The sequence below is a fragment of the Heterodontus francisci genome, chromosome 12 (assembly GCF_036365525.1).
Source record: "Heterodontus francisci isolate sHetFra1 chromosome 12, sHetFra1.hap1, whole genome shotgun sequence".
Taxonomy (NCBI): Eukaryota; Metazoa; Chordata; class Chondrichthyes; order Heterodontiformes; family Heterodontidae; genus Heterodontus; species Heterodontus francisci.
In genome coordinates this window covers 19,276,932-19,421,110 of record NC_090382.1, presented here as the reverse complement: position 1 = coordinate 19,421,110, position 144,179 = coordinate 19,276,932, and the positions used below count along the sequence as shown (strand labels likewise).

The following is a 144,179-nucleotide window of genomic DNA, read 5'->3' as shown; positions in this document are numbered from 1 at the left end:
TAATTTACGATAATCTGCAGCACAATGCAGCACTCCCTCACTATTGCACTCAAATGTCAGCCTAAATTATGTTCTCAAGTCTCTGGAGCAGACTTTGAGTCAAGGCAGAATTTGACCAAGTATGACTGGAGTGGATTATAATCCTAGCCCCTTTTTGGGACTATCCCGGATCAAGCGTACTTCTCAGATGATCACTCTCAATTTAAGGTTGAGAAAGACAGATCCTAAAGACTCTTGAATGCGTCTGAAGGAATGATCTAACTCTCCACAAAGGAAGGAAACCAGCTGAGAGTATTACTATCATCCAGATAGCCTTTTTTTAAAACAAGTTTCAACAGATCATAATAACCTGAATATTATGAGGGCCCGGATATCTCTCTTTGGTAATGTACCTCCCCACCGAAGAGTGTACAGAGACGGGTTCACGAGTTAGCAATATAAGACTATGTGAGATAATATAAATTCGAATTGATAGAAAAATTTATTAAATAACTGAAAATACAATTCACAGTTGGTGAGGCAGGCAATCACAATGTTAATAGTTCTAGGAAAAGATAGAAAGTACAATCTTGTTTTTAGTAGAGAATCCGATTTTTAAATCTTAATTTTGTTACAATAAAATATTTGAATTGGACGTCCATCATTTATTAAAGTAACATTTAGCTTAAATCCTCAAAAAGAAGGCTATAGAGTTAGCGAGGTACTTCTATCCCAGTTAAGGGAAGAACTATTATCGTCTCACTTGAATAGTCACACCTTTACCATGAGAGACATTGGAGCGAGTCCAACGAATCTAAAAATCCAGTGTGTGCTTCCAATATTTATACTGTTTTTAAGTTGCATAACTAATTTTTTTACCTATGGGGTGTTACCTCAACTGTAAGTAAATTCGTTCCCCCTTGTTTCCTAAAAAAGGCTGTATAACTTAATTTCTAGGTAAGGTCCATCTTCTTTGATTCCTAAGGAAAGTTGTATAACTACTAATTTCTAGGTAAAGTCCGTCCCTCTTTGATATCTAAGAAAGCCTAGCTGCGAGTGTCGTGATGATCAATTTTTCATTATTCATCCAACTGCGTTTCAAGATTATAATTCAGTTTTTGGGTTTGGTTAGCTTTGTCAAAAATTCAGTTACTGTGGTTTAGGGCTATCAGCATAAACCCATCTTATCAACTATTACACTGGTAGCTTTTATGACAGTTTGCAAAACTATGGGCTGAATTTTACCAGTCCCTCAACACCATAGGTCGCGGTGGGAAGGCCCGTAATATTCTGCAGGGAGAAGCCCACCTCGACCCCCAACTTCGAGAAGGGCCTGCCACATATTATCGGCGGCGGGGGGACCTCGGTGCAGCCCCCCTGCTGCTTGGTGGTGGGGCCTTCATCTAAATATTTAAATGAACATAAATAAGATGCAAATAACCTTACCTGCTGGCAGCAACTGTCCCATGCCGATTTTACGGCCGCTGATTGCAACTCGCACACCGTTGGAATACTGTTTGGAGTTCCAAGGTGAGAAATTGGTGGGGAGGGGGAAGAGTAAAGTTTTCACGCCAGGGTGGGGGGAAGCGGGGAAAATGTTTTTTATTGGCTGTGGGGATGGTGGGAAGGGGTTGAAGAGGAAAAGTGAAGAGGTTGGGAGGGGAAGGTTGTGGTTGGGAATAAAGATCATGTTGTTCATATTGCCCCAAAAACAAACATTGGGAGGCGGGTGGGAAAGGGCCTCCATCATTTATTGCAATTTGTGCATGAAATGCACTGAAATATTACTTTAAAAATTACAATTAATTCTAAGGGCTTGCAGCCCTTTAAAAATAGCACTGGCGCCTGCGCAGTGGCACCAGACGCCATTGCCAGGGACACGGTGGCCACCCCCTGTACATCATCTACATAGGATCCGTTCTCTAAAGAGAAAAGACGCCAGTAATCCGGTCTAACTGGTGTAGAGGTAACAGGGCAGTTTGCCTATCTGAAGATTTTCCCCATTGCTTAAATTTCTCCCATTTATGACAGCCCCTGATCAGTGCATTCCACCGCATGAAGAAAATCATATATCATGGAGGTAGAATTGAAAATGGAATTAGGCTCCAAGCTTGGATGGGCCGTCCGGTCATATGGAAATCTAACCGTTACCAAGGCCCTGAATGACCCAGAAGGCTTAATGAAGTCTAAATTAAGGTTATTCCACGGCTTGTAATAGATTTCCATTTGTTTTATCAATGGGACTGTAAGGAGCATATCTAGTCTCCATTTGATAGATTCAGCTAACCAAATAGTGTCTCTGAGTATGATTCTCTCAGTGGGAAGGGAACTAATATTGTGAAACTTAGCATGAGATGTGAGTTTGAAGGGCTTTTTCTCTTAGGTAGTTGAGTCTGAGGCCATGAGGAAAGAATCTCCATACCATGACCAAGGGATTTGATTAGACTGGAATTTTAAACGGGACATGTGAATAGCTGTCATAAGACTATTGAGATCACTGCTCTCGTCGTCAGAGAGGAATTCTTAGTGGATAGTTTGAAGACTGGTGAATATAAGTGATTTCTGAAGCTTAATAAAATCCCCAATCTTGAGGCTGTGATCTTGATCTGTGCCATTGATCCAACATAAGTACAGATTTGGCGAGCAACAGAGAAAACTGCTGGAGTGAGCGGTTGTTCATCAATATAGAATGTTTCTTGCGACATCGGGAAGAGTCACTTGATTTGATGAAGTCCACAAAAGGTTGATTTAAAGGTACAACTGCTCTATCAGATTGATAGAAGTATTATCAAACTTTTCCCCAGACGATGATGAGTCAATAGTGAGATAAGAATTAATAGCTTCTGCTCTATTCTGAATCAGTAAGGTTCTGTTGGCATAAACCAATATTCTTTGTAGTTTATTCTTGACTGTATCCTAGCTGACGTCCTTACACCAGGAGTAAAGTGAATAAATTCTGATACCAGAGAATTCTGATTCTGATGTGTCCTGGATATAAGTGTCATTGGATACTTGATTGTAACAGGTGTTTGTCCCATTGGAAGATAACTTTGCAATACATAGAAGGTTCCTTCCTCCCTGTTTTTCCTGGTGTCATCATACTTGACCAAGGTTATAGTGAATAGGTCCATCACAATTGTTACCACCTATCCAGTTGTGAGTCAATTTAAACCTAGGAAAGTATCTGATCTCCGCATTTCTGCAGGAAATTGCATAGTGTGAGGTGTAAGTAATGAGACATTTCTGGCATTTTACATGCACTGCCCACATCCGGAAGGTCTTTAACAAGGAATCGTCTGGTACCATTGGAATTCCAGTCTTACTGCAGGCAAGATCCATCGAGGTGATACTTATCATTTGACAAATTGGAATTTTTTGTCTTGTAGTCATCAATGAGCATTTAATCAATCTCATTCATCCCTTTCTAAGCCCAAGTATTCTTGAAGGAATCAGAGCAAAATTTTGAGGAACAAAATATTGTCGAATTGTAAGGAAATCCTTCATCAACAGGGAGTAAAAGTATGGATTTATTATGGTGCCAAAGGCAGAATGATGGAGGTAAATTCGAAAGGATATATTGTCAAATAAGGGAAGTGGAATCTGAACACATCTGATTCTTCGGGTGATTCACAATGATTCCACATCATTCCCTTATAGAAATATGTCTGTGTTTTTGAAGATAACATAGTCATGGGGAAAGCAGTGGTCATAGATTCAGAGGAGGATGTTTTCTGATTCCTGTCAGCATGAGAATAATTTTTCTATTTAGCCTAGTCAATGAAGTAGCAATGTTTGACCTGCTCAAAGCATTGCTCATGTTTTGTCTTTTTACCAGGTTGTTCAACTGACATCTGGAAGGCTGGGTTTTCTTTTTGAAGGTTGCTCATGGTTGCATTGAGTCTTGTAACTAGTTCATTTTCCTTTTGAACTGAATTAATTTCAAGAGTCTTAGCTAATATTGTGGTGTCCAACTTGACTTGTGTGGCTGATAAATACAGCCATGTGATAACACAAGTGGCTGAGATTGAAATGATGCAAAAAGAAAGTGATACCTTGGTAAAGTTGGATGTGTCATTATGAGTTGTCGTAGAACGATGCTTTCTAGAAACAATGATAGAATCTGCGGTAGAATTTGAGCTGCCATCATGGGAAGGATGGTCTTAAAACAAATCTTCGGTCTCTTGGAATAAAAACAGAAAATGCTGGAAGTGCTTTTCCAGCACTTTCTGTTTTTATATCAGATTTCCAGCATCTGCAGTATTTTATTTTTATTTTTGCTTTTGTCTCTTGAGTTTGGATGTAAGCACCATATTTAACTATAATCCACAGGGTAGTAGTTAATCCTCTTAAGTAGAAGGATAAATAAGGCTGAAGTAAAACAGCAGCATCTCAATCTTTTCCTCAGTCAAGGGTTACTCCCACTTTCAGGAGACTATAGTTTTCTTTTTTCTCTTTTGGGCCTTGTTGGATGCTTGGGTGATTTTCTCTTATTATGGAGCGTTTTCTTCCTTGGTTGTTGTGACTTGTTTGTGTTTACTTGTATTGGTTTTGGATTTTTGTGAAACTAATTCTGAGGCATTGCCAAGTACTGTGTTGAGGAGGAGGAGTTGGTGATACTGTTCGATTACCTCAGCTTCTGGTTTTGTGTTCCAAGCTGGGTCTCGGAAGATAGTGTACAACTGCACCTTGTACTGTTCCTCCATACTTGTCCCTCTCAAGGCATCTTTTCAGATTGTCTACGAGACAGTTTTAAGAATTGCCTGCTATTTTAGATTTTTTAGATTTTAGAGATACAGCACTGAAACAGGCCCTTCGGCCCACCGAGTCTGTGCCGACCACCAACCACCCATTCATACCAATCCTACACTATCCTCACCTGTCCCTATATTCCCCTACCACCTACCTATAGTAGGGGAAATTTATAATGGCCAATTTACCTATCAACCTGCAAGTCTTTTTTGGCTGATTAGTGAATATTTTTACAGTTGTCATTGTTAACTGAATGTGTTTAACAGGTTTTCTTCACTTAGGTCTTAAACCAGGTCTTTGTTCGAACTTCCTTTCCTGAACCCATTCTCCTGCTAAGGTTTGCCACGCTTTGTTGGTTAACCGTTTTTGCCTTTTTGTCTCCCTTATCCTCTGATTGATCTTATAAATCACATCTGTTATTTCTTGTTTTAAAATTAACTGTTGCTGTCGGCTCAAGGAGTCAGAGGCAATAAAAGAACCATGGGTAAGTTGTGAATGCATCTCAAACTCATACACTAAATAATATGGAGATTTAGGGGACACTGTCCCTAAGTGAGATGAGGGCACATTATTAAATAATAGTTGCACTTCCAGTATGATAGCTGTTGTGTGTTTGCCTTTAAGAGTGATGTACCTTTAAGATCTTAGTATGCCAAAGGCAAGTCCTATAAATAGGTAGCTCTGCACTGTATGTACTTGTTAGCAGTTAATAAACCTGTTTGAGATCTTCAATCAACTGAACTCCATGCATCTAATTTATGTTGTATCAGGCAACATAAAAAAGCTTCTCATAGTATGGTGGCAGCTGTGGTGAGAAGAAAAAATTCCAAATTTGAAGACCACAGGAAAAAATCTTTTAAAAACTACTTCCCTACAGCTGGAAGAGTGAAAATTAAAGAAAAAATACTGGTCCAAATGGTAAAAGAAGAAAACACTTACCTCAAGCTGTAGAAGACAGAGCTGAATGACAGGCTGCAAGGAAATTGGGTAAGTCATTCTGCCGATGGGTGAGGGATGCTGCTTTAAAAAAAAAGCTTTGAAATCCTTCACAAGATTGATTTTTTTTCAAAAAGCTCAGAAGTGCTTAAAAATCGATCTTTTTCAAAGCCTTTAAAAAAAAATATAGAGGACCCAACTCCCCTCCCTGTAGCTTCCAGTGTGCGCAAATATGCTACACCGCGAGCCCAACTAACAATCTTAATAAAGCCTCTGGAAGGGTAATGTATCCCAAAAATTTGAGCAACAGGTGAAGCTAGCTGTTTCACGCTGCTACAATGCAGTAGCAACACGTGGTGTTTGCCACTAACAGGATGCTGCCGTCAAGCCAAAAAGACGTTCTGCCTATCACACAAATGAGTAATGTGATATATGAATTTCAATGCCAGCGTGATGCTAGATATATAGGCTGTGCGTCCCAAAGACTGGTGGATTGTATCAAACAACATGTCACTTCCGCTATTTGCAATAGGGCAAGGGACCTTACCTTACGTGCTTGCAAAACTCAAAGTGCAGTGTCCAACATTAGATGTAATTCCGTGATTGGACAACATTTGCTAAATAATCCTAAATGTACTAAGAATTACGCTGACAACCAATTTAAGATTGTCAGTTGGCTCGCAGTGTGGTGCATTTGTGTGTACTGGAAGCTACATATATTAATACATAGGGCCCTGTTCTTTGCAGACAGAAAGAACATGTACACACATTGCACCTGTTTCAGCTGAACAAGATAAGTGACAACCATTTGCTGGTTCATTCCTCAGGGCAATGGCTTGACCTGTCAGAGTCAAGCTGCCTGGTTTAAATTTCAAACAAAGCTTGGCAGTTAACTCATGCATTCTCCATGGCAAAGCCTCTATCTATCAGATTCCACTTGCCAACCAATCAGCAATCTCTTCTCATATAGTATAAATTTGTTGCTTCCCTTACATTGATATTCTTGCAAATTGTCCTGATGAGTGCAAGACGAAAAGCTTCAACAAAATGTCTCCGTTTTCTGTGAGATGTGGGAGATCCGTGACGCTTCCAGTGTTCTGGATGACTACATCTGCAGGAAGTGTATCCAGTTGCAGCTCCTCACAGACCGCATGGATCGGTTGGAGCGGCAACTGGATGCACTTAGGAGCATGCAGATGGCGGAAAGCGTCATAGACAGGAGTTTTACACCCAAAGTGCAGGAAGATAGATGGGTGACCGCTAGAAGGGGCAGGCAGTCAGTGCAGGAATCCCCTGTGGCTATCCCCCTCTCTAACAAGTATACTGTTTTGGATACTGTTGGGGGGGATGGCCTATCAGGGGAAAACAGCAGCAGCCAGAGCAGTGGCACCACGGCTGGCACTGTTGTTCAGCAGGGAGGGAAAAAGCGCAGAAGAGCAATAGTTATAGGGGACTCTATAGTCAGGGGCACAGATAGGCGCTTCTGTGAACGTGAAAGAGACTCCAGGATGGTGTCCTGGTGCCAGGGTCAAGGATGTCACTGAACGGACAGGGGCATTCTGAAGGGGGAGGGTGAACAGCCAGAGGTTGTGGTACACATGGGTACCAATGACATAGGCAGGAAGAGTGACAAGGTCCTGCAGGGGGAGTTTTGGGAGTTAGGTAGAAAGTTAAAAGACAGGACCTCTAGGGTTGTAATCTCGGGATTACTCCCTGTGCCACGTGCCAGTGAGGCTAGGAATAGGAAGATAGTGCAGCTAAACACGTGGCTGAACAGCTGGTGTAGAAGGAAGGGTTTCAGATATCTGGACCATTGGGATCTCTTCAGGGACAGATGGGACCTGTACAAGAAGGACGGGTTGCATCTAAACTGGAGGGGCACTAATATCCTGGCTGCAAGGTTTGCTAGCGTCACTCGGGAGGGTTTAAACAGTATGTCAGGGGGGTGGGAACCAGAGCAGTAGGACAGCTAGTGAAATAAATGAGGCGGACATAGGAAATAAGGCCAGTAGGACTAAGAGGAAGAGCAGGCAGGGAGATGTTGCTGAGCACAGCGGGACTGGTGGTCTGAAGTACATTTGTTTCAATGCGAGAAGTATAACAGATAAGGCAGATGAACTTAGAGCTTGGATTAGTACTTGGAAATATGATGTTGTTGCTATTACAGAGACTTGGTTGAGGGAAGGGCAGGATTGGCAACTAAGTGTTCCAGGATTTAGAAGCTTCAGGCGGGATAGAGGGGGATGTAAAAGGGGTGGGGGGGTTGCATTACTGGTTAAGGAGAATATCACAGCTGTACTGCGGGAGGACACCTCAGAGGGGTCATGCAGCGAGGCAATATGGGTGGAGCTCAGGAATAGGAAGGGTGCAGTCATGATGTTGGGGGTTTACTACAGGCCTCCCAACAGCCAGCGGGAGGTAGAGGAGCAGATATGTAGACAGATTTTGGAAAGATGTAAAGGTAACAGGGTTGTGGTGGTGGGTGATTTTAACTTCCCCTATATTGACTGGGACTCACTTAGTGCTAGGGGCTTGGATGGGGCAGAATTTGTGAGGAGCATCCAGGAGGGCTTCTTGAAACAATATGTAGATAGTCCAAATAGGGATGGGGCCATTCTGGACCTGGTATTGGGGAATGAGCCCGGCCAGGTGGTCGAAGTTTCAGTGGGAGAGCATTTTGGGAACAGTGACCATAATTCCATCAGTTTTAAGGTACTTGTGGATAAGGATAAGAGTAGTCACAGTGGCGGCACAGTGGCGCAGTGGTTAGCACCGCAGCCTCACAGCTCCAGGGACCCGGGTTCGATTCCGGGTACTGCCTGTGTGGAGTTTGCAAGTTCTCCCTGTGTCTGCGTGGGTTTTCTCCGGGTGCTCCGGTTTCCTCCCACAAGCCAAAAGACTTGCAGGTTGATAGGTAAATTGGCCATTATAAATTGTCACTAGTATAGGTAGGTGGTAGGGAAATATAGGAACAGGTGGGGATGTTTGGTAGGAATATGGGATTAGTGTAGGATTCGTTTAATGGGTGGTTGATGTTCGGCACAGACTCGGTGGGCCGAAGGGCCTGTTTCAGTGCTGTATCTCTAATCTAATCTAATCTAGTCCTCGGGTGAAGATGCTAAATTGGGGGAAGGCAAATTATAACAATATTAGGCAGGAACTGAAGAATTTAGATTGGGGGCGGCTGTTTGAGGGTAAATCAACATCTGACACAACGTCAGTTGATTAGAATCCAGGACCAGCATGTTCCTGTGAGGAAGAAGGACAAGTTTGGCAAGTTTCGGGAAGCTTGGATAACGCGGGATATTGTGAGCCTAGTCAAAAAGAAAAAGAAAGCATTCGTAAGTGCTGGAAGGCTAGGAACAGACGAAGCACTTGAGGAATATAAAGACAGTAGGAAGGAACTTAAGCAAGGGGTTAGGAGGGCTAAAAGGGGTCATGAAAAGTCATTGGCAAACAGAATTAAGGAAAATCCCAAGGCTTTTTATATGTATATAAAGAGCAAGAGGGTAACCAGGGAAAGGGTTGGCCCACTCAAGGACAGAGATGGGAATCTATGTGTGGAGCCAGAGGAAATGGGCCAGGTTCTAAATGAGTACTTTGCCTCAGTATTCACCAAAGAGAAGGACTTGGTGGATGATGAGCCTAGGGAAGGGAGTGCAGATAGTCTCAGTCATCTCATTATCAAAAAGGAGGAGGTGTTGGGTGTCTTGCAAAGCATTAAGGTAGATAAGTCCCCAGGGCCTGATGGGATCTATCCTAGAATACTGAGGGAGGCAAGGGAAGAAATTGTTGGGGCCTTGACAGAAATCTTTGCATCCTCATTGGCCACAGGTGAGGTCCCAGAGGACTGGAAAATAGCCAATGTTGTTCATTTGTTTAAGAAGGGTAGCAAGGCTAATCCAGGAAATTATAGGCCGGTGAGCCTTATGTCAGTGGTAGGGAAACTATTTAGAGAGGATTCTTCGGGACAGGATTTACTCCCATTTGGAAACAAACGAACTTATTAGCGAGAGACAGCATGGTTTTGTGAAGGGGAGGTTGTGTCTTAATAATTTGGTTGAGATTTTTGAGGAAGTGGCGAAGATGATTGATGAAGGAAGCGCAGTGGATGTTATCTATATGGACTTCAGTAAAGCCTTTGACAAGGTCCCTCATGGCAGACTGGTACAAAAGGTGAATTCACACGGGATCAGAGATGAGCTGGCAAGATGGATACAGAACTGGCTCAGTCATAGAAGACAGAGGGTATCAGTGGAAGGGTGTTTTTCTGAATGGAGGGATGTGACTAGTGGTGTTCCGCAGGGATCAGTGCTGGGACCTTTGCTGTTTGTAGTATATATAAATGATTTGGAGGAAAATGTAGCTGGTCTGATTAGTAAGTTTGCGGACGACACAAAGATTGATGGAGTTGCGGATAATGATGAGGATTGTCAGAGGATACAGCAGGATATAGATCGGTTGGAGACTTGGGCGGAAAAATGGCAGATGGAGTTTAATCCGGACAAATGTGAGGTAATGCATTTTGGAAGGTCTAATACAGGTGGGAGGTATACAGTAAATGGCAGAACCCTTAGGAGTATTGACAGGCAGAGAGATCTGGGCGTACAGGTCCACAGGTCACTGAAAGTGGCAACGCAGGTGGATAAGGTAGTCAAGAAGGCATACGGCATGCTTGCCTTCATCGGTCGGGGCATAGAGTATAAAAATTGGCAAGTCATGTTGCAGAACCTTAGTTAGGCCACACTTAGAATATTGCGTGTAATTCTGGTCGCCACACTACCAGAAGGACGTGGAGGCTTTGGAGACGGTACAGAAGAGATTTACCAGGATGTTGCCTGGTCTGGAGGGCATTAGCTATGAGGAGAGGTTGGAAAAGCTTGGATTGTTTTCACTGGAACGATGGAGGTGGAGGGGCGACATGATAGAGGTTTACAAAGTTATGAGCGGCACGGACAGAGTGGATAGTCAGAAGCTTTTTCCCAGGGTGGAAGAGTCAGTTACTAGGGGACATAGGTTTAAGGTGCGAGGGGCAAAGTTTAGAGGGGATGTGCGAGGCAGGTTCTTTACACAGAGGGTGGTGAGCGCCTGGAACTTGCTGCCGGGGGAGGTAGTGGAAGCAGATATGATAGCGACGTTTAAGAGACATCTTGACAAATACATGAATAGGAAGGGAATAGAGGGATATGGACCCCAGAAGTGCAGAAGGTTTTATTTTAGGCAGGCATCAAGATCAGCGCAGGCTTGGAGGGCCAAATGGCCTGTTCCTGTGCTGTACTGTTCTTTGTTCTTTGTTCAGCAATATTCAAGTTTTTCTAATTCTTTAATGGTTTTAAGATCAAATTTCCCCTTGTAGTCCTGGATAGGCCACTGTTTTTTGGGCTTGTGCCAGCCAGCATCAAGTGAATGAGGATGTCTTCTTTGCCACATTGATTTGGATTTGGATTTATTAATGAGTTGTTCCTGAAGATCTTTTTCTCCCCCGTCTAGGCAAGTTTGATTTAGTTGGCTGTCAATGTGTTTTTGCCTGTCATCAAGTCTGTGGCTGCTTCCATAGGCCTGGTTGAGCTTTTAAGGAAATGTTTTATGTCTGGTTGTTCAATGATGAGAAAGCAGGCCAATTTGGTACCAGTCCTACCTCTAGTGTGGCTGTGATTCTGTACACTGTAATAGGCATTTTGTAAAATTCAAATATTTTTGCCTTACATTGTCTGAATCCCTCTAATGGTACTTGATAAATTGGGCTCTGCAAATCTGATCACTTAGATTTTATGATTGTGGGGTTCATATAATGTGATCAGCTCCCAGTATTTTATTTATTCTTTCAAGGAATGTAGGTATTACTAGCATTTGTTCCCCATCCAAAATTGCCCTTGAATTGAATAGGCCATTTCAGAGGGCAGTTAAAAGTCAACCACATTGCTGTTGGTCTGGAGTCACATGTAGACCAGACCAGGTAAGGATGGCAGATTTCCTTCCCCAAAGAACATCAGTGAACCAGATGGGTTTTTACGACAATCGATGATAGTTTCATGGCACCATTACTGAGATCCTGTATCAAACAAACCTATACTTGTTTGTTGGTGTGCAAGGTTACCAAGGTATAGGGGAATTGAAGAGGCCCTGGCTGGGTGCCAGGCCTCCAAATCTGAGATTGGTAATCCTCAGAATCCTGAATTTTATTTTTGATCTTGCTTTGACCATTTTAACTGATTTTTGTTCCTCCCATTCGGGGGCCTGTCAGACCGTTTATTATCTTGACAGTGTTTCAGGTGGGGTTGACGTCGGTATTGCTGGGAATCCCTTCCCTATTCCAGTCATCGTGGTATCCTCCCATGGGTCTCTGATAGTCTTGGCCAGTGCAAAATTTGTCCCAGTAGGGATTCTCTGACTTCTTTATGAAATCCGGCTCCATATCTAGCCCATCTTTCCAGAGAGAGCTCGCTTTCTCACTATTGGCGAGTTGGGGGCATAGATCTTCCAAAACATCCTCTTGGGGGTCAAGCGGGACAGGTTTGTGTCTGGGTCTGAGTCTTGGGCCTGAACGTTCTTTGTCTCAGGGTACCAGAAGTACCTTCTCCGGCATTTCTGTTTTTAGTTTCTTATCTCACTACAGGCCTAGCTTGGGGTAGGCCTAATAGGCCCATGGTTTAGATGGATTATCCCATTTCTGTTAGATAACAATTTAGAGCACCCTTACAGGCCAGTTTGAGGGTGCTATTTTGCCATTGGTTGACCAGGCAACTGTGGATAATGTCACAGTTATCCTGTGTGAATATTCTGCCCAATCTTGAGGCAGATACCAAACTTTTAATTTTGGCATGATAGACCCTTTACATGTCCTTTCTGAGTTGCATTGAGGACGTAAGCATATGTGTGAATCCAGTTGTTACACTGGTTTTATGGGGGAACTAAGTCTGAGCTCAGTATCATTTAAATGTACGACATTCCAGCCTTGGCAACAGGTTTCCAATTTATCAAGGTTGGTTAGAATCTAATCGTTTTTTACCTGGTTGGTGTTTCCAGGTTTACCAAACATGGTATATATAGAGCTAAGGTTTACCTGGCCCAGGGACATAATTTGTGATTGCTGGGGTGCAAGTCCTGCTCCTCCGGCATAGGCATAAACTTAAGCTGGTGCCTGCTTGAATTGATCATAATGAATTATAAGTTGTCCATGGTCTCCTTGAAGATTATGATCATTTATTTTGTTATGAGCTCTCTACCTTAACTAGAATCCATGGCCCCCAGGAACATTTGCTGCCCCAGTTCCGACAATGTTTCCTTTGCCTTGTTGGGCGCCATTCATCAGGCCTCAATTGTGTGGGTGCGCACCTGATCATTAAGGAATTTTGTGAGTCTGGCATATTCGCTTGATTGTCCCATTGGATGTTTTGTATCCCTTGGTTCTGGTGAGCAAAAGCAATTGTGCCATGGCTTCTAATGCTCCAACAAAGCTTTCTATTTCAAAGACTATTACTTGATCTTGTGGAGGTCTTGGGATAAGATTATTTGCCCTAACAAAGCAATTGTTTGAATTTCCTACTGCCATTTTGTCAGGACCTAACCCCAGTTAGGATTTACTACGAACTTCATAAGAATTTTCTAAACCTCAATGTTATATTGAAGGAGTTCTGATTTAAGTTCTACAAGGCCTGATCAGTTACTTATTGTGTCTAGATACTTAAATCTCGGTCTTACTACCACTGTCTGTAAACCACTCCTTTATTTAATAATCTAAATGATATATTTAGATATAAATCGAAGCACAGGTTTCTGTATCAACTCAGAAACACTTTGGATGCCAACTACAGTCGATTATAATCCTAGCCCTTTTTTGGGGGCTATCCTGGATCAGGTGTACTTCTCAGATGATCGCTCAACTTAAGGTTGAGAAAGACAGATCCTAAAGACACTTGAATGAGTCTAAAGGAATGATCTAACTCTCCACAAAGGAAAGGAACCAGCTGAGAATATTATCGTCCTCCAGATAGCCTTTTTAGGAACATAGGAGCAGCAATACGCCATTTAGCCCATCGAGCCTGCCCCGCCATTCAATACGATCATGGCTGATCATCCACTTCAATGCCTTTTTCCCACACTATCCTCATATCCCCTTATGTCATTTGTATTTAGAAATCTGTCAATCTCTGCTTTAAACATACTCAATGACTGAGCTTCCACAGCCCTCTGGGGTAGAGAATTCTGAAGATTCACAACCCTCTGAGTAAAGAAATTTCTCCTCATCTCCATCCTAAGTGGCTTCCCCCTTATTTTGAAATTGTGTCCCCTGGTTCTCGACTCCCCACCCAGGAGAAACATCTTACCTGCATCTACCCTGTCTGTCCCTTTAAGTATTTTGTAGGTTTCAGTGAGATCACCTCTCATTCTTCGAAACTCTAGAGAATACAGGCCCAGTTTTCCCAATCTCCCTTCATAGGACAGTCCCGCCATCCCGGGGACAAGTCTGGTGAACCTTCGTTGCACTCCCTGTATGGCAATAATATCCTTCCTAAGGTAAGGGGACCAAAACTGAAAAGGTGCGATCTAACCAAGGTTCTACACAATTGAAGCAAGATTTTACTGCTCCTATACTCAAATCCTGTTGCAATAAAGGCTAACATATCATTAGTCTTCCTAATTGCTTGCTGCACCGTCATGTTAGCTTTCAGTGACTTATTGACAAGGGCACCCAGATCCCTTTGTACATCTACACTTTCTAATATCTTACCATTTAAGAAATACTCTGCACATCTATTCCTCCTACCAAAGTAGATAACCTCACATTTTTCCACATTATATTCCATCTGCCACGTTCTTGCCTACTTACTAAGTCTGTCCAAATCCCCTTGAAGCCACTTTGCATCTGCCTCACAACACACATTCCCACTTAGTTATGTGTCATCCGCAAACTTGGAAATATTTCATTTGGTCCCCACATCTAAATCATTGAGATATATTGTGAACAGCTGTGGCCCAAGCACTGATCCCTGTAGTACCCCACTAGTCACAGCCTGCCAATGTGAGAATGACCCATTTATTCCTACTCTCTGCTTTCTGCCTGTTAACCAATCCTTAATCCATGGCAGTATATTACCTCCTGTCCCATGTGCTTTAATTTTTCTAATCAACCTCAAAGAACAAAGAAAATTACAGCACAGGAACAGGCCCTTCGGCCCTCCAAGCCTGCGCCGATCCAGATCCTCTTGTGGGGGACTTTATCAAAAGCCTTCTGAAAATCCAAGTATACCACGTCCACTGACTCCCCTTTATCAATTCAGTTAGTAACATCCTCAAAAACCTCCAACAGGTTCATCAAACACGATTTTCCATTCATAAATCCATGTTGACTATGCCCAATCAGATCATTATTATCCAAGTCTCCATTTATCACATCCTTTAGAATAGATTCTAGCATTTTTCCAATGACTGATGTAAGGCTAACAGGTCTGTAATTCCCTGTTTTCTCTCGCCCTCCCTTCTTAATTGGTTGGGTGACATTTGCGACCTTCCTATCTGCAGGAACCACTCCAGAATCTATAGAATTTTGGAAGGTGATCCATAACTACCTCTTTCAACACTCTGGGATATAGAATATCAGGTCCTAGGGCCTTATCAACCTTCAGTCCCATTAATTTCTCCAATACAACTTTCTTACCAATACTAATTTCCTTCAATTCCTCGTTCCCCTTAATCCCTTGGATCTCTAATTCTAGGAGATTCCTTGTATCTTCCTCAGTGAAGACAGACACAAAGTAATCATTTAGCTTCTCTGCCATTTCTCTATTCCCCATTATAAATTCTCCTGACTCTGCCTGTAATGGACCCACATTTGTCTTAGCTAAATGCTTCCTTTTTACGTACCTATAGAATCTTTTATAGTCCGTTTTTATATTTTTTGCTAGCTTACATTCATATTCTATTCTTCCTTCCTTTATCAGTTTCTTCATCCTCCTTTGCTGTATTCTAAAATCCTCCCAATCCGCAGGTTTACTATTATTTCTGGCAACTTTATAGGCCTTTTCTTTTAATCTTATACAATCCTTATTTTCCTTTGTTATCCACGGCTTACTTTGGGGTTTTTGTGCCTTGAAGGAATGTATAGTTGCTGTAAACTATGTAATATTTCTTTAAAGACTATCCATTGCTTACGTACTGACATACCTGTCATTGTATTTTCCCAATCCACCTCAGTCAATTTTCCGCTCATACCTTCATAATTTCCTTTGTTCAAATTTAACACCCTGGCTTCAGATTGAACTACCGCACTTTCAAACATAATGTAAAATTTTTATCACATTATGGTCACTCATCCCTGAAGGTTCTTCTGCAACAAGATTATTAATTAGCCCTTTCTCGTTACATAAAACTAGATCTAAAATAGCCTGTTCTCTAGTCAGTTCCTCAACATACTGCTCTAGAAAATCATCCCTAACACACTCCAGAAACTCGTCCTCCACAGGATTAGTGCTCATTCGGTTCACCCAGTCTATATGCAGATTGAAGTCACCCATGATTAATGTATTACCCATGCCACATTCTTCTCTAATCTCCTGATTAATGCCATGCCCCACACTACCACTACTGTTTTGTGGCCCATAAACAACTCCTACCAATGTTTGCTGCCCCTTGCTCTTTCTTAGCTCCACCCAAACAGATTCCACATTTTGTTCTTCCAATCGGAGATCCTCCCTTACTAATGTACTGATCCCATCCCATATTATCAGCACAACACGACGTCCTTTTCCTTTTTGCCTTAATGTCTAATATCCTTGAATGTTCAGTTCCCAGTATTGGTCACCCTGTAGCCAAGTTTCCATTATGGCAATTATTCATACCCATTTACCTCTATTTGGGCCTTTAAATCATCTACCTTGTTGCGAATGCTTGCATTCAGGTAGAGTGCCCTTAACCTTGTTATCTTGACATTATTCTGCATTCTAAGCCAAGTTGATGCTCGCCTTTGTTTTGCCTGTCTTCCAATGTTCACTTGCTACTTTTCTACCTCCTGTTACCAGCTTTACTTCCTTCCAATTTGAGCTACTCAGGTTCCCATATCCCTGACAAGCTAGTTTAAACCATCCCCAACAGCACTAGCAAATCTCCCTGCGAGGATATTAGTTCTGGTCCCGTTAAGGTGTAGCCCATCCATTTTGTACAGGTCCCAACTGCCCCAGAACTGGTCCCAATGCCTCAGAAATCTGATGCCCTCCCTCCTACACCAATTCTCCAGCCACGTGTTCAATCAATCAATCCTCCTATTCCTATGCTCAGTAGCACATGGCACTGGGAGTAATCCTGAGATTACTGCTTTGGAGGTCATGCTTTTTAATTTCCTTCCGAACTCCCTAAAATCTGCTTTCAGGACCTCATCCGTCTTCCTACCAATGTCATTGGTACCAATGTAGACCATGACCTCTGGCTGTTCACCTTCCCCCAAAAGGAGGTCCTGCAGCTGCTCCGTGAATCCTTGACCCTGGCACCAGAGAGGCAACACACCATCCTGGAGTCACGTTTACTGCTGCAGAAATGCCTGTCTGATCCCCTATCGAATCCCCTATCACTATTGCTCTTCCACTCTTCTTCCTCCCTTTCTGTGCAGTTGAACCACCCGTGGTGCCACAGATTTTGCTCTGGCTGCACTCCCCCGAGGAACCATCACTCTCACCAATATCCAAAGTGGAAAACCGATTAGCAAGCAAGATAGACTCAGGGGACTCCTGCACTGCCTGCTTGGTTCTCTTAGACTGCCTGGCAGTTACCCATTCCCTCTCTGCTTGCATGCTCCTAACCTGCAGTGTGTCCACCTCCCTAAATGTGCTATCCACGTAGTCCTGTGCCTCGTGGATGTACAACAGTGATTCCAGCCATTGCTCGAGCTCCGAAACACGGAGCTTAACCTTCTGTAGCTGGTGACACTTCTTGCAAATGTGTTCGTCTATGACACATGGTGCCTCCATGACTTCCCACTTACCGCAGGACATACATTCCACTTGGCCAAGCTGACCTGCCATAACGTAACTTTAAAAACCTTTTATTACAATTAGAAGTAAAATAACTTACCAGTTACTCACCAATCAACTTATTCCCCTGTACCAAAAATAGAGGCAGCTAGTGGAAGCTGAAAAAAGGTAGCAGAAAGACAGAAGGAAAGTAGCCCCTCCCTCATGCACCAAACTCCCACTTTACACTCTGCACTCAAATTTATTTTCTTCTTAATTTATAGTTCCCCATCTTACCGAACTCCCTCAATTACCAAACCCCCTTCTTAATACTCTGTTTCCTCTTGCAGCACTCAATGCAGACAAGCAGCACTGAGAGTCTCCTAAATATAGTCCAATAGTCATACTGTTACCTTGAGAGACATTGGAGTGTGTCCAACGAATCTAAAAATCTAATGTCTGCTTCCAGTATTTCTACTGTTTTCAAGTTGCATAACTAATTTCTTACATATGGGACTGTTATCTCAACTGTAGGCAAGTTTGTCTGCCTTTATTTTCCAAATAAGGCTTTTGACCTGTTAATTTCCAGGTACAGTCCATCTTCTTTGATTCCTAAGAGAGGTTGTATAACTATAAATTTCTCAATAAGGTCCGTCCCTCTTGTTGATATCTAAGAAAGCCTAGCTGTGAGTGCAGTGATTGTCAATCTTTCGTTAGTCATCTAACTGTGTTTCAAGATTATAATTCAGTTTTTGGGTTTGGTTTTGTCAATAATTCAGTTGACTGTGGTTTAGGGCTAGTAGCATAAAACCATCTTATCAACTGTTACACTGTGGTAACTTTTGTGACAGTTTGCAAAACTATATTATCAGTGTTTTACCATGTGATGAGGTTCGTGACTTTTGAGAGTGAATCCTCCTTATCAGAAGCTGCCATTATGGCTCTAAGATGAGGCAAGCTTTTTCACTGAGGCTGTTAGTATTATAGAAATTAACTTTTTTAACCTTTTAGGAAGATTAATTTTTAATTTTTTTTGAATTCCTCATTCATAGGAAAATAATTATTTTAACCTTATAACTCCTTATTATATCTGGATTCCTTCACATGGCATATTTTTCTATTCATTTATGGGATGTGGCTAGGCCAGCATTTATTGTCCCTCCCTAATTGCCCTTAAGAAGGTGTTGGTGGGCTGTCTTCTTGAACCGCTGCAGTCTATGTGGGGTAGGTATACCCACAGTGCTGTTAGGAAGGGAGTTCCAGGATTTTGACCCAGCGATAATGAAGGAACGGCGATATAGTTCCAAGTCAGTATCGTGTGTGGCTTGGAAGGGAACTTGTAGGTGACGGTGTTCCCATGCATTTGCTGCCTTTGTCCTTCTAGTTGGTAGAGGTCGTGGGTTTGGAAGGTGCTGTCGAAGGAGCCTTGGTGCATTGCTGCAGTGCATCTTGTAGATGCTACACACTGCTGCCACTGTGCGTCGGTGCTGGAGGGAATGCATATTTGTGGATGGGGTGCCAATCAAGTGGACTGCTTTGTCCTGGATGGTGTCAAGCCTCTCGAGTGTTGTTAGAGCTGCACCCATCCAGGCAAGTGGAGAGTATTTCATCACACTCCTGACTTGTGCCTTGTAGATGGTGGACAGGCTTTGGGGGCTCGGGAGGTGAGTTACTTGCCGCAGGGTTCCTAGCCTCTGACCTGTTCTTGTAGCCACGGTATTTATATGGCTACTCCAGTTCAGTTTCTGGTCAATGGTAACCCCTAGGATGTTGATAGTGGGGGATTCAATGATCGAAATGCCATTGAATGTCAAGGGGAGATGGTTAGATTCTCTCTTGTTGGGGATGGTCATTGCCTGGCACTTGTGTGGCATGAATGTTACTTGCCACTTATCAGCCCAAGCCTGTATATTGTCCAGGTCTTGCTGCATTTCTACACAGACTGCCTCTGTATCTGAGGAATCGCAAATGGTGCTGAATATGGGCGAGGCGGTGGCGTAGTGGTATTGTCACTGGACTAGTAACCCACAGACCCCATGACGTCAGGGTATTGCTCTGGGGGCATGGGTTCAAATCCCACCACAGCAGAAGGTGGAATTTGAATTTGAATTCAATTAATAAATCTGGAATTAAAAAGCTAGTCTAATGATGGCCATGAAATCATTGTCGATTGTTGTATAATCCCATCTGATTCACTAATGTCCTTTATGGAAGGAAATCTGCTGTCCTTACCTGGTCTGGCCTATATGTGACTCCAGACAACCACAGCAATGTGGTTGACTCTTACATGCCCTCTGAAATAGCCTAGCAAGCCACTCAGTTGTATCTAACCACATGGACTGCAGCGGTTCAAGAAGGCAGCTCACCACCACATTCTCAAGGGCAATTAGGGATGGGCAATAAATGCTGGCCTTGCCAGCGACGCCCACTTCCCATGAATGAATAAAAAAAAATATTGTACGAACATCTTCACTTCTGACCTCATGATTGAAGGAAGTTCATTGGTTAAGCGGTTGAAGATGGTTGGGCCTAGGACACTAACCCGAGGAACTCCTGCAGTGATGACCTGGAGCTGAGATGACTGACGTCCAACAACCACAACCATCTTCCTTTAAGCTAGGTATGACTCCAACCAGCAGAGAGTTTTCCGCCTGATTCCCATTGACTTCAGTTTTGCTAGGGCTCCTTGATGCCATACTCGGTCAAATACTACCTTGATGTCAAGGCCAGCCACTCTCACCTCACCTTTTGAGTTCTTCTCTTTTGTCCATGTTTGAACCAAGGCTGTAATGAGGTCAGGAGCTGAGCAGCCCTGGCGGAACCCAAACTGAGCGTCACTGAGCAGGTTATTACTAAGCAAGTGCCGCTTGATCACTATCGATGACATCTTCCATCATTTTACTGATGATTGAGAGTAAACTGATGGGGCGGTAGTTGGCCGGGTTGGACTTGTTCTGCTTTTTGTGTACAGGACATACCTGGGCAATTTTCCACATTGCCGGGTAGATGCCTGTGTTGTAGCTGTACTGGAACAGCTTGGCTAGGGACGCAGCAAGTTTCTGGAGCACAGGTCTTCAGTACTATTGCCGGAATAATCAAATTGGCTGAAGACTGGCATCTGTAATTCTGGGGACATCAGGAGGAGGCCGAGATGATTCATTAACTCGGCACTTCTGGCTGAAGATTGTTGCAAATGTTACAGCCTTATCTTTCACACTGATGTGCTGGGCTCCCCCATCATTGAGGATGGGGATATTTGTGGAGCCACCTCCTCCAGTTAGTTGTTTTAAAGACCACCACCATTCACGGCTGGATGTGGCAGGACTGCAGAGCTCAGATCTGATTCATTGATTATGGGATTGCTTAGCTCTGTGTATCGCACGCTGCTTACGCCGATTGGCACGCAAGTCGTCCTGTGTTGTAGCTTCCCCATGTTGACACCTCATGTTGAGGCATGCTCCTGGCATGCCCTCCTGCACTTTTCATTGAACCAGGGTTGGTCTCCTGGCTTGATGGTAACAGTAGAGTAGGGAATATGCCGGGCCATGAGGTTACTGATTGTGGTTGAATACAATTCTGCTGCTTCTGATGGTCCACAGCGCCTCATGGATTCCCAGTTTTGCATTGCTAGATCTGTTCAAAATCTATCCCATTTAGCACGGTGGTAGTGCCACACAACACGATGGAGGATATCCTCAATGTGAAGGCGGAACTTAGTCTCCACAAGGTGGTCACTCCTACCAATACTGTCATGGACAGATGCATCTGCGGCAGGCAGATTGATGAGGATGAGGTCAAGTATGTTTTACCCTCTTGTTGGTTCTCTCACCACCTGCTGCATATGCAGTCTAGCAGCTATGTCCTTTAGGACTCAGCCAGCTCGGTCAGTAATGGTGCTACCGAGTCACTCTTGATGATGGACATTAAAGTTCCCCACCCAGAATACATTCTGCGCCTTTGCCATCCTCAGTGCTTCCTCCAAGTCGTGATCAACATGGAGGAGTACACATTCATCACCTGAGGGAGGGCGGTAGGTGGTAATCACCAAGAAGTTTACAAGCCCATGTTTGACCTGATGCTATGAGACGTCATGGGGTCTGGGGTTCATGTTGAGGACTCCCTGGGCAACTCCCTCCCGACTGTATACCACTGTGCCACCACCTCTGCTGGGTCTGTCCTGCCGGTGGGACAGGATATACCCGGGGATGGTGATGGCAGTTTCTGGGACATTGTCTGTAAGTTATGATTCGGTGAGTATAACCATGTCAGGCTGTTGCTTGACTAGTCTATGGGACAGTTCCTCCAGATGTTAGTAAGGAGGACTTTGCAAGGTCGGCAGGGCTGGGTTTGCCATTGTCGTTTCTGGTGCCTAGGTCGATGCCGGGTAGTCCGTCCGGTTTCATTCTGTTTTATTGACTTTGTAGCGGTTAGATACAACTGAGTGGCTTGCTAGGGCATTTCAGAGGGTATTTGAGAGTCAACCACATTGCTGTAGGTCTGGAGCCACATGTAGGCTAGAACAGGTAAGGACAGCAGATTTCCTTCCCTAAAGTCCATTAGTGAACCAGATGGGTTTTTACAACAATCGACAATGTTTTCATGGCCATCATTAGACTAGCTTTTTCATTCCAGATTTATTAATTGAATTCAAATTCCACCACCTGCTGTGGTGGGATTCGAACCCATGTCCCCAGAGAAATATCCTGGGTCTTTGGGTTACTAGTCCAGTGACAATACCACTATGCCACCGCCTCAAGGAGCCCTAGTAAATTTGAAGTCCATAGAAATTGGGGAAAACCCTCTCCTGGCTGGTGTCGTACCTAGTATGCAGGAAGATTGTTATGGTTGTTGGACACCAATAATTTCAGTCCGAGGCCATCACTGCAGGAGTTTCGCAGGACAGTGTCCAAGGCCCAACCATTTTCAGCTGCTTCATCAGTGACCTTCGCTCCATCATAGGTGGGGATGTTTACTGATGATTGCATGGTGTTGACTGCTCAGATAATGAAACAGTCCATGCCCACAAGCAGCATGATCTGGACAACATTTAGGCTTAGACTGCTAAGTGGCAAGTAACATTCATGCCACACAAGTGCCACCTCCAAGAAGAGAGAAACTAAACACCTCCCCTTGATATTCAATGTCATTACTAGCACTGAAGTTCCCACCATCAACATCCAGGGGCCTCCACTGAACAGGAATTTAACTGGACTTGTGATGTAAATATTGAGACTACTAGAGCAGGTCAGAGGCTGGGTATTCTGCACCAAGGGGCTTAACTCCTGACTCCAAAAGTCTTTCCAGCATCTATAGGGAACACTACTCTCCTCATACTTGCTGGATGATTGCAACTCCAACAATACTCAAGAAGCTTGACACCATCCAGGACAAAGCAGCCCGCTTGACTGGCATCTTGTCCACCATGTTAAACGTTCACTCCCACCACCACCAGCGCACCATGGCTGCAGCGTGTATCATCTACCAGATTCACTGCAGCAACTCGCTAAGAACAAAGGAAATAGGAGCAGCCGTAGGCCATTTGGCCAAACAGGACACAGCACTGGTATCTCCCTTAGTGGCTGATCTTCCCCAGACCTCGACTCTTCTTTCGTGCCAGCTCCTCATAGCCCTCAACTTGCCAATATTTCAAAAATCTATCTACCTCCTCTTTAAATACTTAAGTGATTTAACCTCCACAACTCTCTGGGGTAGAGAATTCTGGAGGAACTGCCCCATAGACTAGTCAAGCAACAGTCTGACATGGTCATACTCACCGAATCATAACTTACAATGCCCCAGACACTGTCATCACCACTGCTTTCAACAGTACCTCCCAAACTTGCGACCTCTACTGCCTAGAAGTACAAGGGTAGCAGGCACTTGGGAACACTACCACCTGCAAATTCCCCTCCAAGTTACACAGCATCCTGACTCAGAAATAAAACGTTGTTCTTTCATCGTCGTTGGGTGAAAATTCTCTCCTTAACCAACAGCACAGTGGGTGTACCTACACCAATTGGACTGCAGCAGTTGAAGAAGACAGCTCACCACCTACTTCAAGGGCAACTGGGGGTGGACTATAAATGCTGGCATTGCCAGCGCACCCCCACCCCCCCCCCCCCAATCCATGAAAGAATAAAAAAAACTCGCTACCTTCTGTTTCAGAACCAACTAAGCCAAGCTGACATTTGAGGAGGAAACTTGATTATCGTGGCTCCCTTGTACAGGAGTTCCTCCAGGCTTAACAATTATTCCATACTTTTGTATACACACATTTGTGTTTTCAAATGAGATGCCTGGTTTGAGGTAATTGCATTCTGAAGACAGGCCTGGGTTTCAATACAGTTCTGCAAAATGACCTGCAGATGGCAGCAGAACTACTTTTGAAGTACCTCACTGCACTATGGATTAAAATGAAATGAGTAGGAACAAAGATTGAGATCAAGTCTAAACAGGCTACAGGATTGGCATCTCCCTTAGTGGCGCAGGTGAAGATGGCAAAATTGGCCTAATAATAATCTGGTCCATTTTTCACTACTATCCTTTTGAATTGAATTGGTTCACAAACATCAATCTTTTATATATTAAACTGAGTTAAAAAAAAACATGAGGAATCTGTTTGTGTTTGGAAAATGAAAGTACACTTTGAATTCATCCTACCATTCACGTTTTAGCTACTGGTGATCTACCTCTATTTCACTGGATTGTTTACTCTGTTAAGCATAGCTCCAGTATTCAGCAATGTTTCAGTCAGGTTTTTAAAGCTGTAATCTTTTTCTGCTCAGTGTTGAATTTGATGCTCTCTGCAGTTTGCTGTTGTATTTCTGAATATAGCTGAGGTATATAGTGAGCTAGCTAAAGAAAAATTTGTATTTATATAGAGCCTTTCATGACCTCAGGATGTCTTAAAACACTTTACAGCCAATGAAGTACTTTTAGCATGCTGCCATTGTTGTAAAGTAGGAAATACAACAGCCAATTTGCACACAGCTAGGCCCACAAACAGCATTGAGATAATAACTAAATCTGTTTTAGCAATGTTGACTGAGGGATAAATATTGGCCTGGACATTGGGAAGATTGCCCCTGCTGGTCTTCAAATTATGCCTTAGGATCCTTTACTTCTGACTGAGAGTGGCACAGTGGTTAGCACTGCAGCCTCATGGCTCCAGTGACCTGGGTTCAGTTCTGGGTACTGCCTGTGTGGAGTTTGCAAGTTCTCCCTGTGACCGTGTGGGTTTCTGCCGGGTGCTCTGGTTTCCTCCCACAGCCAAAGACTCCTAGGTTGATAGGTAAATTGGCCATTGTAAATTGCCCCTAGTGTAGGTAGGAGAACGGTGGGGATGTGGTAGGGAATGTGGGATTAACGTAGGATTAGTATAAATGGGTGGTTGTTGGTTGGCAGAGACTTGGTGGGCCGAAGGGCCTGTTTCAGTGCTGTATGACTCTATGAGAGGGCAGATGAGGCCTTGATTTAACATGCAGTCTGAAAGATGGTGCTTCTGACTATGCTGCAAGGGGCTGAATGACCTCCTCCTCTTCCTATATTCCCATAGCCTCCAATAACAGAGTAGAGGATACTGGAATTGAGGTTAATATGCTTTTTTAAATGTAGATTTTCAGCTTTGGGCAATTGTGCCCAAAACCTGCTTGAAATTGTGCTGGTTAAATAACAGCTCACGTTTCTGCTAAAGTTCATTTGCATAATCACAAACATAAAATCTTCCATGAACCAGCACAACTGGCCGGTGTAATAGAACATAATTGTTTTTATTTCTTTTCATGAAAAAGTATGCTTTGATGCATTTAAGAATAGTAACCTGGTGCAGTTTTATTAATACAAATGAAAATGGGTTTATCACCAATAATAAGCATCTTCAATAAGAGTTTCCAATCCTTCACCTGTAAGTAACTTGCTTTTAAAATCACAGAAAATTAATTTTAAAAATGCAGTGACCCATTTAGTAGTTTCATTTGTGTACACTGGTCAGTTTTTTTAGTAAAATAATATTTTTGATATGAATAAACTTCTAAAATGTGCATGCCAGTGCTGTAGGTCTGAAAAAAATGAATTCGATTGAAGAACAGTCCTGAACTAACGCAATCGGCGGAATCTTGCAATTTTGATTTGGGGTGTGACCTGTTTTGTGGGTGGGGCCTGATTCAGGTGAACTGAATCTTGAACTAGCAAAAATGATTATGGAAAACACAAAGAGAAGTGGCTTTGGGCATAACTCACGTTTAAATTCCCCGAGCTTTTAAACCGCCTCAATCGATTCCACCAGGATTGCGCTGATATTACCCTATCCTTAATATATACACCTCAAACTTAAACTGTCCCTGGTATGTTTTAAAGAAGGAGATAATGAATTTAAATTTCCAGTATTGTGCAGCCCCCGCAGCTACAACTTCTGAATATTATTTGTTGATTTCATCCCCAAAAGTTAATCTTTTGGAGTTTCTGTGATCCCATCTGTGTTAAGTGGTTTTAAACTCACTTTAAATTGATTAAGGTCAGGGGCACTGACCAGAGCAGGTGCATGGGGAAGATGAAAGTTGGAATTTCCTTGGATGAATGTTTATATAGTCGCTATGTTTCAGTCTCCTCTGATCCCTAGCAGCCCTACAGTATTCACAATACTGTAAGCTGTAAGTCTTTCTTTGTCTACTTGTCTGTCTGTCTGACTGTCTCTCTGGGCTGAATTTTACTCTGATGGCAGGGGCACCCGGCGATGGGCCGGAAGGCAGGGGGTGACTCCACCTCAGCCCAGTTTTGGACCCCCTGCCGAATACCACAGTGGGCAGCCAATTAATTGCCTGCCATCTAAGTCCCCGTCCCTTTAGGGATGGGGATCCCGCTCCAAGAGCTGCCGGCCCTCAGTAGTACCAGCAATGCCACTGGGAGAAATAAAAACAGAAAGTGCTGGAAATACTCAGCAGGTCAGGCAGCATCTGTGGAGAGAGAAGCAGAGTTAAGATTTCAGGTCTGTGACATTTCAGAACTGTTCTGATGAAAGGTCACAGACCTGAAACGTTAACTCTGCTTCCTTCTCCACAGATGCTGCCAGACTTGCTGAGTATTTCCAGCACTTTCTGTTTTTATTTCAGATTTCCAGCATCTACAGTATTTTGCTTTTATTTTACGCCACTGGGAGAGGTGGCTATTGCCAGTTCTACAGGAAGCCTAGAACCAGAACCAGCATTCAAGGCCCGGACCTCAGGTAAGTGGGGCGATCTCACTGGGGCCAGTCAGGTAGGCCTTGGCAAGGGTGGAGGGTGGTCATTGCGGGCAGGGAGGTTGTTAGCAGAGGGGTGACCTTGGCCGCCGGGGTCCCTCTGTGGTTCACAAATTGTCCATGGAGGAGGGACACCCCCTACCCCAACCCACAGGAAGGTTGCCTTGAGTTATTGGGCAGCCTCCTCACATGGCACTCCTTGCCACTGTTAAAATACCAACAACAATGGAAAGAGGCCCTTAAATAGTCATTAATTGGCCACTTAAGGGCCTCAATTGGCCTCTGGGCAGGAAGAACTTCCTTAGCCTTGCCGCCCCAGACTAAACTCCAAGGCATCTGGAAGGCAATGGCCACTCCACTCCTGCCTTCCCAAACCATTTTATGGGCCCCCAACCTCCATTCCCATTCCTAGAGGGGCCCATGAAATTCAGTCCTCTGTCTGTCTCACACTCCTCCCTGGTTTATTATTATTATTTATTTATTCTGCTTCCCCTCTCTGTCTGTCTGTCTGTCTCTCCCTCTTCTCCCTGCTTTATTTATTACTCTGTTTGTCTCCCTCTCTGTCTCTCTCTCTCTATCCTCCCCACTTTATTATTTTGTCTCTCACTCTGTCTGTCTCCCTCTGTTTGTCTTTGCCCCCTGCATTATTTAGTATCTTGCCTCTGTGACTCTTTCTGTCTGTTTTTCCTCCCTGCTTTATTTAGTACTCTTTATCTGTTTATCTTTCCCTCTTCCTCTGTCCTCCCTGCTTTATTTATTACTCTGTATGTATTCTCTTTCTCTCTGCCTTTCTGTCTCATTGCCTGTTGTTCTCTATTTCTCTCTCCTCCCTGCTTTATTTATTACTGCGTTGCTCATCAAAGTAATGCATTTTACTTAAAATCCCACACTGGATATTTTAGGGAGGGAAAGCAAGCACAGTTCCTGTTAAAAGAAAATGTAGTTGCAAAAAAAAATGGGAGAAATGAAAGGTGGACTGAGATGTGACGGGTTAGCACTGATATCACGCTCAGGATAGGGGCAGGGAAGGCGAAGTGTCAGCTCTTGTGGGCAAAATTATAAGGAGCACCATCAAGGCCCTCTCTAATTCTTGGAATGAAAATTTTATTACTTCTTGACACTCCTTAAGGGAGATTGTACTTGTGTTTTTTTTTTAAATAAATAAATCTATAATTTTGTCGGCGCGTTTTTCCTCTCTTCCCCCCCTATTAATTCGCTGCTGCCCTGAAATTGCGGGACCCTGGTCGATGCTGTACGGGGTAATGTTGAGAGGGAGATGGGGTTAATCTGTTGGGGCAAGACGGAGCAGGCAAGGGTCGTGCAGTTCGAGTGACACCGGCTTGCCAACCCCTTGCAGTTTCAGGCACTTCTCGGATGTGGATTGGCACAGTCCGGACTGGCGTGGTGGGAAGCCTGTCACACCTCTTTCTTTACCTTCCCCTATGTGTGTATGTGTGTGTGTGTCTTCGCTTCGTCCTACAAGGACACATGGTGAATTAATCAGAAGGGAGAGAGAGAGAGAGAAAGGATCGAAGCTCGGATCAGAGGATAAACATTAGTCTGAAAGACAGGAAATAAAAGACCGTCAGAGCAAATATTCGCCTGGTTTGCACCTTCTATCCAGGGATTATTTCAAGTGCAAGAGATGTATTCTGCAGGGCAGCCGCTGTTTTGTTGAAGGGTGGGTCTCTGAGTGGAATTGATCGAGGAAGGCTGGTTAAAGGAGTTTGAGAAACCGACTACCTTCCACCTCTACGCGCTGCAGACAAGGTTGGTTGATGCCGCTGTGAAGAGCTTCAGACACCCTCGCACACCTCCTGCCTCTCCGCATCAGCATCAGATCCCAGAAGGGAGACTGACTCACCCACACTCCAGTCCTTGAGGTGGCACCGAGCAGCAGTCGGACGGATTAAACGCTTTTAATTTATTTCTGTCCCTTTTTTCCCTCTTGCAATCGTTATCAGTTTTTTTTTTATTTTATACCTTTTGAACATCCACAGCTATGAATCCGGCCTGTTCAACGTTCATGTGCCTGTAAGCATCTTGTAACTTTCTGACTGAGTTACTGTTTTAATTATAATTTTACGGCTACTTTTAACACTGTTTTATTGAACAAGGGAAATTCATTTTTAAAAGGGGAAAATAAATAAATTTTAATTTGCAGTGAGAATCTGGCGGGTGAAACGCTTATTAATGTTGTATTTTCTCCCATTCAGATGTTTACACGTGTTGCTACTGTGCTTTGAAATCAAGGTAAGTACAACACTTTATTAAGCTATTTAGCATTTCCTGGTTTTGTATGAGAATTAACGCTTGACAGGGCTATAAAATGTTTAAAATAGCAATTCAGTTTTTAGCCTAGTATATAGTTCTGATCTGAGAATCTTAATTTTTAGAAGTCCAATACGAATTCGCAGCTAGGTCGCACTTCATATAATCAAAACTATCTTAAGATAGAAATCTTATTGCTTTTCATTATGTAAATGCAGTATTTTAAATGGAATTGTCGCTCATTGATTTGGTATGTGATCTGTTCATTGTTAAATAATGTGCAATAATTTAGACCGGTTGTTGTGAAACTAGTGCGACTCGCAAAACAAAACAGCAGTCTAGGAGAGAATATATATATATATATGTATTTCCAGACATGGACGTTTGCTTTCCAGCCAGGAATAATTTATAGATGAGAAATGCCTTGCTCCATCATACCCTGGCAGAGTCGCTCCTAATACCTTATTGCAAAGTGGGTAGGGGCGTGGAGGAGGGCAAACCTGGGGGGCCATTCTGCTTCTGAGAGACCCACTTAAAATAAATTTGAAAAAATGTAAAATAAAATAAAAGACAATGCTTTGATAATCAATGCAGACTGGCTGCAAAAATCCGCACGAAGCCGAACCAACTCTGCACCTGTCCCCGTGGAAATAAATGGGCCCAATTTGCTTACCGGAAGTTGGAGATTTTTCAACTGTAAGGCTCCCTTAAAAAGATAAAGACTTGCATTTACACAAACAACAGTGAAATAAATTACCAGATCATTTGGTTTTAGGGATGTCGGATGAGGGATAAATATTGGCCAGGACCGAACTTCCCTGCTCTTCTAACAGTGTTATGGGATCTTTTACATCCAACTGAGAGGGCAAATCAGGCCTCAGTTTAAACTCAACCCAAAACAGGCAGTGTAACACTTCCTCAATACTGAATTAAAACATTGGCCAAGGTTTTGTGTTTAAGTCTCTAGAGTAGGGTTTGAACCCACAAACTGCTGCTGAGATGCAAGAGTGCTACTACTGAGCCATGGGTGACACTTCATTTGGAATACCAAAGATACCACAGGTCAGGAATAGAAATTAAAAGATAATGCCAATTCTGCCAAGCTTATAGCCCATTCACTAAAGAATATATACAAGGGGCTCAGTGAGGCAATGCTAGTGTTAAATACAAAGACAGTTTTGTTTCTGAAAACTAAGAACTTGGACTTGTATAGCGCCTTTCATGACCCAGGAAGTGTCAAACCACTTTACAACTAAGAAAATAGTTGTAGAAACTGTATAGAATTAATTCCACACAGATATTTATACTGTATAGTGTATTCCATACAGTTATATGTGCTGCATAAGGTAAAACCATAGCTATATACAGCATAGAGGGAATCCCATACAGGAATATGTACCGTGTAGAATGAATCCCTTACAGAGATATATATATACTGTGAGTGAATTACATACTGTTTTATATATATAGTATAGAGTTAATCCCATTTCGCTATCTATATTATATTGAGTGAATTGCATATGGTATTATATATATTGTATAGAGCGAGTTGCATACCATTATTTATACTGTATAGAGTAAATCCCACACAATTATATATACTGTGAGGAGTGAATTCCATATAGTAATATATACTATACAGAGTGAATACTATTCAACTTCCCCAAGCATTGTTTTTATCCAACTTTCGGCATTCTTACGTCCTTTCCATAACTTGAGCCCACATTCAGAAAATGGCAAAATGTTGCAATGGTGAATATGGGAACATAAAATTCATCCAACATTGGAAATGCAAAGAGAAAATTATGGACAAATTAGCATCTTCTAAGAACACAATGAATTTATGCTAGTTGTTTTCAATGGGATCAGCTGAATCAACCAGTCCTGCAAGCAAATGTCTCAAACCCTACAAAGAAGAGATCACTGCCATCCTGCCCAATTTCTGGGCTAATGTAGTGCTAACCCTCAACATAGATTGGAATCTTATTAGCTCATGGCTCGGTAGCACTGCAGCCTCTGAGTCAAAAAGTTGTAGATCATGTCTCACTCTAGAGACTTGTGGCACATAATCCATGCGGACACTCCAGTGCAGCACTAAGCTGAATGGAGGAGGTGCTGTCTTTTAGATGAGATGTTAAACCTAGCCCAGTCTGCCCTCTCAGGTGAGCATAACAATTGTATAGGGCTTTGGTGAGAACACAGCTGGAGTACTATTCCCAGTTTTGGTCTCCATATTTAAGGAAGGATATACTTGCATTGGGTGAGATGCAGAGAAGGTTCACTAGGTTAGTTCCTGTGATGAAAGGGTGGTCCTTTGATGAGAGGTTGAGTAAATTGGGTCTGTACTGTATGGAATTTAGAAGAATGAGAGGTGATCTCGTTGAAACATTCAAGATTCAGAAAGGGCTTGATAGTGTAGACACTGAGGTTGTATCCCCAGCTGGGAAATCTAGAACACGGGGGCACAGTCTCAGGATAAGGGGTCGATCATTTAGGACTGAGATGAGGAGCAATTTCTTCACTCAAAGGGTCATGAATCTTTGAATTGTCTACTACAGAGGGTTGTGGATGATCCATTGTTGAATATATTTAAGGCTAAGATAGACAGATTTTTGGTCTCCAGGGAATCAAGGGATATGGAGAGTGGGCGGCAAAGTGGAGTTGAGGCCAAGGATCAGCCATGATCGTATTGAACGGCGGAGCAGGCTCGAGGGGCTGTATGGTCTACTCCTGCTCCTCCTATTTCTTATATTCATTTGTGGAAGATCCTAGTCGCACTATGAACAGATGAATAGGGTAGTTTCTGCCTGGTATTCTGGCCAACATTTATCTCTCAACCAACAACATTAAAAAAAACAGATTGTTTGATCATTGTCACATTGCTGTTTGCAGGACCTTGCCATGCACACATTGGTTGCTGTGTTTCCTACTGTACAAGTGGAACACTTGAAAAGTACTTTATTGGCTGTAAAGTGTTTTGGGACATCCAGAGATCAAGAAATAGCAACATGATAATGACCAGACAATGTGTTTTAGTGATATTAGTTGAGGGATAAATATTGGCCAGGACATCAGGAGAAATACCCTGCTATTCTTAAGTAGCTGTGTGAGATCTTTTATATCCACCTGAGAGAGCAGATGGAGCTTCACTTTGGAATCTCATCCAAAACATTTCACCTCTGACAGTTCAGAACCTTCTCAGTGCTGCACTGAAGTGGGCCTTGAACCTACAACTTTCCAAATTGGAGCCAATAATGCTACCAATTGAGTCATAGCACTTGGATTTATATAGCACCTTTAATGTAATAAAACATCCCAAGGCGTTTCACAGGAGCATTATAAAGCAAAATTTGACACTGAGCCACATAAGGCGCTATTAGGACAGACAGTCAAAAGTTTGGTCAAAGAGGTAGGTTTTAAGGAGCATCTTAAAAGGAGGAAAGATAGGAGTAGAGGATTAGGGAGGGAATTCCAGAGCTTAGGGCCTATGCAGCTAAAGGCATGGCCATCAGTGGTGGAGCAATTAAAATCAGAGATGTTCAAGAGGCCAGAATTAGATGAGTGCAGATATCAGGGCTGAAGGAGATTACAGAGGTAGCGTGGGGCGAGACCATGAAGGGATTTGAAAACAAGGATGAGAATTTTAAAATCGAGGCGTTGCTTAACCGGGAGCCAAAGTAGGTCAGTGCATACAGGTGTGATCGGTGAACAGGACTTTGTGCAAGTAAGCAGGGTTTTGATGAACTCAAGTTTACAGAGGGTAGAATGTGGGAGGCTGGAATAGTCAAGTCCAGAAGTAACAAAGGCATGGATGAGGATTTCAGCAACAGATAAGCTGAGACAGGGATAGAGTCGGGTGATGTTATGGAGATGGAAATATGCAGTCTTAGTACAGTGTGGATATGTGGTCAAAAGCTTATCTCAGGGTCCAATATAACACCAAGGTTGCAAAGAGTCTGGTTTAGCATCAGACAGTTGCCAGGGAGAGAGATGCAGGTGGTAACTAGGGAACAAAGTTTGTGTTGGGGAATGAAGATAATGGATTCGGTCTTCCCAATATTCAGTTGGAGGAAATTGCTGACTTTCCGGTACTGGATGTTGGCGAAACAGTCTGATAATTTAGCACCAGTGGAGGAGTCGAGAGAGGTGGTTGTGAGGTAGAGCTGGGTGTTGTCAGCGTACATGTGAAAACTAATGCTATATTTTCGCATGATGTTGAGGCGCAACATGTCGATGAGAAACAGGAAGAGGCCAAGGATAGATTCTTGGAAGACACCAGAGGTAACATTGTGGGTGCAGAAAGTGCTACCATTGCAAGTGATACTCTAGTTATGAATAGATAGATAAGAATGGAAACAGGCGTGTGCGGTATCACCCAGCTGGAAAACAGTGGAGAGGCCTTGGGAAGGATGGTGTGGTCAGCCAAACAGGGAGAATCAAGGCTGCCCTTACCTGTTTTTCTATATTTGATTAAAAATGCCCAGGTGTAGGATCAGGACTACCTACCTTTTACTTTTCCCTTGGCTTTCACATGCTGGAAGTATTTGTCATGACAATTGGCAGGGGTTTGGGGCAGTGGCTGGTGCTTATTGCACCAATGGGTGATGTGTGATGTTATACCTCTCTTTCTCTCTCTCTCTCTCTCTCTCTCTCTCATGCTCTCGTGCTGACTGCAGGCCTCGATGGAGGAGAACACAGATTTCAGGCCTCATGTGGAGAATCATACCAGGCTGAGGGATGACACAAGCCGCAAGTATGTGCGCCTGTACCAGTTGTACAGCCGTACCAGTGGCAAACACCTGCAGGTCCTGGGGAGGAGGATCAGTGCCAAAGGCGAGGATGGGAACAAGTATGGTAAGAACTGGCTGACAGAAGCAGCTCAGGGCTGGCTGAAGCTGCATAAATGGCAGGTGTGAGATTCTCAGTTGCCAGCTGTGTACCTGAGACATCTCCTGGCGTCACAAATAAAATACATAAACACCATTGGCAAGTTGTGTCTGTAATGCCACCTGCAGGCGTGTTCAAGTGAAATTAAAATAATCTTCAACTTATCTCCTTCAGTAAAACTTGATAGTTTTTTCTCGCCTTAACTTACTGTCTCTTAGGAGGGAGAACAAGTGATTCCCAACATTTATCCTCCCAATTTACAGGCATAGTGATGGCTGGATTGCAAAGTGGGAGGATGGATCTCATATGGGCCTTTGGTGAAGGTGGGTCAGTTGGTAGGCCCAACTTAAGCAAAACAATTGCATCATGTTTGTCAATGTGTTACATACATGAACTGTTTTTAAAGTGCAATGAGAGAACTTGCGTTTTTATCGCATCATTCATGCCCCAGGATGGTCTAAAGTGTTTCAAAGCCAATGAAGTTGCTATCATTGTTGATCTGTGGACAAACATGGCAGCCAATTGGCATAGAGCAAAATTCCACAAGTCGCAAGTGGATAAATGTTGAATTAGTCTGCTTTCCATGACATTGGTTGAGGGATGAATGTTGGCCAGGATGTCGAGCAGAACTCCCCTGCCCCTCTTCAAATAGCATCTTAGGATCATTAATATCCACCTGAACAGACAGATAGTTTAATATCTCATTCAGAAGGACAGTGCCCTATGAGGAACGCTGCCAAGCTCTTAGCGAAGGTCTTGAAGCTGCAGCCTTTGGACTCAGAAAACACCAGTACCTGGGGTGAGCTTGACTGCAGCTAACGTATGAATTGGGGAAATTTGGGGAGGGGCGTTTTGATAAATTTTGATGAAAAGAAGTAGAATGCAATTGTTCATTTATTCCTCCTTCAAGTTTATCCGTAAATTGTTGGGGAAGAATTTTCCACAGCCTTCATAACTTTACCTTTACAATTTGAAGTATAAACCTGTACAGAGAGATGTTGACAAGCTCTTCAATCATGGATACCCCTACCAAGCTCAGTTCTTTCTTCACTCAACATCCAATCCTATCATAATGCAGCAGAGGTCATTCGAAAAAGAACAGAAAAAGGGGCCTTTGCTAAGTTCTTTCTTTCTATAGCTCAGGGACACTGCATTCAATGGTGGTACCTGTGTTGCTGTTCTCCAGCAGAGGGCACCTGCCTTAGCTGAGGGATCAAACCTGCTCCTTTCCTGTTCTGCAGATCTCAGTATCACGCCAAACACTGGTGTGTCTCTGAATACCCAGCTGACATTCGTTGTCAAACATAGAATGTGTCACCTGGGGACGAGGTTGCAGGGTAGATGCCAGTAATACCTCAACGTAAGGCAGCAAAGAAAGAAGGGGGAATAAACTCTCAATGAAAAACTCACATCAGCAGGGAGGCTGAACATTTAGACATTTTCTTTCACCATGGGCTGTTAACTTGATAGCCTAAAGAAGGCAGGGAGAAATATACAAAGCAGTAACCTTCTGAGTCTCCTTGTTCCTTGTTGTTTGAACAATTGACAACAACCGTTCAGTATAAATCTGATTAATCAGAGCAATCAATGGGTTTGAATGGGAGGCGTAGGACTTTTATTTGTTTCTTCAACCAAAGCCTTACAGTCTAGAGCAATATGTGAAAAAGGATGTTCCCCAGCACTTCACAATTTTATTTCTGATGCTTATGCTAAATTCAGGACGCCTGAAACATCTAATAAATTGCCTGCCTTTGTTTGAATGATTTGATTGTCGGCAGCACAAAGTGGCTATTGATTTTTTTTTCATGACCTCCAAGAAGGCTGGGTCTCCAGTGAAACTTTCATGACTAGATATTGATGCAGGAGCCAAGGTACCAGATACACTGTGACAGCAAGAATGCTACATTATATTACATGGATATCTTTCAATTTTGAGAAGAGCATGGCTTTATTTGTCATGGCAGAATCACCTCTGCTATTCTGTACCTATCTTTTAATGCAGCATTTTGTTGTTTGGGTTTTGCTTGAATTTGTTCTCTGCCTCTCCCTTACCTGTCTTTTCTTCTAAAGGTGTTGATTCTTGTTTGGATTTCCACTAGACTGTTCCTTCCTCTCCCCCAGCCAAATGGCCACTCCTCACTTGTGCATTTATGTATTCATAGGAACATCGCAGTTAGGCCATCGTGTCCTCAGCTGATACCAAGGCACATACATGCACTTTCTAGCAGGGTCACTAAATAGCGATCGGCCACACCAATTCTGCTGAATCTTTTACCCCTCCATCTAACCTCAGAGCACTGAGATCAATTGTTGGTGCCCACTCGGCTCCAGCTGGAATAGTTCACTCAGCCCAGTTTAACTTAACTAAACACACCTTGCTGTGGAGACATCATAACCCACTTTATCATTACTCAGTGTATCCCAACCTAACAAAGGGGAGAGAATGTACATGTGCATGTATCCATGTTCCCTGATTGAATCCAGTGGATTATACTGTACCTGCTGTGCTGGCTTTTCTTTTAACACCTCCCCTCAGTGTAGAGTATTAACCCCTCTCTTCCCCTCCACTGAGTTTAGAATTTTAACCCTTCCCTTTCCATTGCTATAAGCTAACCTCGAGCAGGGGCTTTGTGACAGGAATCACTCTGCAGTATCTTATGCCATTGGCCAGACAGTAAACGTTGGCAGGTTATTTGACAATAGGAGGCATCATAGCCGAGATTGCCCTTTCCTATATAAAGATGCACCTTCATTCTGCCAGAAGCACTGACAGTAACTGAAAATTTCCACAATGGCCCGAGCTGAGAGGAGTTCGCAACACAGAACATAGAACTGTGTGATATATTCCAGCAACATCTATATAACAAAACTGTGTGATATATATCCCAGAGTAATCTATATAACAGAACTGTGTGTCTATATTCCAGTATCGTCCATATAAAATAACTTTATTTCATATAACCCAGTGTAATCTACAAAATTGAGCTGTGAGTGGCATATCCCCATATAATCTACCTAACAGATTTGTGTGTGTTGTATGGCACTGTAATCTATATAGCAGAGGTGTGATGTGTGGATTACAGTGAGGGAAATATCATTCTGTAATCGATGTAACAGAATGGTGTGTGAGATATCCTAGTGTTATCTATATAACAGAGCTGTGAGTGATATAGTCCAATGCAATCTATTTAACACAGCTGTGAGTCATATATCAAAACTGTGAGTGATATATCCTGGTGGAATCTAGACATTGGAACAGTGTGTGTGAGAGATAGCCCAGTCTAATCTGTAAAGCGGAAATGCTTGAGATATCCTGGTATAATCTACATAACAGAACTGTGTGTGATAGATCCCTGTGTAATTTATATATCAGAACTATGCAAAATTTTCTTTATTCATTCATGGGATGTGGACATCACTGGCTAGGCCAGCATTTATTGCCCATCCCTCATTGCCCTTGAGAAGGTGGTGGTGAGCTGCCTTCTTGAACTGCTGCAGTCCTTGGGGTGTAGGTACAACCACAGCGCTGTTAGGAAGGGAGTTCCAGGATCTTGACCCTGGGGCAGTGAAGGAACAGCGATATAGTTCCAAGCCAGGATGGTGTATGGCTCAGACAGGAACTTTCAGGTGGTGGTGTTCCTATGCATCTGTTGGCCTTGTCCTTCGAGGTGGTAGAGGTGGCGGATTTGGAAGATGCTGTCAAAGGAATCTTGGTGAGCTTCTGCGTGCATTTTGTAGATGGTGCACACTGCTGCACTGTGTGCCAGTTTTGGCGGGAGTGAATTTTGAAGGTGGTGGATGGGGTGCCAATCAAGCGGGCTGCTTTGTACTGGATAGTGTCGAGCTTCTTGAGTGTTGTTGGAGCTGCATCCATCCAGGCAAGTGGAGACTATTCCATCACACTCCTGACTTGTGCCATGTAGATGGTGGACAGGCATTGGGGTGTCAGGAGGTGAGTTACTTGCCACAGAATTCCCAGCCTCTGACCTGCTATTGTAGCCACAGTATTTATATGGTGGTCCAGTTCAGTTTCTGGTCAGTGGTAACCTCCAGGATGTTGATAATGGAGGATTTGGCCATTGAATGTCAAGAGGAGATGTTTAGGTTTTCTCTTGTTTGAGGTGGTTATTGCCTGGCACTTGTGTGGTGCGAATGTTACTTGCCACTTATCAGCCCAAGTCTGGATGTTATCCAGGTCTTGCTGCATCTGGACACAGGCTGTTTCATTATCTGAGGAGACATGAATGGTGGTGAACATTGTGCAGTGAACATCCCCACTTCTGACCTCATGGAGGGAAGGTCATTGATTAAGCAGCTGAAGATGGTTGGACCTAGGACACTACCCTGAGGAACTCTCGCAGTGATCTCCTGGGACTGAGATGATTGACCTCCAACAACCACAGCCATCTTCCTTTGTGCTAGATATGACTCCAACCAGTGGAGACTTTTCCCCCGATTCCAGTTGTTAGGGCTCCTTACCATACTCGGTCAAAGGCCTTGAAATCAAGGGCAGCCACTCTCACCTCACCTCTGGTGTTCAGACCTTTTGTCTATGTTTGGACCAAGGCTGTAATGAGGTCAGGAGCTGAGTGGCCCTGGCAGAACCCAAACTGATTATCAGTGCTTGATAGCACTGTCGACAACTCCTTCCATCACTTTGCTGGCGATCGAAGTAGACTGATAGGGTAGTCATTGGCCAGGTCAGATTTGTCCTGCATTTTGTGTACATGACATACTTGGGCAATTTTCCACATTACCGGGTCGATGCTAGTGTTGTAGCAGCACACTGGAACAGCTTGGCTTGTTCTGGAGCTCAAGTCTTCAGTACGATTGCCAGAATGTTGTCAGGGCCCATTGCCTTTGCTGTATCCAGTGCCTTCAGCTGTTTGATATCTCGTGGAGGGAATCGAATTGGTTGAAGACTGGCATCTGTGATGCTGGGGACCTCAGGAGGAGGCCAAGATGGATCATCCACTCGGCCCTTCTGGCCTATGATGCATGCAAATGCTTCAGCCTTGTCTTTTGCCCTGATGTACTGGACCCCCTAATCCTTGAGGATGGGGTTGTTTGTGGAGCCTTCTCTTCCTGTTTGTTGTTTAATTGTCAACCACCATTCATGACTGGATGTGGCAGGACTTGGATCTGATCCGTTGTTTCTGGGATGGCGTAGCCCTGTCTATTGCATGCTGCTTCTGCTGTTTGGCATACAAGTAGTTCTGTGTTGTAGCATCACCAGGCTGACACCTCATTTTTAGGTATGCTTGGTGCTGCTCCTGGCATGCCTTCCTGCACTCTTCATTGAGCTAATTTTGGTCCCTGAGATTGATGGTAAAGCTAGAGTGGGGGATATGCTGGGCCATGAGGTTACAGATTGTGGTTGAATATAATTGTGCTGCTGCTGATGGCCTACAGTGCCTCTTGCATGCCCAGTTTTGAGTTGCGAGATCTGTTCGAAATCTATCCCATTTAGCATAGTGGTAGTGCCACACATGGTGGGTATTGTTATGACAGAAATGGGAGGTGTGCACTGTTTATTCAGGATCCATTTATCCACAGATTTAATTTTTGTTTCCCCCATTTACTGATACACTCAATCATAGACTCCATTTTTATCCCAGAATAAAACACAGCAGCTGGGTTTCTTTACTATTTAACTGGAAAAATAAAGGGATTTGCATTTTAGAGTTCTATTACAAAAAAACAGACAAAAACATGGGTTAAATACTTAATAATTCTTGAAGAAGAAAGAGAAGATATGGAAAGATGTCCTTTGTTTTGGTTTGGCGTCCCAAATGTGTATAGACGGCTGTCACTGGGATCTTCCTAGAACAGTTCTTTTCAGGCGACGTTGAAGATCAGTTTGAGTAGGCTTCCAGGAAATGCAGGAACAGAGGTTTCATACACAGGCCTTACACAGCTCCTCGAGAGATGGAAAACTGGCAGGCTTTTTTCCAAACCGCTAGAACAGACTGAGTTGGGATGGTTTGTTCTTCTTGGCAAGTTTTCTCCCACTCCTTTTCAAACCACTGTTCATTGCCAACCCTCACTGTCCAAAGCAAAACCATAAACAATGTCATAAGAGGCAAGCTTCCCGACTCCTATAAATCTTGAACTGTCACTTCTCTACATACATTTGTGCCCCCCCCCAAAGTCCGAAACAACCTTTGCTGGGTAATTATCTGCAGACAGGTGCCTTCCAATAATTGTTTGTTTTCAAGTTCAGTCCACAAACCTTCTAGTGACCTCCCTTAAAAAAAAACACGCACAAAGTTCCAGCATCTATGGAATCTTTTCAGTTTTGAAACACAAATCTTCAAAATTTACCAAAAGATAGAAACACTCGTAATACCTCCACCCTTGGAGGAATGAAGCACCATTTTTAAATGTGTTTCATTACAAAATGTGGAAAAATATAAGATGAAAATATTTTAAAACACATTTTCATACTCATACCCATTCACTCTTTACCTGTAGTTAATACAATTCTGCTTTGTACCATCTTTGCATTTAGATAATTCAAATCAAAGTTAAATTCTAGATAAAGCATCTGCGGATACATAATTTTTGCCCACAATGTAGATAGTCTTTGTGATAGGGCTGTAATAGTAAACCCCATCGGAATAGTTGAGCATATTGGTTTTTGAATTTTTGGCAAGGTTTATTACCAAATCAACCAACTATAATTTTCCAAACAGAGCTACTAATTGTTCAAGTGATCCTTCCACATGTCACTGTATACCAGCACATCAAGGTAAACTACACAGTTAGGAATACTGGCTACCACTTGGTTCATTGGTCTCTGAAAGCTTGCTGGGGTATTTTGTAGCCCTAATGGCATCACTCGGCATTGGAAAAGACCATCTGGTGTGACAAAGGCTGATATTTCTTTAGCTCGGGGTGTTAAATGGATACTGGCAATTTCCTTTAATAAATCTATTTTTGTAAGAAATGTGGCACTGCCCACTCTGTCAATACAGTCTTACCAGCAAGGTATTAGGTAGGAATCTGCCTTTGTTACTGCATTAACTTTTCTGTAGTCTATACAGAGTCTAGTTAAACCATCAGGTTTAGGCTTTAATACTACTGGGGAACTCCAGCTGCTTTGATTGGGTTCAATTAGGTGGTTTTCCAACATGTATTGGATTTCTGCTTTTACCTGGGCCTGTTTCTCTGGACACAAGTGGTAAGGATGCTGTTTTATAGGAAAGGACTCCCTACATCCACATCATGTGTGGCTTTGGTTGTACATCCTGGCTTATCCCTACAGATTCTTTTAAATGTTGTGAGTAGCCTTGTTAGGTCTTCTCATTGTTCTGCATCTAAATATGAAAGCATAGTATCCAATCTCCCTAGCAATTCAGTATTAGCTAACCAGATAGTAGGAGGTTCAATTTGAGAATTGTCTAGGCCTCTTTCTATCTCATCCTCACTATCCCTTTCATCCTTCTCTGTCCCAAACTACCTGACATACCTGTGCTTGCTTATCCTCCTCCCGGTGAAGTTGTTTCAACATATTGCTATGACACAACCGCTTCTTTTTCCAGCTATCTAGGGTGTCAATCAAATAATTTACTTTCCAAATTCTCTTGACTATTGAACTGTGCTTTCAATGGTTTACCCTGTTTGAAATGTTCAGGTCTTGGCTTGTTTGTCTGCCCTTTTCTTCAGAGTTGTTTGGGAAGCTTTAAGGCGTTCCCGAGTCACTTTGCAAGCTCTTGTGAGCTGTTCCCGGAACACAGATACATCTAGCACAGAAGATTTGTCCCTCTGTTTTAAAAACCTTTGAATTAGTTTTAGAGGTCATCTTATCTCATGTTCATAGACCAATTCAAAAGGACTAAAACCAGTAGATTTGTTAGATGAACCCTCAGTGGCAAACAAAGGAAATTCTAGCCCTTTATCCCAATCATGGGGATATTCATGACAGTATGCTGTGAATCGTTTTGAGGGTCTGATGGTACCTTTCTAAAGCCCCTTGTGTCTGTAAGTGGTAAGCTGAAGACTTTAACTGTTATACCCAAAATTACCCACAACTTCCTGAAAAATTTTAAACATAAAATTGGAAACTTGATGAGACTGAATCTTAAATCGGTCATCCATATTTAATGAAGAACTGGGTTAATTTTTCGACCACTACCTTAGCAGAAATTGTTCAAGGGAATATCCTCTGGGAACAGAGTAGCCATATCCTTAAAAGGGAGTATATATTGGTGTCCCGCTTTTATTTTCAGTAAAGGTCCTACACAGTCTACCAACACCCTACTAAATGGTTCCCCAGTAACTGATATGGGAATTAGAAGTGCCTGTTGTATAGCAGGTTGCGGTTTTCCCACAATCTGGCATGCATGGCACATTTTACAAAACTGCACCATGTCCTTGGAAAGACCTGGCTAGTAAAAATGTCGACTTGTGATTTGGTCTTCCGGATCCCAACATGTCCCGCTATTAGAATTTAATGCGCTATCCTTAATAGTTCCCGGCGATACTTTGGTGGCACCGCTATCTGATGAACTACCATCCATTCTTCATCTGCAGGTCTGTGAGATGGTCTCCACTTCCTCATCAGAATCCCATCTTGAACATGGTATCCTTCTTGAACTCCTTTTGCCTCAGCTTCTGTGAGAGCTGATTGTGCCACTTTATTTAATTCAGGATCAGCTTGCTGAGCCTTGATCAGAGAAGACTTATGAAACATTTCCTTCAAATTATCCAAATCCCCAAAGAAAGTTTCAGATATTCGATTATCTGTCTGTGGTGCCAATTTTACCTCTGACAATGGAACTTGTTTAGCCATTTCTCGGGTTACTACACATGAAGGAAAAATTCTTGGAACCTTTTCCTGTAACTGTTCTGTCTCTAACTTCATCTGGTTTTTCCGTGACTACTGGAAAACTATGGACAACTCCTACAGTTACTGTTCCAGACATTGGGTCACACTCTAGGCGCACCTGATACAAAGGTATATACTCCCCGCCAATACCATTCACTAAAACCTTGGCATTCAGTGCATTCCCTGGTGGAAATGTTATGCCTTTCCCCAGCAAAAGAGTTTGGGTGGCTCCTGTATCCCCAAGTATAACTATAGGTTTACCTGCCTCACTTGAGGGATAAGGAGTTACTTTTTCTTCTGACAAGAATTTCTATAACTCTCGTTTATCTTATTCACAACCCCTGCACTCAGTGGTTTTTGTAATTCATCTTATAGCTGCAGTCAGAGCTGTAGCCTGATCTGCTGTACTCTGGGTCAGGGTCCCTTTCTCTACATTGGTTTTGTGTACCCCAATAAATCCCATGGGTTTACCCCGCAATGTCCAGCATTCAGAGGTGTTCCACCTTGTGACAATGGTAACACTTAGGCTTGTGGACCTCACTTCCACCCTCAGCACCTTCTTTTCTGGCCTTAGGAGATCGTGGGGCATTCCCAGCTGCACCTTCTTGTCCCTGGCTGCTTGCCTTCCTTTCACCCTCCCACTTTATGTCCATGGGTTTGTGAGGGTAACAGACAAACAGTTTGGGCTTATAAACAGGCTCAATCATCAGCAATTTCCACTGCCTGTCTGGCCACTGAAACCTTCTTGTTCTCTACATGGGTTCTTATTAAATGAAGGGAGTGAGTTTTTAAAATTCTTCAAGGAGAATTAGTTCCCTAAGGTTTTCATATGTGGCTGCTCCCTTTAGTGCCCGTATCCAACAATCAAAATTATTTTGCTTTACCCTCTCATTCTATACAAGTCTGCCCAGACAGACTCCGAAGTTTCCGAAATTTCTGCTGGTAAGCTTCAAGAATCAACTCATAAGCAGTGGGAATAGCCTTTTTTGCCATCTCAATCTGCAGAAGCCTCCTCAGAAAGCATGACATAAACTCTGCTCATCAACCTGCTTTGCATAAGCAGTGTCCAACTTTCATTTGGTCACTTCATCTGTTTGGCTATCTTTTCAAACGAAATGAAAAATGCCTCTACGTCTTTTTCCTCAAACTTAGGGAGGGCTTGCACAAATTTAAACAGCTGTCTGCTGGATCCTGGGCTGGCATCAGATCTTTCCACACTAGAACTTTCCTTGATGTCATGGCCACCCTGTTGTCTTAGTTCCAGCTTTTTAACTTCAAATTCCCTTCCTTCTCTTGTGCTTTGAAATTCTGGTTCAAATTTTTGCAATGTCAACTCTTTTGCAAGCAAGATTTTTCAATTCTTCTTCCTGCTCAAGTTCTCATTTCTATTTCTTTTTCTTGGTCAAGTTCAAGCTGCCTTATCTGTAACCGAATTTTAGTTAATTCAACTGAAAATCCTCGGTTTTGCTTTCTTCTTTTTCCAATTGCCAATGGTGTGCGATTACTTCAATTATGACTGCTTTCTTAGCTTCTGTTTATTTCTCACACCAACAATTCTGCCAAATCCTTTAGTTTAATCTTTGTTAAATGTCTCATCACTCAGGGATACATCCTCCTTACCCAGAAAGGTTGCAGCAACTGAGAGTAAACTTAAATTTCTTCTTCTTTGGCCTCCTTATCTCGAGAGACAATGGATAAGCGCCTGGAGGTGGTCAGTGATTTGTGAAGCAGCGCCTGAAGTGGCTATAAAGGCCAATTCTAGAGCGACAGGCTTTTCCACATGTGCTGCAGAAACATTTGTTTGTCGGGGCTCTCCCCTTGCGCTTTTGTCTTTTTTCCTGCCAACTACTAAGTCTCTTCGACTCGCCACATTTTAGCCCCGTCTTTATAGCTGCCCGCCAGCTCTGGCGAACGCTGGCAACTGACTCCCACGACTTGTGATCAATGTCACAGGATTTCATGTCGTGTTTGCAGACGTCTTTAAAGCGGAGACATGGACGGCTGGTAGGTCTGATACCAGTGGCGAGCTCGCTGTACAATGTGTCTTTGGGGATCCTGCCATCTTCCATGCGGCTCACATGGCCAAGCCATCTCAAGCGCCGCTGACTCAGCAGTGTGTACAAGCTGGGGATGTTGGCCGCCTCGAGGACTTCTGTGTTGGACATACGGTCCTGCCACCTGATGCCAAGTATTCTCTGGAGGCAGCGAAGATGGAATGAATTGAGACATCGCTCTTGGCTGACATACGTTGTCCAGGCCTCGCTGCCATAGAGCAAGGTACTGAGGTCACAGGCCTGATACACTCGGACTTTTGTGTTCCGTGTCAGTGCGCCATTTTCCCACACTCTCTTGGCCAGTCTGGACATAGCAGTGGAAGCCTTTCCCATGAGCTTGTTGATTTCTGCATCTAGGGACAGGTTACTGGTGATAGTTGAGCCTAGGTAGGTGAACTCTTGAACCACTTCCAGAGCATGGTCGCCAATATTGATGGATGGAGCATTTCTGACGTTCTGCCCCATGAAACTTAAATCTACTGCACAAGAAACCTGTTTGTTTTTCTTTTCCTCTTTTCAATTACTATTACCCCACTAACAATTGTACATCATTGAATTGGGTTTATCCTGCAAAGAGCCCCCAATTTTTTTTTTATTCATTCAAGGGATGTGGCATCGCTGGCCAGGCCAGCATTTATTGCCCATCCCTAATTGCCCTTGAGAAGGTGGTGGTGAGCTGCCTTCTTGAACTGCTGCAGTCCATGTGGGGTAGGTACACCCAGAGTGCTGTTAGGAAGGGAGTTCCAGGATTTTGACCCAGCGACAGTGAAGGAACAGCGATATAGTTCCAAGTCAGGATGGTGTGTGACTTGGAGGGGAACTTGCAGGTGGTGGTGTTCCCATGTATTTGCTGCCCTTGTCCTTCCAGTTGGTAGAGGTCACGGGTTTGGAAGGTGCTGTCTAAGGAGCCTTGGTGCATTGCATATGTTATGTCCAAGGCAGGAGGAGTGCACTGTTTATTAGAGGTCCACTTCTCCACAGTGGACAACATGCATTTAATTTTTTGCCCACTTGCCCATACGATTATAGACTATTTTTATCCAGGAAGAAAACACCAACAACATTCTTTAATACACAAAATTATCAGATTACAAAACAAGTCTTAACCAGTAATAAAAGCAAAGTAGAAACACAGAGATTGAAATATTAAAGTTCCCTTTTTACCTTAGCCCCTCACAAACACATACACCAGTTAACTGGAAAAATAAAGGGATTTGCAGGCTTTTTCCAAACTGCCGGAACAGACTGAGTTGTGGTGGTTTGTTCTTATTGGCGAGTTTTGTGCCACTCCTTTTCAAACCACTGTTCATCTCCAACTTGCTGTTCAAAGCAAAACCATAAAATAATGTCACAAGAGGCAAGCCTCCTGACCCCTATAAATCTAAACCTGTTGCTCCTCTGCAAACATCTTTCCCCAAGTCAAAAACAATCTCTGCTGGGTAATTATCTGCAGATAGGTGCTTTCCAATAATTGTTTGGACTGAGCTTGAAAACAAAAACCTTCTGGTGATGGCCCTTAAAAAACTAAGTTCCAGCATCTATGGAATCTTTCAGTTTTGAAGCACAAATATTCAAAATTTACTAAAAAAATGGAAGCACTCATAACAGTATCCTCAATGTGAAAACGGGACTTTGTCTCCACAGGACTGTGCAGTGGTCATTCCTACCAATACTGTCATGGACAGTTGCATTTGCAACAGGTAGATTTGAGAGGCCCAGGTCAAGCAGGCTTTTCCCTCACCACCTGCTGCAGACCTAGTCTAGCAACTGTCCTTTAGTACTAGGTCAGTTCAGTCATTAGTGGTGCTACTGAGCCACTCCTGGTGATGGACATTGTAGTTCCCCCACCCAGAGTACAATTCTGTGACCTTGCTACCTTGAGTGCTTCTTCTAATTGGTGAACATTGAGAAGCTACAGCGACCCAGGTTCAATTCTGGGTACTACCTATGTGGAGTTTGCAAGTTCTCCCTGTGTCTGCGTGGGTTTCCTCCGGGTGCTCCAGTTTCCTCCCACATGCCAAAAGACTTGCAGGGTGATAGGTAAATTGGCCATTATAAATTGCCCCTAGTATAGGTAGGTGGTAGGGAAATATAGGGAAAGGTGGGGATGGGGTAGGAATATGGAATTAGTGTAGGATTAGTATAAATGGGTGGTTGATGGTCGGCACAGACACGGTGGGCCGAAGGGCCTGTTTCAGTGCTGTATCTCTAAACATAAAATAAAGCACTGATTCAGCAGCCGAGGTGGGGGGGCACTGCGGTAGGTGGTAATCAGAAGGTTTCCTTGCCCATGTTTGACCTGATGCCATGAGACCTCATGGGGTCCAGAGTCAATGTTGAGGACTCCCAGGGCAACACCCTCCCGACTCTATACCACTCTGCTGCCACCTCTGGTGGGTCTGTCTTGCCGGTGGGACAGGACACACCCAAGGATGCTGATGGCGGTGTCCGGGACATTGTTGGTAACGTATGACTATGTCAGGCTGTTGCTTGACTAGTCTGTAGGACAGCTCTCAATTTTGGCACAAGCCCCCAGATGTTAGTAAGGATGACTTTGCAGAGTCGACAGGGCTGGGTTTGTCATTGTCATTTCCAGTGCCTAGGTTGATGCTGGGTAGTCCGTCTGGTTTCATTCCTTTTCTTACGACAACGGCAAACCAAGCCCTGGCGCCCCTAACAAAGTCCTCCTTACTAACATCTGGGGGCTTGTGGCAAAATTGGGAGAGCTGTCCCACAGACTAGTCAAGCAACAGCCTGACATAATCATACTCACTGAACATACCTTGCAGACAATGTCCCAGACACTGCCATCACTATCCCTGGGTATGTCCTGTCCCACCGGCAGGACAGACCCACTAGAGTTGGTGGCACAGTAGTATCATGGCATCAGGTCAAACATGGGCAAGGAAATCTCCTGCTGATTACCATCTACCGCCTGCCCCTTGGCCAATGAATCAGTGCTTACCCATGTTGAACACCAACTGGAAGAAGCACCTGGGTAGCAAGGGCACAAAATGTACTCTGGGTCGGGGGCTTCAATGCCCATTACCAAGAATCGCTCACATCAGTGCAAAAGACAAGGCTGAAGCATTTGCATCCATCTTCAGCCAGAAGTGCTGAGTTGATGATCCATCTCAGCCTCCTCCTAAAATCCCCAGCATCACAGATGCCAGTCTTCAGCCAATCTGATTCACTCCACATGATATCAAGAAAAGGCTGAAGGCACTAGATACTGCAAAGGCTATGGGCCCTAACAACATTCTCACAATAGTACTGAAGACTTGTGCTCCAGAACTAGCCAAGCCCCGAGTCAAGCTGTTCCGGTACAACTATAATACTGGCATTTACCCAGCAATGTAGAAAATTGGCCAGGCATGTCCTGTGCACAAAAAGCAGGACAAATCCAACCCGGCCAATACCACCCTATCAGTCTACTCCCGATCATCAGCAAAGTGATGGAAGGGGTCGACAGCGCTATCAAGTGGCACTTGCTCAGCAATAACCTGCTCACTGACGCTCAGTTTGGGTTCTGCCAGGGCCACTCAGCTCCTGACCTCATTTCGGCCTTGGTCCAAACATGGACAAAAGAGCTGAACTCTTGAGGTGAGGAGAGAGTGACTGCCCTTGACATCAAGGCAGCATTTGACCAAGTATGGCCTCAAGGAGCCCTAACAGAATGGAGGCAATGGGAATCAGGAGAAAACTCTCCGCTGGTTGAAGTCACATCTATCACAAGGGAAGATGGTTGTGGTTGTTGGAGGTCAGTCATCTCAGTCCCAGGACATTACTGCAGGAGTTCCTCAGGGTAATGTCCTAGGCCCAACCATCTTCAGCTGCTTAATCAATGAGCTTCCCCCCGTCATAAGGTCAGAAGTAGGGATGTTCGCTGATGATTGCACAACTTTCAGCACCATTGATGAATCCTCAAATACTGAAGCAGTCTGTGTAGAAATGCAGCAAGGCCAGGACAATATCCAGGCTTTGGCTGTTAAGTGGCAAGTAGCATTCACACCACACAAGTGCCAGGCAATGACCATCTCCAACAAGAGAGAATCTAACCCTTTCCTCTTGACATTCAATGGCATTATCTCACTGAATCCCCCACTATCAACATCCTGGGGCTCACCGTTGACCAGAAACTGAACTGAACCACCACATAAATGCTGTGGCTACAAGAGCAGGTCAGAGGCTGAGAATTCTGTGGTGAGTAACTCACCTCCTTACTCCCCAAAGCCTGTCCGCCATCTACAAGGCACAAGTCAGGAGTGTGATGGAATACTCTCCACTTGCCTGGATGGGTGCAGCTCCAACAAAACTCAAGAAGCTCGACACCATCCAGGACAAAGCAGCCCACTTGATTGGCACCCCATTTACCACCTTCAAATTCACTTCCTCCACCACGATGCACAGTGGCCGCATAGTGTATAATCTACAAGATGCACTGCAGCAACTCACCAAAGCTCCTTCAACAGCACCTTCCAAACCTGCGACCTTTTCCGCCTAGAAGGGCAAGGGTAGCAGAAGCCTGCAAGTTCCCCTCCAAGCCACACAACATCCTGACTTGGAACTACATCGCCGTTCCTTCACAGTCACGGTCAAAATCCCAGAACTCCCTTCCCAGCAGCACTGTTGGTGTACCAATACCCCAAGGACTGTAGTAGTTCAAGAAGGCAGCTCACCACCACCTTTTCAAGGGCAATTAGGGATGGGCAATAAATGCTGCCATAGCCAGCGATGCCCACATTCCCCGAACGAAATTTTTAAAAAGTACCACAACTCGCAGCCTCCTTTCTCCTACAAACAGTAGTCCTCATACCATCCAAGGTTCAAACACTTTTTATAATTCACAGAACACAAAACAAGGCCACAATGTATACTTCTATAGAACAATACCTCGAAAACTCAAATTCCCAGCCTCTGTTAGCTTCCTTTACTTCTCTTGCCACCAGCTCTAGCAGCCTGCGGCATGAGGCAGTATGCGCAGGAGCAGTCATAGGTGTTCCTGTGAGCTACTCTGGCCCAGTGTTCCACCTCAAACAATAGGGCTGGAGTGACAAATATCTGGGTAAAATGAGCATTTTTTCCTTGTTAAAGTGCATCTGTTTGTGGGGCACCGCAAATGCTTGGTCATTAGGTGAAACGCATGTCTCAGTTCGCAGTATCTTAAGGTTTCAACAGCCCATTTAACGAATAGGCATTCCTGCTATCCTATAGTCTACCGTTGCTCCGGCAGCAGTTTCTTGCTCAGGTAGAGCATAAATCCCACCTCTGGTTTGTTAAACGAAGACTGGACCAGGAGCATAGGATTAGTCAACATCATTTGGCTCAGGTCCCTGAAAGCAGCCTCAACTTCAGGTTTCCATCATACCAGATTTGGTGCCTTTGCTTTAGTCTGGTTGACAAGTGGAGGGGTGGCACAGATAACAAAGTCCGAAATAAATTGTCGATTCCCCACAAAACAATGATAAGGCTTTTATAGTTTCTACCTTTTTTACCTGATGCTTCACCACCCCGACACATCCTGGTCTGTAATTACTCAATGTGGCACTTCTCTAGGTTTGGCATGACTAAGCTATCTAATACAGCCTCTACCTTATGTAAGTGTGAACATTAATCTGTAATATCGGTGATAATGTCATCCAAGTATGCTGCTACATACCTGGTATGAGGCCTCAATACTTGGTCCCAGGCAATACAAAAAGGTATGACTGAAAGTTCCTCAGGAACCCAGAAAGCACTGTTCAAAGGATATGCCAATATCCTTTGGCTTTCCCCAATCAACACATCCACCCAGGGCACTGGAAAGCTTTGAATTTGGATACCTGATTTGTTTCAATAAGTCATTACAGAACCATCAGTCTGACCTCAGTGGTGGGTAAATTATTAGAATCAATTCTGAGGAACAGGATAAATTGCCACTTAGAAAGATACAGATTGATCAGGGATAGTCAGCATGGATTTGTTAAGGGAAGGTCATGTTTTACTAACAACTGAATTTCTCAAGGAAGTAACAATGAGGATTGATGAGGGTAGTGCATTAGATGTGGTCTACATGGATTTTAGTAAGGCATTTGACAAGGACTCGCATGGCAGACTGGTCAATAAAATGAAAGCCCGTGGGATACAGGGGAATGTGGCAGGTTGAATCCAAAATTGGCTCAGTGACAGGAAACAAAGGGTAGTAGTCGACGGATATTTTTGCGAATGGAAAGCTGTTTCCAGTGGCGTTCCACAGGGCTCAGCATTGGGTTCCTTGCTGTTTGTGGTATATATTAATGATTTTAAACTTAAATGTGGAAGGCATGATTGGGAAATTTGCCAATGACACAAAAATTGGCCATGTAGTTGATAGTAAAGAGGATAGCTGTAGACTCCAGAATTATATTAACGGTTTGGTTGAGTGGGCAGAAAAGTAGCAAATTGAATTCAATCCAGAGAAGTGTGAGGTAATGCACTTGGGGAGAGCAAATAAAAAGTGAGGGAATGTACAATAAATGAGAGGATATTGAGAGGGGTAGAAGAAGTGAGACACCTTGGAGTGCATGTCCACAGGTCCCTAAAGGTGGCAGAACAGGTAGATAAAGTGGTGAAGAAGGCATATGAAATGATTTCCTTTATTGGCTGAGGTATAGAATACAAAAGCTGGAACTGTATCAAATGCTGGTTAGGCCACAGCTGGAGTATTGCGTACAGTTCTGGTCACCACATTACAGGAAGGACATAATTGCTCCGGAGAGAGTACCGAGGAGATTTACAAGAATGTTGCCAGGGCTTGAAAGTTGCAGTTATCAGGAAAAGTTGGATAGGCTAGGGTTGTTTTCCTTAGACTAAAGGAGGCTGAGGGGTGACTTAATTTAGGGGTACAAAATTATGAGGGGCCTAGATAGAGTAGACAGGAAGGACCTATTTCTCCTAAAGGAGAGGTCAATTACCAGGGAGCACAGATTTAAGGTGGTTGGTAGAAGAAATAGAGGGGGGCATGAGGAAAATGTTTTTCATCTGGAGGGTGGTGGATGTCTGGAATTCATTGCCAGGAACAGTGGTAGAGGCAGAAACCTCAATTCTTTTAAAAAGGTACCTGGACATGCATCAGAAGTGTTGTAACCTGCAAGGCGACGGACCAGGTGTTGGAAGGTGGAATTAGAATGCTTGCCTTCATCGACTGAGGCATTGAGTACAAGAGTTGGGACGTCATGTTACAGTTGTATATAACGTTGGTTAGGCAGCATTTGGAGTACTGTGTGCAGTTCTGGTCGCCGCACTACAGGAAAGATGTGATTAAGCTTGAGAGGGTGCAGAGAAGATTCACAAGGATGTTGCCTGGTTTGGAGGGCTTGGGTTATAAAGAGAGATTGGATAGGCTGGGTCTGTTTTCCCTGGAGCGTAGGAGGCCGAGAGGGGACGTGATAGAGGTATATAAAATTATGAGAGGCATAGATAGGGTAGATAGCCACAGTCTGTTTCCCATGATAGAGGTGACTAAAACTAGAGGGCATAGATTTAAGGTGAGAGGGAGGAGGTTTAAAGGGGATCAAAGGAGTACATTTTTCACACAAAGAATAGTGGGTATCTGGAATGAGCTGCTTGAGGAGGTGGTGGAGGCAGGAACAGTAGCAACATTTAAGAGGCATCTGGACAGGTACTTGAATGAGCAAGGCATAGAGGAATATGGAATTAATGCAGGCAGGTGGGATTAGTATAGATAGGCATTATGGTCGGCATGGACGTGGTGGGCCGAAGGGCAGGTTTCTATGCTGTATGACTCTGACTCTAGATTGGGTGGTTTGTTTTTTCTGCCAGCATGGACATGACTGGATGAATGGTCTCCTTCTGTGCTTTAATTTTCGTATGGTTCTATGGAGGTCTCCTCCCATTTCAGTTGCAATCATCTTTTTAAGGTGATATTTTTGAAGGGGCCATATGCTTCCTCTTAAAAGGTGAGGTTTCTTAAATCCCTCACTCAAGGATCAGGGTCCTCATCAGCCTGCAGCTAAAGTACTAGGCCTCAGTCATCTTGCTACACTCTAACATATCTGTGTGATATATTTAAGTGAAATCCATACAACAGAGCTCCTAGTGTAATTGATACAACAGGCCTTTGTGGGATTATTCACAATTCTGTTTTATAGATTAGACTGTCTATTGGTATAGACTGGTATAACCTATCTAACAGAATTGTGTGATTACATTCTAATGTAATCTATAATCTCACAGCTAAGTGATATATTCCTATGCTTTCGATATAACAGAATATACTATATGCTGCAGTGCAATCAATATATGAGCCTTCTGAATGATATATAGATTACAATGTAATCAATCTTATTAAAATAATTTCCACATTTTCCGAACTCATCATATCATAAGACAGCCCTCTTCGAGGACCTCCAACAATTTCTTCGAACAAGCACTTTTTCATAAAACAATCCAACAACTGATAACTTGTGTTGACCCATTATATTCTGGAAATTTCTTTCTAACATTTCTTTTATACTCAGGAGCACAATCCTCAACCTCTTTTCCATGACGCTTTTTGTCGAATGGACATTATCCCAGAGCGAATGGTTATCATAGCAGTCTATAGGAAAGTTTTTCTCTGATTGCCCCTTATGAGTTCCTTTAAAATACTCGATAAATACATATCCATATCTATCGCTTCTATCAGTGCAAGTGTCTCAGCAACCAAGGTGCTTTTAACTATCCTCTATTTTCTTGGATTCCCAGGCTAACAGATAACATAATTTCTTCCCACCAAAAATATAATGAACCCTGCTATGCTTGAATAACCATTGGGAAGATAAGCTTGTGAGGTGTTACTAAAAATGACTGATTTCATTTCTTCTGAATCACCCAATGCTGAAAACTGGTGTCCATTTGTCTAAACGCAATTTCTTTCAGCACTTCCCCAACAGTAGCATGTTTCAGCATGGTGCTCAATTCTAATACATCATAGCAAGCATCCAGTCTAGTTTGTGTGTACAACCAGTTTAATTGCCCAATTAAGCTCCTTAACTGGTCTGCTTCTTCCTTGGTTGCAGAGTCTTACTTTTGTGAGGATCTGGCCCGATTTATTGGGATCCTATTAACATTCTCTAGGTAAGCCTGTTGATTTAGGGTTACTCCCAATTTAGCCTGCCTAACATCCAACTCTATATTGAAAAGCTGCGGAAGCAATTTTAAATTCCTGTAGAACTTTATCTACCACCAATTTCTCAAATGCTGCAGATCCTCCCCACAGAAAATCTTCTACGTGCATCAAGAAAATGCCTGCTAATTTTTCTTCATAGTATCGAAGAAACATTGCCAGACCTGCCTTTAGCTGATTGGCTTTTCGCAGATCCAGGCTTTTAGCAGGATGGACCTAACTGAAAAATACCACACCCTGGATGCATCGTTTAGCCCATAAACACTCGTTTAGCTTTCATAATTTCCCTTCTATATCTCCAGTTTCTTTTGGTGGCTTTAAAAATACTTCCCTTTGAAATTTCTCCCCTTGCAAAAATATTGCAAGGATGTCTATGGACTTACATTCCCATGAGCGTATTGCTAAAAGGGCTAGGAAAATCCTCAAATTTGCTTTTCCTGCTGTTGGGGAGTCTACTGCAGCTTCTTGGTCGCCTAGTCGTTCGTCAAATCCCCGAGCTACAAGTCTGGTCTTAGCTTTATACGAACAGTCAGGAAGTACTTTGTACAGATCCATCTATAGGACAATGCTGATTGTCCTCTACCTGGCACCTCTGTATATGCCAAACTCTCTCCAAATGTCAAGCTGTTTTTGCCTTCATAAATGCTCTTCTCTCTGCATGCACAGCATTCAAATGTTCACAAAACTTGAACAAATTGTAATACCCTCTAAAACTGGGGCATAATCCCACATTACCGAAGGTATTTTCGGATTCCTGCCATAAATTAATTCATGGAGGCTACAGCCCTTAACCATTTGAAGCAGGTTTTTTGCATGTACTGCCCATGCCAGAGCAGTTGTCAATTTACAATTTGGTTGGTCAGCTAAAATTTTGTCGGAGCATTTAGCCAATCACAGCATGATTTCTGTCACAAATCCCATTACAAAAAGGACTTTCTGCTGCCGTGTGCAATCGCTACAATATTCATATTTTCACGCATACTCCTGAACTCATCATTGGCAAATTCTCCTCCATTGTTAGTTAGAAATCTAGCCGGTGCTCCCAGACCCACTCCTATCCACCTTTCCACTATCTTGTCCACTATTACTTTTTTGTCTTTACTATAAAATACCGTTGACAGACTGAATCTAGTTGCTATGTCTATAAAATGTTTGTCTTGTACCTTCAAGTCCATCGCTACAGTTATATTAAAGTCCGTTGCTAATGGGAGACTCACTACGGGACATGATGTCCTTCTGCAATTTTTTTTTAAAACAGATATCACATTTTTCACTATTATCCTCAATAAGTTTAGTGTAGTCATCATCTATTACCCTTGCATTTTTTAACAAAATCTTCAACTTATGACAAGACGGATGTGCAATTTGTTGATGCAGTTTTGAAAGAATTTGTCTTTTCTCCTTTAAATCCCTAACCCTGGATGCAATGAATATCTTAAACATCTTGCTTAGAGATGTTAGGTCTCATTAAAGGAATACAATTCTGTTCCGACTGTGTAAACTGCGAAGCTACAGATTTCCCAAAGACAATTGCCTCATCAGGTTCTATATCCAATTTCATCTGAGCCTTTTTCATAGACAGGTATCGCACTGGATACTACATCCGTACTAATAAAATGGTTTACCCCTGCTCATTTACACGGAATTACTACTCCTTTTAGTGATTTCAATTTGTTGTCATCCCTAAATCTGAAACAGGTAGAACGGTCATATTCTTTGACCTTATTTCAGTCTTCCTTACTTAAAGAAGACATGTAACACCTTAACCAGTCCACCACCATGGATGTACACCCACTGTCTTGTACTGCGCAATTGAACGAATCTGCAACTAGGACACATTACTGGGCTGAGGTTTCTTGTGACCAGTACAATTCTTTGATTGATCAGTAGCGTCATCCTCACCTTCCACATCATGTGTCATCTCAAAACCCGTTATTCCTTTTTGGACAATACAACACATAATGATACTTTCAGTCATATTGGAGATGCCTGTTGACCACTCCTTGGTTATTCCTGGGGTTCATCCTTCTGCCATAATTACCCAATTCGTACCTTCTGTTATAGCTGCCAAAAGGGTCTCTATCCTCGATAGTTTGGTGAATGAATCTCCTTTCGTACTGACGTTTGCGTCCCATATTTGAACGGCCTCCAAAATGCTACTGGCATTGTATCCTCCATCTTCGAGGTCACCACTGAAGAGCCCATTTGCTCCATGAAAGCAGCCAGAAAGGAATGTTTTCCCAAAATATTTTTCAAGGCAACCGACATCTGATCAAAAAGCGTATCTTTCTCTGAATCTAACTCTGGTTAATACCAAGAGCTTATCCATGCTCTATATCCTAGCACAATACAACAATTTGAAGTCAAGTACTAATCTAGGAATTTCCAAGTAGAATCACTGCAACCGTGCATATAGTCAGTTGAACTCCATAATATATTCTTCTATGAAAGAACCATCCATTTTTCTAAATTTATCAAAGTCCAACCATGCTGCAAAGGCACTCAATAAGTCATCTTTCATATAAATTTTATGAGATTGTCCAAATGAGGAGCCTCTAGCTCAGAGAACAATTAGCCCTTGATCTTGCTTCTGGCAGGAAGTGAAAGTACAAGGGCTATTCCTTGCTTCCTTTTTATAAAAGACGGAACCTGTGTCCATATATCAACTTCATTCTTCCATTGATTGTAAGGTTTAGCTCCACAAAATAGTGCTGGAATATCACGACACCTTACACCTGGATTCAGTCATCTTTCTTCAAAAAAACCCCTCCAATTACAGCCTTCTGAAAACAAAATTCCAATTCTAATCTCCTGTCTGAAACCAAATCTTTGTCTCCAATCTTCACTTTCAGGCAACCATTCTCTGCTCCCAATGTTAAATAAACTTCCAATCCTGTTTGTGAAGAAGACACTGAGACTTGGATGCTTTGGTGGAGACTGTTTATTGCTTGCCACAGAGCTTACTTCTCCACTCTGAACTACACCAAACTAGTGCTGGCTGGCTCTTCTTCATATATACATTTGAGTGCAATTCACTAATCAACACCCAACACCTGTTCACCCTATTACCTTCAACTACGAGGAATTTAACATCCGTTAACAGAACTTATTCAACACTAATATTTGATATAGCCCATGGTAATTGATATTATAAAACTGTCTGCAAATATAGCCACATAATAGAAATGTGTGTATCCGGTGTAATTGCATAGAAATGTGTGTGATATATCTCAGTGTAATCTATATAACAGAAACGTGAGTGACATCTCTCTGTGTAAGTTTTATTTTTATTTTTTCATGGAATGTGAGCGTCACAGGCAAGACCAACATTTATTACTCATCCCTAATTGCCCCTGAGAATGTGGTGGTGTCCCTCCCTCCTTGACTCACTGCAGTCCATGTGGTGTATGTACACCCACAATGCTGTTAGGGAGTGAGTTCCAGGATTTTGACCCAGCAATAGTGAAGGAATGACAGTATAATCCAGGTCATGATGGCATGTGATTTAGAGGGGAACTTGCAGGTGGTGGTGTTCCCATGCATCTGCTGCCCTTGTTATTCTAGGTGGTAGAGGTTGCTGGTTTGAAAGGTGTTGTTGAAGGAGCCTCGGCAAATTGCTGCAGTGCATCTTGTAGATAGTACACACTGCTGCCACTGTATGCCAATGGCGGGGGGAGATAATGTTGAAGATGGTGAATGGGGTACTGAGAAAGTGGGGTGCTTTATCTTGAATGGTGTTAAGCTTCTTGAAGCTGCATTCATCCAGGCAAGCGGAAAGTATTCTGTCACACTCCGACTTGTGCCTTGTAGATGGTGGGCAGGCTATGGGGAGTATATATATTCATATGGCTTGGGAAGCAGTTATAGTTGGATGTCAAGGTTAACAGTCCATTGAAAAGCTTCAGCTGATGCAGTGTGAATGTTTGTGATGCCACCAGGAATGGATCTCTCAGGGTAAGAATTCAATATGGGCGATGGTCTGACTTGGATGGCCACAGTCACAATTTGAGCTGGTCCTCATGTTCCACTTGTGGAGCAGGTGGCCACATCTTCCCTGGCCCATCTTCCAGCAGTTGAAGGTTGTCCAGATTTTCCGTGGGAGGTTGAAACCTGGGACTTTACCTCTTGGGTCGGTGACCAGGTTGCGGTTGATGAGTTAGCAGTCAATCAGGAGGTGCACCATCGAGAGGTGGGGCTGTTGTTAGTTTGAAGGGTGTGGAGTGTGTTCCAGTAGGGGCTACAAGATTTCAGGTGATTGCATGGGATTTTTTTTTGAGGCCCTGTATCAATGGGAGTTCTTTGTTAGCTGTCAGTGGTGGTGTTCTTTGAAGAGAATGTTTTCCCTGCAGGCATCAGGTGTTCTAGCACAGGAAGCCACTCGAGTTGTGTTGGTCTCAGCATTCCAGAAATAATTCTTAGGATTTCCCGGAGGTGAATATCTACCATGTTTGTGTGACAGCTCCTGAACCAGGTTGAGCAGCAGTACTCTGTTGTCGGGTAGACCAGGGCGAGTGAAGCAGTGTGTAGTGTGTTGGCTCTGCTGCCCAGGAGGTACCTGCTAGTTTCCTTATGAGATTCACTCTCATCTTCACCTTGACTCTTGTGTTCTGGAGGTGTTGCTGGTAGGTCAATGTACAGTCAAGAGTGATGCCAAGGTTTTTTGGCATTGGGTCACGCAAGAGTGGTTGGCCACAGAACTGAACATGGGGAGTCAGGAGGTGAGTTATTAGCCACAGAATTCCCAGCCTCTGACCTGTTCTTGTAACCACATTATTTATATGACTGATCCAGTTAAGTTTCTGGTCAATGATGATCCCCAGAATGTTGATTCTACATTACAGTATGCTGTGTGATCTATCCTAGTGTATTCTAAATAGCAGAAGGCTGTGTGATATATCCCTATGTAATCTATATAGAGGAACTGTATGGGATATATCCGAATGTAATCACACAGAAACATGTGTGAGACATTGCAGTGCAATCTTTGTAACAGAAATGTGGGATATATTTTGTAATATGTATATAATCTATACAAAGGAATTGTCTGTGATATATTTAATGTAATCTATATAACTGAACTGTGTGTGATATATCCTGGTGCATTATACACAACAGAAATGTGTGTAATATTGCAGTGTAATCTATATAACAACGTTGAGTGATATACGCCCGTGACATCTATATAATAGAATAGTGTGTGATGTATTCAATCTTTATAACAGAACTGTATGCGAGATATTGCAGTGTAATCTACATAACAGAAATGTGTGTGAGGTATTGCAGTGTAATCCATATGGCAGAAATGAGAACAGAAAGTGCCAGAAATATTCAGCAGGCCTAGTAGCATCTGTGTAGAGAGAAACAGAGTTAACATTTCAGGTCCGTGACTCTTCATCAGAACTGGCAAAAGTTAGAAATGTAACAGTCTTTGAGCAAGTGAAAGGGGGGAGGGGGGAAGAAGAACAAAATGGAAGGACTGATCAAATGGAGGGGGGAGAGATTAAATGACAGAGATGTCATGGAACAGAATGCAAATGGAGTGCTGAATAGTTGTAGTGAAAGACAAAGAATGAGACGAGAGAGTGCAGGAAGTAATAGATCCCAGAATAATCTACATAATGAACTGTGAGTCTAATCTGTAAAATGGAACTGTGTGGGATGTATCCCTGTATAATCTATAATAACAGAACTGTGTGAGACAAATTCAGGTGTAACCAACATTAAGATCTGGACGTGATATATCCCAGTGTAATTGATAAAATAGAACTGTGACTGAGATATCCCAATGTAATCTATATAAAATAATTGTGTTTGATATATCCCAGTGTAATCCACATAATAGAACTGTATAAAATATCCCTGTGTAATCTATAGAGCAGAAATATGAGTGGTATATCTTAGTGTAATCTAACAAATGTATGTAATATCGCAACGTAATCTATATTACAGAGCTTCAAGTGATATATTCCTGTGTCATCTAGATAATACACTTGTGTGTGACAAATCATTGTGTAATCTATATCAGAGCAGCATGCAATATATCCCAGTGTGATTTATATTACCAATCTGGATGTGACACATCCTGCTGTTTTCTATAGAACAGAACTATGAGAGATATCACGGAGATATCTATATAATAAAAATATATGTTAAATATTGCAGGGTATTCTGAATAAGGGAACTTTGATAAATATATAATCTATAGAACAGAACCATGTATGATATATCCCAGTGTATTCATTATAATAGTGATGTGGGATGTATCCCAGGCAAGTTCTCCCTGTGTCTGCGTGGGTTTCCTCCGGGTGCTCCGGTTTCCTCCCACATGCCAAAGACTTGCAGGTTGATAGGTAAATTGGCCATTATAAAATTGCCCCTAGTATAGGTAGGTGGTAGGGAAATATATAGGGACAGGTGGGGATGTGATAGGAATATGGGATTAGTGTAGGATTAGTATAAATGGGTGGTTGATGGTCGGCACAGACTTGGTGGGCCGAAGGGCCTGTTTCAGTGCTGTATCTCTAAACTAAACTAAACTAAACTTAATTTCAATAACAGAGCTGTGTGTGATATAACCAGGTCTAATCTAAATAACAAAATTGTATGTGACGTACCACATAGTAACCTATAATAACAGAACTGTAAGGGATATAATTCTATGTAATCTATGAGAGAATTGTGAGTGATATATTCCAATGTAATCTATACAAGAGAACAAACTGTATGTGATAGATACTAATGTAATCCATAGAACAGAACTGTGAGTGATATATTTGGGTGTAATCACACAGAAATCTGTCTGAGATATTGCAGTGTATCTGCGTAACAGAAGTGTGAAATATATTTTGTAAGACTGTAATATGTATATAATTCTATACAAAAGAACTCTGTTATATATCCCAGTGTAATCTATATAACTGGACTGTGTGTGATATATTCTGGCGTAATGTACACAACAGAAATGAGTGTAATATTGTTGTGTAATCTATCTAGGAGAACGTTGAATGACATCCCCTGATAACATCTGTATTATAGAACAGTGTGTGATGTATTCAATCTTTATAATAGAACTATATGTGAGATATTGCAGTGTAATCCTCATAACAGAAATGTGTGTGAGGTATTGCAGTGAAATCTATATAACAGAACCTTGATGTATACATGTATGTAATCTAGATTACATAACTGAATGTGATATATCCCAGCGTTATGTATATATCAGATTGTGAGTGAGATATCAAAGTGTAATCTATATAACAAGTGCTGTGAGTAATATACCTCATTGCAATCTGTAAATCAGAATGCTGTGTGATATAGCCTGGTGTAATCTGTATAACAAAGCTGCAAGTGATATATCCCAGTGTAATCTATAATACAGACTGTGAGTGATAATCTCAGTGTAATCTATGTAACAGAAATGTATACTAAATATTGCAGTGTAACCTGAATAAAAGAAAATTGAGTGATATATCCCTGTGTAATCTATATAATAGAACTGAGAGTGGTATATTCCAGTGGAATATAACTAAGCGAAATGTATCTAATATCACAGTATAATTTACATAACCAAGCTTTAAGTGATATATTTCATTGTCATCTATATAATACAATTGTGTGTGACAGTTGTGTGATCTATAAAGCAGAGCAGCATGCAATAAATCCTGGTGTGATCTATATTACTAATCAGAGTGTGATATATCACTCTGTATTCTATAAAACAGAACTTTCTGTGAAATATCACAGTGCAATCTATATAACAGAAATGTGTGTTAAATATTGTAGTGTAATCTGAATATGAAAACCTTCGAGCAGAACTGTGAGTGATATAACCAGGTGTACTTCATGTAAGAGAATTTTGTGTGAGAGATTGCCGTGTAATCTAACTACCAGACTGTGAGCGATATAATCTGGTGTAATCTATATGAGAGAAATGTGATAGATTATTTATAAAATAGAACTATAGCTGAAATATCACAGTATAATCTATTTAAAAGAACGATGAGTGATATTTCTCAGTATAATCATCTGTATTTCATAACTGTATATGTGATGTATCTTAGAGTAATCTATATAATACGTGAGATATAAGAAATGAGCTATATAAAAGAGATAATTACAGTTTAATCTACAGAACAGAACTGTGAGTGAGATATTGCAGAGTAATCTACATAACAGAGCTATCTATGACATATTACAGTGTAATCTACATAACAGAACTGTCCATGAGAAATTACAGTGTAATGTACAGAACAGAACTGCGTGTGAGATATTGCAGAGCAAATATATAACAGAACTGTATGAGATATTAGTGTAATCTACATAACAGAACTGTCTGAGATATTGCAGTGTGATCTACATAGCAGAACTGTGTGTGAGATATTAGTGTATTCTACAAAACAAAACTGTCTGATATATTGAACTGTAATCTCATAATAGAATTATGTATGAGATATTCAACATAATCTATAAAGCAGAACTATCTATGAGATATTGCAGTGTAATCTACATAACAGAACAATCTGTGAGATATTACAGTGTAATCTACAAAGCAGAACTGTCTGAGATATTTCAGTGTAATCTAACATAGCAGAAATGGGACTGAGATATTGCAGTGTAATCTACATAACAGAACAATCTGTGAGATATTACAGTGTAATCTACAAAGCAGAACTGTCTGAGATATTTCAGTGTAATCTAACATAGCAGAAATGGGACTGAGATATTGCAGTGTAATCTACATAACTGAACTGTGTATGAGCTATTAGTGTAACCTACATCGCAGATCTGGGAGTGAGATATTGCACTGTAACCTGTGAGATATTTCAGTGTAATCTAACATAACAGAACTGTGTATGAGATATTGCAGTGTAATCTACATAACAATAACCTATGAAATATTAGTGTAATCTACAAAACAGAACTGTCTGAAATATTGTACTGTAATCTACATTACAGAACTATGCATGAGATATTACAGTGTAATCTACAAAGCAGAACTGCCAATGAGATATAGTATAATCTACAAAGCAGAACTTTCTATTAGTTATTGCAGTGTAATCTACATAATAGAACTGTCTGAGATATTACAGTATAATCTACATAGCAGAACGGAGAGTGAGATATTGCAATGCAAGCTAAATAATTGAACTGTGTGAGATATTAAAGTGTATCTACATAGCAAAACTGTGTGAGATATTGCAGTGCAATCAACAAATTAGAACTATGTATGAGATATTGCAGTGTCATCTACATATCAGAACTGTGTGTGAGATAATAGTGTAATCTGTGTAACTGAACTATGAGATATTACACAATAATCTACATAACAGAACTATGAGATATTACAGTGTAATCTACATACTAGAACTGTGTATGAGATGTTGAAGTGTAATCTACATAACAGAACTGTGTATGAGATTTTGAAGTGTAATCTACATAACAGAACTGTGTATGAGATTTTGAAGTGTAATCTACATAGCAGAACTGTGTATGAGATATTGCAGTGTAATCTACATACTAGAACTGTGTATGAGATGTTGAAGTGTAATCTACATTGCAGAACTGTGTATGAGATTTTGAAGTGTAATCTACATAACAGAACTGTGTATGAGATTTTGAAGTGTAATCTACATAGCAGAACTGTGTATGAGATGTTGCAGTGTAATCTACATACTAGAACTGTGTATGAGATGTTGAAGTGTAATCTACATTGCAGAACTGTGTATGAGATTTTGAAGTGTAATCTACATAACAGAACTGTGTATGAGATTTTGAAGTGTAATCTACATAACAGAACTGTGTATGAGATGTTGCAGTGCAATCTACATAACAGAACTGTGTATGAGATGTTGAAGTGTAATCTACATACTAGAACTGTGTATGAGATGTTGCAGTGCAATCTACATAACAGAATTGTGTATGAGATGTTGCAGTGTAATCTACATAACAGAACTGTGTATGAGATATTGCAGTGTAATCTACATAACAGAACTGTGTATGAGATGTTGCAGTGTAATCTACATAACAAAACTGAGGCCGGAATTTTACACCACCCTAGCGAGCCAGATGGCTGGGGGGGGCGGGGTTTGGGTGGTGTAAAATTAAGCGGGAGGCTCCTGACCTGCTCCCGCCTCCACCCCACTTTACATGGGCTGGTGGTGGGGGACAGGGGGGTTGCGCGAGAAATGGGCTGCCCGCCCCAGGCCAATCAAGGCCCTTAAATGGCCACTTAATGGCCACCCTAAGGGCCTTTGCCCGCATCCATGGGGATTTTACCTGTGGCAAGCGGGCGTCCGGGAGACGTGAATGGCCACCCAGTGATGCGCTCTCAGTGCTCTGGGGTGGGGTGGGGGGGCCTGGCAATCAGGCACAGGGTGCCTGATTGAGGGCTGCCCCCACATCCCCAACCACCCCCAGGACCCTTCCACCCAAAAACTACCATCCTTGCCTTGCAGGGCCGCAGCCGATTAGCCCAGCGAGGCAACCCTAACTTACCTGGACTGCTGGCTCCATGTCCTCGGCTGGGCTGCAGTCCCAACAGTGGCCACCGCTCCCAATGGCGCTGCTGGGACTAAGAGCTGCTGGCCCAATGATTGGCCGGCGGCTCAATGAGGCGGGACTTCCTCCCACAAGCGGGTGGAACTCCCGCCTCGGGACAAATAAAGCCTGGGGACCCGTAAAATGCGGGTCAGATCCCCAGGCCAGGTGGAAGCGGTTCGCCACTGATTTTTACGCCTGCTCCAGTCTGCCTGACGGAAAATCCAGCCCTCGGAGTGAGCTATCTCGGTGTAATTTATGTAATGGACTGTTAATGTTATATCCTAATTTAATCTATATAACAGAACTGTGTGATATATTCCAGTATATTCTATGCAACAGATCTCTGTGTGAGATATCACAATACACTCTACGTAACACCCTAACCCAACAGAGTTCTGTGTAAGATATTGAAGTCCCAGCTATATAACTGAGCTGTGTGATATCTCCCAGTGTAATCTATATAGCAGAACGGTTTATGATATATCCCATTGTATTATATACAATAGAACTGAGTGATATTTCCCTATGTAATCGATATATCTGAACTGTGTGTGATATTTTTCAATGTAATCTATATAACAGAACTGTGAGTGATATATCCCAGTGTAATCTATATAGCAGAACTGTGATGATATGTACCAGTGTAATCTTTACAACAGATCTGTTTGTGATGTATTCCAGTGTACCCAATTCAACAGAACTGTGATATTTCCCTGTATAATCTATATAACTGAAATATGTGTGAGATGTCTTTGTGTAATCTAGATAACTGAACTGTGATTTCTCTGTGTAATCTATATGGCTCAACTGGGTGTGAAATATCACAGTGTGAAACTGTAACAGAACAGCATGTGATTGCATGTGATGTAATCTATATAACAGAACTTGAGTGAAATATCCCTGTGTAATCAATGTAACAAAACTGTGTGTGATATATTGCAGTGGCATCTATATAACAGGAATACATGGGATAAAATGAATATTTTATGAGTAATATAATTTGTGTGATATATGCTGATGTAATCTGAGAACATTTTGTGATGTATCCTGGTGTAATCTATATAGCAGAACTAAGAGTGATATGTATCCCAGAATAATCTACATAAAAGAACAGTAAGTGATATCCGGGTATAGTCAGTGTAACGGAACACTGTCTGATGTATCATGGTGTAAACAGAATAATCTATATACAGAATTGTGCGTGATGTATCTTGGTGTAATCTACTGAACAAAACTTTGTTTGATAAATCCCAGTGTAATTCATACAACAGAGCAATGTGTCATCTATCCATGTGTAACCTGCATAACAAAACTGTGTGATATATTCCAGTTTAATCTATGTAACAGAATCGTGAGTGATATATCCTAATGTAAACTACATAACAGGTCTGTGTGTGACATATCCCAGGGTAAGCTACATAACCAAACTAAGAATGATAAATCCCAGTGTAATTTATCTAACAATGCAGTGTGACATATTTCTGCGTAAAATATTCTACAAATCTGGTTGTGTTATTTCCCAGTTTTCTGTATGTAACACTACTGTGTGTAAGTTATCACAGTGTAATCTATATAACAGAACTGCTTGATATACCTCGATGTAATCTATGTAACAGAAGTGTGTGAACTATCCCAACGTACTTTGTATAACAGATCCGATAAATTCCTATCTATATAATAGAACTGTGAATCATATACCTCTATCAAATCTATATAAGAGAACACTGATATATTACAGTGTAATCTATATTACAAAGCTGTAAGTGATACATCGCAGAATAATCCATATAACTGTAAGTGATATGTTACTGTGTAATATATATGTAACAGAACTGTGAGTGATATGTCCGTGTGTAATCTATATAACAGCTGCATGTGACATGCCCAGGCTTGCTGTATATAATGGAACTGTATGTGAGATATCTCAGTATAATCTACGTAACAGAACTGAGAGTGACGTATCTTGCAATATTTTCTATAATAAAAACGTGTGATATATCCTGGTGTAAACTATACAACAGAACTGTGAGAATGTCACAGTAGAATCTATGTAACAGAACTGAGAACTGAGAGTGATATATATTGCTGTGATCTATGCTACAAGTGTGTGCGATATTTCCCTCTGTAATCTATGTAACAGTTTGGTGTATATAATCTATGTAATAGAACATAGTAATATAGTTTGCTGTGATTTATATAACGTAACTGTTTGGGATATATCTTACTATAATTTATATAACACCACAGTTTGAGATTTTGCATTGTCATCTATATGATAGAACTGCATGTGATGTTTCCCATTGTAATCTATATAACAGAATTGGGAGTGATATATTGCAGTGTAATCTGTATTGCAAAGCTGTAAGTGATATATCGTGAGGAGTGGCGATATATTTCCAAGTTGGAATGGTGTGTGACTTGGAGGGAAACTTGTAGGTTCCCATATGCCTGCTTTCCTTGTTCTTCTAGATGGTAGAGGTCATGGGTTTGGAAGGCACTGTCAAGGTAAACCTGGAAAGGTGCTGTAGTGCATTTTATAGATGGGGCACACTGCAGCTACGATGCACCAGTGGTGGAGGGAGTGAATTTTTTTTTGTGGTTAGGGTGCCAATCAAGCAGGCTGCTTTGTCCTGGATGGTGTTGCACCTCTTGACTGTTATTGGAGCTGTACTCATCAAGGCAAGTGGACAGTATTCCAACACACTCCCGACATCTGCCTTGTAGATGGTGCAAAGGCTTTGGGAAGTAAGGAGGTGAGTTATTGCTGCAGAATACCCAGCTTCTGGCCTGCTCTTATAGCCACGTTAATCTATATAACTGAGCAGTATGTGAAATATTGTTGTTGTAGTAAATAACAAGAACAATTTGTATTTTAGAAACATAGAAAATTAAAGCACAGAAGGAGGCTAGTCAGCCCATCGTGCCTGTCCTGGCTGAAAAAGAGCTATCCAGCTCTTCTGATAGATCCCACTTTCAAGTACATATCCAGGTAGTTTTTAAATGCAATGAGAGTTCATGTCTCTACCATTCTTTCAGGCAATGAGTTCCAGAGCCTCACTACCCTCTGAATGAAAGAAACTCTCCTCAACTCCCCTCTAATCCTTCTGCCAATTACTTTAATTCTATGTCCTTTGGTTATTTACCTCTCTGCTAAGGAAAATAGGTCCTTCCTATACACTCTATCTAGACCCCTCATAATGTTATACACCTCAATTAAATATTCCCTCAGCCTCCTCTGTTCCAAAGAAAACACACTAAGCCTATCCAAGATTTCCTATGTTAAAATTCTCTATTTCTGGTAACAACCTCGTATATCTCCTCTGTACCTTCTCTCGCATGATCACATCCTTCCTATAAGGCAGTGACTAGAACTGTTCATAGTACTCTAGCTATGGCCTAACTAGTATTTTGTATAGTTCTAGCATAACCACCCTGCTCTTATATTCTGTGCCATAATAGAAAGGATCCCAAACACCATACTGATGTCCTGTTACCTTCAGGGATCTGTGGACATGCACTCCAAAGTCTCTCTGTTCCTGTACACTTTGCAGTTTCCTACCATTTATTGTGTATTCCCTTGCTTTGCTTGCCCTTCCCAAATTACTCTGGATTGAATTCTGTTTGCCACCTTTCTGCCAACCTGACCAGTCATTGATATCTTCCTGCACTCGACAGCTTTCTTCCTCATTGCCAACCAAATGACCAATTTTTGTATTGTCTGAAAACTTCTTAATCATGTCTCCTACATTGAATTCTAAATCATTGATATATACCACGAAAAGCAAAGGACCTTGTACTAAGCCCTACAGAACCCCACTGGAAACAGCGTTCCAATCGCAAAAACATCCATTGACCATTACCATTTTCTTCCTGCCACTGAGCCAATTTTGGATCCAATTTGCCGTTGGATCCCATGGGCTCTTAGTTTTCCAGCCAGTCTGCCATGGTTTGTTTTATTCATTCCTGGGATGTGGGCGTCGCTTGTTCGGCCAGCATTTATTGCCCATCCCTAATTGCCCTTGAGAAGGTGGTGGTGAGCTGACTTCTTGAACCACTGTAGTGCTATTAGGCAGGGAGTTCCAGGATTTTGACACAGCAACAGTGAAGGAACGACGATATAGTTCCAAGCCAGGATGGTATGTGGCTTGGAGGGGAACTTGCATCTGCTGCCCTTGTCCTTCTAGGTGGTAGAGGTCGTGGGTTTGGAAGGTGCTGTCTAAGGAGCCTTGGTGCATTGCATCTTGTAGACTGCTGCCACTGTGTGTCGGTGGTAGAGGGAGTGAGTATTTGTGGATGGGGTGCCAATCAAGCAGGCTGCTTTGTCCCGGATGGTGTTGAACCTCTTGAGTGTTGGAGCTGTACGCATCCTGGCAAGTGGAGAGTATTCCATCACACTCCTGACTTGTGCCTTGTAAATGGTGAACAGGCTTTGGGCAGTCAGGAGATGAGTTACTCGCCGCAGGACTCCTCGCCTCTGACCTGCTGTTGTAGCCATGATATTTATATGGCTACTCCATTTCAGTTTCTGGTCAATGGTAACCCCCCCATTGAATGTCAGGGGGAGATGGTTAGATTCTCTCTGGTTGGAGTTGGTCCTTGCCTGGCACTTGTGTGGTGCAAATGTTACTTGCCTCTTACCAACCCAAGTCTGGATATTGTCCAGGTCTTGCTGCATTTCTACACGTACTGCCTCAGTATCTAAGGAGTCATGAATGGTGCTGAACATTGTGCAATCATCAGCGGACATCCCCACTCCTGACCTTATGATTGAGGGAAGGCCATTGATGAAGCAGCTGAAGATGGTTGGGCCTAGGACACCACCCTGAGGAACTCCTGCAGTAGAGTTATGTTTGAGCTTAAGTTTCTGGAGGGTGGAAAATGGGAGGCTGGCCAGGAGTGTGGTGGAATAGTCAACTCTGCAGGTAACAAAGGCATGGGTGCGGGTTTCAGCTGCAGATAAGCTGAGGCAGGCTGGAGTTGGGCAATGTTACGGAGGTGGAAATAGGTGGTCTTAGTGATAGCATGGATATGTCATCAGAAGATCATCTCGGGGTTAAATACAGATGGCAGGATCCCCAAGGACACATTGTACAGCGAGCTCGTCACTGGTACCAGACCCACCGGCCGTTCATGTCTCCGCTTTAAAGACGTCTGCAAACGCGACATGAAGTCCTGTGACATTGATCACAAGTCGTGGGAGTCAGTTGCCAACGATCGCCAGAGCTGGCGGGCAACCATAAAGGTGGGGCTAAAGCATGGCGAGTCGAAGAGACTTAGCAGTTGGCAGGAAAAAGGACAGAAGCGCAAGGTGAGAACCAACTGTGTAACAGCCCCGACAACCAATTTTATCTGCAGCACCTGTGGAAGAGTCTGTCACTGTAGAATTGGCCTTTATAGCAACTCCAGGCGCTGCTCCACAAACCACTGACCACCTTCAGGCACTTACCCATTGTCTCTCGAGACAAGGAGGCCAAAGAGAGAAAAGAGAGTAGCAAACAGTCTGTTTCAGCCTCGGACAGTTGCCAACGAGAAGGAAGGAGTCAGTGGCTAAGGAATGGAGTTTGTGGCTTGGACCAAAAACAACTTCAATCTTTCCAACATTTAATTGGAGGAAATTTTTGCTCCTTAGGACACCAGCGGTAACAGTGTGGGAGCAGGAAGAGAAGCCATTGCTGGTGATTCTTTGATTATAGGTGAATAAATAAGTATGAACCAGGCGAGTGCAGTACCACCCAGCTGGATGACAGAGGAGAGATGTTGGAGGAGTGTGCTGTGGTCAACCTTGTCAAAAACTGTAGACAGGCTGAGATGGACAAAGAGGGATAATTTATTTTGGTCACAGTCACATAAGATGTAATTTGTGACTTCGATAAGAGCTGTTTCAGTACTGTGACAGATGGTAGAAACCTGACTTGAGAATTCAAACATGGAGTTCCAAGAAAGATAGGCATGGATCTCATTCATGGACTTTGGAGAGGAAATGGAAGAGGAGATGAGGTGGCAGTTTGCAAGGAGGGAGGAGTCAAGAGTTGTTTTTTGAGAAGAGGAGTGAATTTGAAGGAGAGGGGGACAATACAAGAGAAGAGAGAACTGTTAACAATATCAGCTAACATGGGGGCCAGGAAGTGAAGTTGGGCTGGCTGTAGTAATCTATGTAACAATACTGAGCAAATAGTTTACTGTACTATGTATAACAGAACTGTGAATATACGAATTAGGAGCAGTAGGCCACTCGGCCCCTCGAGCTTGCTCCGCCATTCCATAAGATCATGGCTGATCTGATAGTAACCTCGACTCCATATTCCTGCCAACCTCGATAACCTTTTACCCCCTTGCTTATCTATCTATCTATCTATCTATCTATCTATCTCTGCCTTAAAAATATTCAAAGACTTTGCTTCCACTGCCTTTGAGGAAGAGAATTCCAAAGACTCACGACCCTTTGAGAGAAACATTTCTCCTCATCTCTGTCTTGAATGGGCGATCCCTTATTTTTAAATAGTGATCCCTGGTTCTAGATTCTCACAGGGGAAACGTCCTTTCTGCATCCACCCTGTCAAGACCCCTCAGGATCTTGTATGTTTCAATCAAGTCGCCTCTTACTCTTCTGAACTCCAGCGGGTACAAGCCTAGCCTGTCCAATTTATCCTCATAAGACAACCCACCCATTCCAGGTATTAGTCTAGTAAACCTTCTTTGAACTGCTTCTAATGCATTTACATCCTTCCTTAAATAAGGAGATCAATACTGTACACAGTAATCCAGATGTGATCTCACCAATGCCCTGTACAACTGAAGTATAACCTCCCTACTTTTGTATTCAATTCCCCTTGCAATAAACGATAACATTCTATTAGCTTTCCCAATGATATGATAATGAATGATATATCTTGCTGTAATCTAAATAACAGGACTGTTAATGACATCTCTGCATTATAAGTGACAGAATTGTGTCTGATATATCCCAATGTAATATATATATATATAGGACTGTTTGTGAGATATTAAAGTATATTTTATGACAGAACTGTGGGTAATATATTATTGTGTAATCTATCGAACAGAACTGTGTGATATATCCTCGTGTAACATATATCGGAGCACTACTTTATAGTTCAGTGTCATCAATGTAATAGGAGAGTGTGACCTATATCAGTGTAATCTATATGAGAGATGAGTATCTATCCCAATGTAATTTATATAACAGAACTCTGTGTGAGATATCACAGTTTAATCTATAAAACTGAACGAAGGCTGATATATGACTGTTATCTATAGAACAGAACTGTGAGTGGCACTTTCCATGTGTGATCTATGTAATAGAGCTGTGTCCATCCCTGTGTAAGCTTTAAAGAGAACTGTGTGATATATCCCAGTGTGACCTATATAACAGAACTGTGTGTGATATATCCCAGTGTGACCTATTTAAGAGAATACAGTGTGATAGCTCGGTGTTTATCTGCTAGCTGACACTGCTAAGAGGGATGTGTTGCATAGGCAGGGGGACAGAGTTTCAATGGGAAACCTGGACATCTGCAGCTTGCATTTTTTCTCTTTGACAGGCTCCTCACCTGGAAGTCAGGCTGATAACACATTTGGCTTCCAGTGGACTGGGGAGGATTCCAGAGTCGGAGCCGGTCAGTCTAATGCCTGACCCCCATGTGGTTCGTATTCTGTGGAGAGTCCAATTCCCAACCCCAGAGTGGGGGTGTTCTAATCCTGAGGCAGCAGGAAAGGTCTGTTTCCCTCCTTCAGGGGTGTTCAACCTCGACACCGGGGTGATGTTTTGCGCTTGTTTAATGTAAAATGTTTGTTACATTCTAAAACATTGATTACGCTGGTTCATGAACAATTTCATGCTTAATGATATGCAAATGAGTTTGTGCAGAAATTTGAGTAAAGAAACTTGTTAAAACTAACATAATTTTGAACGCAATTTGCGTCAGGATTACTGCGCCCAAATCGGAAACACCTGTCAGTGTCTCCCATTTGAAATCTACTGCAAAGGGGCTAATTATCTTGCTTTTCCTGAGTTCAGTTACAGTCATTAGGTCAATAGGAAAGCAAAGGGTTGAGCGTTGCTTTGAGTCAATGCAGGAGCAGAGGGTTGAGTGTTGCTTTGGGCCGATCAGGGACTGCAGGATTGAGTGTTACTTTGGGTTGAGGAGGAACCATAACGTTTGAGTGTTGCTTATGAGTTGATCGGGAACCAAAGGGTTGAACATTACTTTGCATCAATGGAGAGCGGAGGGTCAAAATGTTGCTTTGAGCCGATGGGGGAGCAGAGGGTTCAGTGTTACTTTGGGTCAATAGGGGAACGGAGGGTTGAGTATTGTTCATTCCTCTACCCTGCTGCTAAATAAACCGCCACTCTTTAAACTGTTGGAATTGGTTAACAGATCCTCCTTCTCACCTGACTTACTTGTTCTTCCAAGCCGGGGCTTAGTTCCCTAGACATGTAACTGTTAGGATCTTACCACAACAAACACAACTCTCTACAGTCTTTCCCCGCTTGTTCTTTTTCTGAACATTGTGTCCCACAGTCTCCAGGGGTCTTCCTCCTTAAGCTAGGGTCCTTACATTTGGACCTTATGTACTCTGCTTTCCTTTGCTTTTTGCTGTTCGAATTTTCTTTCCATCCACCCTACTATCCACTGTTTGGTGTGGTCATTATTGGAGAGGTCATGTAGGTCCCCTATGACCTGGAAGTTTGTGGAAGATGGAACAGAGAAATAGGAGTAGACCATTTAGCCCTTTATGCTTGTTCTGCCCTTCAGTGAGAGCATAGCCGATCTGGAACCTAACTTCACCGGCTGGATATTGTGTTGGCACTGGATGGCAAAGGCGGGGGACCCCTCCTCAGCCTTTTCATGCCACACCCCCGGAGCGATCATCCAGTCTTTTAAGCTTTAGGTTTACCGCAAAAAATCCTGGTCCCTTTAAATAAAAACAAGAAATGCTGAAACCACTCAGCAGGTCTGGCAGCATCTGTGGAAAGAGAAGCAGAGTTAACGTTTCAGGTCAGTGACCCTTTTTCGGAACTCCAGCATCCGCAGTATTTTGCTTTTATTTTACTGGTCCCTTTAAAGACAGGGATCCTGCCACCAGGAGCTGCTGGTCAATCAGAGAACCGGCAGCTCAGCAGTATCGGCAGCACCATGGGAGTGGTAGCCTACTGCTGATACTGCAGAGGCCTCGGACCCAGGCCCAACGCTGGAACCCTGGATTAGAGGTAGGTGAGGTGGGATCACCGGGACCAGTCCAGAAAGCCCCGGCGAGAGGGTGTGGAGTGGTCGTGCAGTCCAGGTGGAGGGGGGCCCCTGGTGGTAAAGTGGTTCCTGGTAGGGGTCCTCCATAGGCCACAAATTGCCCACGAAGGAAGGACCCTGGCCCCAAACCCCCAGGGCAAGCACTTCGTGTTACAAGGCGTACTCCCTGCATGGCGTAGGCACCTCCCGTTGCTGGTAAGATCCCAGCAGCAGCAGGAAGAGGCCATTAATTGGCTGTTTCTAGGCCACTTGAAGGTGTCAATTAGTCTTTGGGTAGGATGGCCGTCATCAGCCTATCCCTCCCCAGAAAGATCGCCTGGTGACAGGAAGGCAACGGGCCTGCCCCCCACCTCCCTCATCTGTCGTGATACTCCATAGCCCCACAACTCTGATCCCACCTTAAGGGGCCACATAAAATTCTGGCCCACATATCCACTTTGTCTCATTTTCCTGCATATCTTTGGTTAACAAAAAACTGTGAATCTCAGTTGACCTAACAATTGATCTAGCATTAATTGTCATTTGCAGAAGAGAGTTCCAAAGTACTACTACCTTTTGTATGTAGAACCATTTCCTAATTTTCTCCTGGAAGATCTGGGTCTATCTTTTAGACAAGCTCCCTAGTCCTAGACTCCCGAACCAGTGGAAATAGTTCTCTATATCTACCCTATCTATTCCTCTTAATATCTCAAACACCCAGATCAAATCACCTCTTAACCTTCTAAATTCCAGGGAATGAAACCCTAGTTTGTGTAATCTTACCTCATAATTTAACTCCTGGAGTCCTGGTAATTCTGGTAAATCTACACCATACTCCCTCCAAGGCCAGTACATCCCTCCGATGGTATGGTGCCCAGAACCACTCACAGTACTCCACTTCCAGATGCAGTCTTTGTGTAGTTGTAGCGGTGGCATAGTGATAATGTCACTGGACTAGTAATTCAGAGCCCAGGCTAACGGTCTGGGGGATAAAAACAAGAAATGCTGGAAATACTCAGCAGGTCTGGCAGCATCTGTGGAAAGAGAAGCAGAGTTAACGTTTCAGGTCAGTGACCCTTCTTCAGAACTAGCAAATATTAGAAATGTAAAAGGTTATAAGCAAGTAAAGCAGGGGTGGGGCAAGAGATTACAAAAGGAGAAGGTGTAAATAGGACAAGGTCACAGAATCGCTGACCAGAAGGTCGTGGAGCAAAGGCAAACAATATGTTAATGTCTCCTCTACATTGGGGAGACCAAACGCAGACTGGGTGACCGCTTTGCGGAACACCTCCACTCAGTCTGCAAGCAGGACCCCGAGTTTCTGGTTGCTTGCCATTTCAACATTCCCCCTCGCGCTCATGCTCACATCTCTCCTGGGATTGCTGCAGTGTTCCAGTGAACATCAATGCAAACTCGAGGAACAGCATCTCATTTACTGATTAGGCACACTACAGCCTGCTGGACTGAACATTGAGTTCAATAATTTCAGAGCATGACAGGCTCCATTTTACTTTTATTTTCAGTTATTTTTTTCTTTTTCTTTAATTTTTTTTGTTTTTATTTCATTTTATCTTAGTTTGTTCAGTTTGCTTACCCAATGTTTTTTTTGATGTTTGTACTTGCGGCTGTTCAATTTTCAGTCCGTTAACACCCTATCTGTACTAATGCTTTGTCTTTCAACACACACATTAACATATTGTTTGCCTTTGCTCCACGACCTTCTGGTCAGCTATTCTGTGAGCTTGTCCTGTTTACACCTTCTCCTTTGTTATCTCTTGCCTCACTCCCGCTTTACTTGCTTATAACCTTTTACATTTCTAATATTTGCCAGTTCTGAAGAAGGGTCACTGACCTGAAACGTTAACTCTGCTTCTCTCTCCACAGATGCTGCCAGACCTGAGTATTTCCTGCATTTCTTGTTTTTATTTCAGATTTCCAGCAGCCGCAGTATTTTGTTTTTATTATAATGGTCTGGGGGCATGGGTTCAAATCCTACCACAGCAGATGGTGATATTTGAACTCAATTAATAAAAGCTAGTCTAATGGTGACCCCAAAACCATTGTCCATTAGGGATGGAAATCTGCTGTCCTTACCTGGTCTGGCCTACATGTGACTCTAGACCTACAGCAATGTGGTTACCTCTTTAATGCCCTCTGAAATAGTCCAGCAAGCCACTCAGTTCAAGGGCAATTAGGGATGGGCAATAAATGCTGGCCTAGTCAGCGAGGCCCACATCCCATGAAAGAATTAAAAAAAAAATTGGTGAGTCCCTTTTCCTGATTCAGTTGAATCTGCCTCCACCACACTCTCAGGCAGTGCATTCCAGATCCTAACCAATTGCTGCATAAAAAGTATTTCCTCATGTTGCCTCTGGTTCTTTTGCCAATCACTTTAAATCGGTGTCCTCTAGATCTTGACTCTTCCACCAATGGGAACAGTTTCTCCCTATCTACTCAGTCCAGACTTCTCCATGATTTTGAATACCTCCATCAAATCTCCTCTCAACCTTCTTTGAGAACAGCCCCAACTTCTTTAATCTATTCACTTAAATGAAGTCCCTCATCCCTGGAACCATTCTCGTAAATCTTTTCTGCACCCTCTCCAATGTCTTCACATGCTTCCTAAAGCGTGATGCCCAGAAATGGACACAATACTCCAGTTGAGGGTAAATCAGTGTTTTATAAAGGTTCACCATAACTTCCTTGCTTTTTTTACTCTATGCCCCTATTTATAAAGCCCAGCATACTTTATGCCTTATTAACCACTTTCTCAACCTGCCACCTGTAATGATTTGTGCACATATACTCCCCACCAAGTTCCTCTGCTCTTGCAAACCCCCATTAGAATTGTATCCTTTATTTTATATTGTCTTTCCTCATTCTTCCTACCAAAATGTATCATTTCATACTTCTCTGCATTAAATTTCAGCTGTGTATCCACCCATTCCACCAGTCTGTCCTCTTGACGTTTATCACTGTCCTCAGAGTTCACAACGCTTCCAAGTTTTGTGTCATCTGCACATATTAAAATTGTGCCCTGCACACCCAAGTTTAGGTCATTAAAATCAGTCAAGAAAAGCAGTGGGCCTAATACTGACCCCTGGGGAACCCACTGTATACCGTCCTCCAGTCCGAAAAACAACAATTCTCTGTTTCCTGTTCCTTAGCCAACTTCATATCCAATCTGCCACCGTCCCTTGTGTTCCATGGGTTTTCAACTTTGCTGACTAGCCTGTTACATTGCACTGTTCTCCTTTTGGAAGTCCACGTACACCACATCAACCACAAGACCCTCTGTGTTACCTCATCAAAAGACTCAAATCAACATGATTTGTCCTTGAGAAACCCGTGTTGGTTTTCCTTAATTAATCCACATTTGTCCAAGTGACTGTTAATTTTGATCCGGGTTATCGTTTCTAAAATCTTTCCCATCACTGAGGTTAAACTGACTGGCCTGTCGTTGCTTCGCTCATCTTTACACACTTTTTTGAGCAAAGGTGTAAGATTTGCAATTCTCCAGGCCTCTGGCACCACCCTTGTATCTAAGAAGGATTGGAAGATTATGGCCAGTGCCTCCTCAGTTTCCACCCTTGCTTCCCTCAGTATCGTCATATGCATCTGATCCAATTCTGGTGACTTATCAACTTTACATACAGCCAGCCTGTCTAATAGCTCCTCTTTATGAATTTTTAGCCCATCCAGCATCTCAACTACCTCAATAATATAAAAGCAAAATACTGCGGATGCTGGAAATCTGAAATAAAAACAAGAAATGGTGGAACCTTCTTCTGAAGAAGGGTCACTGACCCGAAACGTTAACTCTGCTTCTCTTTCCACAGATGCTGCCAGACCTGCTGAGTGGTTCCAGCATTTCTTGTTTTTATCTCAACTACCTCATCTTTCACTCCGATTTTGGCAGCATCTTGCTTGGTAAAGACAGATACAAAGTACTCATTTAGTACCTCAACCATGCTCTCTGCCTCCATACGTAAATCCTCTTCTTGGTCCCTAATCGGCCCCACACCTCCTCTTACTACCCTTTTACTATTTAAGTGCCAATAGAAGATTTTGGATTTCCTTTTATGTTGGCTGCCAGTCTCTTCTGGTACTTTCTCTTTGTTCCTATTTCTTTTTTCACTTCTGCTCTGAACTTTCTATATTTAGCCTTGTTCTGACTTGTATTATCAAACTGAAATCTATCATGCCCTGTGTTTGATATATTTCAGTGTAATCTATCAACAGAACTCAGTGTGATGTATTGCAGCATAATCTATATCACTGAATGGTGTGATTTATCCCAGTCTAATCTATACAAAACTGTGTTGATATATCCATACTGGACTGTTGTTATGTATCCCAGTGTAATCTATATAACTGAAGTGTGTGTGATATATCCCAGTGTAATCTATGTAAATGAAAAGTGGATTATATATCCTAGTGTAATCTATATGTCTGAGATATTGCAGTGTAAACTACATAGCAGAACACTGTCTGATATATACTGGTGTAATCTGTAACAGAACTGCAAGTGATAAATCTCAGTGTAATGTATGTAACTGATCAATATGTGATATATCCCAGTGTAATATATATCAGACCTATGTGTCTCTTATCCCGGTGTAATCTTTGAAACAGAACTGTGTGTATTACAAATCTGCATAATCTATATAATGGAAATGTGGATTATATATCTTGGTGTAACCTATGGAAATGTGTGATATATCAGAGTGTGATCTTTAGAGCAGAACTATGTGTGACCTTTCCCTGTGCAATCTGTATAAGAGAAATGTGTGTGAGATAGTGCAATAAAATCCACATAGCAGAATTGTATAATATATCCTAGTGTGATCAATAGAATAAAATGTGTGATGTATGCCAATGTCATATATTTAACAGAACTGTTTGCAGATATTGTAGTGTGATCTAGAAAACAGAATTTTGAGTGATAAATCATGTGTAACTGTATAGCAGAACTGAGTGATTATAGCCAATTGTAATCTACATGACAGCACTCAGTTTGATGGATCTTTGTGTAATCTACATAAAAGAACTGTGCTAGACATATATTGTAATCTGTATAACAGAAATGCATGTGATATATCCCAGTGTAATCTATGGAACAGAAGTACGTGTGATATATCCCCATGGAGTCTATAGAACAGAAATTTTGATTATATATTCCAGTGCAATCCATATAAAATAATTGTGAGACATCGCAGAGGAGCCGATACACCAGAACTGTGAGTAATATATTCCAGTGTAATCTATATAACAGAGTTGTATGCGAGATATTCCAGAGAGAGAGAGCGATATATGAGAACTTTATCTGATATAACTTAAAATCTATAGAACAGAGCTGTGAATGATCTATCTTGTAACAGTCTACATAACAAAGCTATGAGTAATATATCTTGGTGTAATCTAGATAACAGAACTGTGAGATACATCCCAGTTTGATTGGTATAACAGCTCTGAGTGACATATGCCAGTGTAATATATAAAATAGAACTGTATGTGTGATATATCCTGGTATAATCCACATAACAGAGCTATGGCTTACATTTGCAGGTCTAATTTATATAACACTGCTGTATGATATATCTAAGCATAATCTCTATAATAGAATGGTGTTTGAGCCATCCCAGTGTTATCTTGCCATGATTGATATTTTCGGGATTTGAGAACCTCTTTCTCACGTACTTCACATCTGTATCTCTGGTGGACCAGACTGTGATTTACTAGCAATGGAGAGTGGAGTTGTGCCTTAGGCTTATATATGGTAAACCACACCAATAACGAGTTTAAATAAATAAACCACATTCAGAAATGTCACATCAGATAACTTAGTTCAGCAAATTGCCAGCATATAACAGCAGTTTATGTACACTGCAGCATTATAGCCAAAAGAAAATCTATAAACTCACCAACAATCAATTTGTTATCCTTCAAGCAGTCAGCTGCAGATCATCAGCAGATAGGTTTCATTGGCATCTATGGTACATCGGTCTCTGAGTTATCGGCCACTAATCTATATAACAGGACTGTGAGGTATGAATCCCAAATATCCTCCGTATAACAGATTGAGAGTGATATATCCAATATAACAGAACTGGAAGTGATATATTCTAAAGAGCTAGCTTAATGTATTCTGTATAACAGAACATTGAGTGATGTATCCCACATATTCTAAAGAAAGAACTGTGAGTGTGATATCCCAACATATTCCATATAACAAAACAGTGATTATATAACATGCAAGACTTTGAGTGATATATCCCAGGTGAATCTATGTAACAGGACTGTCTGTGATATATCCTATTGTTATTTTGTCACGAACAGATAGGATCACAGCTTGAGAACCTCTACCTCAAGTACCTTTCTACAGAATGCTATCTCTGGTAGACATAATTATGCTGGGAGAGTGGAATCATGACTTAGGATCAAGGACAGTAACTCACATCAGTAATTAGAATAATTTAAAGCATTAAATGATTATTTAGCATCAGGTTTCCCCACATACACACATCTCATATCATGTGGCTTAGTTCGGCAACTGGTAGACTTATAATAGGACATACACAACAGCAATTTAGCCAAAAATCTATAAGCTCACCAACAATCAATTTATTGTCCTTTAAGCAGCCAGCTATACAGATCAATGGCACATAAGATACTTCGGCATGTAAGATTCAACGATATCTATGGTTCAACGCCAACTTAGGGTCCTCGCCGCTAACCTACATAACAGAACTGTGAGTGATATATACTGGTGTAATCTATATGACAAAACTGTGAGTTATATATCCCAATATATTCTATATAATTGAACCATGAGTGATAAATCCCAATATATTCTATATAACAGAACTGCAAATGATAAATCCCAATATAATATATATATTAGAACTGTTAAAAGATATATCCCAAGATATTCTATTTAACAGAACTGGGAATGATACATTCCAGTGCAATCTAGATAACGGAACTGTGACTGATATATCCACCATTTAACCTGTATAAAATAACTGTGAGGGTTATATCCCAGGGTAAGCTAGATAATAGAACTGTGATCTCAGTGTTATCTTGCCATGATAGATAGGATTGGGACTTGAGAAGCTCTGTCTCAAGCACCTTCCTACTCACCACTACCTCTGGTGGATCAGACTAAGATTCACAAGGCAGAGAGAGTGGTGTCATGTGTTAAGCTTGAGTATGATAAACCACACCAATAATTAGATCTGTTTAAAGAATTAATTGCTTATTCAGCATCAGATTTCTCCACATACACAAATCTCGTATCCTGTAGCTTAGTTAAGCAAATGCCAAACATATAATAGAACAGTTTACATACAAAAATTGCAATATAACCAAAAGTCTTTAAGCTCACCAATAATATATCTATTGTGCTTCAAGCAGGCAGCTACAGATCATTGGCAGATAAGATTCATCAGCACCTGAGCTTCATCAACAGCTAAGAAACACCATCAGCTGAGATGCATTGGCAGCTCAGATTCATCAGCATATAAGATTCATTGGCACCTAAGATTCAGCGGTTCCAAATGTTCATCAGCAGCTAATATACATTGACTGCTAATTGCTATGACAGAACTGTAAGTGTTATATCCCTGTGCAATATATATATCAGAACTGTGAATGATATAGTCCAATGTAATCTAAATAACATAATTGTGACAAATATATCTTAGTGTAATCTATATAACTGAACAGTATGTGATATTCCAGTCTTGTCATGACACAAAGGGTTGGGATTTGAGAACCTCCAACTCAAGTCCCTCCCCATTGACTGCTGTTGCTGGCAGACCAGACTGATTCACAAGCCAGGGTGAGTGGACTTGTGCCTTGGCTCGAGTACAGTAAACAACATCAATAATTAAATTAGGTTAAAGCATTAAATCTTTGATTAGCATCAAATCTCAGATCATGTGGCTTAGTTCAGCAAAAGGTAAGTATATGACAGTTACTTTTACATGTAAAGTAGCCAAATATATACTGTATAAGCTCACCAAAAATCAATCTGTTGTCCACCAAACAGGCAGCTACAGATCACTGGCAGCTATGATTCATCGGTGACTAAGATTCATCGACGTCTAAGATTCATCGACAACTAACATTCGACGCCCTCTAAGGTTCACTGGGAGCTAAGGTTCATTGGCAGATATCGTTCATCAACTACTCATAATCGCTAGGAGCTAAAACTCATCGGTAACTAAGGTTCGTTGGCAGCTAAAGTTCACTGAGTGCCAAGTTTCATCGGTAGCTAACATCCATTGACCACTCGTTCGTCAGGAGCTACGGTTCATTGGCAGCTAAGATTCATCAGCAACTAAGGTTCGGCGGGAGCTAAGATAATCACAGATAAGTGCCATCAGTCACTCAAGATAATCTGGATCTGAGGTTCATCAGAAGCTAATGTTCTTTGGAAGCTAAGATTCATCAAACACTAAGCTATGTCGGCAGGCAAAGTTCATCGGTTCTTCGGCCGCTAAAATACACCGATATCCCAAGATTCATGGATTGCTCAGGTTCATTGTCATTTAAGGTTCAACAGCATCTAAGATTGATTGGTTTCTATGGTTTATTGGCTGCTAAGATTCATCAAATAAATTTCAGAGGCAGCTAAAGTTCATCTGCAACTAGAGGTTATCTGCCCAATTTGCTTCATGCATTTGGTTTATAAAAACAACTTGTATTTATATAGCACATTTTAATGTAGTAAAACATCGTAAGGTGTTTCACAGAGGTGTAATCAGACAAAATTTGACAGTGAGCCATATATGGAGATATTAGGACAGATGAACAAATGCTTGGCCAAAGAGTTAAGTTTAAAGGAGTTTATTAAAGCAGTGGAGAGAGGCTCAAGGAGGGAATTCCAGAGCTTAGGGCAGAGGCAACTGAAAGCACAGCTACCTATAGTGGAGCAATTAAAATCAGGGATGCACAAGAGCCCAGAATTGGAGGAGAACAGAAATCTTGCTGGAAGAGGTTATACAGATGGGGAGAGGCAAGGCCATGGAGAGAATTGAAAACAAGTATAAGCATTTTACAATGGAGGTTTTGTCGTACCAAATGCCAGTGTAGATGAGGGAGCACAGGGGTGATGGGTGATCCTATTCTAAAACACAGCTATATCCTATAATATCCTGCAATGCAATCTACCTTCTCACTAACCTCTCTAGTGGTGATAGTGTAGTGTTTCGGCTTTGGGTGCAATTGGTGATCCATGTGCAAATTGCACCGATTTTGAAAAGTTGTTCTTCCTCTGAGTTTCTGCTCAAACTCATTTGCATATCACCAAATTCAAAGTTTGCCACGAACCAGTGCAATTGGGAAGCATTTTAAAATGTAATTTTAAAAAAAAACTTTCACTTTTAAAAATATTCTTTGATAAATTGAAGGCTGATAATTTGGCAAAGTTTGATTAATGCAGCTGAAAATGAGTTTATCACAAAAAATAAGCATTTTAATCAGTGTCAATCCACCACCTGTGAGTAACCTTTTTTTAAATTACTGAAAAGAGCTTTTACAAAATATACAAAACTATTCCAGTTATATTGTAATATAGTAGTCAGTTCCTTTTGTAATTTTTTTAAAATTACCTTTTGAAATTTGTGTGACATTTGTGTCCTTGCACCCAAATGATACAGCTTTGGGAGACTTTACCTTTATATTAAATGGGACAGTTGATTTGTATTCAGGGCAGAGAAGGAGAGGATTTTCTGAAATGTGTTCAGGAAATTTTCTTGATCAGTATGTTTCCTGCCAAACAAGGAAGGAGGCATTGCTGGATCTCACCCTGGGGAGCGTAATGAGTCAAGTGAAGAATATCATAGTTGGGAGCACCTTGGGATTATAGTATAGTAATGTTTAGATTAGTTATGAGTAGGATACAGAGCAGTTAGAATAAAAATAAGTAACTGGAGGAGGTCTAATTTCAGCAAATTGAGAAGGGATCTAACCAATCCAGAGCTGGCTGGATGACAAAGACAGAGAGTAGGATGAAGCAGAAAAAGGGGAACGTATAACACTTATAATCTTGATAATACAAGGGAGAATCATGCTGTATACAAAAAGTAAAAGAAAGTACATTTATATAACATTTTCACAACCACCAGACCTCTCAAAGCACTTTACAGCCAGTGAAGAACTTTTGAAGTGTAGTCACTGTTGTAATGTAGGAAACAAGTGGAAAAGGAAATAACGGGCAAAGAGACAGTATGAGAATACGTTGGCGGCTAACATAAAAGGGATCCAAGGGTCTTCTATGGACATAGCAACAGCAAATGGGTTGTCAGAGGAACAGTGCTGATTAGGGACCAAAATGAAGATCTATTGGTGGAGGCTGAAGGTATGGCTGAGTACTAAATTCGTATTTTACTTCAGGACTTTGCCAAAGCTATGGTAAATGAGGATACTGGATGAAATAAAAATAGATAAAAAGTAGGTATTAGGGAGGCTGTCAGTACTTAAAGTAGGTAAGTAACTTAAGTTCTTGGACACTGAAGGTACGGCTGTTAATGGTGAAGCAATTAATATCAGGAATGCTCAAGAGGCCAGTCTTGATGGAGCATAGATATCTCGGAAGTTTGTAGGGCTGAAGGAGATTACAGAGAAGGGAGGCGTGAGGTCATGGAGGGGTATGAAAACAAAGATAAGCATTTTAGAATTAAGGTGTTGCTTAACTGGGAACCAATTTAGGTCAGAGAGCACAGTGATGATGAATGAATGGGAGTTAGGAAACAGACAGCAGAGTTTTGGATGTTCTCAAGTTTATAGAGGGTAGAATCTGGAAGGCCAGCCAGTAGTACATTGGATTAGTCAAGTCTGGAGATAACAAAGCCATGGATGAGGTTCAGTACTAGGACCATTGCTGTTTTGATATACATTAAAGACTTGGACTTGGGGATACAGCACACAATTTCATAATCTGCAAATGACACAAAACTTGGAAGTGTTGTAAACACTCAGGAAGATAGTAATAAACATCAAGAGGACAGAGACAGGCTGGTGAAATGGGCAGACACATGGTGGATGAAATGCAATATAGAATAGTGTGAGGTGATATATTTTGGTAGGAAGAATTAGGAAACAATAAATGCTAAATAGTACAAATTTAAAGGGAGTGCAAGAAGAGATGGAGCTGGGAGTGCTTGTGAACAAATCTTTGAAGTTGGCAAGACAGGTTAATAAAGCAGTTGATTAATCCTACAGGATCTTGGGCTTTATAAATAGAGACATACAGTACAAAAATCAGAAAGTAATGCAAAACCTATATAAAAATGTAGTCCTGTCCCAGTTGATTATTGTGCCCAATCCTGGACACCACACTTTAGGCAGGAACATGAAGGCTTTGAAGAGGGTACAGAAGAGATTTACTGGAATGGTTTCAGTGATGAGGGATGACAATTACATGGATAGACTGGAGAAGCTGGGGTTGTTCTCTTTGGAGCTGAGAAAGCTGCGAGGGGATTTGATAGAGGTGTTTAAAATCTTGAAGGGTTTAGATAAAGTAAATAAAGAGAAACTGTTTTCAGTAATTAAAGGGACAATATTGAGAGGGAAGGGTATAGATTTAAAGTAATTGGCAGTAGAACCAGAGGTGACATTTGGAAAAACTTCCGTATGTAATGAGTGATTATGGTTTGGAATGCACGCCTGATAGGCTGGTGAATACAGATTCAATAATAGCTTCAAAAGGGAACTGGATAGCTCCTTGAAGGAGAAAAAAATAGGGACATGAGGAAAGAACAGATTGCTCTTCAAAAGAGCTGGTGCAGACTCGATGGGCTGAATGTTCTCCTGTGCTGTACTGTTCTATGATTCACCCTGGGTGCATGGCCATTTTTTGTGAGTGGGGCCTGCTTCTAGAGCAATGTTTTTAAAATAGCGTACAAGATTGTGGAAACTTAGTTTGTATGAGTGCAATTTGTATGTAAAATCCCATGAGCTTTTGCACTGGTTCAGCTGATGTCTGGCAAATTGCACCGAAAAGAAAAGCCTGAGTGGAAACTCCATGCCATGGATTTTATCTACTTTTTGTTATCTCTATTTTCTTCTTGTCTTTGTGGCTTTGTCCACTTCTAATGCAGAATGGTGGCCCCATTGTGGTTCAAACAATTAGCCATTTCAGCAGGAAATTATCCATTAAGAAGAAAGGGGAACCATTCATCCGCGTCAATGTTGCAACACAGGAGATAGTATTCTGCAAGAAGGAGGATCAAGTGACCTCATTAATCAAACCTATCTTGTGATCGCAAATGACATGTCCATGTTTATATACTTAATTCTAGTGGGAAAGTAAGTAGTTATTGAATACTTGTGTTAAAAGGCTAGTTATATGCTCAACAGTAATGAGTTTTCAGTCCCTATTATTTGCTGTTGAAGACTATCCAGTGTGTTCCACAGAATAGTTGACAAGAGCAAGGTAACTCCCGATTAATCAATGCTCAGTGCTGACAGCAGTGGCTGTTTGTGGTAAGGGGTGGTGAGGTGGTAGGAAGGGGTGTTCATGGAATAAAGTAGGACAGTTCCAATCCCTGTTACATTCTGATTGTTATATCATAAACAGAATGCTTAGGTTTGTAGTGAAAAAACTAGCATTTGGAAAGAAATGTATTTAACATATCATCATGCAATCTATCTAACTGAACATACATGAGATATCTGGGTGTAATCTATGTTTCAAAACTGTGTTTCATACATCCAGTGAAAAGCTATATGACAGGAATGTCTGTGATATATTGCAGTATAATCTATATAACAAAACTGAGTATCATTTATCTCAGTGTAATAGACAGACAGGCAGACTTGCATATATACAGTGCCTTTTACAACCTCAAGATATCCCAAAGCACTTTACAGCCAATGAAGTATTTTTGAACAGTAGTAACTGTTGTAATGTAGGAAATGTAGCAGCCAGTTGACGCACAGCAAGATCACACAAACAGCAATGTGATAATGACCAGACAATCTCTTTTTATGATGTTGATTGAGGGATAAACATTGGCCAGAACACCAGAGATAACTCCCCTTCTCTTAAATAGTGCCATGGTATCTTTTACATCCCCCTGAGAGAACAGACAGGCCCTCAGTTTAGCGTCTATCTGGATGATGGCACCACGGACAGTGCAGCACTCCCTAAGTACTACAGTGGAATATCATCCTACATATTTGTACTCAAGTCTTTGGAGTGGGAGGGACTTGAACCCACCATCTTTTATCTCCGAGGATTAGTTAGCTGATCATTTATATAAGAGAACTGTGTGTGATGCATTACCATGTAATCCAGATAACAGTGTTGTGAGTGAAGTATCCTGATGGTACTTTGTCAAGACAGATAGGCTGGGACTTAAGGATATCTATCTCAATGACCTCACTCCCGACTGCTTTACCCAATGGACCAGACTGCAGCACACTAGCCAGGGAGAGTGGAGTCATGCCTTTGGCTCAAGCACGGTAGACCCCACCAATAATTATATTAGTTTAAGGAATTAATTGTTTATTTAGTATCAAATTTCTGGAATCTCACTTAGTTGAACAAAATGTAGGCATATAACAGGACAGTTTAAGTACACAGTAGCAATGTAGCCAAAAATCATCAGCAACTAACATTCATCAGCCTCTAAATGACATTAGCAGCCAAGGTTCATCCACTGCTAACATTCATGAGGAGCTAATTTCTTCAACCAATGTTCATTGGCAGCTCAAATTCATTGGCAGCCAAGGCTCATCAGTTGAGCAGGTTCATCGAAGCTAAGTTTCATTGGCATCTAGTATTCATCGGCTGCTGTGGTTCATTGCGAGCTAAGGTTCATCTGAAGCCAGGATTTATCAGCAACAAAGGTACTTCAGCTACGAAGGTTCATCGGCCACGGACATAGGATCATAGGAACCAGAATAGGCTATTCATTGCCTCAAACATGATCCATTTTAAGGGTATGTCACTTCATCTTGACTTTCCAAGCAGAGGAAATAGCTTCTCTCTATCTACGCTGTCACCTCCTTTTAATCATCTTGAAGATCTCAATTAGATCATCCCATAATCTTTCATTCTCAAGGGAAGACCAGCCTAGTTTATGTAATGTCCTCATAATTTAACCGTTTTAACCCCAGTATCATCCTCCCCCAAGCCTAATGTATCGTTCCTGAAGTCTGGTGCCCAGAACTGAATGCATTACTCCAGATGGGTCCCACCAGAGCTCTGAGATAAAGGCCGACATTGTATTAGCCTTTTTAATTTTCTTTGTACCTGTTCACTAGGTGTAAGTGATTTCTGTATTTGGACCCCTAAATCTCTCTGATCATCCACAGTTCCTAATTTCTCACCATTGAGAAAGTACCCCAATCTGTTTTTCTTAGGTCCAAAGTGGATGACCTCACATTTCCCCACATTGCACTTTATTTGCTAAAGTTTTTCCCTTTACTTAATCTATCAATGTCCCTTTGCAACTTTCTGCTCCCATCCACATAATTGACTTTTCCACCTAACTTGACATTGTCAGCAAACTTGGATATCTGGCTCTCTATTCCTTCATCCCAATTATCTATAAATATAAATGAAAAACTGGGACCCGGGTACGGAGCCCTGGGGGCTATTGCTAGTCACATCCTGCCAATTTGAGTGCACACCCATTATCCACACTCTCTGTCTCCTACCTCTCAACCAACTCCTGACACAAGTCATTAGGTTACCTCCATGAATTCTCATTTTTGTTAGCTCCTATATCCGTAGCCGATGAACCTTATGTGGAACCTCAGTGAATACCTTTTGGAAGTCCATATAAATAATATCCATTGATCTTTCCTTACATATCACGTTAATTACTGCTACATACAAAGAACAGCAACAACTTATATTTATATAGCACCTTTAAAGTAATAAAATGCCCCAAGGCGCATTGTAAAAGGAAAAGTAGATACCAGGCCACATAAGGTGAAATTAGAGCAGGTGACCAAAAACATGGTCAAAGAGGTCAGTTTTAAGGACCAACTTAAAGGAATAAAAAGAGAGGTAGAGAGTCAGATGTAGCAAGGGATTTCCAGAGCGTAGGGCCTAGGCAGCTGAGGGCACAGCCAGCAATGGTGGAAAAATTAAAATCAGGGATGCTCAACAGGCCAGATTTAGATGAGCACAGATATTGCGGAGGGTTGTGAGGCTGGAGGAGATTACAGGATTAGAGAGATAGGAAGGGGCGAGCCCATGGAGGGATTTGAAAACAAGAATGAGAATGTTAAAATCAATTTTTCAAAATTCAGTTAAATCCATTGGACATGACTTACTTACCCTTTGCAAATTCATACTTGCTCTCTGATCAGTTCATATTTGTCTAAGTCCTCAGTAACCTGACCCTAATAATAGACACGAGTAATGTTCCCACAATAAACATGAGACTATGAGGTCTATAGTTTCCTAGTTTATTTATCTTACCCTGTTTAAGTAGTGGAGAGACATTGGCAATTTTCCAATCTGGGGACAATTCCTGAATGGAGAGTGTTTTGAAAGATCATGACTAAAACATCTACAATTTCTTCACTTATGGTGGAATTTAATGGGCTCTCCGGAGATGAGCTAGGTGGTGGGTGGAGGGGAGGGAGTTTGTCCATAGCTTTGCGACGGAAGGGGCGGGGTGGAGGGCCCGTTGTCTTCCTGTTGCGCCGCAATGAAGTCGGGAACGGAAAGGCCGAAGACAGCCTTCCCACCCAGAAGCTAGTTGAGGCCCTGAAGTGGCTACCGATTGGCTTCTTCCCACTGCCGCTGAATTAAACCAGTGGTGGGGTGGGGGCATCTGCCATGTGGGGAGATCACTCAGTAAAACAAGGCGGCCTCCCTGGGGTGGGGGGTGGGGGGGGTGTCTCCTTCGTGGGCAATCTGTGGCCCACAGAAGACCCCCAATGGCAAAGGCCACCCCTCTGCAAATACCCACCACCCTCATACCCTCATTGCCCACACTCCTCCTTTGCCGTGGCCTCCTTTATCTCTCTTACTGGTCCTTTTGCTGTTCTTTATATTTCTGCCAGTCATGGAATTATTATTATTGTTTGCATTTGTATAAACCCTTTCTTTTAGTTATATACTTTTAATGTTACCCAAGATTGTTTAATTACACAAGTAGCCATTTAGGGGTATGCACAAGTCTTGTATGTTTATGAAACTTGTCCCACAATTTCTTTGTACTTTTAGCCATTAATAGTTCTACTCAGTCTACTGTGGTCACTTTCTGCCTCACTGCTCCAAAATCCATCTTGCCTAAATTTAGAACCAATTAGATCATGTTATGGTCACCATTATCTAGGTATTCTCTTGTTGTAGATTATTGACTAGTTCAGGCTCATTACTCATTACTAAATATTTTCATTTGTTGGTTAAAAAACATTGTTCCAGAAAACTTTCTTGACTTCACTCAAAAAAAATTGTCGCTTTTGCAACTCAGGTTATTTTGCTTCTCTCAGTCTATGTGAAAATTAAAGTCTTCCATTATCACACTCCATTTTTGGAACAAGCTTCTGTGATCTCATGTTTATGCAACCCATTACTTTATCACTGCTATCAAGAGGTCTGTAGACAACTTCCACCAAATTAACATAGAACATAGAACAGTACAGCACAGTACAGGCCCTTCGGCCCACGATGTTTAGTTTAGTTTAGTTTAGAGATACAGCACTGAAACAGGCCCTTCGGCCCACCGAGTCTGTGCTGACCATCAACCACAGATTTATACTAATCCTACACTAATTCCATATTCCTACCACATCCCCACCTGTCCCTACCACCTACCTATACTAGGGGCAATTTTATAATGGCCAATTAACTTATCAACCAGCAAGTCTTTGGCATGTGGGAGGAAACCGGAGCACCCGGAGGAAACCCACGCAGACACAGGGAGAACTTGCAAACTCCACACAGGTAGTACCTAGAATTGAACCCGGGTCGCTGGAGCTGTGAGGCTATGGTGCTAACCACTGCGCCACTGTGCCGACCCTTTAACCTACTCCAAGATCAAACTACCTACATACCCTTCATTCTACTATCATCCATGTACCTATCCAAGAGTCGCTTAAATGTTACTAATGTATCTGCTTCTACTACCACCGCTGGCAATGCATTCCACGCACCCACCACTCTCTGTATAAAGAACCTACCTCTGACATCTCCCCTAAACCTTCCTCCAATCACCTTAAAATTATGCCCCCTGGTGATAGCCCTTTCCGCCCTGGGAAAAAGTCTCTGGTTATCCACTCTATCTATGCCTCTCATCATCTTGTACACCTCTATCAAGTCACCTCTCATCCTTCTTCGCTCCAATGAGAAAAGCCCTAGCTCCCTCAACCTTTCTTCATAAGACATGCCCTCCAGTCCAGGCAGCATCCTGGTAAATCTCCTCTGCACCCTCTCTAAAGCTTCCACATCCTTCCTATAATGAGGCGACCAGAACTGAACACAATATTCCAAGTGTGGTCTAACCAGGGCTTTAAAGAGCTGCAGCATAACCTCGTGGCTCTTAAACTCAATCCCCCTGTTAATGAAAGCCAACACACCATACGCCTTCTTAACAACCCTATCAACTTGGGTGGCAACTTTGAGAGATCTATGGACGTGGACCCCAAGATCCCTCTGTTACTCCACATTGTCAAGAATCCTGTCTTTAAGCCTGTACTCTGCATTCAAGTTCAACCTTCCAAAATGAATCACTTCACACTTTTCCAGGTTGAACTCCATCTGCCACTTCTCAGCCCAGCTCTGCATCCTGTCAATGTCCCGTTGCAACCTACAACAGCCCTCCACACTATCCACAACTCCAGCAACCTTTGTGTCATTGGCAAACTTACTAACCCAGCCTTCCACTTCCTCATCCAAGTAATTTATAAAAATTCTTGCATGCGTTTCTATTTATCAGTTCTACCTGCAGTGTTTCCACTGTCTGCTCACCCTTATTGATATCCCCTCTTTCTAAAGCTGCAGTATTGTGCTTGATCAATATTGTTACTAATCCAGGCTCATAACTCATTACTTAATCATGGTCATTTCCTTTGTTGCTTTATCAATACAGCTGGTGTTCATCAGCAGCTAAGAGACATCAGCATCTAATGCTCATTGGCATCTAAAGTTCAGGAACTAAGTTTCATCAGGAATTAAGGTTCGTGGGCAGATAAGTTTCATTAGGAGCAACAGTTCACTGGCAGCTAAGATGCATCAGGAACTAAGGTTCATCAGGGATTAAAGTTCATGGGCAGATAAGGTTCATCAGGGCCTGAGGTTCATCAGAAGAGGAGTGTCATAGGAATTAAGATTCATCAGAAGATAAGGTTCATTGGGAACGAAGGTTCATTGACAGCTAAGGTGCATCGGCAGCTAAGGTTAGGCAGGAGGTAAGGTTCATCAGGAGCTCTCCAACAGGAGAGAATCTAACCATCACCCTTGCTGTTCAATGGCATTACCATGGCTGAATTCCCCACCATCAACATCCTGGGGGTTACCAATGACCAGAAACTTGACTAGACAAGCCATATAAATACTGTGTCTACAAGAACAGGTCAGAGGCTGGGTATGGCATGATGAGTAATTCATGTTCTGACTCCCCAGTGCCTTTCTGCCATTTACAAGACACAGGTCAGGAGTGTGATGGAATACTCTCCAATTGCCTGGATGAGAGCAGCTCCAAAAACACTCTAAGAAGCTCGATACCATCCAGAACAAAGCTTGATTGGCACCCCATTCACCACCCCAAGCATTCATTTCCTCCACCACTGGCGCACTGTGGTTGCAGTGTTCACCATCTGCAAGATGACTGCAGCAACTTGCCAAAGCTTTCTCGACAACACCTTTCAAACCCGCAACCTCTACCACCTAGAAAGGCAAGGGCAGCTGGCACGTTGGAACACCTGAAAAGTTACCCTCCAAGTCATACACCATCCTGACTTGGAAATACATTGTCCTTCCTTCACTAACACTTGGTAAAAATCCTGGAACACTCTACTTACGCCACACAGACTGCTGCAGTTCAAGAAGGCAGTTCACCGCCATCTTCTCCAGGGTAATTAGGGATGGGCAATAAATGCCAGTCTTGCCAGTAACACCCATATACTGTGAACAAATAAAAAAAAGACTCAGACCTCTGCCATTAGCTGCCAAGCCCTAAGCCCTGGAATTCCCTCCCCTTGCCTGCTTCCAGACAGTCCTTAAAAGCTAACTTTGTGACCAAGTTTTTTTTATTAACTGACCTAATATCTCCTCGTGTGACTGGATGTCAAATTTTGTTTGATAACGCTTCAGTGAAGCACCTTGGGATGTTTTACTATATTAAAGACACTATACAAATACAAATTGTTGTTGATGTAATCTGTGTAACAGATCCCAGGGTAATCCATATCAGAGAACTGAGACAGATGTATCACAATGTAATCTATATGACAGAGATGGGCATGACATATCCCAACAAAATTTATAAAGCAGAACTGTGAGTGATATATCCCAGTGTACTCTATATAAAGAGAACTACATGTGATACATCCCAGTATAATCTAAATGACAGAGATGTGTGTTAGATATCCCAGTGTAATGTATGCAACTGAACCGAGAGGGATAAATCTCAGTGTAATCTATATAACTGAACTGTGTGTGATATATCACAATGTAATCTACAAACATAACTGTGAGTGAGATATCCCAATGTAATCTGTATAACAAAACTCTGAGATGACACAGGATAAGATCAGGACTTAAGAACCTGTATCTCAATGCCTTCCTAATGACAGCTATTTCTAGGTGGACCAGATTGTGATTCACTAGCAAAGGAGAGTGAAGTCATGCCATAGGCTCAAATACAGTACACCACACCAATAATTAAATTAGTTTAAAGCATTAATTGTTTATTTAGCGTCAGATTTGTTCACAAACCGAAATCTCACATCAGGTGTCTTCATGCGTCAAAAGGCACGTTTATAATAGAATAGTGTAAGTACACAACAGCAATGTAGCCAATGTGTATAATGTCACCAACAATTGATCTATTGTCTGCCAAACAGGCAGCTACAGATCACCGCAACGAAGAATGATTTGCAACTAGATTCTTCAGCGTCTAAAGTTCATTGATTGGCATCGAAAGTGCATCAGCAGACCAGGTTCATCAGCAGCTGAGATTTATCAGCAACTTAGACTCATTGGCAGATAAAGTTCAATGGCAGCTTACATTGATCATCTAGGATTCAAAGGCAGCTATTCAAGATAACAGATCTGTGAACCATGTAATCTATATAACAGAACAATGACTGCTGTACCTCAATGTAAGTGATCTGACAGACCTGTGAGTGATATATCCCAGTGTAATCTGTATAACAGAACTGTGAATAATCTACCCAATCTATACAGCAAAACATGAATGTGATGTATCCCAATATAATCTATATAATGATATCCCAGTTATTTCTGTACAACAGAACTGAGTGTGATATATCTCACGGTATAGCAGAGCTCTGTGTGATATATTCCAATGCAATCCATTTTGCAAGATTGAGAGTAATACATCCTAACATTTTATAACATAAATGTGAGTGATATATCCCAATGTAATCCATGCAACAGAACTGAGTGTTATATCCCAGTATAATCTATATAACAGAACTCTGAGTTATATCACAGAATTACATCACGATACAACACTTTGACAGAGCTATTCAATTAGTCCCTTTCCCTTGCTCTTTCTGAATAGACCTATATTTTTTTCCCTTCAAGTATTTATCCAGTTCCCTTTTGAAAGTGACTATTAAATCTGCTTCCACCTCCATTTGAGGCAGTGCATTCCAAATCACAACTCACTGCATTACAAAAATTCCTCATATCACTAATTCTTTTGCCTATTATCTTAAATCTGTACCCTTTGGTTATCTACCCTTCTGCACTGGGAACAGATTCTCCTTATTTACCCTATAAAAATCATTCAGGATTTCAAACACCTCGATGAAATCTCCTCTTAACCTTCTCTGCTCCAAAGAGAACAACCCCAGCTTCTCCATTCGCTCCATGTAAGTGAGGTCCTTTGTACCATTTTTTACATTCTCACTAAGGCCTTGACTTTGTTCTTAAGTGTGGTGCTCACATTGAACACAGTACTTCAGCTGAGGCCTATGTTTAGAATAACTTTCTCACTTTTGTACTCTCTGCCTCTATTAATAAAGCCAAGGACAGATATGCTTTTTAACAGCCTTCTTAATTTTTCTTGACACCTTCAAAAATGTGTTTGCATACTTGCTCTGGTTTCTATATTCCTGCACCCTCTTGTCAATTTAGTTTATACTTATTTTTCCTACCAATATGCATCACTTCACAGTTCTCTACAAATTAAAATTTGATCTGTCATGTGTTTGCCCACCTCACCAGTTTGTCTACATCTTTCTGCTACTATCCTCCTCATTTATTAGCTCAAAGTTTTCAAGTGCCAATGAATTTTATTATCTCTGGATTATTGTCTCTGAAAGTTCCCTAGCAATGTGTTAGCCTTACTGGTCTTTGATTGCTGTTTATCCCTCGCCCCTTTTTTTGGAACAGGTTTGTAAAATTTGCAGTCCTCTGGCACCAAAACCATAACTAAGGAGAATTGGATGGTTGTGGCTATATATCCCAATATAATCTGTATAACAAACTGAGTGATATATCCCAGTATAATCTAAATGTGTGTTAGATATCCCAGTGTAATCTATGTAACAGAACTGTGTGTGATATAATCCAGTAGAATCTATAAAACAGAAAGATGTGATATATCCCAGTTTAAACTATATTACAAAACTGGGAGAGCAATATAGTGATATGTCCCAGTAGAACTAATATATCTAAGACAACTGAAATATCCCAGTGTAATCTATATAACAGAAGTCAGTGGTTTAGCCAAGTATAATGTATTTAACAGAACTAAGTGATATATCTCATTGTAATCTATATAACAGAACTGTGTGTGATCTATTCCAGTGTAATCTATGCAGCAGAAGTGTGAGTGATATATCCCGGTGTAATCCATATAATAGACCTGTATATAATATATCCCAGTCTTGTCATGATGGGTAGGGTCAGGACTTGAGAACCTCTACCTTAATTACCTCCCTACTGACCACTATCTACGGTGAACCCGACTGTGATTCACTAGCCAGGGAAAATAGAGTCATGCTATAGACTCAAATTCGGTAAATGACACCACTAATTAGATTAGTTTTAAGAATTAATTCTTGGTTTAGCATTAAATTTCTCCACAAACACAAATTTCACTTTAGCTGACTTAGTTCATCAAAAGACAGGCAAGTATCAGAATAGTTGATGTACACAATAGCAATAAAGCCAGAGGTATAAAAGCTCACCAACAATCAATCTATTGTCCTTCATGTAGGTAGCTGCTGATAATGGCAGATAAGATTGATCGGCTTCTAAGAATCGATGGCAGTTAATATTCAGCAGCAGCTCAAATTCAACAGCCACTGTTCATCGGTGACTAAATTTCATTGGCAGCTAAGATTCATTGGCCTTTAGTAGTCATCTGCGACTTAGATTGATCAACATCTCAGATCTATCGACCACTCAGGTTCATCGGCGACTACATTTCATCAGCTAAAGTTCATCCGCAGCTGAAGTTCGTTGTTGTCTAAGATTTATTGGCTGCTAAGATTTATCAGCAGCTAAGGTGTATGGGAAGATAAAGTTAATTGGCAGATAAAGTTCATCAGCCATTAAGATTCACCGACAGCAAAGATTCATTGGCGTTGATGTTCATTAGCATTTAAAATTCATCAGCATCTAAATACATCAGTGCGAAGGATCAACGGCAGCTAAAGTTCATCAACAACTAATGTTCATCGGCAGCTAAGATTCATCAGACGCTGATGTTCAGCTGCAGCTAGGATCATTGATCATTGAGGTTCATTGGCAGCTACAGATCATTTGCTTATTTGCTTAGTTTGCCTCATGCATTTGGTTTATATCCCATTCTAATTTCCAGCTGTGTTCTATCATATCCTGCAATGTAACTTCATTTTTCAATTTACACAATCATCTCTAAGTAAGATATGGTTTTTATCCACTTCTTGTGATCTCAATTTATTTCCTGCCTCTTCTATAGCACCTGTCTAATTCTAAGTGGGAGCTCCATTGTGGTTAGAACAGTGAACAGTTTCAGCAAGAAATTATCCATTAAGACGGAAGGGGCACCATTCATCCACGACTGTGTTGCAACACTAGAGACAGTATTCTGCAAGAAGGAGGATCAAGTGACCTGAATTGTCCTCATCATTCAAACCTTTCTTGTGACCTTAAGTGACATGTCCATGTTTATACTGTAATGTGATATATTTAGCTTTTCCGTGTAATTTATTTGAATTTTCAATAAGTCTTTAATAAGGTACCAAATAGTAGAGTCATGACTAAGGTCAAAACATGTGGGGTCAGAGGACAAGTAGCAGAATGGTTACCAAGCTGGCTACAAAACAGAAAACAGAAAGTAAGGGTTAAGGACTACTCAGATTAGGAAAAGATGGGAAGTGGTGTTCCACAAGGATTGGTGCCTTATACCATTTCTATGAATGATTTGGATTCAGTAATCAGAAGTACAATTCAAACTTTGCAGATGATGCCAAATTGGGAGGTATATTCAGTATTGAGGAAAACTGCCACATATTACAGAAAGACATTAATAAACTTACAGAATAGGCATTTAATTGGAAAATGATTTAAAATAGATAAGTGTGAGATGGTGCATTTTGGTAGGAAGAATATGAAAGCCACATTTGGTTTGGATTGTTCGGCAGAGAGCTGGCATGGTCTTGATTACCGAATGGCCTCTTTCTGTGCCGTAATGACTCTGTCATGAAATCGTGTGACATTGATCACAAGTCGTGGGAGTCAGTTGCCAGCATTCGCCAGAGCTGGCGGGCAGCCATAAAGACAGGGCTAAATTGTGGCGAGTCGAAGAGACTTAGTAGTTGGCAGGAAAAAAGACAGAGGCGCAAGGGGAGAGCCAACTGTGCAACAGCCCCAACAAACAAATTTCTCTGCAGCACCTGTGGAAGAGCCTGTCACTCCAGAATTGGCCTTTATAGCCACTCCAGGCGCTGCTTCACAAACCACTGACCACCTCCAGGCGCGTATCCATTGTCTCTCGAGATAAGGAGGCCCAAAAGAATGACTCTGACATCTTTACTCCTTGCCATGTAAAAATCTAAATTGCATTAAGAAGCTAAGGGATCTAGGGGTACAGATACACAAATTACTAAAACTAACAGAGGTTAATCAGGCCATAAAAAAGCAAGCCAAGCACTGGTTCAGTTCCAGAAGTTTTTAAAGCTTGTATAGAACTTTGGTTAGACCACAGAGAGTATTGTATACAGTTCTGGTCTCCATTTACTAAAAAGATAGAGAGACACTGAGAAGGTGCAACGAAGGTTTATAAGGATGATACCAGAATGGAGAATCAGGAAAGATTGAACAAACTGGGGCTTTTTTCTTTAGAAAACAGAAGGCAGAGGGATCTCCCAATGAATATCTTTAAGACTGCAAAAGGGTTTGATAGGGTAGACATGGAGAATTTGGCCGGAATTTTACGTCACCCCAGTGAGCCGGAGGGGAGTGGGTGGTGGGCGTGGCGTAAAATTGAGCGGGAGGCTTTCCCAGCCTGTCCACTTTACGCGGGCTGGGGGTGGAGGGGCAAGAAACGGACCGCCCGCCCCAGCCAATCAAAGCCCTTAAGTGGCCACTTAAGGGCTTCACCCAGTGATAGTGGGCGGCCTCTCAACGCACTGGGGGGGGGGGGGGGGGGGGGCGGTCCTGAGAATCGGGCACAGGGTGCCTGATTGAGGGCCGTCCCCGCTTCCCCAACCACCCCCAGGACCTGAGACGCCCCTCTTTCCCCCCAAAACGACCACTCTTGCCTCGCCGAGGTGCGACCGATCTCCCCGGTGAGGCAACCCTTACATACCTTCAGTCCTGGCTCCATGTCCTCGGCTGAGCTGCCCTCCCAGCAGTGACCACCACTCCTGGTCGCATTGCTGGGACTAAGAGCTGCCAGCCTGATGATTGGCCGGCAGCTCAATGAGGCATGATGTCCTCCCTCAAGTGGGTGGAAGTCTCACCTCGGAACAATTAAAGCCCCAGGACCTGTAAAATGCAGGTCAGATCCCCGGGCTGGGCAGAAGTGGGTTCGCCACCAACTTTTATGTCGGTGGCCAGCCCCTGTCTGCCTGGCGTAAAATCCAGCACTGTGTTTCCACTTGTTAGGGAATCCAAAACCAGGGGCGATGAATGTAAGATAATCACCAATAAATGTAATAGGTAATTCAGGAAGAAGCTCATTACTCATAGAGTAGTTAGAATGTGGAACTCACTACCAAAAGGAGTTGTTGAGGTGATTATCACAGAGGCATTTAAGGGAAAGCTAGATAACCATATGAGGGAGAAAGGAATAGAAGGTTAGGCTCATAGAGTTGATGACGAGGGGTGGGAGGAAGCTCATGTAGAGCATACAGACTGCCATCGACCGGCTAGGCTGAAAGGCCTGTTTCTGTGTGTAAATTCTATGTGCTTCCATGAAATATGCATTATGCCTAATGTAAGCAGCCATACATATTATCTACTAGTGGAAAGGTAAGTACTTATTAAAACATATTTCAACACACCAGTTAAAGGCATAACATCCAAAAGTTTTAAAACTCCATTATTTGCTGTCCAATACTACCCAGTGTGTTCCTCAGAATAGTTTACAGAGCAAACTAAGTCCCTATTAATAGAGTGTCCTGTGCTGGAGGGGATTAAAGAATTAAGTAGTTACAACCCCTGTTAGATTCTGTAAACTGAATGCTTTGGAGGACAATCAACAGAATGGTCTTTGGAAAGAGGAAACTGAGACTACATACACCAGCAGTAATCTATATAACAGAACTGTGTTTGATATATCCTAGTGTAATCTATATAACAGAAGTTATATAGATGTATTCCAGTGAAATCTAGATAGTAAAACTGTGTGATTATCTTAATGTAATCTATGTAGCAGAACTATACACCTCATCCCACTCTATATAACTGAACTGTGTGATACAGCCCAATGTGCAAACTTTTCATGACCGTTCGGGTCAATACTTGAGAACCTCTATCTCAAGTGCTTCTCTACTGACCACTATGTCTGGTGAATCTGACTGTGATTCACTCGCCAGGGAAAGTGGACACGTGCCTTAGGCTTGAGTAATTAGCTAATAATTAGCTTATCTTAAAGAATTAATTCTTGTTTAGCTTCAGATTTCTCCTCATACACAACCCTAACTTCATGTGACTTAATTTAGCCAAAGGCATACAAAAAAACAGAAGTTTATGTACATAACAGCAATATAACAAAAACTGATCATCAACGATCAATCAACTGACCACCAAGTAGGCAACTAATGGTCATCGTCACATAATGTTCATTGATAGCTAAGGTTCATCTGTTGCTTGGATTCATTGTTACTTAAGCTTCAAAGGTCTCTAAGATTTATTGGCAGCCAAATCAGCCTCTACGATTCATTGGCAGCTAAAATTCATCGGCAACTAAGTTTCATTGGTCGCAAATGTTCATCGACAGCTAAGGTACATCATCAGCTCCACATCATTGGCTCAGTTTGTCTCATGCATTTGGTTGAAATTCTATTCTAATTTGCAACTATGTCCAATCATATCCTGCGATGTAACCTCATTTTTAAATTTGCACTATCTTCTCTAAGTTGATGTAGTTTCTGTGCATTTCTTGTCGTCTTGATTTTCTTCCTTCAGTGTGGTTTTATTGACTTCTAATTCTACGTGGTAGCCCCATTATGGGAAGAATAGTTAACAGTTTCAGCGGGAAATGGCCCATCCAGGACTATCTTGCAACAATAGAGATAGTATTCTGCAAGTATGAGGATTAAGTAAGTTTATATGCTGTAATCATTCAAGCCTATCTTGAATTCTTGAGTGACATTTTCATGTTTCTACATTATACCTCATGTCAACAGCTGTATACATATATCTACTAAAGCAAAAGGTAAGCACTGACTGAATAACAGGACAGTTATATAACTATGATGAGTTTAAGACCCATTATTTACTGCCGAGGCCTGCCCACTGTTTCACAGAAATGTATCTGGAACAATAGTATGTGATATATCCCAGTGTAAGTATATAACAAAACTGTGAGTATAATCCCACTAAAATCTATACAATATAACTATGAAGGATATATCCCAGTATAATCTATATAACAGAATTATGAGTGGGACATCCCACTGTTATCTTGTTGTGACAGATAGGGTTGTGACTTGAGAACCACCCTCAAATACCTCCCTACTGACTGTTATCTCTGTTGGACCAGTGTAATCTATATAACTGAGCTGTCCATGATATATCATACAGTAATCTTTGTAACAGAACAGTGAGTGATATATTCTAGTGTAATCTTAACAGAATTGTGTGTGACATATCCCAAAGTATTCTATATAACCCAATTGTGAATGATATATCCAAGTGTGTGCTATATGCACTGTTTTGTCTGATGTATCCCAGCTTGAACTATGTAACAGAACTGTGTGTGAGATATCCCAGTGTATTCTGTATAACAGGTCTGTGAGTGATATATCCCAGTGTAATACATATAATAGAACTGTGAATAACATATCCTAACATTATCTGTACAATAGAACAATTTTTTTAATTCTTTCATGGGATGTGGGCATCACTGGCAAGGCCAGCATTTGTTGCCCATCCCTAATTTCCCTTGATCACTAAGTTGCTTGTTAGGCCATTTCAGAGAGCAGTTAAGAGTCAACCACATTTCTGTGAGTTTGGAGTCACATGTCGGCCAGACCAGATAAGGACAGCAGATTTCCTTCCCTAAAGGACGTTAGTGAACCAGATGGCTTTTTATGACAATTGGTGATAGTTTCATGGCACCATTACTGAGACTAGCTTTTAAATCCAGATTTTTATTAATTAATTGAATTTAAATTCCACCAGCTACCATGGTGGGATTTGAACCTGTATCTCCAGGGTATTAGCCTGGGCCTCTGAATTACTAGTTCAGTGATGTTACCACTACGCCACCGTCTCCCATAGAAGTGACATCTATGGGCAAAACTATGAATGATATATCCCAATGTAATCTATATGAGAGGATTATCAACGATATATATCAGTGAAATCTTGCATTCTTTCTCAAAACCCTTGTGTAATTTATACTATAGAATTGTGTGTGATATATCCCTGTGTAATCTATATAACAGAACTATGAATAATAAATCCCAGTGCAATCTGTATAACAGAACTATAAATGTTACAAAAACAAACTGCTGGCAATACTCAGCAGGTCTTGCGACATCTGTGGAGAAAGAAACAGAGTTAATGGTTCAGGTGTGTGACCTTTCATCAGAATAGTGATATATTCCAGTGTAATCTATACAACAAAACTATGAGTGGTATATCTTAGAGTAATCTATATAAGAGAACTATGGTATACCTCAGCGTAATCTATATAACTGAACTATGAGTAATATTTGCAATGCAATCTATATCATAGAAAAGTGATTGAAATATCTCAGTGTAATATATGACAAAACTGTGAATAATATATCTTAATATAATCTACATAAACTGAGGAATATCTCACCATGGAATATTTGTCTGTAATAATTGAACTATATAACAGAACTGTGTGTGGGATATCCCAGTGTATTCTGTATAAGCAGTTTGTGAATTATACATCCTGGTGCAATACACATAACAGTACTCTGAATGAGATATCATGGTGTCATGCTCATAACATTAGCAGAAAACATTCATAAATCTGTTGTCTATAGTACTGTAAATGATATATTATAGTGTTATGTATGAAACACACCCATGAGTGATATATCTCAATGTCATCTGTGTGAAAGGATTGTCAGTGATATATATCAGTGAAATCTATGTGAAAGTTGTGTGTGATATTACCTAGTGTAATCTGTACAACAGAACTGAGTGGAAGATATCCTAATCTAACCTAAGAATCTCCCAGTATAATGTATACAACAGTGCAGTATGTGATGTATCGCAATGTAAGCATATAAGTTATGTATCCTGATGTAATTTATATAACAGAACTGAGAACATGTTCCTGGTGTAATCTCTATAGCCAAGCCATGATCAATACATCATATAGATATATCATCAGATATATCTGTCCGCTAATATTCATTATAAACCCACCAACTCCCACGGCTGCCTTGATTACAATTCCTCACACACTGTTTCTTGTAAGGACTCCATCCCATTCTCACAGTTTCTCCATCTCCAACACTGCACAACAGCTCTTCTGACATGTCTTCCTTTTTCTTCAACCAAAGGACACCCCCCGCCCCCCACCCAACTGTGGTTGACAGGGCTGTCAACCATGTCCGACCTATTTCCCTCACTTCTGCCCTCACCCCTTCCCCTCCCTCCCTCCCTGAACTACAACAGGGTTCTCCTTGTCCTCACTTTCCACCATACCAGCCTCCATATACAAAGGATCATCATCCACCATTTCCGCCACCTCCAGCATGATGCCACCACCAAACACATCTTCCCTTCCCCTCTTCTGTCAGCATTCCAAAGGGATCGTTCCCTCCACGACACCCTGGTCCACTCCTCCATCACCCCTGACATCTTGTCCCCTTTTCACGGCACTTTCCCACACAATCGCAGGAGGTGTAATAACTGCCCTTTTACCTCCTCTCTCCTCACCATCCAAGGCCCCAAACACTTCTTCCAGGTGAAGCAGCGATTTACTTGTACTTCCTTCAATGTAGTATACTGTATTTTCTGCTCACAATGTGGTCTCCTTTACATTGAGGAGACCAAATGCAGATTGGGTGACCGCTTTGCAGAACATCTCAGTCCGAAAGCATGACCCCGAGCTTCCAGTCGCTTGCCATTTCAACACTCCCCCCTGCTCTCATGCCCGTATGTCTGTCCTTGGCCTGCTTCAGTGTTCCAGTGAACATCAATGCAAGCTCAAGGAGCAGCACCTGATCTTTTGATTAGGCACTCTACAGCCTTGCGGACTGAACATTGAGTTCAGTAATTTCAGAGCATGACTTGCCTTTTTTATATTTTTCTATTTTATTTTTTAACCATGTGCCTGTTTTTCATGTGGACAGAGCTGCTCATTACTCTGCCATGAACACTTTCTCTGGTCTGATGTTCTGTCTTTCACCACAAGCATTAACATACTTTTTGCCTTTGTCCTATGACAGCTTTGTTATTTAAGCTCGCCTTCCCTCTGCCCAATTACACACCTCTTCCCTTTTGTTTTCTTCCCCATCAACCACCCACCCTCAACTCAATGCTCCACCTTCATTTGTGGAAAATCTAATGCTTTTCTAAGCTTTGCCAGTTCCGATGAAAGGTCACAGACCTGGAACTTTAACTCTGCTTCTCTCTCCACAGGTACTGCCAGATGTGCTGAGTTTTTCCAGCACTTTGTTTTTATTTGTTACAGATACATCCTAATGTAATTTATATAAATTAACTGTGAATAACATATCCCAATTTGTTTTTATTCATTCATTGGACATGGGCAGTGTTGGCAAGGCCAGCATTTGTACACCATAACTAACAACTGAATGGCTTTCTAGGCCATTTTAGATGGCAGTTAAGAGTCTACCAACTTGCTGTGGGTCGGCAGATTTCCATAAAAGACATTAGTAAACCATCAACAATATATCCTAATTTAATCTATATGTCAGTGTTATGAGTGATATATACAAGTGTAACATATGTAACGAAACAGAGATATTGCAGTGCAATCTACATGAGAATTTTGAGTTATATATCACAATGTTATCTATATCAAAGAGCTCTGAGAGATAAATTCCAGTATAATCTGTTTCAAAGTGGTGTGTGTGTGATATCTCAGAGTTAGCTATCTATCAGAAAGTTCCATGCTATATCCCATTGCAAAGTATATTTCTGTGACATTGTGATATATCCTGATGTAACCTATATAATTTAACTATGAATGATCTATAATAACAGATTTTTATGTGATAGAGCCCAGTGTAATCTATATAACAGAACTGTGTTTGGTATGTTTTGAGATAATACATATGCCACTGTAATCTATGTAAGAGAGATGTGTGTGATGTATCTTGGCATAATCTATACAACAGAACTGTGTGTAATATAACCCTGGGTAATCTATAAAACAATACACTGTGAGATATATCCCAGCGTATTCTGAATAACAGAGTTGTAAGTGATATATCCTAGTCTAATCTATGTAACAGCTGTAAGTGATGTAGTTCGGTGTGATTTAGATGATAGAGCTTTAAGTCATATATACCAGTGCAATCTTCACAATAGTATTGTCTGTTATCTAAATAACAGTGTAATCTAAATAACAGAACTGTATGTGATATATATCCCAATGTAATCTATATACAACAGAATAGTGAATGATATATCCCTGTGTAATCTATATAAGAGAGCTTTTAGGCAAATATTAGAGCAATCTATAGAAGACAACTGAGTTATATATCTAAATGTAATCTAAGTAACAGAATTGTGGGGGATATCTCCCAATATAATTTATAAAGCAGAATTGTTTCTGATGTATCCCAGTGTAATCTATATGAGAACTGTGACTGATCTATTTATCAGAACAGTGAGTTATATATTTCTGTATAATCTATATCATAGAGCTTTGAATGCAATGTCCCAATACAATCTATATAAAAGAACCGTGTGTGTGATATTATGGGGAGGCGGTGGAGTAGTGGTAATGTCACTGGACTAGTAATCCAGAGCCTAGGCTATGCTCTGGGGACATGGATTCGAATCCCACCATGGCAGATGGTGAAATTTGAACTCAATGAATAAATCTGGAATCTGAAGCTAGTCTAATGGTAACCATCTAACCATTGTCGATTGTTGTAAAAACTCATCTGGTTCACTAATGTCCTTTAGAGAAAGAAAGCTGTCTTCCTTACATATGACTCCAGAATTACTCTTAACAGCCCTCTGAAATGGCCTAGCAAGCCATTCAGTTCAAGGGCAATTAGAGATGGGCAACAAATGCTGGCTATGTCAGCATAGTCCATATCCCACAAACAAATTAAAAAATAAATACTGCAGTGTAATCTATATAACAGAACTATGTGTTACAGCCCAGTATTATCCAGATAACAGAAATAGAGTGGCATATTCCAGTGTAATATATATAATAGAACTGTCTGTCATATTTCTCTGTGTAATGTATATAAGAGAACAGTATCTTGGTGTAATCTCTATTAAGTAATTGTGAGTGATCTATGCTGCTCAAAGACATATAACAGAGCTGTGTATGATATACCTGGTGTAATCCATAAAAGTTAACTGCAAGTGATCTCTCTTGATATAATCTAAAAAGCTTGTGTGTGTGTTCTATATGTACATTTTACAGAATGGAATTGTGTGTGAAATCTTCCAGCGTAATCTATATAGCCAAACTTTGAGTGATATATTGCACAAGCTAAGATTGTATGGCCTGGAATTTAGATGGTTAAGAGATTATTTGATCGAAGTTATTAAGGGGAACTGATGGATTTTCTCCATCCACCCTATTTCCTCTAGTTGGAGAGTCTAGGACTAGGGAGCATAGTCTAAAAATTAAAGCCAGACTTTTCGGGATTGAAGTTAGTCTCGCAGAGGGTGGTTAAGTTTGGAACTCTCTTCCTCAAGTGGCAATTGATGCTTTAAATCTGAGATTGATAGATTTTCGATAACCAAATGTATTAAGGGAAATTCACTCAAACGGTTGTGAATCTTTGGGATTCTCTACCCCAGATGATTATGGATGATACATCGCTGAATACATTTAAGGCTGGGATAGATAGATTTTTGGTCTCGCAGGGAATCAAGGGATATGAGGAGTGGGCAGGAAAGTGGAATTGAAGCCCAGATCAGCCATGGTCGTACTGAATGGCAGAGCAGGCTTGATGGGCCATATGGTCTACTTCTGTTCCTATTTCTTGTGTTTTTATGTTCTTGTGAAATGAGGCAAAGGCAGGAATATGGAGTTGGTTGCAGATCAACCACGTTTCACTGAATGGTGGAGCAAGCTTGAGGGTGTAAAAAGGCCTCTCCTGTTACTATATTCTTGTGTTCCTATGCAATGTACTTAACAGAAGAGAGTGTAATCCATTTAACAAAACTTGAGAGTGATATATAACAGTGTATAACTTATATCAGCACTATGTATTATATACTGTAGTGTAATCTGAGAAATAGAACTATGTGTGATATATCCCAGCCTATTCTGAATAACAGAACAATGTGTGTGAGATCCAGTGTAATTTATACAACAGGACGGTGAGTGATAAGCCCCAGTGCAATCTGAATAACAGAACTGAGTGATATATCCTGTTGTCTGTTTAACAGAACTATGAGTGATATATGCCAGTATAATCTATATAACAGAACTGTTAGGAGTATCCCTGTATAGATTATAGAGCTGTGTCTGATATATAACTCAGGGTAAATGATATGATAGAAATCTGAGTGATACATCGCAGTGTAATTTCTATATCAGAACAGTGATTTGTTTATCCCAATGTAATATATAACAGAATAGAGTGTATTATACCCTGGAGTAATCAGAAAACAGGGATTTGGTTGTTATAACCCAGTTCAATCTATATAACTGAAATATGAGTTAAATATTCCAGTTTAATCTATGTAATGGGATTGTGAGTGATATTTCTAGGATGCACTTTATGTTACAGAACTGAGTAATATATACCAATGTGATCAATATAAGTCCATGCTATATCCCATTGCAATCTATGTAACAGAACAGGATGTAATTTATCCAAGTGTAATCGACAGAACAGAGATTTCAGTGCTATATGCCAGTGCAATCTATGTACTGGAACTCAAGGTGACATGTCTAATAGAAGTGTGTGATATATCTGATTGTGCCTATTTAACAGAGCTGTGAGTGATATATTCAGTCTATTCTGAATAACAGAACTGAGTGATCTGCCACAATGCAACTTATGTCATAAAACTATGGGTCATGTATCACAGTGTAATCTATAAAAGAAGTTTTTGTGATATATCCTAATGTTTTCTGAATAACAGAGCTGGTATATGAGATTTCCCAATGTGATCTATATAACAGAACTTGAGTGAAGCATAAATGCCAGCATGCACTGGTTGCACTGACTGGCTCGTTTTTGTGCCGTATATTCTATGTAATCCCATTAAATTCTTTGTAACTGTGAATTATATATCGTAATGAAATCTTTATGACAGAGCTGTCATTTCTTTATCCAAATGTAATCTATATACCAGAGCTGCGGGAGAGATCTTCCAGTGTAACTTATATATTAGAACTGTGAGTGATATATCCCAGTGCAGTCAATATAACAGTTATGTCTGTTATATGAGTCATATATCCAAGTGTAATCAAGGATGAGAGAACTATGTGTCATATATCCTGATGAAATCTATACAACAAAACTTTCAGTGGCATGCCACAGTGTATAATAATAATCTGTATTAAGTGTGTGATATATCCCCTTGCATTCTTTATAAAATCATTGAGTGATATATCTCAGTGTAATCTATATAACAGTTGTAAGTGATATATTCCAGTGTTATCTAGATAACAAAACTGTATGTGATATAACCTATATGGCAGTGCTTTGTTGGATATATCTCAATGTAATCTGTATAACAGAGCTCAAAGTAAAACATCCCGGTGTAAGTTATATAGTTTTTTGTGAGCTATCCCAATGTTACCTATATAACAGTACTTTGAATGATCTAACAACAGCTAACATTTATATAGTACCATTCGTGTAATAAAATGTCCCATATATCCTAATGTTATCTATGCGACAGAAGTGTTTGTTATATATCGGAATGTAATCTATACAACTGAGCTGGGAGAGAGATATTCAAGTGTAATCAATATAACAGCTGTGTATGATGGTGCGTAATCTATAAATTAGAATGCGTGTCATGTATCCAGTGTAATCTATATAACAGGACTTTCAGTGATATATCCCATTGTAATCTACATTAATATATGTTATATCACTTGATAATTGATACTGTCCCATTACCGATACACGTGCATGTCCATTGAAGCCCTTTCCCTGCTGGTACGTGTGTAGAACTGCCCCGTGTTGACAATGGTCCAGTCTAATTGATGGTATAACTTGTGATGACACATGAGAGGCTTCCAGATTCAATGAAGGACACAATGCTGCCCAACACAACAGCAAGCAATAAGTTTGTGGTTCAACTGCAGTAATATATCTGAAAGAGTTAATCTATCCTTTTGGTTAATATCTGGCATAATTGATTATTCAAGGTAGAATACAAACATTAGATATATAATCACTTCTGTAAAGCACTTCGACAATATTATATAGAATAATCCCTTTAACTGAAACAAACTCAAAAAAATGCAAGAAACGTGTTCATTGCGTTACCTCACAAGGTTTTGCTCTCGCTTTCTCTTGGAGCTGGCAGCTTGCAGCCAGAAGTCTGTATTTTAATTAATCCTTTCAATCCCAAACAGATATATACTAGTAATGTCCAACTCCAGTCCTTCTCTTTTCTGCTTTTTTATAGTTTTCACCCGTTCCCTCAGCTTGGGAGGATTCAGAATGTTCAATCTCCTCATCACCATGTGGTAAATTTAAATTTAAAAGCTCATCAGACTCATATCCTAGGAATAGTCTTGTCCTGCTCAACTTCCTCATCATCATTATCCATATCCATAAAAGGATTATAGGAATGATGCAATGTACCCTTCTGTTCCTGTCTTTTTTTAAAATCTGCTTACCCACCTATCCCCTTTAACAATCTGAATCTTGTCCACATTACTACTCTATCTATTATCAAGAAAGTTCCTTTGAATCTCTTTGCCCACTTTCTTGTGATCTTGTATGGTTTCGCTGTCTCTTTGTGCCCCAATTCAAGATCTTTAACTTAAGGCCAAACTTGTGCCGCCAGTTATTATTGTGGTCAGTGGATAGGACAGAACTTAGGTATACTTGTTATAAATGAGTATGTAGCCACTCCATATGTGTCCACGGTCACGCTCATATTGAGGTAAGGAGAGGGCGCTGCCTAGCCAAAGTTTTGGCGATCGCATCTGGTGTCCTGTCATGACCTCAAATGGAGTATGACCCACCACCTAAGACAGAATGCCCTGAAGTACTATCAATATGAGCAATACTACAACATTCAAATTGTTACCAGTTTCACCCAATGACCTGATAACTCAGTGTTTAAGGGTGTGGTTCATACGCTTGACCATCCCAACTACCAGAGGGTTTTTATTTATTTATTTAGAGATACAGCACTGAAACAGGCCCTTCGGCCCACCGAGTCTGTGCCGACCAACAACACCTGTTTATACTAACCCTGCAGTAATCCCATATTCCCTCCCACCTACCTACACTAGGGGCAATTTACAATGGCCAATTTACCTATCAACCTGCAAGTCTTTGGCTGTGGGAGGAAACCGGAGCACCCGGCAGAAATCCACACGGTCACAGGGAGAACTTGCAAACTCCGCACAGGCAGTGCCCAGAATCGAACCCGGGTCCCTGTAGCTGTGAGGCTGCAGTGCTAACCACTGCGCCACTGTGCCGCCCATGAAATGGTTATATGGAATGTAATTTTTTTTTCCTGATTTCTAAGAGCTTCAGTGCCTCCTGCATGACTTGAAAAATGACGGAAGTCCCTTAATCAGACCCAGTTGTCTTTTGCAGTCCCCAGTGAGTGAAAGCGTGCTGAATTATATAACTTTTCAGTTTATGTAGCAGTGGCTCATCTCACAGGGACAGCCTTACCCCATTTAGAAAAAGTGATTTATAACCAAGATGTACTGGAAACCCTGTGAAATGGTCCAATGTGCAAATCAATTTGCAAATTTCTCCATGGACCATTGGATGCTGGGACACGGCCATGGAGAGTTTTAAGTCTGGGTCCAGAGTAAAACTGGGCAGTCATTGATAATGGTATTCACAGTCTCATCTATACAAGTCACCAGAAACAGACCAGCTCATTACGAAGTGAGTGCAGGACTATCCATTTGTCCTAACAAAACAAGTTATTCTTGTGCTGTAAAATTGTATTTTCTAGGAAGGGATCTTTGAGCCATGAGCTCTAACCTTTAATGGCCACATGGACTGATTTAATCCAAGGATTCTCATCCTGCACCCCTGCAAGATCTAAAGGAGGTGTTTCACTTTGAACTTTATTTATCTGGCCCTACAAGGCTATGGGTGCCTTCTGCACTTCTAGGGCATTCTTGAACTTTTGGGTTATTTGATTTGTCTTGCCATTCTAATTGCCCAAAGGGTCAGTTATGGAATGGGCTCAGCCTTTTACCACCCCTTACGGCTGTTGCCTCCTCTAACTCTGCCAGAATCCACTGGATCAGGCCTACTGAAGCCAATGTCTTACCGATTGTAGAGGTAAACCCTCTTTTTATTTCAAATCAGTAGGTAGTCAGTTAAAGACAAGTGACTTGGAGAATATAGTAATACATCAGCTGCTGTTGCCAGCTCAACCTGCTGAATGGAGCGACCTCCCTTTAACTGCGCTGATTTTTCAATCTCCAACTTGGGAATGTAAATCCTAAACCCTGCTATCGATTGTCCTGGAGTGAGGTGACTAGATCCATCACAAAAACGTACATGGAACCCTATATAAGTCCTGGGATGAAGGATCTTGTGTCACGGTCAGGGATTCAGGGATAGTTACAATGCAGTCATGGGCTTTCCAGGTAGCAAGAACCATGTCACCAAATAAAAAAAGAGTACAGACATATTTCTGTCCTGAAGTCCTAAACTTCACCTTTCTACGCAGCTATTAGAAACTGACCCATCTTTGTGGATGCCTAATAACAATAACTCCATAAGTTAAGAGGGCAAAAGAATGATATTACCCAGTTCCATAATGTAGGAGAATTTCACTGTCCCCCAGTACATTGCCAGGGAATATCTATCACAGGCAGCACGTGTCTGCTGCACTGGTGTCAGTGCTTGGGAGGCATAAGCTGTCAGGGTAGGGTGCATTGAAGACTCCGGGGAATGATAGACCCTTCTCCATGGAGGTCTAGGCATTGGGCATGTCCTTGTCCACCATACTATACAGTCGGATGTGCTAACTGAGCCTTTGGAATTAACTTTGTCCTGTTCTCTCGTAATAAAATCAAAAGGTCTCTGAGCAAGGTGTAATGTTTTTCAATAACTTTTGTGTGAAATAAGACATTGTCTACATATTGGTCAAGGGCCTCCAGTCAGTTTAGACTCCTGTAACACTTTATTCAATAACAGATGGAATATAGCGGGTGAGTTGTAGAAACCCCAAAGTAACAGTTCCACGTATGTTATTAGCGCGGAATGTAACTGCAAATTTGTATTGGCACTCAGGGGTTAGGGACACTAACCCAAAAACCATTCAATATATCAAGAACTGGAAATTTCTTGGAGATACGTGTTATGGTATCAGGTTACGATGCTACTGCAGGGGTCACTAAAGACACGTACTTATTCATCTCAATAATCAATAGTCAGTTGTCAGGATCCATCTGATTTTGTAACTGGCCATATTTGGGAGTTGTTAGACCTGGCTGTCTCTTGCAAAACCTTTTGTTGCAATAGGGATTTTATAATCTGCGCTATCGGTCCCTTAGGTTCTTTTGGGAATCGATATCAGGCAGGAAACAGAGAGTCAGGACCCTGTACTTTGACCTCCTGTTCTATCTTTCCACAATTACTTTTGTGAGCAGCCTAAAAATTTGTCTGAACAAGCCATCTCTTGTATTGCGTGAATCTCGTGGGTTAATAGAGTTTGTAAGTTATGTCCCTTACAAATTCTGACTAAATAACATCTCACACAGCCCAAGCTGACTATTCCCATCTTTCACAAGCAATGTTTAGCCGTGTCTACTGCCAAACCATATTTTTTCCAGCCAGTTTACCCCTAATATTTTCTCCATATAGTCTGACTTACTGCTTATCCATGCCACCTGAACCTACCTCTCAATATTGCCTATCTTCAGAAGTATTCACCCCACTGGCAAACCCATCTAAATCAATAGATCCAATGATTCCTTCCAGGAGGGGACCCCCCAATGCATGTACTGTGTAACTAAAAATCTTTTCTGCAGCAAATAAACTCACATTAAGCTTTCCTTATGCTTCATACTTCACATCTCTAATATTCTATTATTCTTCCTTGACCTCTGCAGGTCCCCTCATTTTTTCACAGTTGCTGGTGATCTGTATTCCCCTGCACAGTATTGGGTTTCCCATTTCTGTCGCTACTTTGTTCATGTTTCTTCTAATTAATTTAATGATTGCCTTCCCACCTTCATGTAAATATCAACCTCGTCTGCCATGGCTTATTTTCTCGGTATATTCCGTTCATGGATATAATTTCTTGCCATGTTAAACAATCGTAACATTGTCCTAGGACTATTACACGTGTTTCTCATGACCCAGAAAATTTTAGGGAAGAAAATCTGCCATCCTTGTCTGGTCTGGTCTACATGTGACTCCAGACCCACAGCAAAGTGGTTGACTCCTAACTGCCCTCTGAAATGGACTAGCAAGCCTCTCCGTTTCAAAGGCAATTAGGGATGGGCAACAAATGCTGGCCTTGCTGGCAATGCCCACATCCCATGAAAGAATAAAAAATAACAATGCCAACTTTATCCATTAATAGATGCAATAACGCAAATACTTATACTTTGTACAAAACTATGCATCATTTCCCACAACAAAAACAGAAATACTGCAGGTCAGGCAGCATCTGTGGAGAGAAAAACAGAGATAACATTTCAGGTCAATGACCTTTCATCATTGCCTCACGGCACTAGAATGTGAATAATCTGTTTAAGGTTTGGTCTTTTATATTAAGAGGGTTAAGGTTTTTGTTACAATATAGTAGCAAAGATGTTGAAATACAAGCATACAATTATATAACATACAGAATAAGACATTGAAATACAACTGGCAAAGCTCAACACCGACAAGGTTCTGATATGATCAATCTTGAGTGTTCTTGTGATAATAATTGAGCGGTCCAGTCTCACGCCGAGACTATTGTAATATCTCTGCTATGAAGTCTAGCTTTATATACATTATAAGCACCCTTTGTCCTGGTGGGCAAGGTACACACTGGTGGCCTCACACCAATCATTTTCTTTGTCTCTAAGTTAGTTGTCACTTGTTTTACTCCTTTGTTCCAGGTAACATACAATGCCTGAGACCACAGGCCTCCCTTAGACCATCCTATAAACATGAGATAAGAATGGAGACAGGGGTTCTAATATTGACAGAGGCAGACTTTCCAAGCCTTGTCCTACCTCTGTTAAACTTGAAGCACATGGGTTAGGGTCAGGTTTAAGATATCTAAAATTTTAAAATCTAACCCGAGCCCAACCCACCCATTTTTAGGGATTAAAGGTACCCCTTGGGTATTTTATTAAGTAATATTTATCAAGGGTTCATGATCTAACCAAGGTTTAGATAATCTTTTAGCTGAAGGATTACTGATGTTAACAATAGACACAAGCTTTAGAAAGCCTGTAAAAATGCTTTTCTTACAATATATAATAGAACTGTGTGTGATATATCTCAGTGTAATCTCTATAACAGAGCTACAAATATTATATCCCACTGTAATTGATATAACAGAAAATTGGGTGATATAGCTCAGTGTATTCCATGTAAGAGAACTGTATGTGATATATTCTGGTATAGTCTATATAACAGAGCAGTGTGATACATCCTGTTGTAATCCATACCAGAAAATGTGTGAGATATATCCCATTTCTAATCTAGATAACAGAGCTCTATATGATATATTGGTGTGTAATCTATATAAAAGAACGGTGTGATTTTTCCCACTGTAATCTACATAAGAGCTTTGTACGATGTTTCAGTATGTAATATATATAACAAAGCTATGTGTGATATATCCAAGTGCAATCTATATAACTGAACTCTGTATGATATATCACAATGTAAGCTATGTAACAGAACTGTGTGTGAGATATCCCAGTGGAATGTATATAACAGAAAAATGTTTGATATATCACACTGTTAGCTATATCATTTAACAGAATTGAGTGTGAGATATTCCAGCTATATATAAAACAAAGCAGTGTGGGCTTTATCCCATTGTAATCTATATAACAGAACAAAGTTTGATATATCAGTGTAATGCATATAAAAGAACAATATATAATATATCCCAGTGTAATCTATATAATAGAACTGTGTATGATATATCTCTATAATCTATATAATAGAAGCAGGAGTGATGTATCCCATTCTAATCTGTATAACGAATCTGTGAGAAGATGTCTTAGTGTAATGTACATAACAGAGCTGTGAGTGATATGTCCCAGTGCAATCTATGAAACAACTGTATGTGATATATCTCAGTGCAATCTGTATAACAGAAGTATATCCCAGATACTTAGAAATATATCCCAGTGTAATCCATAGAATACTGAGTGTGATATCCTGGTGAAATCTATATAACGAAACCATGTGTGTGTTATATCCTGGCACAATGTATATAAGTGGAATCTATATCACAGAACTGTTGAGTGTTATATCCCAGTGTAACCTACATAACAAAATTGTGAGTGATATACCCCAGACTAATATATGTGACAGAACTGTGTTTGATATATCCTGATGTAATCTTTTTGATAGGACAGTGAGTGATATATCTTAGTGTCATATATGTAACATAACTGTTTGTGATATATTCCCTTCTAATGCAAATAACAGAACAGTGTGTGAGACAATCCAATGTAATGTATATAAAAGAGCTGTGAGAGATAGTTTATTAAGTCTGGACCGGCTGACCTTTTGACTTTGAGTGTGGCCAACCTTTTCAGTACCTCAGTCATGCCTCCACAAGAGAATCTAATTTTTGCTCTGTAATTGGCCCCAGCCTTCCTTTGACTATCCTTTTTGACTATATGTTTACAGAAGTCTTTTGGGTTCCACTTTATATTAACCTCGTATAATCTCTTTACCACTGTTACATCCTTTTTTAGTTCTTCTTTGTACTTGTATTCAGCTTGGTTCTCCACTCAATTATAAAACTGACATTTATCATCAACTTCCTTTCTCTCTTCCATTTTAATCTCTATATTTTTTTGTCATCCAGGAAGTCCTAGTTTTGGATGCCATTCCGATTTCACGCATGGAAATGTATCCAATCTGTATTCAAGCTATCTCCTCTTTGAAGGCCAGTCATTCCTCCATTATTATTTTACCTGCTAATCCTTGATTCCAATCCACCTGGCCAGATCCCCTTTCAACTCACTAAAATTAGTTCTCTTCTAGTTGAGTATTTTCATGTTTGGTTTTCCCTTGCCCTTTTCCCCAACTACTTTAAACCCAATGATAATGTAATCACTGTTTCCCAGATGTACAATGGAACTGTGTGTGATAAATCCCAACATAATCTGTGTACCAGCACACAGTTAAAAATCCTGGTATAATCTATATACCAGTGAGTGATATAGACCAGCGTTATGACAATATTACAATTGTGTGTGATAAATTCTACGGTAATCCATGTAACAGTTTTGGGTGCTGTTTGGAAATGTTACATTCATACATTTTCCTTGAGTGATGTTATCGTTTATCATTGTTTTGCATGATGATTTAGTATTTTTCATGCAATTGAAAGTGAGCCACTGTAATTTTTTGTGACTTCTCAACCTTTTGATAAAAATAATATAACATTCCTTCAAAAGAACCTTTGACCTCACCCCCCCCCCCCCTCCAATTCTGAAAGTTTTAGACCCAATTTATTTGTTACAATCTTCCATGATGCTCTCCTGAAGTCACTGATTATACTAGGATTCATTTCCCTGTCACTGGCTGCATTTCAGTGTCTTGCACAGTCTACAGTGAACATCATAGTGGAGCCTAATTCTATTCTCGCCTCTTGTGCCATGGTAGTTACCAGATGCCTGTCAGGTATGAGGATTCCATTTGGTCTTTTCCTTACCACTTAACCCCAGGACATGGAGGTGGAATGCAAAGCTGCTTCTGTCACCCTGGCTGCAGTCAGCTGCAGAAATTGGAATCTTGCCATGGGTCTGCTGATGAACAAACCCATCCACAGTGTGTGAAAAGGCAGTACTTGTAAGAGCAAAAGATCATCAGAGCTGTGGGCTCTAATCAGCTCATGTTGTTGAATAAAAGCTGCTCACTCCTAGTTCCAACCATCCTTCTCTAAGAATAAGCCCTGTGCTTCTGTGAGGATGGAAATTAAGCTCTTCACTATTTTATGAATAAGTTAGGTCCCAGTGGTATGAATTGACTGTGCCATGGGAGGAGAATCAAAGTAGCAGGATATAATAACAGCAGCCTTTACGTAGCACCTTTGACATCCCAAGGCACTTCACAGGAGCATTATCAAACAAAATTTGACATAGAGCCACGCAAGGTGATATTAAATCAGGTGACCAAAAGCTTGGTCAAAGAGGCAGGTTTTACTAAGTGACTTAATGAAGAAGAGAGAGGTGTAGGGACAGAATTCCAGAGCTAAGGGGCAAGGCAGCTGAAAGACCATCCACCAATGGTGGAGTGTGTAAAGTCGAGGAGGCCAGAATTGGAGAGGCACAGAGATTTCAGAAAGTTGTAAGATTAGCAGAGGTGACAGAGATAGGGATGAGCAAGACCATGGAGGGATTTGAACACAATACAGCAATTCTAAATTCAAGGTGTTGCTGGACTGGAAGCCAATGTAGGTCAGTGAAGACATTACAGTGTTAATATTGTTTTGACTGGGTGAAAAAGAGGTCTAGGGTTCCCTTTCAACCTTCACCTGGTCTTACTGTAACTGTGTTTTTAGCTCCCCCTTGGTGAATCCTTGTTCACTGTTGTCCAATTATAAGGCAAAGAAACCAGCACAACCAGGCTTTCTTAGGTTTAAAGAAGAAAACTGAAATTTTATTAAACTGAAACTTTAATTCGGTTAACACCTACAGATACACGACGTGCCCACGCTAACATGCATACGCGATCCACACATGCAAACAGAGACAGAAAAGAGCAGAAGAAATAAAGTGGAAAAGTTTGAGGCAATATCTGAAGAATTGTTACAGTTCTTCGAGCTCACTGTCGAGTCCTCGATTGTACGTAGAGCTTGCTTTTCATTGGGGCCCAGTATTCTTCCTAAACCTTCTTGTCTGTAGAATATTTTATTCTCTTGGGGTTGATGTATCTTCAGTGGATTCAGAAGCTTGTGAGAAAGAGATGGGAGCAGAGAGGAGAGGCTGTGGCGAGCCAGCCAGGGGAGGTCTTTTCAATCCGGGAGTAAACAGCTTTCTGCCAGTTCAAGCACTGTCCCTTTAATTGAAAACTCCCCAAGCTGGCCAGCAGGGTAGTCACGTGACTGGTATAACCACTTCTGGCTTTGTGTATTGGGTGGGTCAGAGAATGGTCCTTTGTCTATAAACATTGTCTGTTAATATGCAAAAATGTCTTTCCAGCCAGGGGCCTGGCAACCTCTTGTATCAGGCCTTCTTTTCTCCCCAGCAACAATTTGAAATTTAATGTCTACGTGGTGAAATTAATGTGCCTCATTCTTGGCAGGTGGGGGCCTGCATGACAATATTAAACCAGAGATTGTGAGTACAAATCTCACCATGGAAAATCGAAAGTTTAAATTCAGTTTGAAAAATCTGGAAATAAAGTGATAATGAAACTGTTGAGTTGGCTATTTTATGGTCAATTTACCTGGTGCCTGTCCACAAATTACCATATTTATTGAATTAAATTTAATAATTTGCCATTGTGGGATTTGAACCAGTAACCTCAGTCATTCATCCTGTAGCATAACCCCCTAGTAGAAAACTCATCAAATTATGAATTAATTATCAAAGAGTGGAAAGGAGGAATGTGTAGAGAAGACCAGGGAAAATACAGCACTGATGAAGGGGGATTGAGAGGAGACCAAAGGCGAAAGTTCCAATTTTCTTTTAAATTCAGTTGCATGCAATTAAATTAATTAAAATCCTCTCGCCTGTTTATTTCTCAAAGTCCAATTTCATTAGTTAATTGATTTGCAGACCTAGTTTTATTTGACTCATTTATTTAGGAATTATGAAGCTTGTTTGAAAATTTCAGTGGCCCACAAGGAAGGATTTAATTAAATTAATTAATTATTTTGGGGGAGGCTAAATTTTAGATTATTTTTTCAAAATTATCAAAATGAATAACTTGGTTAATTTTTAGAAGATTTAAAACATTGGAAAACATTTTGAGATGAGTGGCAGGACTCGCTTGGAATGCAGATTGTAGTGGTCCCATTGCTCCACCTGCTGTTGGGAGACTTGCAAGGTAAATAATGATATTGCAGCCAATTTAGTGGCAGCTCCTAGTCAACACTATATTATGACACAAGAAGTGATGCATGACCAACAGGAAATGTGCATTAGATGCAAGACTTAGATAACTATCAGTGTTTCAGAAAAGGTCCCCTGCTTGCAAACATCATACCTCAGAGCTTCAAATGTAATTTTAAAAAGGGATTAAAAAAAACACTCATTTCATATTGGTTGGTCTTGTTCTGGAGCTAGAGGTGCCAATCAATCTGCAAACCTCCCTTACCAGCAGCAGTTCGACTCTGATTGGCCAAAGGATTTACAACAATTAGTCTCTGGTTGACCTCAGGCTCCAAATCTTTGCTTTAAATCCTTAAAGAGACAGGCTAACTGATGTACAGCACCATTGTCACAACAGAAGGATATCTGGTACATGTTTCTGTCATTTTAAAACAATACATTTTCTGACTCTCTCACTCGAATTACCATTTTTATTTTGTGAGCCTAGACAGCCCATGTCAGCAGGTTATTTGACCATTGGGGCAACACAGCTGAGCCTCACACTGTCAACACACAATACCTGCACAGAAGCCATTTAATTGTAATCAAGAGCAGGAATCTAAGTTCAATTTCTTTACTCCTTCCTAACCCTGGGCCCCTGAGGCTATTTATGTACACTGATACAAGTGAATCTGCTAGTATACAAATACAACGATGCAGTGAGTCTGCTGGTATACATGTACACTGAGTAAGTCTGCTGGTTTACATGTACACTGAGTCTGCTGGTATACATGTACACTGAGTGAGTCTGCTGGTATACATGTAATGGAGTGAGTCTGCTGGTTTACATGTACACTGAGTGAGTCTGCTGGTTTACATGTACACGGAGTGAGTCTGCTGGTTTACATGTACACTGAGTGAGTCTGCTGGTTTACATGTACACTGAGTGAGTCTGCTGGTTTACATGTACACTGACAATCTCCTGGTATAGTTGAACTAAGGCTGCCAACTCCACGCACAGAGGTTTCATCACATGATCTTCCATCTCCAATTGTGCTGTCAAGACAATCTGAATATTTTTATAACTAATAAATGAAAGCGTTCAAAGAAAATGAAAGAAGAAACAATTTTCTCAAAGCCTTTATGCTATACCTCTGGGGTTTCTCACAACAACAAACAGGAGTCTTTAATTCCTGGAGACCCAGTACAATCCTGGATGTTTAGGGGCTGATATATCTGCTGATCTAGTTGTGCACTGATACAGTGAATCTGTGGGTATAGTTCTGCTCTGAGACAGCGAGTCTGCTGATATGCTTTTGTACTGCTGTTATAGTTATAATAATAGTGGCCACGATATTTACGGGGAGGCGGGACATGAGGGCAAAAACGGCCAATGAACCTTGCAAGATCAGCGATACAGAACACGTGCTAAACTTAACAGCAGGAGCACATTCACGTTTTTTAGTTCCATGTCTCACCTGGTAGCTATCCAAATGGACAGCCTGGCCAGCGGCTGGGAGCAAACATCAGCGTCAGATTGCTGCAGCTGGAGACCCTTGGGAAGAGTCCCAAGAGATGTGATGAGGTGCTATATAAATTTATTTCAGTGAATATGGTTCATATTTGCAGCCAAATTGACCTAATCTCCTGCATTCAGCACGAGCATCCAATCACCAACAGATGTAGTGTGGTATTAACTCACTGGAGAGTGCCAAAGGGCAAAGGGTAACTGCGGAGTCAGGGTTTAATAGGGAGAGGACATCACTGCAACATATACTGGGAAACCCTACTAATAGGGTCGCGTGCCTGGTCAGGGAAAGCAAGAGACTGCGCCAAGCAGAGTGTGAAGACAAAGAGAAATCGAGAAAAAGACAATGTTATCAAAGCATGGAAAAGATGGTCAGAGGAGGAGAGATGACTAGTTTAATTGACCTTATGTTGGCCTTTTCAGGATTCGAGGCAACATGCTGCTATTAAATGTGCCTCGGGTATAGGCTGCATAATAGGAATCAAGCATCCAAGATTCATCTACTGTTAGATCTGTTCATGGTTCCAACACTAACTTCCTTATATTGTTTTGATTGTTGTGTTTTATCAGTGTGAGGATGTCTGTGTTTCAAGACTAACTTTTCCCATTTCAAGTGAGCAGTCTAAGCTGCAGGTATTTTCAGATCAGGTAGAACCGGGCAGTATAGAGGGAGCTTTACTCTGTATCTAACCCCTGTGCTGTACCTGTCCTGGGAGTGTTTGATGGGGACAGTGTAGAGGGAGCTTTACTCTGTATCTAACTCTTGTGCTGTACCTGTCCTGGGAGTGTTTTATGGGACAGTGTAGAGGGAGCTTTACTCTGTATCTAACCCCTGTGCTGTACCTGTCCTGGGAGTGTTTGATGGGGACAGTGTAGAGGGAGCTTTACTCTGTATCTAACCCCTGTGCTGTACCTGTCCTGGGAGTGTTTGATGGGGACAGTGTAGAGGGAGCTTTACTCTGTATCTAACCCTGTGCTGAACCTGTCCTGGGAGTGTTTGATGGGACAGTGTAGAGGGAGCTTTACTCTGTATCTGATTTTACGATTGCCTATAGTGTTTCATATTCCCACCTTGCTGATTATTTCTGAAACTAGTTGGATGACTATATTATCAGCTCAGAAGCTGTCTCTGGCATTTCTGTACCCAGGTTCTTGTAGCTGGAGGTTTATTGATATGTGAACATTCAGCCGTCCTTAATGTTTCTCTCTTCTTACTTTCCAAGCCCAGCTCTTAGTGGAAACCGATACATTTGGCAGCCAGGTCAGGATCAAGGGGAAGGAGACAGACCATTACCTATGTATGAACAAGAAAGGAAAGCTGGTGGGTAAGGTAAGTGTGGCCTATGCAGGTAGAGTTGGCTTCTCTCTTCGAATTCCACTCTCTGCCTTGGCGTTCAGGTGCTGTCTGATAACGTCCCATTCATACCACAGCTGTGCCTCTGGGCTTGAGCTGAATGAACTAAAGATCTCAGTGAGATGCATGTTCCTATTGAACAATTTCAGACCGAACTTTTAACAGACCTCTACCTCCATCTCTTTAACTGCTATTTATAGGCTTCACATCCATCTAAAAACATCTCTCAAAGTCAGAATTACAGGTCCATTAAAAGCTTCAGACTTGATCATAGGTATTTGGGAGCTAAACCACTCTGACACTCCATTCTGAAACTCTGACTCTTCACTCTGCAACTTTGGGTCTCGGGTCTATAACTCTGGGTCTCTGCTCTGTAACTCTGGGTTTCTGCTCTGTAAGTCTGAGTCTCTGCTCTGTAACTCTGGGTCTCCATCCCATAACTCTGGTTCTCTGTAACTCTGGGTCTCCAACCTGTAACTCTAGGTCTCACTTCGATAACTCTAGTTCTCCGCTCTGTAACTCTGGGTCTCCGCTCTGTAGCTCTGGCTCTCCACTCTGTACCTCTGGGTCTCCGCTCTGTAACTTTGGATCACTTCTCTGTAACTCTGGGTCACCCCCCCCTGTAACTGTGGGTGTCCGCTCTGTAACTGTGGGTGTCCGCTCTGTAACTCTGGGTCTCTGCTCTGTAACTCTGGGTCTCTGCTCTGTAACTCTGGGTCTCTGCTCTGTAACTCTGGATCTGCGCTCTGTAACTCTGGATCTGCACTCTGTAACTCTGGATCTCTGCTCTGTAACTCTGGGTCTCCATCCTGTAAATCTGGATCTCTGCTCTGTAACTCTGGACCTCTGCTCTGTAACTCTGGATCTCCGCTCTGTAACTCTGGATCTCTTCTCTGTAACTCTGGTCCTCCGCTCTGTAACTCTGGTCCTCCGCTCTGTAACTCTGGTTCTACGCTCTGTAACTCTGGATCTCTGCTCTGTAACTCTGGATCTCTGCTCTGTAACTCTGGATCTCCGCTCTGTAAATCTGGATCTCTTCTCTGTAACTCTGGTCCTTCGCTCTGTAACTCTGGTCCTCCGCTCTGTAACTCTGGATCTCCGCTCTGTAACTCTGGGCTTCCGCTCTGTAACTCTGGGCTTCCGCTCTGTAACTCTGCATCTCTGCTCTGTAACTCTGGATCTCTTCTCTGTAACTCTGGATCTCCGCTCTGTAACTCTGGATCTCCGCTCTGTAACTCTGGATCTCCGCTCTGTAACTCTGGTTCTCCGCTCTGTAACTCTGGTTCTCCGCTCTGTAACTCTGGGTCTCTGCTCTGTAACTCTGGGTCTCTGCTCTGTAACTATGGATCCCGGCTCTGTAACTCTGGATCTCCGCTCTGTAACTCTGGTTCTCCGCTGTGTAACTCTGGGCTTCCGCTCTGTAACTCTGGGTCTCCATCCTGTAACTCTGGATCCCTGCTCTGTAACTCTGGGTCTCTGCTCTGTAACTCTGGCCCTCTGCTCTGTAACTCTGGCCCTCTGCTCTGTAACTCTGGGCCTCTGCTCTGTAATTCTGGGTCTCTGCTCCTTAACTCTGGATCCCTGCTCCTTAACTCTGGGCCTCTGCTCCTTAACTCTGGGCCTCTGCTCTGTAACTCTGGGCCTCTGCTCTGTAACTCTGGGCCTCCATGCTGTAACTCTGTATATCCATTCTGTGACTCAGGGTTTCTGCATTGAAATTGAGGGTCTCCATCCTGTAACTCGGGGTCTTGTATTGTAAGGATATGTAAGGGTTAATGCTGAAGACGGTGAGAGCAACCCCTATCACTGTAAGAGTGATGATGTGACAGGCGCAGAGTAACGGGCTAGAAAAGAAGACAGTAGCAGCTTGGCGCATGTTAGCTATGGAAGCTTCAGGAGAGTGTAAATAGGGTTGTGTGAATAGTAAGTTATTAGTTGACCTTATACAGACTCTGAGACTTTCTCAATAACGCCCTAGCTACACTGCACTGACAATAACAGCATACACGTCTCTGCTCTGTAACTCAGGGTCTCCATCCTGTAACTCTGGATCCCTGCTCTGTAACTCTGGATCCCTGCTCTGTAACTCTGGATCCCTGTTCTGTAACTCTGGGTCTCTGCTCTGTAACTCTGGGTCTCTGCTCTGTAACTCTGGATCCCTGCTCTGTAACTCTGGGTCTCCATCCTGTAACTCTGGGTCTCTGCTCTGTAACTCTGGATCTCCATCCTGTAACTCTGGATCCCTGCTCTGTAACTCTGGATCCCTGCTCTGTAACTCTGGATCCCTGCTCTGTAACTCTGGGTCTCCCTGCTCTGTAACTCTGGGTCTCTGCTCTGTAACTCTGGATCCCTGCTCTGTAACTCTGGGTCTCCATGTTGAAATTCTGGGTATCCATTCTGTAAATCTGGTTGTCTATCCTTAAACTCTGCCTCTCCATCCCATAATGCTAGATCTCCATTTGTAACACTGGATCTTTACCCTGTAGTGCTGTGAGTATATATTACCCAGACTGGCTAAAGACAGCAGATGTCCTCCCCTAAATATTGTTAACCAACCATTTGAGTTTTTACTGGGTGCCTGAGTTAGGTTGAGCAGTGGTTACTAAGCTATGTTCTCCGGGGGTCTACTCTACATGTCCACAATTGTGTGGTTATGGGAATTGTTCTTTTTCCTTCTAATCTCCAGCATTGCCAGAAGCTTGTAAATGTGGTCACTGTTACTATTACTGATTGTTTAGTCAAGGTTTCTATTACTGAATGCAAATTTTTAAGCTGCAATTTGAGTTTACATTCTCTGGATTAATAGTCTCGACCTCTGGGTTACAAGTGCAGTAACATATCCATCAACATATTGGTTAATAGTAACCAGTGATATGGTGTGAAGCTGTGTAAAGGGAGTTGCGATACAGATCAGAAAAGAAAGAAAGACTTGCATTTATATGGTTTCTTTCAAGACTGCAAGGACGTCCTTTACAGCCAATGAAGTACTTTTGAAGTGTCATCACTGTTGTAATGTACGAAACATGGCAGCCAATTTGCACACAGAAATCTCCCAAAAACAGCTACGTGATAATGACCAGATAATCTGTTTTTGTGAAGTTGTTTGCAGGATAACTATTAGCCAGGACACCTCCCTTTCTCTTCTTCGAAATAGGGATCTTTTACATCCCCTTGAGAGGGCAAACAGTGCCTCGGTTTAACATCTTATCCAAAAGACAGCACTTCTGACAGAACACCCTTCCCTCAGTGGTGCACTGGAATATCGGCTTTCATTTTTGTGTACAAGTCCTGGAGTGGGACTTGAACCTACAATCTTCGGACTCATAGGCTAGAGTGCTACCAGCTGAATCACAGCTGACATAATTGGGTCAGGGTATGATCCAATTGGATGGTGCAACAGGTTCGAGGAGCTGAATGGCCTCTTCATAGCAAATAATTAAAAAAAAAAATGTAATGCCCTATGCAGGTGAACACTGATACAAGTTCTGGTTTCTGAATAAAAGCAAAATACTGCGGATGCTGGAAATCTGAAATAAAAACAAGAAATGCTGGAATCGCTCAGCAGGTCTGGCAGCATCTGTGGAAAGAGAAGCAGAGTTAACGTTTCTTCTTCCGAAGAAGGGTCAGTGACCCGAAACGTTAACTCTGCTTCTCTTTCCACAGATGCTGCCAGACCTGCTGAGTGATTCCAGCATTTCTTGTTTTTATTTCTGGTTTCTGAATATTGGGTTAACATCCAATAGGAGCAGACTGACAGTTCCCTGCCATTGCATCTCACATCTCCGATAATGATGTGACCATGCAAAAAGGGTCTTTACTGGATATGGAAAGCAGGGGAAGGAATGGTTTGGTTCATGCACCACCAGGCATAGAAGAGAATGATGAGGAAGAGAAGGAGGAAGAGACAAAGAAGATGAAGATACTGATGAGGGCGTACCAACCTCTACCTTTCAGAGTGCCAACTCTCAGACACTTCCTCCTACCTCCCCCAGATCATGACCCTACAACCGAACATCAAGCCACTGTCATTGACCTCATCTCCTCCAGAGATCTTCCCACTACAGCTTCCAACCTCAGTCCCACAACCCCAGACAGCCCACTTCTACCTCCTTCCCAAAATCCACAAACAGGATTGTCCTGGCAGACCCATTGTGTCAGCCTGCTCCTGCCCCACTGAACTTATTTCTTCCTATCTTGACTCTATCTTTTCTCCCCTGGTCCAGTCTCTTCCCACCTACATCCGTTACTCTTCTGACCCTTACGTCATTTCGACAATTTCCAGTTTCCTGGCCCTAACCGCCTCCTCTTCACTATGGACATCCAATCTCTCTACACCTCCATCCCGCACCAGGACAGTCTGAGGGCTCTCCGCATCTTCCTTGAGCAGAGGCCCAACCAGTCCCCACCCACCACCACCCTCCTCCGCCTGGCTGAACTTGTTCTCACATTGAACAACTTCTTCTTCAACTCCACTCACTTCCTTCAAGTTAAAAGTGTTTCTAGGGGTACCTGCACAACTCCTAGATATGCCTGTCTCTTTGTCGGATATGTCGAACATTCCTTGTTCCCGTCCTACTCAGGCTCCCTCCCTCACCTCTTTTTCCAGTACATTGTTGACTGTATCGGTGCTGTTTCCTGCTTCTGCCTCGAATTCGAAAACTTCATCAAATTTGCTTCTAATTTCCTCCCTTCTCTCACCTTTAAATGGTCCATCTCAGACACTTCCCTTCCCTTCCTCGACTTCTCTGTCTGCAAGCACTAACATTCATTATAAACCCATCGACTCCCACGGCTACCTTGACTACACTTCCTCACACATTGTTTCCTGTAAGGACTCCATTCCATTCTCCCAGTTTCTCCATCTCTGACGCATCTGCTCTGATGATGCAATCTCCCAGAACAGCGCTTCTGAAACAAAAACAAGAAATGCTGGATTCACTCAGCAGGTCTGGCAGCATCTGTGGAAAGAGAAGCAGAGTTAACGTTTCGGGTCAGTGACCCTTCTTCGGAACTGGTATGTCTTCCTTTTTCCTCCGCTGAGGATTCCCCCCCACTGTTGTTGACAGGGCCCTCAACTGTGTCCGACCTATTTCCCGCACTTCTGCCCTCACCCCTTCCCGTCCCTCCCAGAACCGTGACAAGGTTCCCCTTGTCCTCACTTTCCACCCACCAGCCTCCACATCCAAAGAATCATCCGCCATTTCCGCTACCTCCAGCGTGATGCCACTACCAAACACATCTTCCCCTCCTTTCCCCTGTCTGCATTCCGAAAGGACCATTCCCTCCGCGACACCCTGGTCCACTCCTCCATCACCCTGACACCTCGTCCCCTTCCCACGGCACCTTCCCCTGCAATCGCCCTTTTACCTCCTCTCTCCTCACTATCCATGGTCCCAAACACTCCTTTCAGGTGAAGCAGCGATTTACTTGAATTTCTTTCAATGTAGTATGCTGCATTCACTGCTCACCATGCGGTCACCTGTACATTGGGGAGACCAAACGCAGATCGCGTGACCACTTTGCAGAACACCTCCACTCAGTCCGAAAGCATGACCCCGAGCTTCCGATTGTTGGCCATTTCAACACTCCCCCCTGCTCTCATGTCAACATTTCTGTCTTTGGCCTGCTGCAGTGTTCCAGAGAACATCAACGCAAGCTCAAGGAGCAGCACCTGATCTTTCGATTAGGAACTCTGCAGCCTTGCAGACTGAACATTGAGTTCAATAACTTCAGAGCATGACTGGCCTTTTTTATATTTTAAAATTTGTTTTATTGTTTTATTTTAGTTTATTTTTTAACCATGTGCCTGTTCTTCATGTAGTCAGAGCTGCTCATTATTCTGCCATTAACATTCTCTCTGGACTAATATTTTGTCTTTCTCCACAAGCATTAACACGCTCTTTGCCTTTTTCCCAGGACAGCCTTGTTATATCATCTCTCCTGCCCTCTGCCCTATCACACACCTTCCCCTTTGTTCTCTTCCCCACCAACACCATGCTCCCCCCACCCCCCTTCACTTGCTTCAAACCTAATTCTTTTCTAACCTTTACCAGTTGTGATGAAAGGTCACAAACCTGAATCGTTAACTCTGCTTCTCTCCCCACAGTTGCTGCCAGACCTGCTGAGTATTTCCAGCACTTTCTGTTTTTATTTCTGATTTCCAGAACTGTTGTTTTTCGGAAAATATATAGTGGGGCCCCCCCAGGATCCGGTGTTAGGACCCCTGCTTTTCTTGATCTGTATTGATGACCTGGACTTGAGTGTACAGGGCACAATTTCAAAATGTGCAGATGACACAAAATTTGGAAGTATTGTGAACTTTGAGGAGGATACTGATAAACGGCAAGTGGACATGGGCTGGTGGAATGGGCAGACAAATGGCAGGTGAAATTTAATGCCGAGAAGTGTGAAGTAATTCTCTTTGGTAGGAAGATCAAGGAGAGGCAATATAAATTAAAAGGTACAATTCTACAAGGGGTGCAGGAACAGAGGTACCTGGGGATATATGTGCACAAATTATTGAAGATTGAGGGCAGGTTGAGAAAGTGGTTAATAAAGCATATGGTATCCTGGGATTTATAAATAAGGGCATAGTGCACAAAAGAAAGGAAGTTATAATATGTATAAATGATCTTTATAAAATACTTGTTCGGCCTCAACTGGAGTATAATGTCCAGTTCTGGGCAGCACACTTCAGTAAAGATGTGATGGAAGTTCAAGAGCATCCAGGACAATGCAGTCCGTGTGATCGGCACCCCATCCACAACCTTCAATATTCACTCCCTTCACCACCGACGCATGGTGACAGCAGTATGTACTATATACTATATGTACTGCAGTAACTCACCATGCCTCCTTCGACAGCACCTTCCAAACCTGCAGCCTGTCCCACCTAGAAGGACAAGGGCTGCAGATCCGTGGGAACACTACCATCCACAAATTCCCCTCCAAGCCACACACCATCCTGACTTGGAAATAAATCGCTGTTCCTTCACTGTCACTGGAACTCCCTCCCTAAGAGCACTGTGGTTGTACCCGCACACATGGACTGCAGCAGATCAAGAAGGCTGCTCACCATGACCTTCTCAAGGGCAATTAGGCATGGGCAACAAATGCTGGCCTGGCCAGCGACACCCGTACCCCATGAAAATAATTTTTTAAAAAAATGATTGAGATGTTCATAATCATGAGGTGTCTGTTCAGAGCAGATAGGGAGAAACTGCTCCCATTGGCAGAAAGATCCAGAAGCAGAGGACACTGATTTAAGGTGATTAGCAAAAGAAGCAACGGCGACATGGAGAAAAACATTTTTACGTTAGGATCTGGAATTCGCTGCCTGAGAGTGTGGTGGAGGCAGATTCAATAGAGGCCTTCAAAAGAGAATTGGATGATTATCTGAATAAAAAAATTTGCAGGCCTATGTGGAAAAGGCAGGGGAGTGGGAGTAGGTGAGTTGCTCTTGTAGAGAGCTGGCACAGATACAGTGGGCCGAATGGCCTCCTCCTGTGCTGTAACCATTCTATGATTAAGATGTGGAACAGAGTTTAACCAATGAGGAGGTACCTAAATGACTGACAGAGGCTATTATTCTTGGTTTTTTCTTTCGCCCTTTATTCATGATGCTGACACATCGACCGTCTCTCTTTATGAAATGCTTTTTGTCTGCACCCATCCTCTATGTAAATTTCCTCAAAATTCTAAAGGAGGTAGAGTACGTGAAAGCAAGTATTGCATTAGTAGATGCCACTCAGCTGAACAGAGAGAGAGTGCACCGGCCTAATGCTTTGGTGTTCCAAACCATTGTGTTGTGGAGCGATATAACTAGAGTAAGTGCTTCCACACCCCACCTCTAGATGATGGCTTTCTATACAAGAGGCTACCACAGACTGGAATTTCACAAGGAAGAGACATATTCAAGGGCAGAATCAAAGCACTGATAAAGAGTTGAGCTGACATTAGACTGGATACAGACTAAGTCCAGGCTCTTGTAAATGGAACCTTTGTAATTTACTGCTAGCTGGTGCTCTGGACCCTCAAAAACTACACAGGCTCAGTTGGCTGCATTCTTACCTCTTGCCGAGCATTCTAAACCAGATCTGAGCCCCGTGAAGCGGGGAATAGGGAGGTGGAGATGGGAGTAGGAGGAGGGGTGAAACAATCCATGTTGCGGAAAACTAACCGCGAATATTTTCCTTTTATTTTCCCATTTCATGCAGCTCAGTGGCAGAAGCAAGGAATGTGTCTTCGTAGAGATCGTTCTAGAAAACAACTACACTGCCCTGATGTCTGCAAAATATACCGGCTGGTATGTGGGTTTCACCAAAAAGGGGAGGCCGAGGAAAGGGCCTAAAACTCAACAAAACCAACAAGAAGTGCATTTCATGAAACGATACCCTAAGATTCAGGGAGAGACCCAGGCACCGTTTAAATTCACCACAGTTAATAAGAGAACTAAACGAATACGACCTTTGAACTCCAGTTAGAGGACCCAGAACTGTTCCAGAGCATTATTTTTGCATCATTATTATTAATAAAATAAGAAACAGAAGGAAGATCTATTTTTGTATATCATGTGACAGGTTGGGGGTGGGGGGGGAAGAGTTGTACTTATTTGTTCCAACCCTTTTAATGTAATCAACCTGTCTTATTTAAAGGAAAGCTGTCGATTTAAAAATACAATTGGAATAAAAAATGCAAGAGTGAAAAATGGAGAAGAGAGGAACAAAAAAAAAACTCATAGAACTGGCAGTCCATCTTTACAGATTGGCATTTTTCTGAGGAGAAAAGAAAACTATGCAGAGAAAGTTGACGGATATACAAGTCTGACTTGTGTTGAGCTGGCGTGTTGCCTATTGATCTTCTGAAGCATGGAAATACAATGAATGGAAACCCTTCTTGGATCTCAAAGCGCTTCTCAAGGCAACCAAACTATAATTTTGTTTTTCCGAAACGTGACTGCATCTTGTCCTCTGTTCTGGACAGTGCTACAGATTGCTGCTACACATCAAAGAGAGACTTTTTTTTCAGTTAAAGCTATGTTATGAGCAAATATTTATTTCATCTCTATGTATAATACAGATCCCTTGAAGCAAACTATACTGCCTCAGTGATTAAATGCGAGAACATATTTAAAACATTGCTGTGAGTCTTGCAAATGATTTTTTAATCTTTAAAGTGAACTCCGATGGATGATGGGACTCGAGTCGTCACTTGGATTTCAGTCAATGGTGGGCTGATGACATTTTCTCTTGAACTGCGACAGATAACACCTCAGACACTTGGGCCATTGTTGTTTTTAGAGTTTTTCCCAGTGTCCTGGCTAATGTTTGTCCCTCAACCGATATAAATTAAATGGATTATCCAGTCACTTGCTTCATTGCACTTTGTGGGATTATTGCCTGCTGTATTTCCCTACATTACAACAGTAGCTGTCCTTCACATGCACGTCAGTGCTTTAAACCATCCCGTGCCCCTGCTTCATGGTACTGAGAGTCAGTGGGATAATGCAGGCTTTCAAAATGTTTCTTTAATGTTCTCCTCTCCTGTAAATACTCTTCTTCTTCTTCTTAGGCAGTCCCCCCCCACTCCGCTTCAGGAACGAGGATGACTTTCTTCCACTCCAGGGTTGTGAGTCCTTAGGTGACTGCTCCAATTCTGGATCCACACACACTGCCACAGGTGGGGCAGGTGGTGTTTGATGAGGCGAGTGGATGGGATGCTCGAATTTCCACTGTTTGTGCTTGGTCAACGTTGTTCGAACTGGCTGGCACCTTCGCGGATGCTTCTTCTCCATTTTGGGCGATCTCGGACAAGAGATTCCCATGAATCAGTGGAGATGTCACATTTTTTCAGGGAGGCTTTAAGGACATCCTTGGAATGTTTCCTCTGCCCTCCTGGTAACCTCTTGCCATGATGGAGCTCAGAGTAGAAATCTTGTTTTGGGAGTCTTGTATCAGGCATGCAGAAGATGTGGCCGCCCAACGTAACTGACTAACCATGACCAGTGTCTCAATACTGGGGAGGTCGGCCTGAGAGAGGACACTGATATTGGAGAGCCTGTCCTGCCACTGAATTTGCTGGATCCTGTGGAGGTACCGCTCGTGATATCTCTCCAGGGCTAGACAACTGTTTGGGGTTGAGAGTTCCAGAGTTCTAATACCCTTTGTGTGAAAAAAGTGCTTCCAGTTTTCACTTCTAAATGACTTTTCCCTAATTTTAAGATTCTGTGCATTTTGCACTGCATAACAATAGGGTGCAGAACTGATGTGGTTTCAGGTTTATAATTGGACATTGGTAGCAGTGGGACCTGTCTCAAGTGAGAATGAGCTTGCATTTCAAATCGCACCTTAAATAACCTCAGGACATCCCAAAGTGCTTTACAACTAGTGAAATACTTTTTGAAGTGTAGTCACTGTTGTACTGGAGGAAATGCAGCAGCTAATTTGTGCACAGCAAGCTCCCACAAACAGCATTGTGGTAATGACCAGATACTCTTTTTAGATATTGGTTGAAAGATAAATATTGGCCAGGGCACTAGGGAGAACTCCCCTGTTCTTTGATATAATACCGTGGGATTGTTTCCATCCACCTAGGGAGGCAGACAGGTCCTCAGTTAAATGTCTCATTTGGAAGACAGCACTTCTAACAGTGCAGCTCTCCAACAATCCTGCACATGAATTTACAACCTTCTGATTCAGAGACGTCTAAGGGAATGAATGAAGAATATTGCACCAGAACTATGCTCACTATTAATGAACAAAGGAAAACATTTTAAGGTTACAGTTATAAACTAAAATTAGCAATAAATGAATCAAGAATTGTATAGTGAAGAATACCCTCAGTCAAATAATGAGAAGATCTTGTGGTAAGCATAGCCATTAACAAAGTTACCCGCTTGATTGGCAGTCCATCCATCACTGGCACACCGTGGCAGAAGTGGGTAGTATCTGCACTGCAGCAACTCGCCAAGGCTTATTCAACAACACCGACCAAGCTCATGACCTCCAGCACCTCGAAGGAGAGGGGCAGCAGGCACATGGGAACACTAACACCTCCAAGTTCCCTTCCAAGTCATACACCATCCTGACTTGAACATAGATCGCCATATTTTCATCGTCGCTGGATCAAAATCCTGGAACTCCCATTACACAGACTGCAATGGTTCATGACAGTGACTCACCACCACCTTCACGAGGGCAATTAGGAAGGGGTAATAAATGCCAGCCTTGCTATCCCAAGAAGGAATTTTAAAGAAAGACTGGGACTTTTAAAATACAATTTGATGTTGAAATGAGAAGGTAAGGAGTGTCAGGGGAATGTGTGTCAATCAGCTGAATTGACTTGAACTGAGATTTTATTTTTGCAGTATATGATACATTTGAGAGCAACTGTTCCCACTGCATGTTTTGTGCCATTGGGATCAGAGTCTAACTCTTGGAGTTTCTGGAAATCCCGAGAGTTGAATCAACCAAAGAGACTTGAAGTTTGGTTTAGAATCAGGTTTCTGAGAATTCCCTTAATAAGTTTTAGTGGTTAAACAGATTACTGGAATGGCTACCATCTCACCCGTCCAGCTTCAAACCCCACTCTATATTGTTGTAGATGATTTCAGCCAGAGTAGCGACAGTGTCAGAGCCAGTGTCCCAGGGGACAAGAGGAAAACAAACCAAACAGCCCAGGTTCCTGCTCCAGATCACTATCCATTGTGTCTGCTGGAAGATGCACGTGTGTGGATGTCGTGTGAGGCTGCAAACCAGGCTCGCCTGTGATGCCCTCAAGGAACAGATGACCTTCCAACGTAAAACAATAATCTGCATTCATGAAACTCTTTTAACATAGTAAATCTTCCCAAGGCCCTTCACAGGAATGTAATCAGATAACATTTAGCACCACAAAAAGAACTAGTAATAAGGTGATCAAATGTTTGGTCAAAAATGTATGTTTTAATGGGCAACTTAAAGGAGGTGAGAGAAGTAAAGAGGCAGAGAGGTTTCTGTTGGGAATCTGGAGCTTAAGACCCAGGCAGCTAAAGGCACGGCTGCCAATGGTGGAGTGATGGAAATTTGGGATGCTCAAGAGGCCAGAATTAGAGGAGTATAGATATCTTGAAGGTTTTACTTTGTTACCTCGAGACTTGACAACTCCTGCCTGGTCTCCCACATCTTACTCTCCATAAACTTGAGGTCATCCAAAACTCTGCTACTAGTGTTTTAACTTGCAGCAAGTCCCGTTGCCCTATCACCCCTGTGTTCGCTGACCTACATTGTTTCCCAATCAAGCAACGTCTTGGTTTTAAAATTCACATCATTGTTTTCAAATCCCCCCATGGCCTCGCCCCTCCCTGTCTCTGTAATCTCCTCCAGCCCCACAACCCTCCGAGATATCTACTCTCCTCTAATTCTGGCCTCTTGTGCATCCCTTATTTTAATCACTCCACCATTGGTGGCTGCATCTGCAGTTGCCTAGGCCCCAAGCTTTGGAATACTCTTCCTACACCTTTCCACCTCCGCACTTCACTTTCCTATTTTAAGGCCCCCAAAACCTGTTAAGAATGAGGCACATTAATTTTGTCATGAACATTGATTTTAAACTGTTACTGGACTGAAGAAAGGACTTGTTAAACAGATCAGCCATGGCTGGAAAAGACATTTGCATATTAACAGACAGTGTTTGGAAGGACAAAGCAGCCATTCCCTGACACATTCAGCCCACAATGGACTTTTGATCACAAGACGTTGAAGGTGGGGGAGCTCGCTTTCCAGGTTGATTGCGAAGATGGCCAAAAACACAAGTGGACATGGTCAAACCAACTAGTCACATGACTAACCTGCTGGGCAACCTGAGTTCTTTGAATTTCTACAAAAGTTTGGACAGAAGGCTGTTTGCTCCTGGACTGAGAAGATCTCTCTCCTGTCTGCTCCCATCTCTTTCTCACAAGCCTCTGAATCCACTGGACACATGAACCCCCAAGAGAGAAAAGTCTCCTGCAGCAAACAAGCTTTAAGAAGAGTACTGGGCCCCAAAGAAAAGCAAGATCTACATACAATCAAGGACTCTACAGTGACCTCAAAGAACCGTAACAACAACTCTTCAGATATTGCATCAAACTTTTCCACTTTATTTTTCTTCTGCTCTTTTCTGTCTCTATTTGCATGTGTGTATTGCATGTGCATGCTAGTGTGGGCATGTCGTGTATCCATAGGCATCAACTGAATTAGAGTTTCAGTTTAAGTTTAATAAATTTAAACTTTTCTTCTTTAAACCTAAGAATGCCTGTTTGTGCTGGTTTCTTTGCCTTATAATTGGAAAGCGGTGAACAAGGATTCACCAAGGGGGAGCTAAAAACACGGTGTGTTTAAAATTAAACCCTGTTACAGTAAGACCAGGTGAAGGCTGAGAGGGAACCCTAGACCTCTTTCTCACCTGGTTGTAACAAAGACACTCCTTAAAATCTACCTCTTTGACCAAGCTTTTGGTTATCTGACCTTTTATCTCCCTTTGTGGCTCAGTACCATACTTTGTTTGAAAATGCTCCTATAAAGCGTCTTGGGACATTTTATTACATTAAAGGCGCTATATAAATATAGGTTGTTGTCATTGTAGGGCTGGTGGAGAGTACATATATTGGGAGGAACAAGGCCATGGGGAACCTGAATATGAGGATGAGAATCTTAAAATAGGCCAGCGAGAAGGGGGTGGTATGTGAACAGGATTTGGTACAAAGTGTAAGCTTCCACATGGAGAGAGTTATCTGGCACTGCTCAGGTATTAGATAGGCTGCCTATACTTAAAGTTGATAAAACACCAGGACCAGATGAGATGCATCCAAGGATATTGAGGAAATTGAGAGTGGAAATTACAGAGGCACTGGTCATAATTTTCCAGTCTTCCTTAGGCTCAGGGATGGTGCCAGAGGACTGGAAAATTGCAAATGTTACACCCTTGCTCAAAAAAGGGTGTAAAGATAAGCCCAGCAACTACAGGCCAGTCAGTTTAACTTTGGTGGTGGGGAAACTTCTAGAAGCAATAATTCAGGACAAAATTGTAGGCACATGGAAAAATGTGGGTTAATTAAGGAAAGCCAGCACAGATTTGCTAAGGCAAAATCATGTTTAACTAACTTGCTGGAGTTTTTTTAAAGAGACAACAGAGAGGGTTGATGAGGGCAATGCAGTTGATGGGGTGTACATGGACTTTCAAAAGCCATTTGATACCGTGCCACACAACAGACTTGTGAGCAAAATTATAGCTCATGGAATGAAAGGGGCAGTAGCAGTGTATTCAGAATAAAACTAATATGAGGTCTTAATTGGGAGCAGATATGTTCGAAACTTTTATTTGCACCTCCCAACAGAGAGGGCAGCAGAGAGGCAGTATACAAAAGATATTACAAAACAATAATCCAGTTTAATACAGTATACCATATTCCCTCCCCACTTAAAAAATTACGTGAAAATGTAAAATGGTACTTGTACATAATTTCCCAGAATACAATAATAATACTCTGAAATTTAACAGGTTGTGTTGTATGCCTGTTATTCCTGAAATCACAACAAAAACACATATAACCAATATTTCCAGAGTAATTTATATGTTAAAAAATTGTTTTTCCTTAACAAATATATTATCATTGACAAAAAATAAATAAAGAAATTATTTCTTCTTCCTTCCTACATACTTTCAATTAACCAATTTGACTTCTTTCTCTTTCTTTGTGGGTTTCTTCTCTCCTGAAATCTCCGACTGTGTCGACCCTGAACTCTGACTTTGACCACCAACTCACTTAATGGTTGGGACTGTGAAATTGATTGATCAGTCTTAATCAAAGATCCTGATTCACTTTGCTCCACCAGTGGATTGTGTGATACTGACAAACTTTCAGTTTCTTTGTGATTTTCACTTTCAGACTTTCTCTTGGGACTGTAGGAACTTGGACTCTAGGAGGTTTCTTATGCTCTCCCTTTGTAAGATTTCCTCATTCAAGCAAATGATTGACATGACACTAACGGAGTCTCTCGCCAATCCTCGCTGGATATGTGAAAATACCTAATCTTTAACAACTCCAAACACATACTTCTCCTTATCACCTCAGTGGTTTTTCACCATGAACTTCTGACCTGTACTGAACTCTCTAAGTTTCATGCCTCGAGTATAATGACTCATCTTCACTCTGTCTTGCTTTTCTCTTACTTTGCTATTGATGTCAGGCTTAAGCAAACTAAACCTTGTTCTAGGAGTGTGTTCAAACACTAACTTGTAATGTGAGAAACCTGTTATAGATTGTGGGACTATTCTGTAAGAAAACAGAAAAATGTGTAGCCTGTGTCGAGGAGAAGCATGGATGTTACAGCCGAACTTGCCACCTAGTAAATACTTCTGCAAAGACCTCTACTGTAGCACCATTTGATTCTGGGTGATCCAGAGGTATCAGAGTGTGTTTGACTCCATTCTAACTCAGAAATATTTCAAACTCTTCTGACGTAAACTGTGGACCATTATCTGACACCGACATTTCTGGCAACCCATAAATTGCAAACCAACTTCTCAAAACCTCAATAGTTTTGGCACTTGTGGTATTGGGTATAAACTCAACATTTATCCACTTGTTATAGATAGCGACCAAAACAAAATACTCTTTACCTTCCACTTCAAAGAAATCGACATGTACTCATTCCCGCAGTTTTCTTGTGTTTGTCCAGGGAATGAAAGGAACCTTGGTTGGATCATTTCTCATTCTGAAACACACTTCACAACTTTTCACCAACTTTTCAATATCTCTGTTTACCTTTGGATTCCAAAAATAGCTTCTTGCTACTGTTTTCATACAGACTATCCCTGTGTGGTCTTGATGAAGTTCCTCTAACAATCTCTTTCTAAACCTTGGTGGAATAGTCTCTTAAACCACATAGGAGACAGCCTTGATCTATACAAGTACATAGTTCCCTGAAAGTGGCAACACAGGTAGACAGGGTGGTGAAGAAGGTGTATGGCATGCTTGCCTTCATTGGCCGAGGCATTGAGTACAAGAGTTGGGATGTCATGTTACAGTTGTACATAACATTGGTTAGGCCGCATTTGGAGTACTGTGTGCAGTTCTGGTCGCCGCACTACAGGAAAGATGTGATTAAGCTAGAGAGGGTGCAGAAAAGATTCACTCGGATGTTGCCTGGTTTGGAGGGCTTGAGTTATAAAGAGAGATTGGATAGGCTGGGTCTGTTTTCCCTGGAGCGAAGGAGGCTGAGAGGACACATGATAGAGGTATATAAAATTATGAGAGGCATAGATAGGGTAGATAGCCAGAGTCTGTTTCCCATGGTAGGGGTGACTAAAACTAGAGGGCATAGATTTAAGGTGAGAGAGAGGAGGTTTAAAGGGGATCAAAGGGGTAAATTTTTCACACAAAGAATAGTGGGTATCTGATGAGCTGCCAGAGGAGGTGGTGGAGGCAGGAACAGTAGTGACATTTAAGAGGCATCTGGACAGGTACTTGAATGAGCAAGGCATAGAGGGATATGGAATTAATGCAGGCAGGTGGAATTAGTATAGATAGGCATTATGGTCGGCATGGACGCGGTGGGCCGAAGGGCCTGTTTCTATGCTGTATGACTCTAGGACTCTATGATTCTATGATCCACTTAGTTCATTTCTACATTTGAAAGACTGCTGCAATTTCCCATCATGCCACTCTTTCGACCAGCCATTCATGATATAATTGAGTACTTTACAGAGTGGTACATCCTTGTGAGTTTCTTTAGAAATTTTGCTAGCAGACACTGGCATGTCATTTGTGTATGTAAAGTAATTTATAGGGAACTCATGGGCTAAAAATGGATCAGTTTCATGGGAAATGTTGGAAGAACATCCGCATTTGCATGATCTGCCGGCTTAAGATATTTAATATCGTACTGATGGGGCATCAAAATCAATGCCTATCTCTGAAACTGTGCTCACACAAGAGATGGTGCTTCCTTCTTTGAACCAAATATGATCTTAAGGTCAGTCCACAAAGTGAACTTTCTACCGTACAGGTATTTATGGAACTTTGTAACACCATATATGATTGCTAATGCCTCTTTCTCAACTTGTGAATAATTTTGCTCTAACTTTGTTAAAGTACGTAAAGTATATGCTATAGACTTCTCCACACCATCTTCCATTATGTGAGATAACACCACACCTAACCCCTGTGGTGAGGCATCGCACACTAAAACCAATGGTTTCTTGGGATCATAGTGGGTCAAAACAGCATCACTAGTCAGTACTTCCTTCACTTCTTCAAATGCTTTCTGACACTCCACAGACCACTCCCAATCTATTGCATCTTTGAGCAGTCGATACAATGGACCAAATGTATTAGCTAAGTCAGGATGAACGTAGAATAATACACAACAATTCCTATGAATGTTCTAAGTTCTTCTTTGTTCTTTGGTCTCTTTGTTTTCAAAATCCCCTCATCCTTCTCCTGCATTGGGTGGATACATTCACCATCTATTTGGTGCCCCAGGTATGTCACAGTGGGCACCATGAAGCAGCACTTTTGCTTTTTAGTTTTGATGCCATACTCTTAAAGTTTATCGAGGACTTCATTCAACCTTACAATGTGCTCCTAGTGCTAATTAAAATATCATTCAAGCAACAGCACACTCCTTTCATCCCACGTAGTACCTGAAACATGACGCTCTTGGGAGCAGTAGACAGCCTAAATGGTAACCTTTTGTACTGGTACAACCCTTTGTGTGTCTGAATGGTAAGCAATTCCTTGCTCTACCATGACCTCAGCCTCGTGCATTGCAGAGACCTGCAGCTTTTCTGCGACCTGGACCATTACTGTTTCCTCTATTCCTGCATGCTGTCTGGATATGACCGACTTTCCCACAGGCATAGCATTTTGACTGGAAATAGGAGCATTTGGATGGTTTGATAGCATCTAAATTTCTGACTCTGTGAACGTGGCTGCCTAGTTCCTGGTGAAATCTGGTGGAAAGCTCCTGCTACTCAGGAAAAAAACTTCCTTGCAATCTGCAGCTATGTCTTGCTGCCATTTCCATGGCTGCAGCCTCATCGCAGGCCTTCTTCCACATCAGCTTATCGCCTTTACAAAAAAGCTTGCCCTGGATTTTACTGTTCTTTAGACCTCCAACGAATTTGTCTCTAAGATTAACTCAGGAATATAATCTGCAATAAACTCATTTGGCAGTTGCTTCCTTCCACAAAATGCCACTTGAAGTGCAGTTTTATTCTTAGTTGATCCATAATATGAGTCCAGAATCTCATTCATTTCAGAATAGTCCAAAGTACTGGGGTCCCATGGACAATATTGGTTAAACACAACCTCAAAATCACCCGGCCCCATCATGGTGAGGAAAACATTCAATTAATCCTGATCTCCGATTTAAGCCAGATGTGTAACCTTAATTCATAATTACACCAGTCCTCATTGTTAGGGGTGAATTCCCCCATTGTCCTAAAATACATCTTCAGAGCCATATTTTTAAAATTATGTACTCACTGAGTTGTAGCTGAACACGAATTGAGACACATGTAGCAATCTTTCAAATCACTCAACATTCCTCAAAGTTGACTTTGGGAGTTCCACAAAGTGTGTCAGAATGTTCTTCAGACTATAATCTCTTGAATGGGATGTAAAAAAAATCCTATCCTTTTGTCACCATGTTTCAGTTGTGTATTCAGACTAGAACTAACATGATGACTTAACTGGGAGCAGCTATGTTAGAAACTTTTATTTACACCTCCCAACAGAGAGGGCAGCAGAGAGGCAGTATACAAACGATATGACAATACAATAAGACAGTTTAATACAGTACACTATAAGCAACATGGATACAAAATTGGTTGAGTGACAGGTAACAGGGAGTAATGGTTAATGGATGTTTTTCAGACTGGAGGAAGGTTTGTAGTTGAGTTCCCCAGGGGTCAGTGTTGGGACCCTTGCTCTTCCTGATATATATTAATGACCTAGACCTTGGTGTACAGGGCATAATTACAAAACTTGGAAGCATTGCAAATTGTGAGGAGGATAGTGTAGAACTTCAAAGGGACATAGAAAAGTTGGTGGAATGGGCAGACAGGTGGCAGATGAAGTTCAATGCAGAGAAATGTGAAGTGATTCATTTTGGTGTGAAGAAAATGGAGAGATAATATAGAATAAAGGGTACAATTCTAAAGAGGGTACAGTAGCAGAGGGACCTAGGTGTATATGTGCATAATTAATTGAAGGTGGCAGGACAGGTTGAGAGAGTGGTTAATAAAACATACAGTATCCTGGGCTTTATTAATAGGGACACAGAGTTCAAGAGCAAGGAAGTTATGTTGAATTTGTATAAGACACTAGTTCGGCTTCAGTATTGCATCCAGTTCTGGGCGCTGTCCTTTAGGAAAGATGTGCAGGCATTGGAAGGAGAGCAGAAAAGATTCATGAGAATGATGCCAGCAATGAGGAATTTCAGTTATGAAGATAGATTGGAGAAGTTGAGATTGTTTTCCTTGGAGAAGAGAAGGCTGAGAGGTGATTTGACTGAGATGCTCAAGATCATGAAAGTCTGGACAGAGTAGATCGACAGACACTGTTCCCACTCGTGAAAGGACCGAGAACGAGAGGGCACAGATTTAAAGTATTTGGTAAGAGAAACAACAGTGACATGAGGAAAAACTTTTTCACACAGCAAGTGGTTAAGGTCTGGAATGCACTGCCTGAGAGTGTGGTGGAGACAGGTTCAATTGAAGCATTCAAAAGGGAATTAGACAGTTATATGAAAAGGATGAATGTGTAGGGTTACGGGAAGAAGGCAGGGGAATGGCACTAGATGAATTGCTCATTTGAAGAGCCAGTGCAGAAATGTTGGGCCGAATGGCCTCCTTCTGTGCTATAACAATTCTGTGATTCTGTGATTCAGTGTCTATCAAATTGTATGTCAATAAGACTCAGAGTTTTCAAGAGGAAGAGGAAAGGAAATTGGAGGAATGTAGAATTTGACCTTAGATTTTAATGAAATTTGTCCATAAAAATAATAAAAACTGACAGCACAGAAGAAGCTCATTGGGCCTGTCACACAGCTAGCTAGCTTTTCAACTGGCAATCATCTTGTCTAACCCACTTCCCTGACTCCACCCCCCTCCCCCACCCCATCCTTTTACACCGTTCCTTATGAAATCCATACTCAAATCCCATTTTAAATGATAATGAGTTCCTGCAAGGATTTTCCCAAACGTCTGTTGTAACAGCTGCAAAAAAGGGCAATTTTTTCCCCCGGAGTTTTTACAACTCCTCTGCTGAGTTTGCAACATGCGAGAATCCCACTGGAAGTTTGAGCCTCGTATTTCTTTAAGAGGTGTGCCTACAAGATCATGTTAGTCATGTAAGAGCTATGATGTAACACACCACATGATTCTGAGTGTTAGTAAGTCTTGAAGATACACCTGTACAGTGAACATCTCAATGTAATTGCTGCTCTTACGGTAATCAATAAAGAGCCCACAATATTGCATTTCTGATCCCATCTGGAGTGATTAGTCTTTGTGAACAGTGTATATAAACACAGAGGTTCAAACAACACGCAACAACAGTCTGCATCAATAGCCACCCTGCTATAACTGTTCAAGCTCACCCTCGGTACAAAGACATTTCTTCAAACACTCCAGTTTATTCCTCTCATTGTAATCCTCAGCCTATGACCTCTTGTTACTGATTCAGCAGCTAGTGGAAATAATCTGTCACTATTTACCCACTCAAATCTCTTCATGAAAATCTCTGTTAGATATTAACATAGGAATATAGAATCATAGAATCATAGAAAGTTTAAGGCACAGCAAGAGGCCACTTGGCCCATCATGTCTGTACCAGCTGCAAAACTATCCACCTGTTCTAATCCCACATCCAGCATTTGGTCCGTAGTCCAGCAGATTACTGCACTTGAGGTGCATATCCAGACTCCTTTTGAATGAGTTGAGGGTCTCTGCCTCAACTACCCTTTCAGGCAGTGGGTTCCAGACCCCCACCACCCTCTGGGTGAAAAAGTTTTTCCTCATCTCCCCTCTAATTTTTCTACCAATCACTTTAAATTTATGCCCCCTCGTCACTGACCCCTCTGCGAAGGTGAACAGACTCTTCACCCCCACTCTATCCAGGCCCCTCGAAATTTTGTACATTTCAATCAGATCTCCCCTCAGCCTTCTCTGTTCCAAGGAGCACAACCCCAGCATATCACATCCATAGCTGCATTTTACCAGTCCTGGCAACATCCTCGTAAATCTCCTCTGTATCCTCTCTAGTGCAATTACATCCTTTCTGTAATGAGGTGACCAGAACTGCACACAGTACTCAAGTTGTGGCCTAACCAATGAGTTATACAGTTCCAGCATAACCTCCCTGCTCTTGTATTCTATACTTCGGCTAATAAAGGAAAGGATTCCATTTGCCTTCTTGACTACCTAATCAACCTGTCCTGCTACCTTCAGGGATCTGTGTACATTCACTCCAAGGCCCCTCACTTCCTGTACACTTCTCAGTATTTTGCTATTAATCGTGTATTCCTTTGCCTTGTTTGACCTCCCCATAGGAACAGAAGAAGGCCATTCAGTCCCTCAAGTCATTTAATCATAGTTGATCATGGGCCGCACAGTGGCGCAGTGGTTAGCACCGCAGCCTCACAGCTCCAGCGATCTGGGTTCGATTCTGGATACTGCCCGTGCGGAGTCTGCAAGTTCTCCCTGTGACCTCGTGGGTTTCTGCCAGGTGCTCCGGTTTCCTCCCACAGCCAAAGACTTGCAGGTTGATAGGTAAATTGGCCATTGTAAATTGCCCCTAGTGTAAGTAGGTGGTAGGGGAATTGAGGGGATGTGGTAGGAATATGGGATTAATGTAGGATTAGTATAAATGGTTGGTTGTTGGTGGGCACGGACTCAGTGGGCCGAAGGGCCTGTTTTAGTGCTGTATCTCTAAAATAAAAATAATCTGGACCACAACTCCTTTTACCCACCTTTACTCCATATCCCTTGATACCCTCACCCAACAAAAATCTATCAAATCAGTTTTACAAGTTTCAATTGACCTCCAGAATTCAGTGCATTCTGGGGATGAAAG

General features: G+C 41.8%; 1 protein-coding gene across 1 annotated transcript; it reads left to right on the top strand.

Moving 5' to 3' along the window:
- Positions 1–28,843: 28,843 nt before the first annotated feature.
- On the top strand, positions 28,844–130,563 carry LOC137375551 (fibroblast growth factor 18-like). Its single transcript, XM_068042896.1, has 5 exons — positions 28,844–28,875; positions 29,058–29,094; positions 33,789–33,966; positions 121,950–122,056; positions 130,297–130,563. Exons 1-5 carry the CDS (start codon positions 28,844–28,846, stop codon positions 130,561–130,563), a joined length of 621 nt encoding a protein of 206 aa, XP_067898997.1.
- The last annotated feature ends 13,616 nt before the right edge of the window (positions 130,564–144,179 follow it).

Bases quoted from the DNA above. Each gene is read 5' to 3' on its own strand.
- LOC137375551 (XM_068042896.1), top strand. From the start codon at position 28,844: ATGAATCCGGCCTGTTCAACGTTCATGTGCCT. The intron at 29,095-33,788 runs GTAAGTACAACA...TGCTGACTGCAG, and splicing joins TACTGTGCTTTGAAATCAAG to GCCTCGATGGAGGAGAACAC. The intron at 33,967-121,949 runs GTAAGAACTGGC...TTACTTTCCAAG, and splicing joins CGAGGATGGGAACAAGTATG to CCCAGCTCTTAGTGGAAACC.